At 37.3% G+C, this 124,874-nt stretch overlaps 5 protein-coding genes, 1 long non-coding RNA gene and 1 pseudogene across 7 annotated transcripts; 6 read left to right on the top strand and 1 right to left on the bottom strand.

Annotated features, from left to right (window-relative positions):
* Positions 1-6,467: 6,467 nt before the first annotated feature.
* On the top strand, positions 6,468-9,584 carry LOC125471024 (annotated as a pseudogene).
* Positions 9,585-35,909: 26,325 nt separating this feature from the next.
* Positions 35,910-39,197, top strand: LOC103928092 (mitotic checkpoint protein BUB3.2). Its single transcript, XM_009337106.3, has 9 exons — positions 35,910-36,119; positions 36,200-36,330; positions 36,435-36,517; positions 36,841-37,107; positions 37,361-37,436; positions 37,826-37,906; positions 38,469-38,547; positions 38,639-38,739; positions 38,876-39,197. The coding sequence occupies exons 1-9, from the start codon at positions 36,000-36,002 to the stop codon at positions 38,961-38,963; spliced, it is 1,026 nt and encodes a 341-aa protein (XP_009335381.2). The 5' UTR covers positions 35,910-35,999; the 3' UTR covers positions 38,964-39,197.
* A 579-nt stretch (positions 39,198-39,776) lies between these two features.
* On the bottom strand, positions 39,777-43,590 carry LOC103928094 (ATP-dependent Clp protease proteolytic subunit-related protein 1, chloroplastic). Its single transcript, XM_048570827.1, has 9 exons — positions 43,316-43,590; positions 41,775-41,890; positions 41,436-41,639; positions 41,217-41,321; positions 41,044-41,106; positions 40,666-40,777; positions 40,471-40,532; positions 40,211-40,393; positions 39,777-40,123 (listed from the first exon to the last, which is right to left on the bottom strand). The coding sequence occupies exons 1-9, from the start codon at positions 43,560-43,562 to the stop codon at positions 40,037-40,039; spliced, it is 1,179 nt and encodes a 392-aa protein (XP_048426784.1). The 5' UTR covers positions 43,563-43,590; the 3' UTR covers positions 39,777-40,036.
* A 9,581-nt stretch (positions 43,591-53,171) lies between these two features.
* LOC103928095 (zinc finger protein ZAT10) lies at positions 53,172-54,118 on the top strand. Its single transcript, XM_009337109.3, has one exon. The coding sequence runs from the start codon at positions 53,187-53,189 to the stop codon at positions 53,925-53,927; it is 741 nt and encodes a 246-aa protein (XP_009335384.1). The 5' UTR covers positions 53,172-53,186; the 3' UTR covers positions 53,928-54,118.
* A 35,134-nt stretch (positions 54,119-89,252) lies between these two features.
* On the top strand, positions 89,253-91,386 carry LOC125470919. The gene is made up of 2 exons (XR_007253288.1): positions 89,253-90,413; positions 91,206-91,386. It is a non-coding gene; the product is annotated as an uncharacterized LOC125470919 (long non-coding RNA).
* A 3,748-nt stretch (positions 91,387-95,134) lies between these two features.
* LOC103928096 (BTB/POZ domain-containing protein NPY2) lies at positions 95,135-100,713 on the top strand. 2 transcript variants are annotated; one of them, XM_048570828.1, is made up of 6 exons: positions 95,135-95,270; positions 95,676-95,794; positions 96,373-97,158; positions 97,830-97,899; positions 98,490-99,653; positions 99,893-100,713. In XM_048570828.1, exons 3-6 carry the CDS (start codon positions 97,097-97,099, stop codon positions 100,457-100,459), a joined length of 1,863 nt encoding a protein of 620 aa, XP_048426785.1. In that variant the 5' UTR covers positions 95,135-95,270; positions 95,676-95,794; positions 96,373-97,096; the 3' UTR covers positions 100,460-100,713. The 2 variants fall into 2 exon arrangements, with proteins under 2 accessions (XP_048426785.1, XP_009335385.2); XM_009337110.3 differs by having other exon boundaries at positions 95,146-95,794.
* A 12,625-nt stretch (positions 100,714-113,338) lies between these two features.
* On the top strand, positions 113,339-114,318 carry LOC103928097 (LOB domain-containing protein 38-like). Its single transcript, XM_009337112.2, has 2 exons — positions 113,339-113,594; positions 113,817-114,318. The coding sequence occupies exons 1-2, from the start codon at positions 113,411-113,413 to the stop codon at positions 114,278-114,280; spliced, it is 648 nt and encodes a 215-aa protein (XP_009335387.2). The 5' UTR covers positions 113,339-113,410; the 3' UTR covers positions 114,281-114,318.
* The last annotated feature ends 10,556 nt before the right edge of the window (positions 114,319-124,874 follow it).

Here is a 124,874-nt window from a genome sequence, read left to right as displayed (position 1 = left end):
ATTTATTGCTTTCAATCCTTTCTTGTCAGTTACAAACTGCTCAGCCTCTTAGGAACATTTCAGTGTTAAAACGCCCATAACTTCTTCTAGAAAAATGATATTAACAATCCACAAAATGCTCCAGAAAATAGACATCCGTAGCTTTGCAAGCATATAAGGCTCATTCTCTAATTCATTATGAGCTGTCTGCAACTTGCTTCCAAAGTCAACTGACCTGCACAGACAGTTTTGACGAATTTGTTACTTAAAATTCCACTTGTGCTATTTTTCTTTTCTTTACTTGACAAATCCTACAAAACACAAAAACAAAGTAAATAACTCAAAAAATATAAGGAACTAACTAAGAAAAGACAAGTAAATTTGATATAAAATATATATAAATATAAGCTTATCAAAGTACATATATTTTTTTTTTCTTAAGCCCAATTCCTTCTTTCTTTGTTTGTTGAGAAAAGTAAATCTGATTGAAGTTTTTTCATTTGTGTATATAACTTGAGTGGTTGAAGCTTTTTCCTTTGGACAAATGGCTTGAAGGGTTGATGTTTTTTCCTTTGGGCACATAGCTTGAGTGGCTGAAACTTTTTCCTTTAGACACATAGCTTCAGTGGCTGAAGCTTTTTCTTCTGGGCGCATAGCTTGGCTGAAGTTTTTTCCTTTGGACACGTAGTTTGAGTGGTTGAAGCTTTTTCCTTTGGGCGCATAGCTTGAGTGGCTGAAGCTTTTTCCTTTGGATACATATCTTGAGTGGTTGAAGCTTTTCTCCTTTGGACACATAGTTTGAGTGGTTGAAGCTTTTTCCCTTAAGCACATAGCTTCAATGGTTGAAGCTTTTTTTTTTGTGGACACTTAGGTTGAAAGGTAGAAGTTTTTTCAAGCTTCAACCACACCATATATTGATTTCGCGCACAGTCTTGATCAAGAGTGTGCGAAGCAATTTTTTGTTGGATCATTCTCATGTTGTTGATAAGTTAGAGAATTGGCAGAATATGATTTTTTTCTTTTTCTTGGACACTAGTGTGCATTTCCCACCGAAGTTTCCATTTACCATTGTTGGCAAGTAAAGTTAAGATATAATACTTGCATGTTGTCATGGTGGCTATATAGCTTATTGAAGTTCACGACTTCGAAGTTCTTGTAAATGTTGGAGTAGAAAATGCCTGAGGTTTTTAGAAAGCCTATAAATGAGTTTCCTTCAAACCATATCCAAGGCAACCCAACTAATTTAATGATGCTACAATGTTTGACCTTCTTGTACAGTTGAAGGAGATGTTAATAATGCTTCATACTACATGGTGCAAATTAAGAGACCGAAGAGTTGAAGCCTATATGTTGCTTGAAGCCTTCTGGAAGCTATACAAATTGATTGACCTCCTAAATGTGTTATTCCCCCTACACAGTGCCTTTATATATAATAATAAGGTTGGAAAGAAATCATTCTCCTCCAAGGAATACAAGTCCTAATAGGGATGAATAACTAGAATAAAATATAATCTAAGATTTACACAATCACACTTAAATAAGAAGTTTATAACACTCCACCTCGAGTGTGTAAATACTCAAGTAGATTCGGCATCATGTGTTGTTGAGGAAGTCGACTCGTCGTCACTGATTCTAGGAACACGGTAGTCTCAATAAGGTAGGAACTTGCATAAGGAAATAAGTCTCACAAAAAAGCCTAAGGCTATGGTAAAAATCCGAGTAAGGACAAAATAGTTAAAGAAAAATTTGGGAGCAATGCAAAGTCAAATGAAATGTCTACAGGACGTCATCAAGGATATAACCAACCCAAGATGAGAGCCTCGTCAAAACCTCGTCAGGTAGCAAAACCCCAGTGGTAAAAATGCTTCTAATCGTAGGGAAAAATAGTACATTAAGATCAAGCAAGTATACTTCAAGATACTCACCTGAGTTTGACATAATTCCAAAGGGAACTAACAATGTTACAACTCAGAAAGTTTACACATACCAATCCTTGAACAAGCTTCTGAAATGTCGCCTTCGGTAGTGATTTGGTGAAGAGGTCAGCCAGGTGGTCTTGTGAACGAATTTGCGTGACTTCAATCTTCTGATGCTCTTGTTGTTGATGTGAGAAGAAAGACTTCGATGCAATGTGCTTGGTGTTGTCTCCTTTGATGTAACCCTTCTTGAGCATTCGATGCATGCTGCGTTGTGTTCATAGATCCACAATTGAAGGAAAAAAATAAAATAAAATACTCTTTTTTCTAACCAAACACAATTTATGGTTCCAACTTTTTTTTTAAAAAAAATTAAGCAATCCCAAGCCAGCCTTTTGTTTAGAGGAGGAAAATAAACATATAAATTTAGAATTTGGGCATGGAAAAAAAAAACTTACAATTTGGGACCTCCAGTTCCTAAATTTAGTTTCATGTAAATATGTGTTATTTTCATATTTCTATAAATGAAAGTTTAAAAATAACAAATTCTGTATTCAATTCTATTGTTCTTTTAGGTTAATCAAACAAGCAAATTCACAAGTTCTAGAAAATAAAATTCTGTCATTTCAATTTCCATCATTTTAAAATTCTTTAGTAATATAAATTATTTTCATCCAAACAGATTGTTAGGTTTTATTCTTATGCTATGTGTGTACGTCATTTTGTGGTATATCATAAAGAAGATGAATTAATAATCAATAAGAGTATTGTCTCCATTTTTCTAATAATATATGAAGACAACTACAAGTTATTTTAACTTAAGATAGTACAATTCAAAAAGAAAATGGTGCAACCTCCACTTCAAATTTCTAGAGTGCACAAAATTTGCCGCAAAAACAAAACAAAAAAATCCTTCCAATTTTTTCCTCGTGTTGCACAACGCCAAAATATCATGTGCATTCTCCGCACCTCCAATTTTCCATTTGCAAAAAATCTACAAAAAGAAAGTCTTGCTCAATTTTAATATTGTTTGCCTCATTTGTCTTGTGAAAAGACATTAAAATTTGTTATTGATTCCTGCAAACAGAAAGTTAAGCGGGTAAATATATAATATAATTAGCATTTATGACATCAAGTACACATCTATATTTGTTTTTATGTATTTGTAGTTGTCATATATGACATGTCATCTCGTCCAAACTTTTTTCCTTTATTATCAAACTTATTTCTTCTCAATTCGCCCTAGTCAGCTACTCTCTTTTTTCCCTTCTTATCATCTTTTCTTATGTATTGAATAGTCTCATTCTCCTCCTCATCATTTGGTCCAACAGTTTTAGATTGTAAACAAACATCTTCTGTGGATTCCTCCATAATATCTGGTGGTAGTACACTAGATAAAGGTAAGAACCACTTGTCACATAACTATTGTATTGAAAGATATATCTTTCGATGAAGTGGAAGAAATAGACAAAAGGAAATCTATAAATTAGAGCTGAGGATGCTTAAAGGAAGAATAACTTATATTATACATGTTTCACGATATATATAGTAGTGGGGGATTATGGGACAAAAAATAAATCCATTTGGCATGGAGCTAGAACCTTGTTTCGAGATATTTTTGCGAGTATTGATCCAGATTTAGATGCTCAACTGGAATTTGGAGCATTCCAAAAACTTGGAGATCCAACTACAAGAAGACAAGTAGTCTGATACAATATGTGTTGTTACTTGTTACTTTTCATTTTTATTTTCTTTTTGTGATTTTTAGATGGCGTACCAAATAAATCTTGATTTGAATCACTGCCTTGACTTTGACTCTTGTTCTTTATTTATCCGGGAGACGATCCCAAATAAACAGGTATGGAACCTATAATTGTAAACCACGATCGAATCTATGGAAGCATTGGTTTATACATTCCTTTTAGTCTCAACTCTAGGAATAATATTTTTCGCTATCTTTTTTTGGGAACTGCCTAATGTTCCAACTAAAAAGGTGAAATGATTTGTTATCATCTCAATTGAAGTACGAATCCTCCCAATAGTGGGAGGATCCGTACTTCAACTAGTCCCTTTGTTCCTCGAATGGATCAAAGCAGTATATAAGGTGTACAATTTTTTGGTTGATAAAGGGATCAAATGGTATAATTCTTTTGTTGGTAGATTGGAGGATTAGGAACATGAATATTGCTTTTCTATTGGCTGTTTTTGCATTAATTGCTACTTCTTTAATCTTGCTGATTAGTGTAGATGTTGCATTTGCTTCTCCTGAGGGTTGGTCGGGTAACAAAAATGTTCTATTTTCTGTCACATCATTATGGTTTGGATTAGTCTTTCTAGTGGGTATACATAATTCTCTCATATCCTGAACCTATTCGTTCTATATCCAAAAATGAAATGACCCCCCCTCCCAATTCCTTCAGGTTGCAAGACACACTAAAATTCAATATAAGTCCCAAAAATTCAACTAAAGAAAAAAATTAGAAAAATTAGAGAGGGGTCAAACTTTTGTGTTTTTGAATTGCAAAAATATATATAAATGAAAAATATTAAATCAAAATAAATAGATGTAAGCTAATAAAAACCAGTCTCTTGAAACAACTAATCAATTTCTTGTACTACCAAGAAGAAGCCACCCCAATGGTATCCTTTCACAATCTTTAGGAGCAAAATAGCCAATTTGAGAACCTAGCTATTTCGATGCCTTCTTAATTAGCATGGAAATACAATTTCACAAAACCACTGGGTTTACGGATTCAATATTAAAACTCTAACAAGAAGAAAAAGATCAAGATTAATTAATTCTTCATACTTATCGATTATATACTTATGTAAAGAATTATGGTCATAAATTTCTACTTTTTTGTTGAGTCAAATAATTTTCTACTGTTTGAATAAGTCTCTGTAGCTAATCGCCCATATTCAACTTCAAAAGTTTTGCCCATCAACAGTTGGACAGGCATAATATAAACATGCAGATAAATGACTCTTTGTTTCCAAATCCAGAAAATATTTTCTTTTGCTAGAAAACTCAAGAGTAATTCAAGGATTGATCATTTCAAATTAAGATGAGATTGAGCGAACTGTTGTGTACATTATCTTACTTTTCAACTCAAGGAATAATTTTTTTGTAAATAATGTATTTTTTTAGTATAAGTTATTAATTTCTTAATCTTAATTTGAATATCATATATACAAAAAACTATTCAAATTGAAGACTGTTTAGTCATCCAAATGTATCAATAAAATGAACAGTTCGTTATAAATCTTTTATTCAAATAATTCTTTTTGTTTAGATGATGTTCAAATAAAAATTAAGAAACTAAACGATCACAATATAAAATTTGTAGAATATGTGCATTCCTCATAGGTGGAACGCAAGGATTATCCATTCTTTTACGTACGTAGACAACTAATGGGTACATGAAACGTGCTTTCTTTTAAATTACAGACCATGACTTGGACTTTAAACTAGGAATTTCAAAGCCAATTTTGTTTACAAATTTTAACCCTTCACAATTCTCATTCTTGTACTAGCAAGAAGAATGTGTAACTACTATACTTTGAAGGGTGTCCAAACCTTCGAAAAAACCACCCAATGGAATCCTTTGACAATCTTTAGGAGCAAAATAGCCAACTTGAGAACCTAGCTATTTCGATGCCTTCTTAATTAGAGTGGAAAGCCAATTTCAAAAAACCACTGGGTTTACCAATTCAATACTAAAACTCTAACAAGAAGAAAAAGATCAAGATTAAATTCTTCATCTTTATCGCTTACGTACTTACGTAAAGAATTCTCGTCATAAATTTCTATTTTTTTGTTGGGTCAAGTAATTTTCTACTGTTTGAACAAGTCCCTATAGCTAATCTTCCATATTCAACTTCAAAAGTTATGCCTTCAACATTTGCACATACATCATATAAACATGCAGATAAATGACTCTTTGTTTCCTAATGCAGTTAACATTTTCTTTTGCGGGAAAACTCAAGGGTAACTCAAGGATTGATCATTGCAAATTAAAATGAGATTGATCGTACAGTTATCTACATTATCTTACTTTTCAACTCAAGGAATAATTTGTTTTTATAAATAATGTATTTTCATATATATAGTATAAGTTATTGATTTTTTAATCTTAATTTGAATATCATATATACAAAAAACTGTTCAAATTGAAGACTGTGTAGTTATCCAAATATGTCAACAAAATGAATAGTTCATTATAAATCTTTTACTTAGTATCAACACTATCGATTGGATTCATATATTTAAATGACTAAACGATTTCAAATTCAAATAATTATTTTTGTTTAGATGATCTTCAAATAAAGATTAAGGAACTGAAGAATCACAATATAAAATTTGAAGAGTATGTGCATTCCTCATAGGTGGAACGTGCTTTCTTTTAAACTACAAACCATGACTTGGTCTTTAAACTAGGGCTTTCAAAGTCAATTTTGTTTACAATTTTTAACCCTTTACTATTCTCATGAGCTAGTACGTAGACACCATATCCCTTCCTCCCTTTCTCTATATAAACCCCATGCAATATTCCAGGAGGAGATAACTTAATTATCTCGATCGATATCAAAACTCCCAAGTTATGGCAATGAAATATTCACGATCTTTGCTCTTTGGTGTGCTGCTACTCATTGGCTTTGCATTGACAAATAGCAAAGCAACTCATACAGATCCACCTGTTCATTGCGAATTTCTCAATCGCAGCAGTTTTGAACCAGGGTTTATATTTGGCACAGGTTCCGCAGCTTACCAGGTCTGTATATATATGTATTTTACACACACACTCAAATTTATATAATTCTTTTGGGATTATTTACCATATTTTTGGTGTATTTTATGCATGCAGTTAGCATCCATGCATGAATTATAATGTTGACATCTTCCTTGCGTGTGTAGTAGTACTCTTACGTATATGCATGTGTGTATATTTCAGTATGAAGGTGCAGTAAAAGAAGATGGAAGAGGCCCAAGCATATGGGATACCTTCACCCACAAACATCCAGGTCTGTGATTTAATCAATTGGTAATATGAAAACTTTAGCTACTTCATTTCAAAAGGAGTATAAATAGCACCTCATTCTTTTCTTCGTGAGGACAAGTAAACTCCAACCTCTCTAATAACCATGCACTTTGTTGGGAGACGAATAGTACGTGGTCATGTGATATGTACAATATATGTATATACTTCATCAATGCGCACGCATATAAAGTACCTTGCACATGATATGGATTTCACCATTATGTTTTTGAATAACTACAGAAAAAATCGCTGATGGCAGTAACGGAGACGTCGCTATAGATCAATATCACCGCTATAAGGTCTAAAACCTCATAACTTTGTCTCTTGACCCTTTATACTTGAAGGGCACATGTTAACATATTAAATTGGAGCCTTTATAAAAATAAAATAAATATATAATGAGATCGTCTATATACTTTTAACTAAAGTAATGTGATTGAGTTATCTACTGGTTAACCCTTTTTTTTTCTTGTTATTTTTCTTCTAATTAGATGGAACATTAAGTGGTGGCTTTAACAGAAAAGGAATTGATTATTACAACAATCTCATCAACGAACTCCTACGCAATGGTTAATCATCCTACCTTAAACAATTATTACATGAATTTTTAGAACATCATTCAATTAGACTTTTAATTTGATTTTACTGATCATGTACTCTAGGTTTAAAACCGTTTGTAAAACTCTTTCATTGGGATGTTCCCCAAGCTTTAGAAGATGAATATGGTGGTTTCTTAAGCCCTCGTATTGTGTAAGTGAACAAAATTTATTTTCTCATTGGTAATTTGATAAAATACATACTGATATATGTAACATAAATTTGTATCTACAGCGATCATTTTAAAGACTATGCAGAACTTTGTTATAAGGAATTTGGGGATCGAGTCAAGCACTGGTTCACGGTAAATGAGCCATATACTTTTAGTAGCATGGGTTATGCTGTTGGGACTTTAGCACCGGGACGCTGCTCTTCTTGGCAAAATCTAAACTGCACCAGTGGAGATTCAGCCATTGAACCATACTTGGTGACACACCACATTCTTCTTGCTAATGGAGCAGCTGTAGAATTGTACAAGAATAGATATCAGGTTCAATAACAGTTTCCTTTTTTTTTTTTTTTTGGGTCAACATATGGGCTCCTAATTGAGAATTCTATATGAATCATTATTATTGAGTTGTAATACAAGAGGGAATACTCTCAGTAGTAAGATAATCTAAAGGTTGTATCTTTTTCTATAACTCCTATTTATTCAACCAAAATTCATATTTTTGGACAGGCATCTCAGAAAGGCTTGATAGGAATAACATTGGTGACATACTGGTTTGAGCCTGCTTTGGAGTCAAAGCAAGATAAAGATGCTGCCTTACGATCTTTGGATTTTATGTTTGGATGGCAAGTGTCTTATTAAATTATATATAATCCCAATTACATGTTTACTTATGACTTGTAACATTGATACTACCTAGCTAGCAGTACTCTTATATATAATGCTATAATTAGGCTAATATTTGGAATTTTCATGTTTTGTAGGTTTTTGGACCCATAAACAAGTGGTGACTATCCACACACCATGCGATCAATTGTTGGAAAAAGATTGCCAAGATTCACAAAAGAACAATCCAAGTTGCTAAACGGATCGTTTGATTTTCTTGGAATAAATTATTATACTGCTAGATACACAACTAGTACACCTAAGAACAATTCACTACAGGCAAACTTCGTAACAGACCCTCGAGCTGATCTTACAAGTGAGTGCCAAAGGAAACTTACTTTGAATAGCTTAAGTCCTTTGTTCTTCTTGACCTAGTTTGACTTCTTAATTACATTAATTATATTCTAATATTTACACCAATTGTATTCTAATGTTTGTAAATACTGTGGTACCTGAGCTTAATGGAGTACTTATTGGTCCACAGGTATACATCAAATTTATCATTTTGAGCTATTTGCGTTTGGAGGATTAGTTTTTTACCCCAACATTTACGTATTATCTTGAAATGGTGTTGCAGACTGCTTCAGATTGGTTATATGTATATCCAAAAGGAATTCACGATCTTGTGCTCTACACAAAGGAAAAATATAATGATCCACTCATTTATATTACTGAGAATGGTATGTCATACATACTTTTTAAGCCTTGATTAATTGCAAAAGTTTCACATATTTATAATGGTGCAAAATGAAACTACACGTTTTTTATATTTTTAGAGGAAAAAACTAAATTTAATTTTTTGTGCAATAATATGTACGTAGGTGTATCGGAGTTGAATAATCCAGAACAATCAATTGATGAGGCTCTTCATCATACCAGTAGAATTGACTGCCACTATCGTCACCTGTGTTACCTTCAAGCGGCGATCAAGTAAGTAGTTATTAACAAATTAATTAAGGCTATATACTGCCTAGCCTTCTTAAGTTATTGTTATTTAATCATTATATTGATCTAATCCATTTGAACATTTGTGTATGTGCCTGCAGAAATGGTGCAAAAGTGAAGGGATACTTTCCATGGACATTGTTGGACGACTTTGAATGGGATTCTGGATACACCGTCTGATTTGGTTTAAACTACGTGGATTATAATGACGGGCTAAAAAGACACCCAAAACTCTCAGCACATTGGTTCAAAAATTTGCTTAAGAAGAATTGAAGGAATTAAAAGAAATTAATTGTTGATTATAAACACTTAGGTGGATAATTTTCCTTTTTATGTATTTGTATTTCAATTCCTTCTGCATTTGTATTTCCTTTCAATAATGTAAGTATTCTTTGAGATTCAATAATTCAATAAAAGCTATAAGAGATGTCAATGCTACAGTAAAACCTCTCCATATAAAGGAATAACTTATTTATAGTCATAAACAGTTTTGGTCCCAATTTGGGTTCATGAATAAATACCATATTGTAATATAAGTTATTATTTTTCTTGGTCCTGTTGTAAAGAAACTTGCCATGAAATAGTAGTAATTATTAATAAGTACAATAATAAGCAAAGGCCACAAAATAAAAAAATAAAATCGTCCCAAACAATAGTATAGAAATGTTTTTGTCCATCTTAAACCTTTTTTTTTTTTTTGTGGCCTTGCTTATTATTGTACTTATTAACAATTACTACCATGTCGAGGCGAGTTTCTTTACAATAGGACCAAGAAAAATAATAACTTATTACAATGTGGTATTTATTCCTGAACCCAAAGTAGGACCAAAACTGTTTATGACTATAAATAAGTTATTCCTTTATATAGAGAGGTTTTACTGTAGCATTCACAGCTCTTATAGCTTTTTATTGAATTATTGAATCTCAAAGAATACTTACATTATTGAAAGGAAATACAAATGCAGAAGGAATTGAAATACAAATACATAAAAAGGGCAATTATCCACTTAAATGTTTATAATCAACAATAAATTTCTTTTAATTTCTTCAATTCTTCTTAAGCAAATTTTTGAACTGAGAGTTTTGGGTGTCTTTTCAGCCCGTCATTATAATCCACTTAGTTTAAACCAAATCAGACTGTGTATCCAGAATCTCATTCAAAGTCATCCAACAATGTCCATGGAAAGTATGCCTTCACTTTCGCACCATTTCTGCACACAATTACACAAATGTTCAAATGGATTAGGTCAATATAATGATTAAATAACAATAACTTAAGAAGGCTAGGCAGTATATAGCCTTAATTAATTTGTTAATAACTACTTACTTGATTGCCGCTTGAAGGTAACACAGGCGACGGTAGTGGTAGTCAATTCTACTCCTATCATGAAGAGCCTCGTCAATTGATAGTTCTGGATTATTCTACTCCAATACACCTACGTACATATTATTGCACAAAAAATTAAATTTAGTTTTTTCCTCTAAAAATATAAAAAGACGTGTAGTTTCATTTTACACCATTATAAATAAGTGAAACATTTGCAATTAATCAAGGCTTAAAAGTATGTATGACATACCATTCTCAGTAATATAAATGAGTGGGTCATTATATTTTTCCTTTGTGTAGAGCACAAGATCGTGAATTCCTTTTGGATATACATATAACCAATCTGAAGCAGTCTGCAACACCATTTCAAGATAATACGTAAATGTTGGGGTAAAAAACTAATCCTCCAAATGCAAATAGCTCAAAATGAAAATTTTGGTGTATACCTGTGGACCAATAAGTACTCCATTAAGCTCAGCTACCAAAAGTTTAAGATGGACTAAAACATTTCTATACTAACGTTTGGGGCAATTTTTTTATTTTTTTTATTTTTTTTATTTTTTGGAGTTGATACCACAGCTTGGAGCTTGCAGGTACGTATGTAAAACCTTGTCAATAACTTCTTGTTGAAATCAAAATTTTTCTAGATCCTCGGGATTATCTCCTTCCCCTTCTTGCCTAATTGTATTAGTGATTATTTTTTCAATTAAAGCGTACTCAACTTTTGTACAATTTAATACAAATGTTTTCAGTTAGCTGGCTTTGCATATGACCTTGGGTGACATGACAAATTTGATACAAGAAAAGAAAAAGTATACGCTTAAATTGGTCAAAGATTGGATTGTACGTATTTATCAAATTTACCTAGAAGAATTAAAGAGTTTTAAAACTTTTGCTATATATTACAAACATCTATTTTTTATTCTTTGTTGACATAAGGATGCTAATAGATTTTAATATATTCCGCCTGTTTAACACAATTTTAAAACTCACAACATCACGCGGGCTCACTTGCTTGTAAGAAACTATTTGCAAATGTTGATGCACAAAATCAGTGAGACTTTGGGACGATGTAAAGTGTGAAGTTTGTAACCATCGCAAGGTTGCTCCATCACCTAGTGAGGATAATATGCAAAGAGATGGAGGTAGGTAAGCAACACAAGATGTACGTTGTTCACCTTAAATTGGGCTACACCAACGAGGGTGGAGGAGTCCTCATTAATAATGAAGATTTTACACAAGACATAAGTTTAAGCATAATCATCATTAGTGAGTTCTAATGATGAGTTTATGCACAATAATGATATTAGCAAATAATTGTTCGAGAACGGTCTCCTTGTATAGTTGATGAGGGTATTCGGCTCCCATCCACGATTGATGTGGGACTTTAGGAGTTTTATTTTTAGGTTGACGCTTGTCGTGTTGTAATTGGTTTCTTGATTGGAGAAAAACTCATGTTCTTCAGCTGGGTGCCTCCACATCAACTCTTCAGTGGGTCCTTAAAGGTATGAGGTTGACCGATTCTTAGTAGTTTCGAGGGTGGTGAACTACAGAACAAACAGTGGTCCCCCAAGTTCACGAGTGAGGAAAGCTTCTGGGTTGGAGACTTGCAAAACCCAAATTGGTGAGTACTCATGAAACTTTCGAGTACTAAAGTGTATTAGAATATATTAGGTGTCCCCCAAATCTCCTATTGATGAGGATTACTGAAGAAGGTGTCTTATGTTTCCCGAGCCAATGAAGAAAAAAGACTTCAAAATTCTTTCCTCTTTTTTTTTTGGATGTAGCCCAAGTACATATATTTTTTTTTCTTAAGCCCAATTCCTTCTTTCTTTTTTTTGTTGAGAAAAGAAAATCTTATGGAAGTTTTTTCATTTGTGTATATAACTTGAGTGGTTGAAGCTTTTTCCTTTGGACAAATGACTTGAATGGTTGAAGTTTTTTCCTTTGAGCACATAGCTTGAGTGACTGAAATTAATTAAAAATAGAATTTAACCAAATTAATCAGCAAATCATTTTGGAACAAAAATCAATTGCAGAAAAATGAAGAAAATGACTTATAGTTGAATCAGTTCAATATTTCAATATTCCAACAAAAAATTGTCAAAATAAGCAAATTAGAAATTGCAACGAAAGAAAACTCACCTTTTGTTGGTGAAGAGTGCTTGAACCAGAGGAGATGAAGAGGATAGATGGGTCTGTGCTCGAACCAGATGAGAGCGAGAGGAGAGAGCGCGAGAGAAGTAGGGAAAGGTGGAAATTGAATGAAGCATAGGAGAAAGGATAGTATTGTCAGTTTGGGGTGGGCAAAGGGGTAGAGGAACCACGGGTTGGGACGGGTAATGTAGGTTCGGGGCAGGTACGGACTGGTTCCAAATATTGTAGAAACTAAACGGGCCGGGAAGGTACGGGGCGTTGTCAAATACGGGGCAGGCCGGGTCTTAATCCTTAGAAAAATAGGGTCCCAGACCGACCCATTTCTAATAATAATGAACGGTGTAGATTAAATGATACTCTATCATCTAATCTTAAGCGTTAATTCCTACCCTAGTGGATGTCCCGTGTGTCCAGGTTTCCGCTTCGAGATTCAATCGCTCACTCCAATCTCCATCGTCTTCTCGAACTCCATCTCTCTCCTCTCCTACTTGAGTGCCAACACCTGCTTATGAACCTGCTAGGTAGCCAATTTGGGTCACTAGAGCTTTGGCAAGGTTGAAGATGTTCTGTTGGATGGCTTCCACTTAGGCCATGAGGTCGTGGATGAGTCAAACTCCGTTTTCCTGCGAGTCAACAATAAGGGCTGGGCGGGTTGATGATGACTCGGCGGTGGCAAGGAGGGAGATTGGTTGTTGTGGTTATGGAATGGAGAAGGCGGCTGGGTGGTTGAAGAATAGTTCAGAGGGAGAAGGCCCGGATGAGGATTTGAGACATTTTGGCTTTCGCGACGTAGAATCGAGGCAGGTTTGGGTGAACACGGCGTTTCCGGGGATAGATTTGAAGTCGTAGTAGCTGGAAGAAGAGTGTAGAGGGCGAAAAGGTTGGTAGTGATGACAGAGAAAACCCATAAAGTATGGTGTTTAATCAGAGCTTCTGCTTCTGCTTTTCCATTGTTTTCCTCTTCCTTTTTCTAAGTCTTCCTGCTTCTTCTTCCTCTCCAACTTTCATTTCAAGTACTGCCAAATTTAACATCTAAAATTCTATATATGTATTTATATGTTGTATATTGCTGGGTTTTGATTCAAATAAGCTTAGATTCAGCAAAGCTGTGAACTTTTTTATTTCTGTTTGTGTGGCTGCAGATGGTGCCTTTGAATCTCAAGCTTCTATCAGCCGGCACTTGTTGCAGACCAAGAAAGGTTATTTCCTTCACACCCTTTTCTGGAGGGTTTTGATTTAATTTGGTGAAGGAATAGAGCTGATTTTAGACAATTTCTAGATCTTCTTTGCAGAATCTGGTGAAGCTCCAGCGATGCAAAGATTTGGAGGATAAGCGAGCAAGTTCGGGAGGCGATCTAAACCAGCCAAAAAAGGGGAAAAATAAAAAGAAAGAAAAGGACCCGTGGACCCGTTCCGAACTGGCCCATTTCCTTTTTTTCCTCGTGTTGCACAACGCCAAAATATCATGTGCATTCTCCACACCTCCAATTTTCCATTTGCAAAAAATCTACAAAAAGAAAGTCTTGATCAATTTTTATGTTGTTTGCCTCATTCATCTTGTGAAAAGACATTAGAATTTGTTATTGATTCCTGCAAACAGAAAGTTAAGCGGGTAAATATATAATATAATTAGCATTTATGACATCAATTACACATCTATATTTGTTTTTATGTATTTGTAGTTGTTATATATGACATGTCATCTCGTCCAAACTTTCAGAAGTTGAAATTCCATTTACTATATCCTATGAGAGGCATAAGGAAAAATGAGAATTGAAATTAATATGTTAGAAAAGGAATAGGAGATAAATAAAGTTGACAAACTAAGAATTCTTTCAAAGTAAGGCAATATATTGGTGTACTAAATCTCTTATATAGCTTGAAAATGTTGTTTTGAATCAATACAAACATTGACATATCTCTACATTTATGTTTAAAAAGTAGTTTTGAATTTTCAAGCTCAACTTTAATGAAGTAGACAAGTCATATGTTGTGAAAACCCTCATTTAAATTACTGTTAAATAGTATGATTATTTTTATCAGTATGTGTAACTTGTTTTAATTGTTAATTCCCCTTACAATCTATTTGTGCATGTTATTATTGAGTTTTATAAGATTAATAATATTAGCTAAAGGCCATTAAAAGCAATAAAACAAAACAAACGGGGAAGCTAAAATGGACAATTAGTTGTCCCATGCCCAACAACCTCAAACCTCAACCATTCCTATATTATATTTTAATATGTTTCCAGCCTCCCTCTCTCTCAACTATTCTCTATTCCTCTCATCTCTTCTGGACACGAAGGACAAATATAACAACTAACCTTTTAAGCTATTCTTAAATTCCCATCATTATCAAAACTTTATTTCAGAGCGAGTTAAGCGTGCCATTGGAATTAGAGATATAAAGCAAGAGGTGGTAGTCTATAGCCAGATGTCTTCCAATTTGGATTTTAGCCTAGGATCATATCCCCTCCTGATCTTAAAAAACTGAGCTTGCTAAGCACGAAATCGTGATCGTTGAAATTTAATCTAACTGCTACAAACAGGAAAATCCTATAAAGTTATAATAATTATGACCGTTGGATCACATTTCAACGATCACGATTACCTGCTCAGCAGGATCAATTTTTAAGAATCAGGAGAGGATCCCGATCCGCCTAGCCTGCTCATTCATCCTCTCTGATTAGTTGAGTAATCTAGCTTATTAGGTATAGCTGGCTTAGGTGATAATGATTTCTTTCCTTCCTATAAACAGCTACCTTAAAAGCCCCAATTTTAGTTTTCCCTAATTTGAGTTCCTAGGTATTTTGAGAAGAAAGTCTTAGCTCTGTTTTTGTAAGTCTCAAAGCTTTAAGTGTAGATTTTATTACAGCTTTTTGGGTACTTACAAACCGTAAGCTTGCATTCTAATTCTAGTTTTGTTTATTTGTTTGTTCGAAATAGGATTCGGCAAAGCTTTCAGAGAAGTTAGTTTGAGTGAACTAGTAAGGGGGTTCTGGGAAGCCTTCTATCTATATTGTGAAGCTACAAATAATCACAAGGCGATACGTGGATTTTTGGGTAAAAGAGGACAAAAAAACCCTTGAGGCATACCGGGATTCCTACGCGCGAGCAGTGGATAATCATCCGTCAATCAAGTCAAAAGTATCCAAAATAGGTAACCAATTCAAAGATATTCTCATCCATCCTCATCTTAGGTAATTATTTTATAACCTACATAACATTCCATTTAAGTGAAGGTTAATTGGCTAATTAATGGATTAATTCCTAATTAATCTATCAATCACCAATTAAATCACTCATTACACCCCAAAACCGGCCACTCTTTCTTCCAAAGAGGACCGGCCATGCCCTATATATTGGCTCCCATTTTCACCAAAATGGAGGGATTCACTCTTGCTAAAATTCTCCAAAACTCTCAAACACTTTTCTCTCTAAATTCTAACTTTGGCATCGGAGGTTCTTCGGCCAAAGCCCCCTATTCATCGTGGGCGCGTGAGGCTCTTGGCCTTGACCGAAGGTGTTATTTGTTTTGTAGGTGCAATTTTGTTCAAGATCAAGGAGGAAGAAATTTGCATCCACATATATATTTGTATATAATTTATGAATTTGTTCTGTTGGATTATCTATTATGTATGTTTATCATGCTATTTTATATTGGTATTTGTGATAAAATAACATGAATTCAAGAATAAGGAATGAGGAATAAATCGTCCTAATTTTCAAACCCAATATTGCTGGACCTATACTCTGTTACATTTTATATTAAATTTACACATTAGTCCATAATGAATAAACTTGATGACACAAATAGTGATAATTTAGGTTTTGGTTTCTTCATTTGTGATTTTCATTCTTTATGGACCATTACAAATATTTTTGTGATTGAGAGATATAATTAAGCAGTGTTAGTAAAATCATATCATCTTCCATGCTTGTTTCTAGTCATTATTCCATACCAATATCTAACATCCTTAACCTACATAATTGACTTAGATTATTACATGTAAGAATCATATATATATATATATATATATATATATATTGGAAATCAGTTGAGGTTTGTTGTGAACTAGAAGGTCTGTTATTGTTATTATTGGATGGTTGTTTATTGGAAGTAGGGTTCCTAAGAGTTGGAAGCAGGGTTCCTAAGAGTTGGAAGCATCATGGAGTATCATGGAAGAATAGAATAATGGAAAGCTAGCTAATGCATGGATTCAAACTTTCGGCTAAAACTTAAGTGATGCTTTAGTGCATCTTAGTTTAATATCTACTTTAGGCATAATGCAAGCCTTGATGATGTTTAGTTAGGTAGAGTGGAGACCTCATCATCATTGTAAGGATTAATTAGTGGTTTAAGTTAGGTGGAGGTGTCATGGAGGGGTCTTAACTCTCCATTGTTTCCGTAGCTTTCCTCTTAGTTTTCTATAGGTTCCTCTATATATGTTTTGTTGTTCTTGTAACTAAAAATGATGAATGAATGAGATACAATTCATTCCTTGAAAATCAACATGGTATCAGAGCAGGAAAAATAACCTACTTCTGCTTCATCCGAACGTGATCAATCCTCAAGATGGCTGAAGACAATCCTCTTAGGTCAGATGCTGAAAGTTCACCGGTTCTTTCTTCCGGAAATATGTCTGAGGTGGATGTCAATCCAAATCAAAGGTTAAGCTCAGTCTTGTTAAATGAGTTTAATTACTTACCTTGGTCGAGAGCAGTGAGCCTTGCTCTAGGTGGAAGGTCCAAGCTAGGGTTCATAAATGGAAGCATCGAAGTTCCTGATGCTTCCTCACCAACATATGAAAACTGGCTTTGCAAGGATCAGCTAGTTATGTCATGGCTCCTAAATTCCATGGAGCGTAAACTAGCTGAAATATTCAGTTATTTTGAATCATCATTCAAGCTATGGGAGACAGTCAAGGAGATGTATGGCAATCAAAACAATGCTGCACGTATGTTTCAACTAAAGAAGGACATTTCCAACCTGCAACAAGAAGGAAAGCCATTTGTTCAACTTCTTGGCAGCATGAAGAGCATGTGGAATGAGTTGGAAATGTATCGGCCTCATACAACTGAAGCGTCCGTGCTACTGAAAAGGGCAGAAGAAGACAAGATATTCCAACTCTTGTCAAGCCTCGATTCAGGATACGAAGACCTACGAAGCCACATACTTATGAACCCCGAACTACCTTCCTTCACCAGTGTATGTGCAACAATCCAACGTGAAGAAGTACGAAGGAAAGTCATGAACATTGGCACAAAGACCAATGTAACTGAAGCAAGGTCTTACCTAACCAACGAAAGAAAATACAAAGTGAAGAATCCACACTTGAAGTGCCAACATTGCAACTATACTGGCCATGTTAAGGAGACATGCTGGATTTTACATCCAGAATTAAAGCCAGAGTTCATGAAGGATAACAAGGGCTCACAAAGACTGAACCGTGCACCACACAGAGCCAACAATGCATCTACCTCAACCTCACATGGGTCTGACGCACTCAAGAGCTTCACAGCAAATCCGGCTGCACTCATAAATGAGTTTGCAGCATATCTTCAAAGCAAGAAAGAAGAGGTTAAGAGTGATCAAACGGTCGTTTTTGAAGATGGAAACTCAACAGCTTTGCTAGGCAAGTTCGCTGGTTTTCTGACAGACACACAACACATGTCCCGAGATGACATGTAAGGTATCATGACTGCTTTCAAAACTGCTCTTAATGTAAATATGATGCATGATTTTTGGATTGTTGATTCGGGTGCCACAGATCATATGACCAATCATGTTTCTAAGTTTCAAAAGTTTGAAAAATTTTCGCAACCTTCTCAAGTCTCAACTGCCAATGGTGAGAGTTCCAAGGTTTTAGGCAAGGGAAATATCCACTTAATGTCGGGCAAAATTGAGTCAGTAGCCTTATATGTTCCTTCTTTTCCATTTCAACTTCTATCTGTGGGAAAAATCACCAATACCTTGAATTGTTTAGCCATCTTCTCTCCTCACAATGTCATTTTTCAGGATTGTCTCACCAAGAAGACGATTGGTGAAGGGTTTTATCTAGATGGTCTCTATTACATATCAAAGAGCAGTCCCAGGGGATTTCAAGCCAAGTCAAATCCATCCCAAGATAGTCAATTGTGGCATCAACGTCTAGCTCATCCTTCTCAACCTGTTTTGTCATCTTTGTTTCCAAATTTAGGGAATGATTTAATTTCGTGTGAAACCTGTCATTTGTCTAAGGACACTAGATTGCCTTTTAACCCATCCTTATCTAGGACTAGTAAAGTTTTCGAACTAGTTCACTCAGATGTATGGGGACCAACGTTTGAATCTTTTGATGGTTATAAGTATTATGTGATCTTTGTTGATGATTTCTCTAGAGCCACTTGGTTGTACCTTTTAAAGTCTAAGAGTGAAGTGATGGAAGTATTTAAGGATTTTCACAACCTTGTTAAGAACCATTTTTCTTCTCAAATTCAAACTTTAAGATCTGACAATGGCACCGAATACACGTCCCATCTCATGTCACAATATTTGAGCAATCATGGTATCATGCATCAAACAAGCTGTGTTGGCACACCTCAACAAAATGGTGTAGCCGAAAGGAAAAATCATGACATACTGGAAAAAACAAGAGCACTAATGTTACACATGAATGTACCAAAGAGATTTTGGTCCCAATGAGCCATGGCGGCTGTGTACATCATCAATAGACTTCCTAGCCGAGTCTTGGGGTTTAAATCTCCCCTTGAAGTCATGAAAGGAAGAAAAATCGACCTCTCACATCTTAGAACCTTTGGTTGTGTCTGTTTTGTTCATGTTCAGTCACACCATTGAGATAAATTGGACCCTAGAACTCTCAAATGCATTTTTCTTGGTTATTCATCAACACAAAAAGGATATAAGTGCTATGATCCCCAACTGAGAAAAATCATTGTATCCAAAGATGTTCGATTCCATGAAGCTAACCTTTTTTTCAGCAAGTCACTTCAAGCCACAGGTCAGGGGGAGTGTATCTTTAATCTGCTTCCTCTACCTAGAATCAGCACTCTAGATGAAATCAGCACTCCAGATGTTTTAAACGAAAGAGGTTCTAACCATGACAACAATGATGAATCTCCTACACCACTCACTGAAGTCAACAATGAAGGCACTCATCCTGATGGTTTTGTGGATGATGATAACAGCGGCAACCAAGAAAATCTTCAAAGTGTGGCTGATAATTTGAACGAGGATGAGACAACTCTCCCAGTACCTCGACGCAACCCTCGGCGTGATAGACAACCTCCCACAAGACTTCAAGATTTTGTCACATATAAACCGAGGTATCCAATCTCCAATTGCGTGTCGTATCAAAAGGTGACTCCATCTCATGCTGCCTTTCTTAATACCATTTCAAGTCACAGTGAGCCTCAAAACTTTCATGAGGCTAATAACCAAGTTGTGTGGAAAGAAGCAATGCGAGATGAACTCAAAGCACTGGACCAATATAACACCTGGAGCATCACCAAACTTCCAAAAGGAAAAAGAACAGTGGGCTGCAAATGGATCTATAAGATCAAGTTTAATTCTGATGGTTCAATTGAAAGACATAAAGCCAGGCTGGTGGCTCGAGGATTCACTCAAACATTTGAGGTAGATTACAAAGAAACATTTGCTCCTGTTGCAAAAATGAACTCAGTTAGGGTCCTATTGTCTGTTGCCGTCAATAAGGGTTGGTCCATGTACCAAATGGACATAAAGAACGCCTTTCTACATGGTGATCTTGAAGAAGAGGTCTATATGAGATTGCCACCAGGACACCCTCAAAGCCAGGAGCCTGATTTGGTGTGTAAGTTGCATAAGTCGATTTATGGATTGAAGCAATCGCCTCGTGCTTGGTATGCAAAACTAAGTTCAGTTCTTCATAGTGTTGGTTTCAAAAGGAGTAATGCAGATTCATCATTATTTGTTCGCACGGGAGCTGCAAGCAAATTAGTTGTGTTGATATACGTGGATGACTTAATAATTACAGGTGATAATGCTGCAGAGATCTCCACACTCAAAAAGTCACTTCAACAAAGATTTGCGATTAAAGATCTTGGGGTGCTGAAGCATTTTCTTGGAATCGAAATGGCATCTTCTCGCAAGGGACTATTTCTTAATCAACGAAAATACGTCATGGACCTACTCAAGGATGCTAATATGAGCGATGTTAAGCCTGCACTTACTCCTCTCGATAGTAAGCTCAAACTTGACTTGGGAGGCACACCACTCTCGGATATCAACTCCTATCAAAGGCTTGTCGGTAAGCTGATTTACCTAACGATCACCAGACCTGACATCTCATATTCAGTGAGTATAGCCAGTCAATTCATGCATTCCCCCACCATCGAGCATTTGAACCTTGTAAAAAGGATCTTACGTTACTTAAAAGGGTCCGTTGGTCGTGGCATCCTCATGACGAAGAATGACAACACTCAAATCATGGGGTACTGCGATGCAGATTGGGCAGGAAATGCCATCGATCTCAAGTCCACCACTGGTTACTGTACCTTTGTCAGTGGAAATTTGGTTACATGGAAGAGCAAAAAACAAACTGTCATCGCAAGATCAAGTGCCGAAGCTGAATATCGTGCAATGGCCTCAACCGCGTGTGAGCTGATATGGCTAAAAGGACTTCTATGTGACTTAGGTGTGTTCACGACTCAACCAATGACCTTATTTTGTGACAACCAGGCTGCTATGCACATAGCATCAAATCCAGTCTTTCACGAGAGGACGAAGCACATTGAAGTCTACTGTCACTATGTTCGTGAACAAGTATAGTCGCAGGTGATTCAGATACATTATGTAAAAAGCTCCGATCAGCTGGCCGATATATTCACCAAACCTCTGGCCTCTCATCAGTTTCAAAGACTCATCTTCAAGCTTGGATCCATCAACCTTCTGGATCCAGCTTGAGGAGGAGTATTGGATGGTTGTTTATTGGAAGTAGGGTTCCTAAGAGTTGGAAGCATCATGGAGTATCATGGAAGAATAGAATAATGGAAAGCTAGCTAATGCATGGATTCAAACTTTCAGCTAAAACTTAAGTGATGCTTTAGTGCATCTTAGTTTAATATCTACTTTAGGCATAATGCAAGCCTTGATGATGTTTAGTTAGGTAGAGTGGAGACCTCATCATCATTGTAAGGATTAATTAGTGGTTTAAGTTAGGTGGAGGTGTCATGGAGGGGTCTTAACTCTCCATTGTTTCCGTAGCTTTCTTCTTAGTTTTCTATATGTTCCTCTATATATGTTTTGTTGTTCTTGTAACTAAAAATGATGAATGAATGAGATACAATTCATTCTTTGAAAATCAACATGGTATGGTTAAGTGGGGACAGTATCGGTGTTGTTGGAGTGGGCCATCGGCCCGTCGACCTGAAAATTTCTATATGGTATCAGAGCCAGGAGGTGGGCCCGTATTGCCACGTGATTGGGTGGGTCCCCGTTGGCCCCGCGTGATTGTCCACGTAGGCCAAAGATGCCACGTGTTTGGGTGGGTCCCCATTGGCCCCACGTGATTGGGTGAGTCCCGACATGGCTCCACGTGGTTGCCGATATGTGGAAATTCACGTGTGACCCATAAGTGGGGTCTCACGTGCGGGGGGGTGTTGGAACCCCCAGTCCCACATCGGACAGAGGGAGAAGAGAAGAGTGCTTTAAATAGAAATACTCCTCTCTAACTAACATCGAGGCCTTTTGTGATAAAACCCCACACCTGAGGATTGTGCAAGTGGTTAAGTGGGGACAATATCGGTGTTGTTGGAGTGGGCCCTAGGCCCGTCGACCTGAAAATTTCTACAGTTATGCTCCTTATGAATTAGTAGTAAAATTTCAATTTTGCCGAACTGCTTTGTATTATCTAGTAGAATTATTTATTCTCTCTCTGTCATATGAAAAATGAAATCGAAAATCTGTTTGTCGTTGAGAAGAAAATTTGGAGTTTTGGGTAGTGGTTAGCTTTTTGTGGAGTTGGGCCAAATCCTGGCAGGTACCAGGTTCTCATGTTAGTCATAGTGCACAAGTTCTTTAAGGTATTGTTTGATATGCAGACGAGACGGGACGGGACAGGACGGAACGAAGCGGGAGCAAAGATGCCCTCGGATGGAAACAATGAGGAAGAAGAAGGAAACGGAGAGGTTATAATTTTGTGTTTTGATGCGAGAATTATACGCACACAAATTAAACCCTCTTTTTGACAATTGTAGTATAGAATGTAAGTAGGGATCGTTCAGGACCGGGGATTAGGAGGGATTGTTAATCAATTGGATTTCACTCAAAAACGTAAAAACACAATATAAAACACTCTACTAGACTCAAAGAATGCAAAACTAAACTTTAAAACACTAAAACAAACCAAAAGACTCAAAACAGCACCAAAACACTCAAAACTGCCTTAAAAACACTTTCTGGGCAGTTTTGAGCACTTTGAGTACTTTGGACGAATTTGGGTAACAAATTGAATCAAAACACTTATAAACACAAACTAAGACACTTTCTAACTAATTTGGACAATACAAAGACTCAAAGGACTCAAAACAAGTTCAAAAGACTCAAAACTGCCTAAAAACACTAACTAGGCAGTTTCTGACCTTAAAACCAATTTTGGACGAATTTAAGTTGTAACTTGACTCAAGATTCTTAAAAACACAAACTAAATTGATTTCTAACTAATTTGACAATAAAGTAAAGGGGGATTTAGGGTTTGACGAAATTAAACTAAATGAACAAATTGCAATTAAAACAGAATGTAAATATGAAATGGATGAATTGGAATGAATGGATGCTAGCCAAGGGGTTCATCTCCACACATGTTACACTTGCATAATAAAAAGATTTCCAATTGCATTTCAATAAACCATGAATTCTCAACACCCCAAGTTAACCGTGATGTACTAATTAACCTTCAAATCTTCCTAACGTTATTGAATTGGATGATTGCATACGACAACCCAAAACATTCCCCACAAGTCCCCTACATGATTGCATAATAGAGATACAAGCAAGAATAATTACGCTCTATAAAAATTATAAGTGTTGACGAGGCATTCGTTACTATGATTGCATGAAACTTATGCCAAGAATTCGTTTAACGCGATTGTTTATAAGCAACCTCCACTACTTGTGAATATAAGTTCGTAACTATTAGGTGAAACTCATTTATATTCTAGCGTCATATTCTAGTCTTTTATATAGGCATTTTTAATGTTGAATAATTTTTAATTTTTTTTAGAAAAGACTAAAGGATTGGACAACTGTCAAACCAAGGAGCAGCCACATTGGTTTTTTAGGGGGAAGTGAAGCTAAATCTTCAGTAGCCAACTTGATTTTTAGTGATAAAAAAGTTTTTAAGATTAAATCTTCTGCATCTAAAAAAGCTGTGGCCTATTTGTGGCCCCTCTAAAAACATGACAACTATATACTCACTTAATTTTCTTAATAACGTCAACTCCTTGTTATCGGAATAGAATCATTTCCGGATTCTATTTGTAGGGATTCAGAAGATTAATCAATCGTGTCTATTTATCGTACATCGTACGGTTAGAAATCATTTTAAGTTTTAAATTTTAAATTAAATATAAATAATACTTAATGAAAACTAATCACATAATATACGATAAACGAACACAATTGATTAATCATCCAAATCCCAACAAAAAAATCCGGAGAGAATCCTTGTCCATCTCCATTCTCTTCAAAAAGCCTCTCGATTTCTTCACCTTTCTTCTCCAACAAAATGCATGTAATTTCAGCAAGTAAAATTTCAATCTTCTATACATCTTCAATTCAGCAACTAAAAATTAACAATCTTCGCAATACATACACACACACACACACAATCTTCGCAATACATACATATACATATACATACACACACAATCTTCGCAATACATACATATACATATACATACACACACACACACACACACACACACACACACACACACACACACCTTCAATCTTAGAGACAGAAGGCTATGAGATTGATAATTAAAAAACGTACAAATAATTATAGTTCATAAGATTGGAACTGAAAGAGTGAACTGTTCGGCCTAGAAGGCAGAGAGAGGTTTGTTGAGAGCTAAAGCTTTGATCTTTGGCATCGGAGGAATCTAATACGTCGACGGTGAGATCGCGTCTATATTTTCAGTGGTGATCTGAGCCTCAATCTCTTTCTTCAGGCCCGACCCAAATTCCTGCAGGTCGCAGCGGTAGGTCTCAATTACCGACTTGGATTTGTTGCTTTGTTTTTCATCATATCCCAAAAGTCCACTCCCTCGGTGTTTCTGATCAGGTTAGGATTCAATTGGGTCGTTGGGGCTAGGGATATGGTTGTTCTTGTTCTGGATTGTTATGAGATTCAGTTTCAAATTCAGGGTGTGGAGGATCTGGGTCGTCGAAGAATATGGATTTGAAGAAATTCATGGAGGGAAATTGGGAAAGTAGAGGGATTGGAATTACCAGAAAATCGGGGAAGAGAGAGAGAGGTTGGAGTAGAGTTAGAAAATGTAACAAATTTGGGTGGTGTTGTTCTGGGTTCTTGGTGTTTGAGTGGATATTTAAGTTGGGCTTGGTAATAATGGAGGCCTAAGAACACAAAAAGCAAAAAGAAGGATTGGGCTCGGACTAGTCGATAGTCCAAGAAAAATTAAATGTTATTTTGGTAAGGAATAGGCAACAAGCCTACGTGAGAAGTGAAGGTCTATAAAAGCAATAAGGGACATCAAGACAATGATACTTAACTAATCAATAAAAAGACATCCAATTTTGCTCTCAAACTAGCAAGACCAAAAAGCTTCATTTTTTCAAGACTCAACCCTTTTAGTCATAGATCCACCATAGAAAGTCATCTTTTGTCAAGTTAAGAAGCTCTGCTACCTTCCCCAATATTGTAGTATCAAATCTCTTTAGTAAACCCTATTTACATCCCATTCCCCAGAGGTTACGACCCTTATAAAACACAAAGAAAAGTGGTTGCAAGAAGACGAATCTTGCCTAACAAGGTTATAATCTTGCTCGAGCCTCTTTTGTTTGTACTTATATAAAGTAGATCTGGTGTTTAATGCATCTTTTATTGTGTTTTAAATTAATTCAACTGCTTTTTATCTACAACTAATCTGGCTGAACTAATTAATCTTACTTCTTTAAGTATTAACTGTAATCAAAGAAATGATTGGAATGGCCATGAACTCTCTTTATCTGGACATACAATATTATGAGTAAAAATCCTAGTTTACAAGGCAAGAAAAAGAACTTTATACAGACTTAACTCATCTGTAACAATCCAATAGAATCGTGAAGTTTATGTAACTTGTGGCACAAGTAATCAACCCAGTTCATAACCAAAAAAGAACAATTTGTTATACAAAGATAACATCAGCACGCTTAAATCCATATTAGCTTTGATTGTGCGCATCAAGGCCAAACAAAGGCCTCACAAAGGCACCATTCAAACTAATAGTTAACTCATATTGCAGCACACCAAGCAGCAAACCTTGCACGATGGGCGAAACCCCAAGGGAGTTGTGTGTAGGACAGATCTAGCCCAAACATAGTTTCGGCAGGCTCAATGGGATTGATTTGGTAATATTGTATGCCAAGAAGAAGGAAGGATTGAACATTCAAATGGAGGTAGAAATTAGGCAGCTTATTTGTCCAGCAAAAGCAAGCATGACAGAACATCCAAAAGACTTCCCTTCATCACACATCCCCAGGATCTTAGATAGCCCGACCTCTTTTGAGAAGTGTAAACATGAAAATTCTATAACGAATGAAACGAGAACAACAAAGTAGATTTTTATTGATGAATTTGTAAGGTTACAATCTCTATTTACAATTTTCCTCTAATTTAGTCTTCAAATTTGATGTAAATGCGTAGATTAATGAACCAAGGGTCGCAATGACTTGATCCCGGACAAACAATTGAACAGTTTCTTTAAGTTTTGAGCTTAAAACAATGCTTGGATGGTCTTCACCTCAAAGTTGTGGCAAAGGTAGTGTTGATGTAGGATTTCGTTGATTCAAGGGTCTTGGTGACTTGATCTTGAAACAAACGTCATTACAAGTTTTGAGCTTGCAACAAGGTCTTGAAAAAATCGACACAAGTGATTGTTGATTCTTTAAGGGAATGATTTGGCTTTGGTCGAAAGAAAGCTTCAACTTTGATCGAAAGAAAGCTTAAGCCTTGGTTGTGCGTTCTTTGAAGAGAGCTTTGGTAGCATATTAGTCTTCAAAGATTTGTGCAAAGGTTATTCTGAATGTAGAATTTTTGGCTCTTCAATGTAGAAATTGTCGACCTTATGCTTATCTTGGGACATTGTATTTATAGACTTCCAAAGCCATGCCTTTGGGTGAATTTGGCTTTGATTTGTGTCTTGATTCATCCATGTGAGAATTTAGGCATGCTTTGTGTCTCAATTTCAGCTACTTTCCCTTACCTTGGCCGAATTATAAGGCTTGTTACCTATTTTGTGAGCAATCTTCAATTCTTACTTGTTTTGTGAAAATGCTTTAGCTTTCTTTCTGATTTTGGGGGCAATTTGGACCCCTTGATGATTTTAAGAGGGATTTTATCCCTTTTGCTGACTTTTGGGGAATGTTTTTTAGCTTCCTTTGCTTGATTTGTGCCATATGTCATTGATGACTTGTCCATTTGTGATGAGTCATATGTCACGTGGAGCTTTGTGATGCATCATTTGCATGCAATGAAATTTACATGTCTACAAGAAGTCAGGTAGGAAGGTCACTAATAAAGATTCGTAAGCCACCATGATGCAAGTATTAAGGAGCATGGAAAATATTTCTCTGGGAACCAGATGAGAAGTCAGCAGGCTGTGTTCCTTAACATGAACGCTACAAAGAAAGTTGGAGTTAGAGTACTCCGCACCAAAAGATGGTTATGCCAGTGAAGAAACCATAGAGGTAAACCCAAAAAAGGGAAAAAAATAACAAAGGGAAAAAGAATAAAGAGGCTGCAGTCGGCAAGAAGCAGAAAAGTTTCAAGAGACAGGCTTACCCAATCCTCTGTCACCTCTACCAGATGTTACGAGGTAAATCGAGCATGAAGGAATAAAGATTGGTGCGTATAACTCGGCAGGATAACCAAACGAAAATGGCTTATCCACAGTTGGGGGCAAGCCTCTTTCATACAGGCCACCACCATTGGCTAATAAAGGAAGAGGAAACGCTAGATGAAGACAACCAGACACACAGAATGAAGCTTTTTCGGGCATCGATAGTAGCCTGAAATAAGGGACTTCTTATACCCTACACAATAATATGGCTAACCTACAACTCAGGAATGAATTGGCAAAATTGAGGAGGATGGTGGTACATAATGCTCAACTGCAGGCCCGCTGATGTTTAGGATAACATATCAAAAGCCTTATCTTGAGTACATTGATGAGCAGAACCCTTTCCCTCTCAATTTTAAGATGTTCGCATTCCCAACTTTCAGTGGGGAAGACTGTAATGTGTCTTCCAGAGATCACATTTTCAAGTTCTCAACGAGGACAACCCCAACTACAAACTAAGACTGTTTGGAAACTCACTGGTAGGCTTGGCCTCCTAATGGTACTCTCTGTTACCCCCTAATTCCATTGCCAACTGAGGATAAATGAAGATGGCCTTTCATGAGTAATTTTATAGGGTGGAACCTGAAATGACCATTAATGATCTGGTAGAAGTGAAGCAATATGAATATGAATCTACATAGGATTTTATGATGAGGTTTAGAAAGACCAGGATGAGATGCCAATTCCCATTTAACCATGCTCAACTCATAGCCATTGCCTAGAAGGCTCTAAAACTACATTTGAGGAAGAAGTTCTATGATGTGCAGTTTAACAAGCTTCAGGAGTTGGTGATTGCAGCCACTAAGTATAAGAAGTTGTGGACAGAATGACAACAACTGAAGCATTCATCTATAGTGCCCTTTTTTTTATAAAAATAAAGCACCAATACATTAACTAGAATTTGAAGGCCTAGAGGTAGGAGAGAATGATAACAACATAGGAGAAGGGATAGAGTTATGTGTTACAGAGATGACTACTCCTTTTAAACCTTTAATGGTGAAGGGATTGGTTCAACCCATCAAAGACCAGAAGATCGTGATGAACGATGGAGGCTTTGTACCTATAAAGCCTCCAAAGCATCAGTTATATTCCTTTGATTTAACCAAGGCTGCATACATCTATGAGGAACTGGTGAGGGCTCGAGTAATCTTGCCTGACAGCACCAAGAAGATGCCGCCCAAACCTCAGAGGGAAGAAGTATTGCAAGCTCCATTAGACCTTCAACCACTCCATTGCTAATTGTGTGCAATTCAGAGATTGGATCCAAAACTTTCTAGTCAACAGGAAATTATTATTGGAGAAACCCTAGGCCAACATGATGGTTAACACAGATCCATTCCCTGAAGGTCCAATCAACTTAATAAACCTTAATTGGGTTAAGAGGGGAAAAGGAAAAGTTACCTTGGATGAAAGGGGAGAAAAAAGGCAAGTTGGTAGGCCAACATAATGCGTCAAAAGGTTGCCCGACAGACCCCAAGCATCTGTGGTCAAATAAGTAGTTTTTTTGTAACAGATGTCAATGTGGGTATGAGCTCAAGGTACTAACATCAGGTGCCATCATTGATCGAGAATTGGTCAGAATGAGAGAAATAGAAGAACAGGACGCCCATATAAGTATTCTTGGGGATACTGAAGCCAATAGGGAGATTACTAAGAATGTGTTTCAAAGGTTGGGAAATATCCAGAGCCTAAAAGTGCTTAGAAATTTTGAGGCTTCTAAAGAAGTAGAAGATAATGAGACGAAGTTATCACATTGGGTGGATGTTAAGGCTTCCCAACCAAGTGATTGAGGATTTAGATGTTGTCCGAATTGAAGCTCTAAACAAGATCCAAGAAGGGGAAAATGCTGTTGCCCGAGCCTATAACAAGAGAGTAAGATTGAAGACTTTTAAAGAATAAGAATTCGTATGGAAAACAATTCTGCCCTTGAGAGCTCAAGTTAGAGGTTTTGGGAAATAGAGTCCTACTTGGGAAGACCCTTTTACAATTACCAAAGTATTAGATAGAGGGGGTTATTACTTGGCACATTTAGAGGGGAACTTACATAAACATCTAGTCTATGCTAAATTTCTAAAGAAGTACCACCCAACTCTTTGGGATGTTATAGATTGTTATACTTTGTGAAGTCTAATACTTAGAAAAGTGGTAAGGGTCCTTTTTGTGTGTTTAAAGCAGTTGTTGTTAGAAAAATGTAAATAAGCAAGTAAAATAGTGAAGCAATCAAAGATTTTTTCACTCAATATTGGGGAGAAGTACAAAGGCCCTAGTCTAATAAGTTCACATACCTAGCCAAGGAGCTATCCTAGAATGATAAGTCTACATAATGGTGAAAATGCGACTAGGTTCTTCTAAGGAGATATTATTGTTGGCTAACTGAGCTTTAGACTCCTCTATTTCATGATTGGCCCTCTTCACTTCCTCAATTTTCTTGTAGAGCTTGCTTGAGAGGGTCATCTGCTCAGTCTTCAAATTAGAAAGTTGTTCTTCCAACTTCTGGATCTCAACAACTACCACCATTATTCGGCCATCCATGGCCAAGCCCTCTTCCACCAGCTACTGTAGAGTAGTGGATGTCATAGTGTGCTTCTCCTTGTAGCACCTCACTCTGTTTGCTTGCCTCTCAGCCTTGAGATGATGGTCCCTCAAAGTCCTCAAATTTTCAAAGAAGGAGATGAAAAACTCATTCTACACCTTAGTCATCTGTTGAGCTTGGTACAAGTCACTAAGAGCTCTCTCAGCCTCTTGAAAAGCATTGAGGCTGAAGAAGGTAGAAAAGTCCTTCTGCATCTATTTTCTGAATACCTTACACTAATCTTGAAAATGCTGAGGCTCAGAGGGGCACTTGGAGATCTCAGCTTTATCCTAATTTGCCCGAACTCTCTAACTAGTTCTGGCAAAGAGGCCGCGGTAGGAAGAGAAGTTAGAGGAAGAGGTATCACACCAGCACTACCGGAAGCGGCAGCAGCAGTGGCAGCACCAATAAAGACGGAAGAGGAAGACTTAAAAGCAGAACCATTTCTAGGCTGAGGGATTGGGATCACTGAAACACCAAAAGCTCGTGAAGGTTGAGTAAGAACTATTCTACTCTCTGCGGGCTGAGGAGACTTGCCAGAACCCTTACTAGAAGCCTGTTAAAATCAAAGAAGACAAGTTAATAAGGCAACCTAAACCCGAATGAGGAAAATACAAGATTGCAAACATGTTTATACTTGATAAAAGCCTTGTGCTTTGGGAGGATGACGTGTTGCTACAACTACCTTGGAGAGAGTTGGTTGCTTACTTGAAGAGGAACATAAGAAGCCTTGGGACTAGTCACCTTTGAGACAACTAGTATCTTAAGGACTATATGCTTCCTAATGTCTGATGTTGGTTGAATGGTAGTCTTTGGCAATAGGGAAGACAGGCAAAGACAAAGTGCAGAGGATAAATTCAAAATGAAAAGACAGTAAGAAAAGGTAAAAAATGGCTTAAGGAAAGAAGACTTACTGAGGCACTGTAATCTTTTACAAAGTAGAACATCTCTCCAGTTGTTAGATTGAGTTGTGAGGTGGGAATCACTACCATTGCTAGAGGAATAGAGAATGAAAAAATAACTGGTTCTTGCCTAACCTGAGGTGACGAGTTCCTCCCCTTACCTGGAAAATAGTAGAAGTAAAATCAACACCTAAAGCTTAAAGATACAAAGTTGACAAGTTTGGAGAATGAGAATTTTACCCCTGAAGGCTCAACCCGAGGAGGAGAAAAGTGCACAGGTCGGGCCAAAGGTGAAAAAGGCTAAGTTTGAGAAGTCCCTTCTGCTTTGGAAGCCTGTATTAGAAAGTAACAAAAAGTCAGCTAAATATAAGAAGAGCGAACTTCAGAATTAATTAAATAATCAAAGTTGAGGAATACTACCTTCAACTCCTCCAGAATTTTGGCAATAACCTCATTTTCACTTTGTTGCCCTTCCACGCCCGCTTGCATCTCCTGAGGGGAAAGATCGGGTTTCTTGCTGATAACATAGCCTAATCATAAAGAAAGGCAGAGTTAGTTCAAAACTTAAGGAGATCAAGTTAAGTAAAAGAAAATCAGGTTTAAATCACTTACTGGCAGACTTATGTTTTTTCCTGCCCACTTCAGTTGGGAGGGCAGAAAAAGATCTAGAGGCTTGGGAGTTCTAAAACCTGATTCTCTTCTTGGTTAGGGTGGTTTTTGGAGCAGGTAGGGTAAGTTTAGCCTGAGGCCTCTCCTCACACTCAGATTTAAACGATACCACGACGGAAAACCTTGCCCAACAAGGAGCCCTGGTCTCTACTTTAAGCCCAGCTTTTGTCTTTGACTTTCTACACATTGCAAAGATGTCTCCAACATCCTCAGGGACATGGCTAGAGCCCGCTTCTTATCTAGCTGCCTTTGCATCAGCCTCTTGGAGAACTAAGGCATCAGCAGCCTCTTTTTCTAGCCCGACATCGACTTCTTTAGTGTTACCTTAGGCTGGAAGATCAGGAAAAGAGTTAGCAATCATAAAAATATAAAAATATAAAGTGAAGGAAAGAGGCAGCAGTGTAGGTTATCTATGAGCAGAAGTTGGTTTTTCTGATTAATCGCCTTCTTCCAGCTTTTAAACTATTCTTTCTTGGGGAGGGACTTCAAGAAGACATGCCTGAAGATCTTATCATAGGCTTCCCTGAGATCTCCATCATACTTCCTATACCACTTAGCCTACCACCAAGTGGTGGGCAAAGAGGTACACTCAAAATTGAGGGCTGCAAGTTTGTGAGTTATCTTGCTCATTATTTCCAAGTTATGCCTGCTTGCCCGAAATGTAGCCTCTGAAGGAGAACAGAAGTGGTAAAAGGTCCCACAGTGGAATGAATCAAAGAAAGGGACTAGGATGGCCTGTTTAAAACCCAGTTGCTTACCACAAAAGTTGGGGTGATAGACTTCCAACTTACGTTCGTAGCCTACCCGGTCACTTCGAACTCCTCAAGCCAAGTCCCTCTGCTGAATGCAGCTAATAAATTTTTCCTTGTAGAAACTGCTGGCATCCTCCTTAAATGAATCTTGGAATAGATGGTCTGAGAACTAAGAGTACCTCCTAAGCACTGAGGCACCCCACTCCAAATTAGCTCGAGTCTGATAGATTCTGAAGAAGTAAAGGCATGCTAGAATGGAGTGGTTGATAGTAGGAGCCTCTACCAGAATTTGGGCAAGAGTTATTCCCTCTGGGAACTCCAAGTTGGCAACCCGAAACTCTGAGAAGTACCATTGAAGCCAGAGCTGCACCATCTAGGTAGTTCTATTGATATTTGTCTTAAATGGCTAGTCCCTTGTCATCTTATAAAGAAGATGATATCGATATGCTAGAATGAAAAGACCGATGGCGAAATCATCAAAGGAATGCAGCGCCTCTACCAAAAAAATCCATTCTAGCTTCACTCATTTGGATTTGTTGGGGAACACATGCTTATTTAACCAATAGAGGAGAAAGTACATGTGTTTCTAAGCATGATCAATTGTAGGGGAAGGCGAGTTGAACATCTTCTTGGCAAATGGGATGAAGCTTGTGAATGAGGTCTCATAGCTTTTTAAGGTAGTGGAGTTGTACTCAAAACTAGTGATGGACTGGGAGGTCTCTGAACCTTCAACAGTTAGGCAAGAAGAGGATGACCGGTTGTGTATAATGTCTACACATCTGCCCGATGGTTTCAAACCAAATACTTGAGCCATGTGCAGAATGGTGAGAGTCATTGGGCCCATTCTAAGGTCAAAAGTGTTGGTCCTAGTGTTCCAGAAGAAAAGAGCGGTCGAGAGAAGCTCATGCTTGATGAGGATGGTGGTCTTAGACATCATAATGAGCTCATAAATGCCATTTGCCATCCATTTCTGCCTTCAAATGGGCTCTAATTCATCCACCCACTTAGACCATGCTTTATCCTTCATTAAGGGGAAACCCCTCTTGAAATTGGACCACTTGGAGGTGAAGATTCCAACCTCGGCAATGTAGGGATTTGGAATGAACCAGTTGGCAACGGGCATGTTGTTTTCCACTGCAACAGGAACTCGAGCAATCCAGGTAGGCCCCAGAAAGTGTATTCCCTTTGCCTTGAAGAAAATGGATAAATTAAGGCCAGCCCGAGGGCGATGAATGTCGTTGAGCCGACGGCGCAGAGTGACAATCCCTTATCCAGACTCGCATGCATAGCACGATTTGGGAGCCATTGTCAAAATCGAGAGAATAATGAAAAAGTGATTGAAGATTGAGGCAAGAGAGGGATGAGAATGCAAGAAATTTGGGAGTTCATAAAGTCAAGATGGTTGAAGAAGATGGCTGAGAAAAGTGAAATGGAAAGTATTTAATGGGCAAGTAGTTAAACTTTGGAAGTCGTGGGTTAGTGCAAAGGTTTATTGGAAACGGCTAATTAAGTGGCCCGAATACCCAGTTTCAGCATGCAATTAATTTTAATCATTATCAATATCTTGGTTAGCAGACTTGACAATGATTAAAGGGGCACTGTTTAAGTGAATATTTGACACTAGGCTTGGTAAGAATGGAGGCCCAAGAATACAAAAAACAAAGGGAGGATTAGGCTCGGACTAGTCGATAACCCAGGAAAAAATAAAAGTCATTTTGGCAAGGAATAGGCAACAAGCCTACGTGAGAAGTGATGGGCAACAGAGGGCAGCTCATCCCCAACAAAAAGTACTTTTCAAGGGCATGGATAGGTAAATAAATGGTGACTCACCATCCTCCGAAGGCCATCACCAAAGGGCAAGGCTTAGACAGTCAGGCTAAAAGGTCTATAAAATCAACAAGGGACACTAGAGACAAGGACACTAAACCAATCAATCAAAAGACGTCCAACTTTTCTCTCAAACCAGCAAGGAACCATAAAGCTTCATTTTGTCTAGACTCTACCCTTTTAGTCATAGATCCACCATAGAAAGTCATCTTTTGTCAATTTTATAAGCTCTGCTACCTTCCCCCAATATTTTAGTATCGAATCCCTTTAGTAAGCCCTATTTACATCCCATTATCTAGAGATTACAACCCTTATAAAACACAAAGAGAAGTGGTTGCAAGAAGACGAACCTTGCCTGACAAGGTTATAATCTTACCCAAGTCTCTTTTGTTTGTACTTACTTAAAGTAGAACTGGTGTTTAATACATCTTCCATTGTGTTTTAAATTAATTCAACTGCTTTTCGTTCAAAGTTTCATCTACAACTAATCTGGTTGAACTAATTAATCTTGTTTCTTTAAGTATTAACTATAATCAAAGAAATAATTTGAAGGGCCCTAAACTCCCTTTATCTGGACATACAATATTATGAGTAAAAGTCCTTGTTTACAAGGCAAGAAAAAGAACTTTATACAGACTTAACCCATCTGTAACAATCCAATAGAATCAGGAAGTCTAAGTAACTTGTGGCGCAAGTAATCAACCCAGTTCATAACCAAAAAAGAACAATTTATTATACAAAGATAACAGTGGCACGCTGAGATCCATATTAGCTTTGATTGTGAGCCTCAAGGCCTAACAAAGGTCCCGCAAAGGCAGAATTCAAATTGATAACAAACTCATATTGCAGCACACCAAGCAGCAAACCTTGCCGGACAGACGAGACCCTAGGTGAGCTGTTCGAGGGATAGATCTATCCCCAACACTTGGCTTTGGAGAATAGAAGGTGGGAGATGAATTTTGGAAGCCGAGGAGACGTAGAGGGGAGGATTATATTGAGGAGATAACAAGTAGTTAACGATGTTAAGGTGTTTAAGTGGGTGGACAGTTAGTCATGTTTTTAGAGAGGCCACAGCTTTTTTTGGGTGCAGAAGATGTGCACTCCAAAGCTTACATCTTATGTCGGGCCTGTATTTCGGGCTTGAGAAAATGAGCCCAAGCTTTTGTGATGGAGCAAAAAGTCATCCCCTCGTTTGAATTTGGAAACCTTTGGATCAGAACCACCACCGTTTTTCTGTAGATTTTCAAACCGGCCTTCCCTCTCTCTTTCTCTCTCATCACTCCACTCTCCATCTCAACTCTCTCAAAATTCAAAAACCCTAAAACACTCTCTCTCTCTCCCCTCATCACATCACTCCCACACCCTCCGACTAATCGCGCCATGACAGCTGTCCCTCCGCCGGCGCCAGGCCGAGAGCTCTCCAACCCCCCCACGGACGGCATCTCCAACCTCCGCTTCTCCAACCACAGCGACCACCTGCTCGTCTCCTCTTGGGACAAGGTACGCCCTCGCCTTCCTAACTCTCGCTGCGCGTCCTGCTCCCCCATCTGTTTCCAACCCCTCTCTCTCTCATTGCGCAGACCGTCCGATTGTACGACGCCAGCGCCAATGTGCTGCGAGGAGAGTTCATGCACGGAGGTCCCGTTCTCGATTGCTGCTTCCACGATGATTCCTCCGGGTTCAGCGCCGGTGCCGACAACACTGTCAGGCGGTAATCAAAATCCCTAATTTTCTGTTTGGTTGCTCGGAAAATGCTGTAAAAACCCCATTTCTTAACTCTGATGCTTTGTGTATCCTTTTATGTCAATACCCCAGGTTCGTATTCAGCTCCAGTAAGGAAGACATTTTAGGAAGGCACGACGCGCCGGTGCGTTGCATTGAATACTCTTATGCAGCAGGTATGTTCCCCAAAGTATCAATTTTTACATTTGAAATTAGTTCTAATCGAAGCCTTGAACTTCTTTTCTGCAGATTTTTTGCCCCAAATCTATTGATTGATCTGATTTTGTAGTGTGCTTAATTGTGTTTGTTTCTTTATTATTGTCAAAGGAATTCTCACATTTAATGACTATATAAACGACCTTAAATCATGATCTCTGATGTATTTGGTATTTCTGGTAATCACATTTAATTATTGTAAGTTTGAATGTAGAAAAATTGTTTCCTTATACTGTAAAATTCTGAGTTTGTAACCAACTCTCTTATGTGCTAATAATACCAGGGCAGTTGATTACTGGTAGTTGGGATAAAACAGTTAAGTGTTGGGACCCTAGAGGCGCAAGTGGACAGGAGAGAACTCTTGTTGGGTCATACCCTCAACCCGAGCGTGTTTATTCTCTTTCACTTGTGGGGAACCGATTAGTGGTTGCAACCGCCGGAAGACATGTCAATATCTATGATTTGAGAAATATGTCCCAGCCTGAGCAACGGAGGGAGTCTTCCTTAAAGTATCAAACTCGATGTGTGCGCTGTTATCCCAATGGAACAGGTAATTTTAGTAGCTTTTCAGTGTCAGGACACTAATCTCACAAACTTTTTCTTTCGTGCACTTGGTTTTTTGGGTATTGTGTTGCTCTGTGGCTAATCATGCCCGTTGGTTTTTCCTTGCTCACAGAACAGGGCCTTTTCATTTTAGGACGCCTTTAAGAAAAATAAGGGTTACAAAATAGAGTTATTTGGTGAATGGAATTGGTCAATACTGTTGGTTGTTTCATGTTTGATTCTATATTCACATTTTGCAGGTTATGCTCTCAGTTCTGTTGAAGGACGGGTTGCAATGGAGTTTTTTGATCTCTCCGAGGCTAGTCAAACTAAAAAGTATGTATTAAGCTTTCAGTGAGAAATTTAGCTTTACAATGAGTGATATTTTCAGTTTCATTGTGTCATATCTTTAGGGTTTCTTTAAAATGTATTCGAAATCTTTGATGCCACCACCACTAAATAAGTTGTTCTTGATATATGTATGATTCTCTCTTTATATATGAGGGTGTGGCATCATCATAAAGTGTGCTTCTGTTAGTTCACCATTGCACACTTGTAGAATATCCGTAGCATTTCTTGTATGGTCACTGATTTGTGGGCGGTCAACTGGTTTGGAGATTGGAGCCCTCTCAAGGAAACTATTTTCCAAAATGCAGGCATGCATAAATGTATCGTGCACCTGTGTCTTCAACCTTAATTTGTTAATGGTATTAACCTTTGTGCAGATATGCATTTAAGTGTCATAGAAAATCAGAGGCTGGAAGGGACATTGTGTATCCAGTAAATGCAATTGCATTCCACCCCGTGTAAGTTACATTTTTCTATTAAAGTATTGCGTACTAAACTTGTGAACTTTTGTGCTTTGATTTATTGAAGTCATGAAAACAATAGGCCATGTCTGGTTTCCCGTTGAAGGCATCTTGTGACTACAATAATTACATCAGGGAATTTCGTAGTAGTTGACTTAGTTCATGGTTTATTCTTTGGTTGAATGGTTCAAAAGATAAGGATCAGAATTGTTCCTTGTTTATGCGATAGATTATGGCTTGGATTATACTTGATCTGTGAGTTGGGAGTGTTTAAAACCTAAATTAAGCTCGAGGGGAGCTTATTAATTTCAGATATACGTAGCTCATGCTTTAATAAAGTTTATCAAGAGAGTTTGAGAATGAGATTCTTGTACATTATTGACTGTCATGTTTACAAGCTATTTTTCCCTCTCGGGACAAATTGAAAAGGGGTATACGTACTTTCGCTTGATGAGAGTTGCAATCATACTGTTTGGTGTATGAGAGTAGTGATGCTAGCAGTTTCTTTTTAGTCCACGTGCATTTTTTTTGTTAGTTCTTTTCTGAAATTCAATTGCAGCTATGGTACTTTTGCTACTGGAGGTTGTGATGGTTATGTGAACGTATGGGACGGGAACAACAAGAAGAGGCTCTATCAGGTAATTTTTTGCCTTAGGTGACATTGATGAATAATTCTCCCATGGAGAAATTACAATTATATTAAATTTTCAATGTGCTCTTCTTTGCCAGTACTCGAAGTACCCAACAAGCATTGCGGCACTTTCTTTTAGCAGAGATGGCCGCCTTTTGGCTGTGGCATCAAGTTACACATATGAAGAGGGAGATAAACCGTAAGCACCTATCTCCCGCGTCCTCTCTCCTTATTGATTTTTACCCATCTGGCTATTTTCTCTCTCTCTTTCTCTCTCTCTCATCCATCTTCTTTCTCTCTCCATCTAATGTGTCATCTGTTCGTTCATCTTGCAGCCATGAGCCAGATGCCATCTTTGTTCGAAGTGTAAATGAGATAGAGGTCAAGCCAAAGCCAAAAGTGTACCCTAATACGCCAGCGTAACTGGAGTTGAAGAATTTCGCATTTCGTATTAGTTACTCTGAATGGGTTTATTGTTCAATTTGAGAAAGTAAGGTCCCGAAATATGTAAAGAGACTTAAGTGCATGCGACTTTGGCCATCTGCATTCTAAAACTTCGTCCGCTGTTAGAAACGGTGACGCTTTGTAACGCAAATTGTTATGATTTCATCTTGCAGACAAAATGCCTCCGGTCGAAGCAGTTTTTGACTTTTGTTATCTCGTTTTGTAAATTTTCCTTCTGAAAGTCCTTGGTGCCAAATATCCTTGACCACAGCACCTCTTCCAAGTTTTTGCTTTTGTTTTGGCCTAATTGGATTATAGTCCCTATGATGATAGGATAGTTAGAAGATAGTTCTTATGGTAAAAAAATTAGGATTTAAGTTATCGGGGTGAAGTCTTTTAGGATTTGTGCCTAAAATTAATAATTCGGTCAACTCTTTGTAAATTATTAGAACCAAAGGCACACATTAAGATTAAATGGAACTCTCCGTTAATTGTTAACATGTGGGGCTTACATGTGAGGCTAACTTTATCTTTTTAGTCTCACATGTAAGCTTAATGCGCTAATAATTAATGAAGAGTTGACAAAATTTTCAATTTTGGGTCTATATCCTATCAGACTTCAACACAGGGGTTTAAACATGAGATATCTTCCAATCACCCTATCAGCACAGGGACTACTCCTTTTGTTTTATTGCTTAGGAGGAAATAGAAATATCGGAACCAAATTCTTCAAAAACATGGGAAGTCGTACTATTCAAAAGTATCGACATAAATACGAGGTGTATGATCCCCTAAAGAAAAAGATAAAAGGAGCTTTCTATGTAATTGTGGTTCTACAAGCTGTTTTTCTTTTCCGGACGATATTCCATAGGATATTTGACATAACACTTACCCGAAAACTACCCACACATACAGGATCAGAAGTATCACAAAAGGGGTGGTGGTAATCAGTCTTCAGCCAAAACCCTGCTCCTCCAACGTACTAGATACCGAAAAGTAGCGAGGGCTAGCTCAAATCTTTCCTTTGTATATGCAATGCCATTTCTTCGCAATCACCTGAATCCAGATGGAGCTGCTTGTGGACCGCCCACTGCTCCTCTCCTCATAGCTCGTGATTGCGAAAGCATCTCATCGTAATTCTGATCAAAGAATTCTCTTTCAGAAATTGCAATACAGGCATTTAGCACCAGAGAGATTAATGGAAAAAATTGCAATGAGAAAAGTACCCGTTTCTCAAATGCTGCATCACGTGAATCGATTATCTTGTCAACGATTCCATACTCTATGGCTTCTTGTGCTTGAGAATATTTAGGCCGCCTGACATCTTTAGATAGTTCTTCCTTGGACTTCCCTGTTCCCTTTGCAAGTAAATCAATGTAATACTCTGTGTTTGCATCCAGTTCCTTGGCCTGATAAGTTTTAACAGAAAATGTGTGAGAGAAGGGAGGGAGAGAAAAATGGAGGGCGGAGGAGCCGTGACAAGTACCTTAATCCACATGTCAATGACTGACCCACTTGACCTGCTGACCTTTGGTAAATATAATTTCGCTGCGATTCAACATAAAACAGTGATCAAAATGTACACAACAAAGGGGTGAAAACAATAGCACCCTCTTTACAGCTTCCCACATTGTATGAAAATGGGTCAAAAGGTCTGCTAGATTTGAAGATGGTATCATACTGGAGGAATTTGGCTGTACGGCACGATAACCCTTTGCTCCAAGTGACAGAAGCAGTGCGGCTTGACCATATGCCATGCCACAATTCACAGTATACACATCTGACTTGACATACTGCATGCAGAAAAAATCAATAGCAGGTTAGATTGTTCAAATTGGTAGAAAAAGAAACGGCTAGGGCTTTTCGATGGATATTGTTTCCCAATGACATGACAGACCATATATTGGGATGGCACTGACTTTTGCACATTTTTTAAAAATATATCATCCCATATAACAGACAGATATGGTACATGATGAAAATTACCATTCTACTTAACCGATTTCCATTATAAATAGATATAAACAGAATACCTCCTAGAGTTGATAATAATACTTACACTCATCATGTCAGCTATGGCATATGCTTCGGTTTCAGATCCAACACTCTCCAACTTCTCATTCTAAAATGCACCAAAAAAATTAATACAGATAGGTAATACTTCAAGATAGGGAAAATGATGGGGGAAACCTTTGATGTTATATTGCACTCATAATTTCTTCTAACACTAACCTGTGTCCCCGATGAATTTATGTACAAGTATATAGGCTTAGAAGGGTTATCATAATCCAACCACATAAACTGAGCGACAAGAAGCTCAGTTACTGCTGGTACAATCTACAGAAGTCAGATAAAATATAAAATGCTGAGTCTGAACAAAATGAATGAATGGTTCGTGAAGAAAGAAAATTGTTGCCAGAAATATAATTAAAAATATATATAATCTCTTACCGGCATGCCCAAATAGCATATCCGAGCATCTAAAAGTAAGGAAGGCAGATCAGGAGGAGCAGTTCGGGGTCTTCCATTTCCTCTTGCACCTCCCCGATACATGCTCACACTCATACTGTATTGTGAAGGGCCCTTGCCATCCATGCCTGACATACCATACATCCCTCCATGATTCAAGTAGTTGTTGGCAGATGAGATGCTTTGCTGTTAAATTTTGGATAAGGAGAACATGTCTAGTTAGTTGATTTGCCGCATTTAGTTTAGTTTAATTGAAATCCACTTAGCCCTTCTATTAATATGGAGCCGCTTAAAAATTGTTAGAGTGTATAGTGAGTGAACCTCTGTAACTTTTTCTGACTGACGTCTGGCAGGATTATCTTCTGTCATGAACATGTCCATTTGGGTAGGAGAAAGGCCATACAGATAATGTGGCACATTCTTAAAATTATCCATCACTACAAATGAGAACAATGAAGAAGGTAAGGAGGAAATTTAACTTATTTCACTTGGATTATAATTGGCATTCCAAATTTCCATATTTTTGGGAAATTAAAGCATCAGAAGACTAAAGTTTCAAATAAATTGCAAAAGGCTGAAAATGAGCATAAAAAGGACTGAATCAAATTGCAATATTGATAAATCAGATAAATCGGAAATGTTAAGATCCATAATGATGGCAACCTTAAAAACCTTGATATTTTTTTTTTTTTTGAACAAACAATATTATATACACTAAAGGGGTGGGGAAGTGGGCTAAGCCTCACAATGGGCCAGCAATAATGTGGTTCAAGTTCGCCTTTGGCGAGAATCGAACCTAAGACCTCTCACTTACAAGTGAAGAGGAATACCACTAGACCGTAGTACCAAGTGGCTAAAAACTTTGATATTAATGGTCAAGGTACAAGCATTCCCCTCCGTAAAAAATAGAACCATCCTGTTCTAGCATATGAGCTATTGATTTTGTTTCCCACACAAACACATTTTCAAGGGCAAGTTCAACCCATGAGTTCTAACCCTTGGTATCAGAGCATGAAAAGAGGGACTTAAGGTGCTAAGTCACTGAATACTGGTAAGTGAGGAAGATACCTAAAGGTGAAGAAGGCAAAAATTGGATCAGTGTTGATACAGTAAGTTGACGAGGCAATAGGGCTTTGAAACCCATGTCCCACATTGAATATACAGACCATTCCGACTTAGGAAACGATTGCAAACCAGTTTTACATGAACAAGTTGTTAACATCAATGGTTAGTGGCTATTACCTTTATCGACATAGCTCATAAATAATGCTGAAGTATAATAAGCACTGAACTTTTAGTGCTTTTGGGGAACACTCAACCACTACATGTAGATATACACTAATCCAAATTATACAATCGCCAACTACGCACTTCTCTTGACTTCTCCAATCAAATTATGGTCAGTCTCATTCACTTTCAACATATCAATAGAGCATGACCACTCTAGCTCACCCCAGCAGTACCTCTTCCTGTATAGAACGATGCCTGGTAATAATATGGCAACATGAAATTGCCCTCAATTTTGCCTAAATAGTAACCTTCTTCAAGCAAATAAAACCTATTGTCCCCTCAAATATGATAAGATTAACAACTAAATGTTCAAATTTCAACTTTCCCTATACTCCCTACCTCTTTACGCAGCAACCCAATTGAAACTTTGAAACCTCCCATCCCCAAACCAAAAAAAAAAAAAAAAAAACAAAACAAAACAAAAATCAAAATCAGAAAGGAAACAATACCCCACATAGCAAATTTTGATTAAAATACAGAAACGAATCACAAATTCCCACTTAAAACAAAATTAGAAGAGATGGCAATCTACAATAAACAAAAAATTGAGGAAAAGGGTAGTGAAAACTCACCTCCATCTTTGAGATTTTCCTGCCGGAACTGCTTGGGAACGCGGTCCGAAGCTTTAGCATAAGCAGACTTGAAGCGTCTCTGAGCTTTCAATCTTAAGGGAAAGAGAGGTGGTGCAGCGACGACCTTGGTGCCGTGAAGGAAGGTGTTTGGGATCCCAGCATTAAAGGCGCCTGTTTGGCGACCTTGGCTGCTGTCTAAGGCGGCTAACGGCGGAGCTGAGAGCGGAGAACGCAGAGACGTCGCCATGGATAAAGAGAGAGATTTCTCGAAGCTGAGGACAGTGTCGAACTCTTCTGTATGAATGCTAATTTTGGGAAGCACACAGGGCCAAGAGAAGTTTGAGGCTTTTGTGCATACGTGTGAGATAGGGGATGCTCCATAGAGTCCATAATCCATGGGCTCATGTGTGTAGTTGGGTCGGATCTATTTATGTTGTTGGGCTTGAACAGATGGATCCAGCCCATTAGAGTGTTAATCGGTTGTTTCCACTTGGGATGGTTCCAATTGGGCCTCAAAATATATATGAGTGTAAGAGTGTTCAGTGGTTTGCTTCCTCACTCTTTTTTTTTTCTCAATATACGCAGCGGTATTTGGGAAGAAGAAATCGAACATAAGATTTGAGTGCAATGTCTTAATTACTTGAATTAAAAGCTCCTTATATTTGTAGTAGTTTGTGGTTAGTGACTTGTAACTCAAAGTTCATGCAACTCACAAGCTAAAGCTTCTGAGGCTTCTCCAATGTTTTTGCGTGAATTTGATTCCCATACATAAGAATCAAGCTACCTAAGTTTGATTCCTATAACATTGTTTCAATAGTAGTGTGAGTTAAATAGTTGTGAGAGGTATATTCTATCCAAATCAAATTCAAAATACCCATATGAGACTTAAAATTTTCAACTTAAGCTATGAGTAGCTCAAAATTTTCGGCTCACCATGGAAGACAATACTATTGTCATGCCCCGATCCCGATATACGTCCAATATTGACACGTGATGTTACCATGTACCTTATATCTAACATACCCCGCCTCCAGAATATAGACAAAGCACAACTCAAGATTCGGGTTGCGTAGTAATTTTTGTATACTTTGTGGCTGCATTTAACCTCCTCGTTAGACTACCTACGTACCCTAAATAGAGATCAAGTCATTCGTAGTTCAACTTCACTACATCAAACAATCATCACATAAATCACTATGTCGCAACATAATACCACACAACAGGCATGTAGCATCACGAGGAACATTCGATGAAGTGCAACATAAAACTCTAGCCATATTGGTCAACGAGTCTACTCATAATGACAACAATCACAACCAACATCATTCCACAATCACATCAATTAATAACACATACCATACACCGATATGCAGGGCTAGAGCGGCACAGTTCGGCCAAAGCCTACATCTCTGAAGCTAAAATCAAATCCAAGGAACTAACAAGTCAAATGATGCGATTTCGGAGCACTCAACGAAATTCATCAACATCAAGTTCCAGACCACTCAACGGAATCCAAACCAGGATACGATTCCAGACCACTCAATGGAATCAAGGAGTAGAAGGGATTTCGGACTTTTCAACGATATCCGAGTAGATACGATTTCGGACCACTTAACGAAATCATAGAGTACAATGCATATCAGACCATTCAATGAAATACAAGCTGGATATGATTTTGGACCACTCAACGAAATCGTGGATCACGAGGGATACCGGACCACTCAACGGAATCCAGGTAGAGCAAGGAACCGGACCACTCAACGAAACCCCAGCGGAAACCTAGTTCTAGATCACTCAACGAAACCGAGCGGAAGTCCAAGAAATATAGCAACACTCGAAGCAAAAGACATGAAACAAGTACTCAAAATACAAAATCTCAACGAAACAAGAAATGGAACAAAGAACAAGGTACACAATTAGAATGGCTTAACAAAATGAGAAATTAAATAATGATACGATATGTGAAAAAGTCTTGAAGCAACAAACCCCATGACAATGGGTTCATGGTCCACTCCTAGCCCTCACATTTCATCACATCAGGCCAAACATATAAATCAACCACACTCCACAACAAGTTCAATACACATGTCAAATCACATAAAATAAACAAGCATATCACAAGGTGATGTCATCAATACGTAAATTGAGGTGCACGTAAATAGAGGAAGACACGTCATCATGCTGAGCCTAATAAGCTCTATGAAATCTCAACAACACTCTAAGCTCAGCGACATGCTAGAAGAACTCGGGCTAGTTGACTAAAAAGTCAACCGTCAATCAAGATGAAAGGTAGGGTTCACAACCCTAGTAATCTAATCCGGAAGATCCACCTATCGGATTTCAGATTCGTAACTTCCCAAAGTCCACATCAGGCTTCTAGAACAACATACTAAAACTGCATTACAATCCAATGGTTGGATCTTCGCCAATCGCAAATTCAAATGGCGGTCAACGTTTGATTTTACAAACTTAGAAATTCAATTCGGAAAGATCCATTCATTGGATTCCCGATCCATAAGTTTTTATGGTCTTCAAATATTACGTACTATAGCGTATTAAAATTGGGTGACGATCCAATGGTCGGATCGTCAAATCATAAATTGATCAAGTGGCGTAATATTAATACTAGGTTCAAACTCTCGAAACACATCAAACGAATATCAAATATGAAATTAGGACATCGAATTTAACTTAAAAAGGCAATGTCGGGCCACTGGCTACGCACCGCCGCGGGTGGCGGTTTTTGGTGAACAAAAATCTCAAATTTCGACAACTCTAAAATTCACCAAATTATGCATAAATGTACAACTCAATGAGGCAAACATTTTTCATACATGGCCCGAAGTCCAATTCGGCCAGGAAGTGGCCGAAAGCCCTCGAACCGTCGGAAACCTCGAAAAAAGTGAACCTCGATCCATCCACTTCGGTGATCCACTGCCCCCAAACTTGTTTGGTGTTTGTTCCTGGCCTCCAGAGGTTTCAATTAGTGGTGGTAATCGGAGGTAGTTGTTTCAGACAATGGTGGATTGATGGCTAGGGTTTCACGGCACTCGTGCGGGTGTCATTCGTGAAATCAATACAAAAACTCGTCGATTTTGGCTCTAATTGGATGCTAGGATGTTGTGGTGAGGTTTAGTGGTGATGGGAGGTTGAAGAAGCCAGAAAAATCGACGGAAAACCCGTCAGAACAGTTGCCGGGAGTCGGGTCAAGGTCCGAGTTGTCGGGTTTGAAAATGGGCCAAAGGGATCTGGTGCTTCTCACCTCTCTCCTTTGTCTCCCTTATGTTCTTTCTGATTGGCCAATTCCCCATCCCATTCTCTCATTTCTTTTCTCTCCTTTCCATCCCAACCACATACGTGGCTTCTTCCTAGCCATTGCTGCTCCAACAAATCTAGAGCCTTCCAGATTAATAACCAAAATACCATTTTGCTCCTAACTTCGTTTGGTAATAACTCCTTCATTATAACTCCAAATTACAATCTATTTGCACTCACGTGTTTGTATCGACACATACTATCCAAATATATAAAGATATCTGGAAAATTATGAAAGGATCAAATACGTCCTCGAAAATTCCATTTAGTTCATTAAGGGTGTTTTCGTCATTTCACTTATCGAAAAATTTATACGCCGTAAATATAAACGCATCGAACTACGAATAAGAATACGAAATACGAAATACGTAATTTTAAACAGTGAAATCTGGGGACAGGATTTCACAACTATGTTAAGCATGGACATTAAAAGTTTGTCCAATTCATCTTTAATGTTAAATTCTTGTGTGAGAAATAAAATCAAGCTAGATCCAATTAAAGCCAAATCAATTTTTCCAAGTTAAAACTCTCAATTAAGCATTCATAAGTTGGAAAGATGCCTAAGTTTGACTAATGGTTTCGAACTTTTGTGTTTTTATTTCCTTCTAACAAAAAATAAAATAAAAAAAAAAGACAAAATTACAAAGATAAGAGAGTCAAATATGGTCTACTTTCCTCCACGGTTTCTTGAAGTTTCTAATTCATCTGTACACCACAGAAAAGAAAAGGGCAAAAATATAATAATGATTATGCAGATTAATACAAGTAATTAAAATAAAACTTAATTAGGCAGCCAAAACCCTAGGATGGAGGTGATTATGTGAGGCATGACTTCAGCTGCTTTACTTGTACCTTCTTTCACTCATTACATATATGCTAATCATGTAATGCGTGTGGCAATTTCTTTTTCAATTTTTTTTAAATATACTTTATAATTTATTTAAAATACTAACTAACTTTACAGTTACTTTAAAAATTCAAAGAAATAAACAACAAAAACTGCCCACTATGTGGGGGATTCTTTTATTTTTCAGAATTTTTAATTAATTTCTTTTAATAATTCAAATATTATCATTTTAACATTTCAATTAGAGAGGGACATTTTTAATATAGTGAAAGTTTCAAAGAGAAAAATAACTAAAAAATAATACAATCATATACACTTCTCCAGACTTTGCAGGGTAGCATTTACGAAGTGTACCAAAGTTTGACGCCACCACACTCGCCTTGACTTGGACAACAAGCTTACGTACCTCCCCACGTCAACAAGATTTAAACTACAAGAAAGCAAATATAGTCACGTATAAAGTAGTTTCGATCGTTAAAATGTGTTGAAGAATTCAACCTCGTTAAATTGAGAAAATATAATGCATCAACTTAGATACATCTAAAAATTACCGAAAGAAAGCCCTAACAAGCTTTGAAATGTGCTGAAGAATTCAACCCCGTTGAAATATAATGCATCAAATTAGATACACTTAAAATTAACTGGAAAAAAGCCCTAACAAGCTTTGAATTTCAACCATACGTGTTATTTGAATGAATTAAATTCATCGAAACAATTATAAACAATGAGAAGAGCGACAACGAGGACTCTACTCCTGTCGTACACCAAACAAAATACATACGAGTTTAGAGTTACAATTCCAAAAGTGTGGAAGGGCATTAAACTACACGTGGCAGGGGGATGCATCAGCGACTTCCACCTGCGCTTTATGGCTGCTCCAAATCGATGGACGGCTTGATATGGAAAGATTTTTCAGTGTTATCGGTACATGAGATTGTACATCATGTGTTATTATACAAATTATAGGATATGTGTACTAAAAAGTTAATAACTTAATAAATAAAATTTTTCATCACTTCCATTAAAACACGTGATGTACCACTTATGTTCTCGTTGCAATTAAAAATTTTTCCTTGATATGGTCCCCCATGCAATTGCTAACTGATAACTTGTCGGTTTTCTAAATATGTGAACTCAAGACTTCGCGAGCTGCCACGTGGTCAATTCGTGAATAGAGGAGCGCGTACGTAGCGTGTCGTACGCTCGACGGTTGGTTGCGCGTCGTTGAAGCCACTCTTTAGTCCACTTTGCCTCCTCAGTCCTCACTATGCTTAGCTCACTGGATAATGTTTTTACACAAATACCCCTGACACCATTAGCTTTGCTAGATAAAACATCTAAAATCTAAGCTTCCCTAGATAAAACTACATCCGAATGAGAAGATTATTAACCAAAAAATGATAAAATATTTATATTTGCGTTATAATCCTAGGAGACTAAAATTGTAATTTAAATTTTAAAAATTAAAGAACATGTAAGTTGATGATTTGTTTATTACTTAAACGTTGATGAACGTGTTCATCTCTATTGGTGACACATCATTTAATTTGCAAATTTTGTTTGCAAACTTGTTGAGTGTGAGAATTGCATTCTCCAAAAAAATTTATCACATAAACAAGTCATGTGTGATTTGTTAAATATGTCTTATTTTCAATGCTTAAAGTTTTTAGTCAAATTAGGAAGAGTAATATGCTCTTTTCTCTGCACTCATGTTTGAATTTTATTTTTCATAGTTTAAATGAATTTAGTGCAAAATATCACATGCATACAAAAATATCTTATCTTCATTTCAGATTCAAGTATTGGTAGCTTATACTTTTTCATAGTGAGTAATGAAGACTACAATTTTTTTTTTTTTTTTTTTTTTTTTTTACATCCAACTTTCTCTAGTAGAAAAATCGATAAAAACAACAAGGACTTGGGCATAACAGGTGAACCATCACTTCTTACACATGACTTTGCATTACTGGTCCGAAACATCATGGTATCAGTGAATCCATTTTATAAAAATGTCTATCAATGAACACATTCATAGCATTGGTCAACCAAGGAAGTGCTCGAGACCCATCCCTCATCAACTCCTAATAACCAGATCAAATCTACTCATCAGAATAAATAGATAGAAAATCAACAAAGGCCAATGAGAGAGGAAAGTGGCTTGAAGCATCAGGCGATGATCAAATAGTGAAGGCGTTTACTTGCTAAACATTGAATTCAAAGTTCATACTCAATGTCTTAAGTCGTTGTTATAAAATCGATGCGTCTCTAGCTGGTCTTGAAAGTTAAATATTTTGGAAGGGCAGTTTGGTAAAAGCAAGCATTGTAGGGCAAAAGAAGCCGTGGTTTTTTCTAGAAAACAACGAGAATAATCATGGGAATGACAATTAAGCACACGTGGCTAACAATGCATGTTCCTCGCCAAATTTAGCAGTCTTTCCGGAAGCCCCAAACCCAACAATAAACTACGGAAAATTGCAAGCACTGATGAGTGATGAGAAATCGGATCCTCAGATATGGAGAGTTAAAAGGTGGCCGGGTGGGACCCGCATTCACATATACATGTGTGTGTATATATATTAGTTAATAAAGCACTCATTGTCAATCAAAATCATATGAAATTATCAATTAATATTCTAATTAAAACAAATCATGAATAAAAAAAATATGGGGTAGAAATGCAATTTCATACAACCAAATTTTTGTTTTTATTTTCAAAACCTTATATACATGTAATCCTAGCATATCTCTAATTAAAAAAAAAAATTAAAAAAAACTTCATACTCCCACATTCTCTATTACTCTCTTCATCTCTCCTTCTATTTCAAAAAATAAAGATAAATAAATAAAGGATAAATTACACTTTCATACCTCGAGTTTGAGATCTATTTCAATTCCTTACAACATCTTCAAAACATTTCACTTTCATACCTTAAGTACCATTTTATTTCAAAATAATACCTCTGTTACATTTTCCATCCATTGATCCGTTAAGTGATGATGTGGCTGCCACATTTGTGCCACGTGGCAAAAAATTTTTTTTTTAATTTTTTTTAAAAAAAACCTGAATCTTCTAAAAGAAAAGAAGAAGAAGAAAAGAAAGAAAGAAAAAAAAAAGCCCAAAACAAACGCAACCCCCACTTCGTCTTCCCTCCCTATCCCCCTCCCTATCCCTCACCCAACCTCCAACCCAGAAGAAGAAGAAGAAAAAGTAGGAGAAATATAAAAAAAAAAAAAAAAAAAAAAAAAACCCATCTTCATCTTCCCCGACTCCCCTTCCTTGCAACCAACCCCTTTTTTCCCCCTCCCATCTTCCCAAAACCCACTGCACCCATCCTCCACGTCCTCCTCCGCACCCACCCTCGCACCTCACCCTCTTCCCTCCTCTACACACTCCACTCCTTAAATTCACACCCATTGGGGAAGACGGGATCTAGGTTGCAGGGAAAGGGAGATGGTGTTTTTTTTTTTTTTTTTTTTTTTGTGTTCCCCTTCTTTTCTAGATTGAAGATGGGAAGATGAATTTTTGGGATGGGTTTTTTTTTTTTTGGTTCCCCTTCTTTTCTGGATTGCAGATGGGAAGATGAATTTTTGGGATGGGGGGGGGGTGATTGGTGGTGGTGGGATCTGTAAGTTTTTTTTTCCGTTAAAGATTCAAATGGGGTTTCGGCCGAGGGGTGATGGGATCTAGGTTTCCTATGTTTTTTGTTTTTTATTTTTTTTTTGTGTTGAAGATTCAGGTTTTTAAAAAAAAAATTAATTTTTTTTTGCCACATGGCACACATTTGGCAGTCACGTGGCACAAATGTGACAGTGACGTCAGCGCTTAACGGATCAATGGATGGAAAATGTAATGGAGGTATTATTTTTAAATAAAATAGTATTTAATGTATGAAAGTGAAATGTTTTGAAAATGTCGTAAGAAATTGAAATAAACCACAAACATGAGGTATGAAAATGTAATTTACTCATAAATAAATTTTCTCACATATTTTATGTGTAGTATATATTATACGTGGGAAGAGCATTACCAATCAACCTGTCAGCAAACGTTGAATTAGAAATTTGGAGAAATAAGCATTCATCCTTTCTCACCTCACCGTCACGTAAGCTAAGACGTAAAGACTCGGGTGGATTTCAACTGTACAAGGTTGGGGGTTTTCCCCTTGTCACACGAAGGACAATTAACAGTAAACGCACAATAAGTAAAGCCTTATTCAAATACTAAAAAGAAAAATATCGGTAAATCGAGAACTCATTAATTTAATTCAATTTAATTTGTCAATTAAATTAGTATGCTTGTTTGTTAGCTCAGATGCAATTTGTGGGCTTGGTAACCCGAAAAGGTCCATATTGAAGCAATAGTTTTAATGAATTATAAAATAAATGACGCAATAAAAACCTTCTATAATCATTAAAACAAAGAAGATATGGCGAGAATGAAAAATCATTTAATTCGTATCTAACTGATCGGATCAAGGAAGATCTTTCAAATTTATTAATACCAAATACAAGGGACTTTCATTTATACGTATCTGGCTCACTTACCCCTATGTTTGAAGGGTGCTCACGCACTCTTGGGCGCCTGAACACAACCTTCTAATAATTACAAGGTTGCATTTATTGCGATATTTTTCTTTTTTTCTTTGTATCTACTATCTACTAATCTAAAAAACAAAGTTTATCATCTTCTATATTTTATTAGAATAATGTTAGGGAAATTAAAATTTTAAACCAAATGATGTGTCACTAATAAGAAATAAACATGTTAATCGACACTTAAGTAATAATTCAATAGGCGACATCCACATCATTTGATTTACAAAATTTGATCTCCCTGCAATCTCAATATTTTGGAACTTGATTTGTTGTCTATAGATAGCAACAATGATGCCATAATATCTATGTCACTAACCTCACTAAAAGTGCAACCTTTTTCTTATATGATAAGTGCCCATGATGTAGAATATGATAAAAATTGTTTAAAGTGTGCTAAAAGTACTGATCAAAAAGTAGTAATTAGTTCCTTTCCCGTTAAACGCAATGACAAGGATCACCAAGACAACATTGAGGATTCCTCTCCCACTATTCCTATCCATCTTTTCAAAAATGACAAAGTTGTGAGCCTTGTGATTTCTCCTTTCCATTAGTAATTAGTAAATATTTAGTAATAATCAACAAGTATAACAAGTAATTAGACAAAAATAGTTGCAATCCGCTCGAAGAAATCCGATAAAATTCAAACGATACATACAGAGTGAAGAATTTGAAGTCGGCGGCGTGATGTGCACGCACTAGGACCCAAGTAGTGAGATTTGTTTTGGTTTAGTGGACGCAAAGAGAAAGCAAAGCAAGTTAAAGTAAGAAGGCGGACAAATGTTTTGACCCGGAAGAAGTCCCAACAAAAAGCTCAGCCCACCGCCTCCCTTCCCTCCCACTCCACCCCCTCTTTCTACCCTTGTCCTTGGTTGACCGACTTCACTCCTTTCACCAACCCTTACCCAAATCCCACATATAAATACACCATCTTTCCTCCTCACTCTGTCCACCACAACCACAACCACAACCCAAATCCCACCAAAAGCAATAAACTCAATCCTCCTCGCACCATAATCTCCAAGGGCAGTGAAACCAGTCTCCGTCTTTGTATCTCGACAACCATATCGATCACATATTTTTCGCGTTTTGGCGCACGTGAAAATTGGGAAAAAAATGGCCTTAGAGGCTTTGAAATCCGCGAGTACCACCACTAATACTTCTCCACCCTTCTCATCGTTTGAAGAGGCGGAGGATCGTCGTCAAGCCAATCACCAAATCCACTCCAAAGAGCCATGGGCAAAGAGGAAGCGCTCTAAGCGGCCTCGCAGCGAAGACCCACCAACCGAAGAGGAGTACCTCGCTCTCTGCCTCATCATGCTCGCCCGCGGCACCACTGCCGCCGCCACCACTAGCAGCTCTGAATCGCCTGCGCAGCCGCCGTCTCGGGAACTTTCTTACAAGTGCTCTGTTTGTAACAAGGGGTTCTCCTCTTACCAAGCTCTTGGCGGACACAAGGCCAGCCACCGGAAATCCGACTCTTCCGCTGCCGCCGCTGCCACGGTGGATCATCCAATTGCCGCTGCTTCCGCCGGGCCAACAACAAGCGCTAGGACCCACGAGTGCTCTATCTGCCACAAGACCTTCCCCACCGGCCAGGCCTTGGGTGGACACAAGCGCTGCCACTACGACGGCGGTATCGCTGTCACTACTTCCGAAGGCGGCGGTGCTGGGGCCTCGAGCCACAGTCAGAGTCAGAGTCATCAGAGTCAACGCGGCTTTGACCTGAACCTGCCAGCGTTGCCGGAGTTCTGGCCTGGGTTTGGCGCTGACAAGAAGAGTCAACTCTCTGGCGAGCAGGAGGTGCAGAGCCCGATGGTGGCCAAGAAGCCGCGGTGGTTGTTGGGTCGAGATTGATTTGGATTTACGTGAATTACAAAGCCCAGTATAGCTAGCTAGCTCATAGCTGCATGTTTTTTAATTTTAATTTTATTTTCTCTTTTTTATTTGAGTTGTTGAATGGTGTACAGAAAATTCAATTCGTTCATTGTTTGTATACAATGGTCTCGTGTCTCCAATTGGTTATTTAATTACTATTTTATCTTCTATTCGATTTGGGTTTTAATTAATTCAATTTTGTTACCTAATTATAAATTATTTTCTTTTCGTTATTGCTCTGTATTTACCACGGGTGTTCAGCGTTAACCATATAGAACACCCAAAACAAATTTTATGACCAATAATCGAGTAAGCAACCTCAAGTTTGTGCAACAAATATTTCAGAAATGAGAGAGATTTAATGTAAGGCTGCGTTCTGTCTTGCCATCAAGTGTATAAATTTATATAGTAACTAAATTGTTACTTTTGTCTATACATCTGATGCCACATGAGATGTTTAACACAATTTTATGCAATGACTCAATATTCATGTTTATCTATTCTGATGGCACCCAAGATCTTTATAGGCATATGTAAATTTGATTGGAATATTTTCATTCGATTGTCGAATCAAGTTTTAGTTTTTTATTTTTTATATGTTTTTTATATGTTTATATATCTACAAACGATAATGTTAATAGGTTAAATTGTTAAAAGTTAAGGAGAGAAGAGATTGTAAGTATCGAATCCGCATTAAAATGCATAAACATTATTTTACTCCGTGACTACGATAAAGGTCATATGCCAAAATTAGGTTCTAGTTGCTTTGGTCTTCCTTTTTATTGTTCTCTAATATCTTAATTAAGGGGGTGGGGCATGCGTATTATTAGAAATCCAGCGTGAACAACGGAGGTACAGCAGGCAGGCATGCCTGCCTCACTGGTGGTGTAGTGGTGGCGGTGATAGTGGTGAGCCAAGTATGTATGTATTAACAAACATGCACGAAGCAGACAAAGTGTTTAGCCATTGAAGCCAAAGGCCGACACCATGTGGATTCATGCCTTTAATGCACATGTTGAGAGGGCATCATGATAAATTGCCTCCAGACTACATCCAATATTAATATTTTGTTAAGAGCATCTTCAACCGTTTTAATATATATATATTTTTTTTTTGGTAAACACTCTCTGAATCTAAAGAGTGTAGGACATTTCCTAACTTTAAAGAATTATTTGACAACGTTACCGAAGTAGTATGCTCGATTTTGTATTTGAATTTGAATTCTTGTATAATAAATTAGAGTAACTTATAATATTGTCTTATAAGAAAATGATCGGAATCCTCTAGCTATCTTGTTGCCATTTTGAAACGATGAAAAAATGCAAGTGGCCTTTTACCACAGTGGTAGAGATGGGTGTTGTCCTTGCACCACGACGTGGGTTTGAACGAATCAAACTCCATCTTTTTCCTAATTTAACATCTAATTTAACAAAAGGGTGTGCTATCCACACACCTCATTTTACTTCTCACACACCCCTTGATAATTTCTATCTGTTGATTTTCTTCAATTCATCCAATCCGACGGCCGAAAATTAAAAAGGGTGTGTGGATATCATATCCCATTTAACAAATCTATCGTTTGACAAAAAAAAAAACGATGAAAAAACATTATAAAGAGGATCCGTAGAGACTATTGCCAGAGAGAAATTACAGAACTATGTACAAGACTAGCTGTAATTTGGAAAAATCGTTTATTAGTGACAGTAATTACGAATTCTATGTTTTAATTAATTAAACTACAAACACACTTAATAAAATTGATAAACAATGGTCAATTTAATTGGTTTTTCTCCGTTCACGACTGTTTAAGACCGACCTAAAGATAGAAAGAGAGGTATATATGGAGACACTTGCCATTCTGTTAAAAAGAAATTTTAGTGACGTACGTGATTGGTAACTTAATCGAGCAAATTCGATAATTAAACATATAAATATATTTGTGATAAATGTCCGGATGAAGGGTTTATAGCTACATGCATATCCGTAACATGTTGCCTTTTTCTTTTACTTTTTCTTTTTGTTTTGGTAGTTTAGCAATTAAGCTTGATGCATGTTATTCTCTAACAAACACTCATCAGACTTGTCGTGTTGACGCACTCCACTCGTCCTACTCTCCCGCTTTGCACGCCTGAGAATCAGAAGCTGATTAATCAGTACTTAATGGCTTATTATTATTGCTAATTAAGCTTTGATTTCAAGTGTGAATGCGAGGTTTAATTGCCGTGTGGCCAAAGCTGCTTCCTCTAAACGCGGCCTTGACAATTATACTTGCCTAATATCTTAGTTTTGTCTTTACAATCATTGCTATACTCTTGTTTAAACGCACTGTTAAACGTGAAATGTAGGTTTACAGGTAATAAGAATTTGATATATGCAAGCTTAAAATGTACGCAGCAACAAGAATTTTGTTAGGTTATAGAGAGTGTAATTATTGACAACAAAAAGCAAATTAAATAGTGGCTTTGTTAGCGATCCACTGCTAATCACACCAATATTTATACATTATAAGACATGTAAGTTGGGTTTTATTCTAAAACTTCTCTGCGTCATTACGAGTGGAACCCTTAATTGTATAAACTAGTTTGTCATCAATTATCCAATGTGGGAATCTTATACCATTCAACAATTTTTGGCCGTATATCCTCACTTTACATTGAATAAAGTTTTTTGTTTAGCTGAATCAAAGCAATACAAAGCTGAATGTGGTCGTATCTGAGCCGCACACTAATTCAGTATAGTTGATCTCTTTTTATGCCTTTTAGCTCATGCATATACTAATTTAGATAGAGAAGAACTTCCTTGATCATTGGTTTTTGTATTGAGACACCTACTAACATAACTCTTTGACAATAGAAAGTTTCCAATCTTTTCCATAAAAAGTAATTAGTTATGAACACACGCTTCTTCATCATGGTTTTTTATACTTATTTTGGTTAAAGTATACCTAATAAAACGGCTTTGGATATTTCATTTTATCAAGTTTAATAAAAGGAACTCTTTCACACGCAACAGAAGCTGCAGAATAATTCAGCCTCGATGGGGTTGCTTCCTTGAACATGTTTGAAGATTTTGGGGGCATGCTGTGAAGAAAAAGAGAAGTTCAGAAGGAGGTTTCTGTTTGATTGCGTGCAGGAAGTGTACAGAAAACCCCAGGTGGCAATGGCATCGTAAAAATAGGATAAGCAAATTCAATTCGTTAATTGTTACTTAGTGTTCCAAACCTATGGACCAACTAAATAGATATTAGAAAAATGTAGTTTTATGTCTTCTTGAAGATGCCCTAGTTAAGTAATTGGACTAGAAATTTGTGCTAGACAAGTGTTACAACCCGTTCCTAAATTTATGTTTTTATTTATTTTAATCGAGGGAATTGATGGAAATGCCCTAGAGGGCAAAACATAATTTTATGAGTATGTATTTGATCCTCGTATATTCTGTCATGTTTCTTGACATATTTGGATAGAGCTCGACCTCACGAAAACGTAGGTGCAAACCGTTTGTGAAATGGAGTTATAATGAATGAGTTATTAATAAGTGAAGTGGAGGGCAAAATGGATAATTTACCATTTAATTGGAAGGCTCCAGAAAATCTGGAGTAATGGGATGAGCCACATGTGTGGCTAAGATTGAGAAGGGAAGTGAGATGGACGGAGGAGATGAAGGAAGCAAGGAGATAAAGGAGGGAAAGGAGGGAGGGAGATGGCCAATTGGGGGAGAGAACAAGGAGGGGAAACGAGAGAAAGGGGAAATGAGGGATTCTTGACCCGCGCCATTTTGACCCTACCCGATCAGCTCTTTGCTCTTCCGACGGCTTTCCGCCCATTTTTCGGGCGAATTACATCAAACCATCACTTGGAAAACCCTCAATGATCTTCCCTCTTCCTATTACACCCCAAAAATAAAGTGATTTGGCCTTGAAATTAGGAGAACCCGCATGGTGGGGTGCGGCGGCTTTGTGTTCGAATCACCTAAATCTGAATCTAACTACATGCATCTCCACCACCATCAGACTTCCATTAAGGCCTGGAACAAAGCCCAAACAACTATAGGGATAGCGGAGCACCGGAAGTGACGGATCGAAGCCACCCATTCTTAGGGTTCTGGCGGGTTCGAGATGAATTGGAGCATTTTCCCGGCCAAATTAGATTTGGCCATAGGTATAAAACTTGCTCTACTCATTGACATTTTAATTCCTGTAAATTTTGGTAATTTTTGGAAATAGTTGGATTTTCCGGTGAGTCGAGGCGGCTGACTGCCACATGTGGAGGCGCGTCAGCCGAGGTATCCCCTGACCTTCGTAGGCTAAATTTGATACCCCCAATTCCATATGTGAAGTCCGATTAATGAAATTTCATCGTTTGAACATAGTTATGATAGAGATCATCACTTGATCCTTATATGAATTGATGATCCAACCGTTGGATCGTCACCAAATTTTAGTACATTATAATACATAATATTTGAGGACAATAGGAACTGACGGATCGGGAGTCCAAGATACGGATATTCCCGAACTTAATTTGTAAGCTAGTTAAATAAAACGTCGGCAGCCACTTAATTCTAGCAATTGGTGGAGATCCGGCCGTTGGATCGTAATGAAATTTTAGTATAATGTTCTAGAAGAATAATGTGGATCTTTGGAAGTTACGGATCAGAAATCCGAGGTGCGGATCTTCTGGATTGAGTTACGTAGGATTGTGGACCCTACCGTCGACTTTTGACCGACGGTTGATTTTTGGTCAATGGGTTTCAAATCATTCTAGAACGTCCTTGGGGATGTATTTTATGTATGTTACGTGTTCTATCGATAAGAATTCTGAGATGCTATTTGATAATTGTTCTTGGCGACGATGGTTCATGATGCCTCGATATTCATGCTAGGGAATTGTAGTGCAGACTTCAAGTGAGTGGGTCTTATCCTTTTTTTAGTTTATATATGATTGATAGTTCCACAAATGCTTTTAAATTGATTTATGCATTTTATGCCATGTCATATATATATATATATATATATATAGATTTTTTTTTTAAATACTATGATATGGTTGAGTTTTAGATTGCATCATGACATATATCCATATGCATATTACTTACATATAATTGTTGTGAATGCTTGGAAGTGCTAAGGTGAACGCGGGAGGCGCAGGTAAGTTCAGGTGAGTTTATGGTGTTATTTGAAATGATCGAGTTGTGGCATGACTATATTTATGTTTTATGCAACTCCGACACTTTCGTACAAGTTGAAGAAATAGACAACTTCGACACTGTCATACATGTTGCAATAATGGGCAACTCTGACACTGTCGTACGGGTTGCAATAATGGGCAACTCCGATACTGTCATACAGGTTGCCTATGAGTCATACAGGTTGCATTAGGCAACTCCAACTTGTGTGTTATCATAGATTGATTTATGAGTTGGATAGGTTGCCTTAGGAAACTCCGACTCATGTGACAGTATAGATTGATGAGCACCTAATTTTATTATATTGTTGCTAATATGTAGTGATTTGGAATATTTTTGGATTTACTGTTGATTCGCATTTGATTTCATACTTATACGTAGTATGATTTTCTGAAAACTATACAGGTTTTACAGCGAGGGGTTACAACATTTTCAAAAGGTTCTTGGTTTTAATAGCTGAGCTTTCTTATCAACGAGGATTCGTGGCAAATCTTGGTATTGGAGATTACCTTCGATGGTACGATTCTCAATCCACTCTATTGTACTCTACTTATGCTTTGACGTCACGTGTGAAATGGGTTCATTCCTGCTTATAGTGCACTCTTGTATTTAGGCACTTTTAGGTTTAAATTCATTCACATTTTCCACATCACTTTATGGTTTCGTCACCTTCCAGGTGTTGGCCAGCACAACTCGATTTGGAGTTCTAGTGGACAATCTGGGTCGGGATGTGTCAGTTTGGTATCAGAGCATAAGTTGGAAAGTATTGCATTCATCACACGCGTGATGTAAACATTCTTAGTTTTTAAACCTAAGTATCGAGTCTTGCCACCTCATTGAATACGAAAAATGTGTTAGCTTTTCCTAAGTTTTGGGCAGTTTTGTCGACTCGTCGACATTTTAGCAGATCATTTTGGCGAATGCCTCTAAGTGATAAGTGAAGAATTTACCTGCCAAGGAAATATGTAGATTTGAGATAAGTTGATAGCCCTAAAGCAGGGCTACTATATCGACAGATGTACATCACGGGAGAATTATTTACCAATTCCACTACCATTTAGTCATTTCTACCAACCCTTTCAAGAATGAAAGCTAAGAATAGTTTTGATTCCTTGGTAGCATCCGTTAGTATATCATCTATTAGAATTCCTGCGAAGTTTACTTCGTCGAGATTTCAGAAACGTCATTAAGTGACAACCAGGTGCTAAAGTGGTAGCACTCGATGGGAGAACACTTTGGGACAATCACTTTTGGTTCTTGAGGGAACTAATATCTTCAAACACTATTGATCATTTCGAACATTCAGGAGGAAAATTGACTTTCATTTAAGCTCAATCAGTGGTTAGAGCGTCGAAGTTGATTTGAGGATGCATATCTTTGGCATTACTTATCAAAATTCTGCCAGGGATACCACTGATGCGAAAAGTAGATTCCACCATCAATCCACTTTCTCGTACTACACCAGTTTTCTTGCATCATTTGAAAGACTACTTCGATCTTGAGGAACTTGGTTACGAGAGTTTACCGACTAGGAATTTATCTAACCAAACACCTTATCTAGGGAATCTCAAATCTATCCGCGAAGGTGAAAGGCCGAATCTTATGTTAGTACCTAGATTTTAACAACTAATCGGGTAACGATTAAAATTGTTCATCCATACTTCAAATTGTTGGTCTGCGTGGCAAACTTTTGAAACTCAAAACTTTCTCCCAAAGTTTGTTGAATTCACAGTAGTCTTACCAATGACTTCTCATCCACCTCGGTGATGAGATCAAATTCTCTAAACGTCGATAATCAGTTTTATACCCAATTTCTCAAACGTTAGTTTTGCTTAGATTGGTACTTATCTCGGGGGACGTGATCTTCGCAGGCAATATTCTTTCCTTTTTTCCAAAAATAGTTTAGAAGAAGAAGGTTGAAATTCTCACAAAGTGTTGTGAAATTTGAGATATCCCTAGTCTTGTCGAGTTTATCGACAATTGGTTAGCGATTTTTCATCTATAGTGGTTTTCGTCACTTATCGGCTAAGGAAAGTTAGTTAAGCTTGGGGTGTTGATTATGAATAAAGTTTCTGACAACCGAACTGTTGTTCTCACCTCACCATCGCTTTACACTTTTCAATGACGTTGATCATCTTGGAAATCAATGATGATGTGTTCCTTAGGTATTTCAACTGTGCAGAGGCAACGTGACGGAGTATCACTTATATTTTCCAACGGTTAGAATCGTTCGAAATGAACCATCATATATATGATCTAGGGTCAACAATTATCATTTTCATTTGAAAACCGAATGGTATTTCTCAGTGGAGAAACATGTCCAGGACCTTTAACAATCTTAGACTTTTCAAATATATTCTCATATGAAATAAGCTAAATGGCTGACAACAGTAGTGGAAGAACCAAATCAACATCTACATTTGCATTATCGTGTATCATCCTGATGGTGCGGCCGTTTGCCATAGCAAAAGACATTATGTACCGATGAGTTATTTTCAGCTTGTCTTATTCCATTTTAGTTGAAATTCGCGAGTATTGGTTTGACGTTATTTCCAGGTCATCAAGAAATCATTCGAGTGGTTATAATTATTTTCTGTGTCCGAATGGAGATGGAAAATATCACCATAAGCTCCCGGTTTGGGGTATCTTGCACATGTGGAGATCATGATGATGTTTCTGTGATTACTAACTGACTTGACAAATTACCCCACTTTCCATTGGTCCAGAAGGAGTACATTTCTAACCACTTGGTAAAATTAGTTATTTTTAAATTTGTTGGATTTTCTAGCACTTCGATCAGCGCCTACACTGATGGTGATTCCATATTCACCTTTTTGTGCTGAAAGGCATTCCAATCATCCTGGGATATGTGTCCACACAATTACATCTCGTATTATTTTTTTTTGATGTAGACAGACTGTATAGAAAACTGGTCAACGCTTAAATTTTAGTGTGATCATTAATTCCTCAATCACCTAATGAATACTCTGCTGAACGAATCTTGATCTTTGGTGATTGAATATTCCAGAAACTACTAAGGTAGCGAGATGTTATACATTAATTCCAATTACCTTATATTCTAGATTTGTTGTACTTGTTTTGACCATCAGATTCTTGATTATTCTTTTAGCCTTCTCGATGCAGTTTTTTGCTAAATTCGAGAGGGAAATTCAATATAAAGCTGCTCGCTAAGACATCGTGGACTACACTGTTTGACTACTTAGTGTGCATATCACGATTGCATCTCTCTGTGACACTCGTTTTATTTCCAAGTTATGGGAAGCCTTTTTGAAGGTTATGAGTACTAAGTTTTGTTTAGTATCACATTTTCACCCTTAAGCTAATGATTAGTCTAAAACGAGCTACTCAAACCTTAGTGGACATGTTGCATTTTGTCCATTCTACAATTAGCATAGTTGTAATACATTGTTATCTTTATTTTAGTTGGTTGTAACTACAGTTACAATTTTTTATTTTGAGTATGGGATTGTTGAGACGTATTGTGAAAATTTTATCCATAGCACATGATTGATAGAAAAGTATTGTGAACAGGTAGTTGAATGATTGAGATTACAGTGTAACAAATTGTGTGTTATTTGCGTTGTCGCCCGAGAGGGCAGTACGTGAGCGTGATTGAGGCGTTAATTGGATGATTTATGCGTATTTTCCCAATGGGGGGCATGATAGTAAAACTGCACCCTCGGGAATTTGTTGCTCACTTATCGGGACAACAGTGAGTTATTGGTATTACGGGCTGCAAACCGTGATATTAAGAACTTAATTATTGAACTCATTAAGCAAGTGGACATCTAGGTCAGTCTATGTTTAGTTGTTTATTTATTGTTTGGGCTTAACCCAAAGATACCACACACTCATCTTTGGGGCACGTGACACCTATGGTTGCGTAGGTGAAGATTTTCTATTTTAAGTGTTGTTTTCAATACAACTATTTTAACTTCACTTTATTATATACGTACTTCGACGTTACGTTGTTATACATCTATTTTCTACTTTATGTTTTTATAAAGGAATGTATATTTTAGTATTGTACTGAAGGAGAATGAAAGTTTGAGTTTAGAAGCATGAAAGAGGGATCATTGTACTCCGATCACGACGGAATGGCAATCTCCTTTATACAGCACGAATGCGTAGGCGCAAACTGTTTATGAAATGAAGTTATAGTGAATGAGTTATTAATGAGTGAAGTGGAGGGAAAAATAGATAATTTACCATTTAATTGGAAGGCTCCGGAAAATCTGGAGTAATGGGATGAACCACGTGTGTGGCTGAGATTGAAAAGGGAAGTGAGATGGACAGAGGAGATGAAGGAAGTAAGGAGAGAAATGAGGGAAAGGAAGGAGGGAGATGGCCAATTGGGGGAGAGAACAAGGAGGGGAAAGGAGAGAAAAGGGAAACATGGGGGATTCTTGACGTGCGCCCTTTTGACCCGACCCAATCGGCTCCTTACTCTTCCAACAACTTTCTGCCCATTTTTCTAGTGAATTAAATCAAACCATCACTTGGAAAATCCTCCAAGATCTTCCCTCTTCCTATTACACCCCAGAAATCAAGGGATTTGGCTTTGAAATTAGGAGAACTCGCACGGTGGGGTGTGGCGGCTTTGTGTTCGAATCACCTAAATCTGAAGCTAACTACATGCATCTCCACCACCATTAGACTTCAATTGAGGCCTGAAACAAAGCCCAAACAACTATAGGGATAGCGGAGCACCGGAAGTGACGGATCGAAGCCATCTATTCTTAGGGTTTCGGAGGGTTCGAAATGAATTGGAGCCTTTTCCTGACCAAATTAGACTTGGCCACAAGTATAAAACTTGTTCTACTCATTCAAATCTTCATTCATGTAAATTTTAGTAATTTTTGGAAATAGTTGGATTTTCCAATGAGTCGGGGTGGCCGACCGCAACATGTGGCGGTGCGTGAGCCGAGGTATCCCCTGACCTTCCTAGGCTAAATTTGATACCCCCAATTCCATATGTGAAGTCCGATTGATGAAATTTCATCATTTGAACATAGTTGTGATAGAGACCGTTACTTGATCCTTATATGAATTGACGATCCAATTGTTGGATCATCACCAAACTTTAACATGTTATAATACATAATATTTGAGGACAATAAGAACTGACGGATCGGGAATCTGACATATGAATCTTTCTGAAGTGAATTGGGAAGCTCATAAAATAAAACATCGGCCGCCACTTAATTCTAGCAATTGGCGGAGATCCGACTGTTGCATCGTAATGAAATTTTAGTATGATGTTCTAAAAGCATATTGTGGAGTTTTGGAAGTTACGAATCAGAAATTTGAGGTGTGGATCTTCTAGATTGAGTTACGTAGGATTATGGACCCTATAATGGACTTTTGACTGATGGTTGACTTTTGGTCAATGATTTTCAAATCATTCTAGAATGTCCTTGGGGATGTATTTTATGTAAGTTACATATTCTATCGATAAGAATTCTGAGACATTATTTGATAATTGTTCTAGGCGACGATGGTTTGTGACGCGTCAATATTCGTGCTAAGGAATTGTAGCACAGACTTCAAGTGAATGTGTCTTATCCTTTTTATAGTATATATATGATTGATAGTCCACAAATGCTTTTAAATTGATTTATACATTTTATGCCATGTCATATATATATATATATATATATATTTTTTTTTTTTTTTTAATTTTTAAATACTATGATATAGTTGAGTTTTAGGGCATATCCTTATGCATATTACCTGCGTATAATTGTTGAGAATGCTTGGAAGTGCTAAGGTGAACGCGGGATGCGCAGGTCAATTTAGGTGAGTTTATGGTGTTATTTGAAATGATTGAGTTATGACATAACCATATTTATGTTTTATGGAACTCCGACACTGTTATATAGGTTGCAATAATAGGCAACTCCGACACTATCATACAGGTTGCAATAATGGGCAACTTTGACACTGTTGTACATGTTGCAGTAGGCAACTCCGACTCGTGTGTTATCATAAATTGATTTATGAGTTGTACAGGTTGCCTTAGGCAACTCCGACTCGTGTGATAGCATAGATTGATGAGCACCTGATTTTATTATGCTGCTGTTGATATGTAGTAATTTGGAATATTTCTAGATTTACTAATTATTTGCATTTGATTTCATACTTATACGTAGTATGATTTTGTGGAAACTATACAGGTTTTACAGTAAGGGGTTACAACATTTTCAAAAGGTTTTTTTATTTTTATTAAAACTTTATTTTCAAGCCTACTTACCCTTGTTTTTCTCCCCTCTAGGTTTTAATAGCTGAGATTTCTTATCGATGAGGATTCATGGCAAATCTTGGTATTGGAGATTACCTTCGATGGTATGACTCTCAATCCACTCTACTATATTTATTCTCTGACGTCATGTGTAAAATGGGTTCATTCCCGCTCATAGCGCTCTCTTGTATTTAGGCACTTTTAGGTTTAAATTCATTCACATTTTCTACATCACTATACTTTATGACTTCGTCACCTTTCATGTCTCGGCCAACATAACTCGATTTGAAGTTCTAGTGGACAATCCGGGCCAGGGTGTGCCACAAACATGTTAGTTACCTTTGCAAATCGACAAAATTTTGAGTAGCTAGTTTTGTATTTTTTACTTAATATATACAGGTAATATTTAACATTAAATTTATTTGAATTACGAAAAATTGGAATTCAAATTTTGGTGTAGGTGCATCGTGTTCCAGTCAATTTAATTAAGCCGAAGTTTATAAATTATTCCTTGATTTACCTTTTTCATGGGTTAGAAATTAAAATACGTTAATATTGCTTATCAATAGAAATTGATCTGATAATTTATGATGGAGATTCAAGAAAATAAAGTCAAGAGAAACGTGAAAGAAAGAAGACTGGAGACCATCTGATAGTACGTCATTATTCTCATTTAATTTTCCTAAATTTGACATTTGGGGATTGAGGTGTTAATTACATAATACTAATGTAATTGCCATGCTTTTCGTTATAATTATTTCGATGGCTCTGCAGTCGACTCTACACACAAAACTGATCTAAAATATTTGCTTCCTCGCTCGCTTCTCTTGACTCTATTTGTTAGCGGATTTTGAAGGGTACGCAGTGACATTAGGCGAAAGAAGGTCAAAGAAACAAAGTATTAATTTGGTAATAAAAAGATTATCCACTAGCTACTACTATTTTATTGGTGTTTAATTTAGTTTATTTGAGTTTAGTGTTTGTCTTTTTCTTAAAAAATTTGGTCAGAAACAGTAATATTGATTAGTCAAAAGTTACTAGGGATGGCTGGCTATGCGACCAATTGGGTTCAAATTGGAATTTAAATCACATTTTCTTGTCTTAAAATTGTTCAAATTTGGTGCAACATATAATATCCATTTCTGGTACCAAACTGTTAGCGTTGGACTCCATGAAATATGTGATATGGTGTTCTAGAGGAAGGAAATGACGACATCGCTTCTCTAGTTTTACATTCCATTTTCATGAAAAATTAAAATTAAATAATAAAAGAAAATTAATAAAAAAGATTCGTTAAAACTCCCTAATCAAGAAAAACTCCTAAATAATAATTATACAAGCATGCATGCACCTACTGTAGGGTGGGCTTTTACAACCGAAAAGGATTCTCGCAAGATTCTTTTTCTGGAGATCTCGGGAATTCCGTGATCGGAATTATCTATACGATGTACGATGAACGGTCATAATCACGAGATCCTTAAAAAATTTAAAATTAAATATAAATAGTACCTAATAAAAATTGACCGTATGATATAGATAAACGGTCATAATCACGAGATTCTAAAAAAAATTCAACGAGGATACTTTTCTAGCAGCCACTTTTATCAATATTGTTACATATAAGAATTATAATGCTACGAGAAAATGTGAATGGACAAAAAGTTTTGTCCTATTTGAAAACCATTCGCAGGCATTCGCATGCAACGACTCAAAGACGAGTTGTATTGGGGTTCAAAGTTGCTAATTAATTTGGTGTAAATTATTTGCAGTTGGGAAAAACCGTTGTGCGTTGGGTCAACTGCTGAGACACCCAGTGAGCAGGTTTATGACATTGTATTTGGTCGTAGCCAAGATATTAGGCACATGCTTCATGTACAATTAAATTCAAAATTGACTTTGCATACTAATACCATATATTTAACCACAGATTCCTACTCAGTTTCCCAAAAAGAACGGGCAAAAAACCCACAGAGAGATTTTTTAGTGTGTTTTGAATATGATTACATATGTTACATGTCACTATACAAATGGAGGGATACTTGAAAAGAAAAACTTTCATCCATTTGTATAATAACATATGGCCTACTGTCCTGTATTCCAGGCACACTGAAAAATCTCTCCAGATATCTACAGTTTCACTCCAAGTTTTAGCTTCCTTTAATCATAGTTTAATTGCTCCAAAGTATGACTGCTCAGTTGTTGGAACTGGGTAACATTGGTTTTCAATAAAGTTCTTTATCTTATAATTACGTTATGACATTTAAGAGATATTTGATGCTTGTAGGTTTTCGTTTGCCAGTCGTTAACATCGATCAAAGTTGATATGAAAAAGGGCAGTTATAAAACACATCCACTTACAAAAAAGTTAAAAAGAAAAAAGAAACATTTCCAGAAATTAGAGTCTTATTTCCTCTTCTTCCGACATCATTTCTCCTTTGAACGACATTTCCTCTTCCTTTTTCATTTCAGTGAAACTTCCTTAAAAGAAAATAAAGAAGAAAGATTTTGCCGAATTACACTTCACATTTCATTTCAAACTTTTGCACACATGATTTTTCTATAGTTGTTAGACAGAATCATTTGTTTATGGCTTGCGGATTAATTCGCTTCTATTTCGTTGGTTTGGGATGTTTAGCATGTTGTATAACAAAAACAATATAATTGTAATAAACAAAAATAAATTACAATTCGAATCGTTATGGTTCGGGCAGTTTAGCGCACGCAATAGTTTGTCTTTTCTTTTAAAAATGGACATTTTGTTACTATAAAGTTATAAATGGTTACATTAATGACACACCCCGATCCAGAATATTTATTAGGACTCCGAATTGGGCTATGCTGGCCAACATACAGAGGGTGACGAAGCCATAAAGTATAGTGATGTGGAAAATGTGAATAAATTTAAACCTAAAAGTACCTAAAGACAAGAGTGAGCTGTGAGCAGGGATGAACACATTTCACACACGACGTCAGAGCATAAGTAAAGTACAGTAGTGTGGGTAAGGATCATACCCTCGGAGGTAGCCACCTATACTGAGATTTGCCAAGAATCTTTGTCAATACGGACTTTCAGCAGCTAAAACCTGGAAGGGCGCAAAAACAAGGGTGAGTGGTCCTGAAAATAAAGTTTTAATAAAAACCTTTTGAAAATGTTATAACCCGTAAAACTTATATAATTTCCCAGAAAATAATAATACATACGTATATAGAAATCATGCTCGAGAGTAGTGAAAACTGAGTATATACCATGTCACGTATCTCAGCAATGAAATAAGTAAGCCAGGTGAAATAAATGAATGTAAAATGATATGCCAGCCAGAGTCACCTAACATGACATGTACGGCTGAACCTGTAGCTCATTAACCAATTCTTGCACACGAGTCAAAACTACCTAATGTGGTTTGTACAACAGTTTGTATGTAAATAGATATGCTCAAGTGCTACGATCACGTGAAGGCTGTGCAAAGTATCGCAAGTCACCTACAAGTCGGAACCACCTAATGTGGTCTGTACGATAGGCTGGCACCTTCCTTGGATCCAAGGTGAGTGTGTGGTGTGGGAGGTGAACGATCACGTGAAGGCTGGCCTTGGCCTCGGATGGAGCACTAACACCGGGGTGCAAGATAATGAGCATTAAATGCATCTAAACATAACCATACACACTGCAATCATTACCATCCATATGCACTCACCTAAAGCTTACCTGGGCGTTTGCATCGTTATGCAATAATATGCATATCTATACTAATACATACACTAAAATGTAATGCAATTGACATGACATTTAAAAACGTAAATCCATTTAAAATCATTTCTGGGAAAATGGAAAACATATATACGTATATATAGAAAACCAAAAGCCCACTCACCTGGAGTCCGCATTACAACTCCTTAGCACAAACATCAAGGCGTCACGAACAATTGGTGCCTAGAATAATTATCAAATCATGTTTTAGAATTGTTATCAATAGAACATATAACTTACATAGCCTATTCGGGAAGATCCGTATGTCGGATTCTCGATCCGTAAGTTTCGAATATCCTCAAATATTATGTATTATAACGCATCAAAGTTTGGTGACTATCCAATAGTTGGATCGTCGATTGCTATAATAATCAAATGGCTGACCTTAATGGAACTAAGTTCAAACGATAGAAATTTGCCAATTGGACTTCACCAATGGAATCAGGGTATTCAAATTTAGCCCAGGAAGGTTAAGGGACGTCTTGGCCCACGCGCCGCTGCAGGTGACGGTCGGTCGCTCTGGCTTGCTGGAAAAATTCAACTATTTCTAAAAATTCTCAAACTTCATAGAAATGAAGATCTCAGTGGATAGAGCAACTTTCATACTTGTGACTAAGGCCAATTTGGCCGGGAAATGTCCCAATTTCATCCAAACCCGCCAGAAACCCTTAAAATTGGGTAGTTGTTGATTCGTCTCCAAACAAACTCCGACACCTCCTCCAAGGCTTGGGCCTTGCTCCTGGAATTGAGGAGAGTCCATTGGTAGTGGTGGTTGATGGAGTTAGCTTCATGATCATCAGATTTTCGCCTTGCACCCTTGGAACCCACGGGTTCCATTCTTCCCAGAATCAAGGCTAAATCTAGTGAAATTTGATTGGAAATGGAAGATGGGAGGTCATGGAAGGTTTCTCAGGTGGTGGGTGGCGATGATTTGACGGAAAAACTGACGGAAACCGTCGGAAAAGATGGCGGAACCCGGTCGGGTCACAGGTTAATGGGGAACCCAGCAGGTTCCTGTCTTTCTCCCCTCCTCTCCTTTTTCGTCCTTTCCTTTTTTCCCATTGGTTCTCCTCATTTTCTCCCTTCCCCATTGGTCCCGTTCCTCCCTCATTTCTCTCCTTTATCCTCTATCTCCACCAACCACTTTCTTTCTTTTAATTTGGGCCACACACGTGGCTCCACCAGATTTTGCTTCAAAAATCTGGAGCATTCCAGAAAATAACTAATTTACTAAAATACCCCCGACTTTAAGCGTTAATATCTCCTTCATTATAACTCTAAATCACGATCCATTTGCGCCCACACGTCTGTAGCAACGAGTATTACGGGAATACACCGAGAAAACGAACCTTATGTAACATGACATGGAAGTCAACAAAAGTCAACACTTTGTCTCGAAGGGCATTTTCATAAATTCACTTTTTAAAATTATAAAAATCATAATAATTGAGGACATGTTATAGTAATGTCCCTTTCATACAATGAACCATCAAATTAACTGTTATCTTTTTACATGATATTCGATAGGCCTATTTTTTACTTACACGAACGTCAGATTAGTGCCATAAATCATTCCTACTTATATCTAAAAGGCTAAAGATTTCTTGAAAAAAGTTCTTATTTGATTGTCCGTATGGCATTTGTATCCATTAATTTGTCATCGATACGACTATATACAAGCAAAAGATGAAACGGTTACGTGTTAAAAATAAAGTTAATTTGATAGATAGATTAACAGAGAGAACAATGGTGTACTAGGTCGTAAGGGTAGTAAAGTGTCAATTCTCAAAAGTTCGGGACCAAAATGTTACTCAACCTAGACTACAGGGATACAATAATAATTAACCGAAAAAATACATATAATTGGTACAACAAAATTATGACAGTGGCCCAAGTCCAAAGCTATAAATTAGCTGGGAAACTTGGGCTTATAAGTTAGTTTGCAAGTCAAGTGAACTACAAGTACCCAAGTATACTCCTCCATCCCAATCAAATTTGTAGAGGTCCATTGAACGGCAAGTTGGAATTGAATTTTGGTCACAGGAATGGTTCCTCAAAACTATTTGTTCATGCACTTCAAGTTTTCATACAGAGAATTTTGCAAACAAGATATTCCTCCTTCTTAGGCATTCATCGAGTGACCAAGCGATGAGTGCCATAAGCAAAGAGAGGGGGAACGTGGGAAATTGAGTGCTACAGGCCTGTCAAGTAGAAGCAGAGCATGCTCAATAAGTTTTTATGTGTAATTCAAATTTTGTAACACATGTTATATATTTATATATGTTTTAATTAGATAGAATCATGCATGGTAAATCCAAAATTATGTTTTTCTATCATTTTTTTGAGGAAATAAGCATTCTGGTACGTTGTATAATATCTAGGTCATTATTGCCAATTTCCTTGCGTCTGCCATGCAATTAGATGGTTCATAACTTGAGAATTGGGTTGGTGAGAAATCATGTGAAGCAGAACCGGGACCAACTGTGGGGCCGTGGAGGCTCAGGCTTATACAGGTTACACTACGCAAACGAAACGTATACAATATATACAAGGTGTGGAAAGAGACATGGAGAAATTAACTGCAAGAAAAGCAGAAGAATAAGAAGAAGAAGAAGAAGAAGAAAAAAGAAAATGGTTCAGAGTACTGAGAGGTTCAGAGACTCCTGCCTGGCCTTGGCTGAACAGATACATACATATATAATTACAGTATTACACAACCACAACTTTTGTATGGCACTCTTCATCATCATCGTGCAGAATTACAAAACCACAACTTTTGTATGGCACTCTTCATCATCATCGTGTCGTTTGTTGCCCAGTGTCCACAGAATCACACTATTCACATATGTCAGAATGCTGCAGTCATGAGAGAGAGAGAGAGAGAGAGAGAGAGAGAGAGAGAGAGAGAGATTGAGAATCTTCTGGGGGAGGGTAAAGAGCAGAAAGAGGAGGGCCTAAAAAATAATCATTTCACTGCTTTCTGGGCAAAGGCACACTTGAGACTATTGTCCATGCATGAACTTGGGCCACAAACTTTTGTGGCATGGAGGTTTCTTTCTAAACACATCTTTTAATTAATATTGTAGCAAATATACACACACACACACACTAGCTACTACCGTTAGGTTGGATTTGCATGGTTAGTTCCCAAATCATCATTTCCTCAATCCACAGAATTAATTGGCATGTAAGTAAAGAAAAGAAAAATATCAAAACCACTATAATTGCTCTAGATTTCTGATTCTTTCTTTTGGAGTTCATGGTTAGAATATCCTCCTAAAAAGCTAAAAGTATCCATCTTTATCCACATATTTCTCCTTTGAATATCTCCCACTCCTATAGTTTTATTTTTGGTCCTACCCAGTACTTAAAATTATAAAAACCATACAAAATGGTTTCTGATACAAGTTCATATCAAATATTCTAAAATTTTCATCCCCACGCTGAAAAGCACTAGCCTAAAAGTGTTATAATGAGATTATCCTGTATAAGTGATATATCTCAAGTATACAATATTTATCACGTGTTTTTCATTGGTAGAAAAAATCATTTGCATGACCAAACTTTATGTGATGACATAAAACTCGTTGCGCAAAACAGGTTAGTGCGACGAAGGTAACATTCCGTCGCTCAAACCGATATAAAATAATTTAATGGGACAAACATGTTGAGCGACGCCATGTTTCGTGGCGCAAAAGTAGCTTAAGCGACAAAAAAACTTGTCGTCGCACAAAGGTTTGCAAAAGAAAGCGTGAATGCTTGTATTTTTGGCGCCAAAAAAGCTCGACCAATTTTTTTGTCGTGCAAAGGTTCTGTCAGTTGTTTGGTCAAAGTGTTGAATCTGGTATTTACTCTATGGTTTTGCGTGACGAAGGGTTCGTTGCGCATAGTAGTCTGAATTCCTTTAAATAGCCAGTTTCGTTATTTCTCTTCACAATTCAATCCGAAAACTCTTTACTTTCACCGAATTATTATTCCAATTTTTGTTTGTTTTTTTCGTACCCCATGACCGACTATGGTGGTCCTTCAAGTTCAGGGCGAAGGTTCTGAGACAGGTAATACGTACTAAATTTTGTTGGTTGTTTAATTAATTAAATATTTAAGTAGACTAATATAAGTTTTTATTTTGTTGATAGACAAGAAAAAGAAAAGAGTTGCGACATGTGTTTGATACACTTCTTCAGCTAAAAGCTGCTATTGAATCACTTACGCAAAATTAGTAGGATATCAGAAGTCGGATATGTTGAACAAGTTTAGGGGCGATGTCGGGTTATTGGTGCGTGACAGATGCAAAGTGAATTAGGAGTCTTGGAGAGATGTCCCGGAGGAGATAAAAATGGTCATGATCGTTGCATTATCAGTACGTGTAAATTAGTAATTAGTTAAATAAAAATTGAGTTCTTTAGATTAAAATATAATAGTGATATGTATAATTTATTTATTTTTGCATATCAGTCTGATTGGGACATTGACAAAAGTGACGTAAATCTGAAGAAGTGCATCGACGTCGTGTTTAAGTATCATTTTCGGGAGTTGAAGTTTGATGTTGAACGTGACACGGAGCGGCACGGAGTGGCTGGACCACTCTATTTTGGTTTATTAAATAATGACACTGAATTATTATTAATTTGGAAGAATAAATTTATATGGACTGTATTTATTTTGCTTCGTTTCGAGAATAGATTTCCAAAATATTATAATATTGATATTATTTTGTTGAGAAACTGTTTTTGAGACGAAATAAAATAAATATTTTTAGTTAATCGCGCAAGGCTTTACGCGACAAAACTTTTGCTGCTAATACCTTTGCAGGACTAGAATTCGTCGCACAAAAACACTATGAAATAGTTGGTTAGCGTTTAAGGTGTTGTTTTTACTACGTATTACCACTTAATTATGCGAAGAAATTTTGGTTGCGCATAACGTTGAGGGACTAAACTTCGTCACGCAAAGCGATGGTCGGTGGCATCGAAGTTGTGACATTTATTGCGTATTTATTTCGTACTTTGCACGATGAAGGTTTCGTCACTCAATGGTTATGTGCGACCAAGGATTTGTCGTGTAAAGTCTTACGTGTTCTTTATAAGCACATATTGTTTTGCAATTTTCTTCACATTTTTTTGTATATCTGATGGCCAATAATAGGGATAGTAGGAGAGCGACGGTCTGGGATCGAATGGTGGAAAGAAACAGCACGCCTTCCTGGCCCCATGATATGACGCAATATGTGGAGTTTGTGCATTTAATTTGTTTAGCAATGCAAAACAATTGTCCTACTGCTAAGTGGCGCTCTTGAAAATTTGTGCTCGAGGATGTGAAGAAGGCGATGATGGATCAACTATTAGTAAGTGTGACAAATATTGAAAATAATTAATTTTGTGAAATTATTTTTTCTATGTTGTAAATAATTATTTGCATATATGTGTAACAATGTAACTATATTCTTGATGATATGAACGAAGAGTTAATGAAGTTGATGGAGAAGGCGTTGAAAATGGATTACAAGCAGTGGCGTTATGACGTGGAACAGAATGGAGGACCAGTGGAGTAATTTTAAATTTGAATTTTTTAGGACAATATTTATTTTTAAGGTTTTATTTAAAGTTTTGTATTTGGACTTAATTAGCCTTTAATTCATGTTTTGTTGTTTAAATAATTGAATTTGTTAATTTACTTTATTTAACTTTTCTATTATTTTAGAATAAATATTATAATTGAATAAGTCTCTGTAATTATGAAATTTACGTAAATATAGATTATAAAAATCTATGTTTACGTAATTTTCATAATTATAATGAATTACCTATTTGTTCGTCGCTAAACATTTTGTGCGACGAAACATTAGACACAATAAGTATGTGCGGGCGAATTACTTATTTGTCCTGCATATTTCCAACCGTGACAAAGTATTCGTTGTGTAAAGGTCGTAAAAAATTTGGTTAAGTTTATAGCCAAATTTCGACTCTATATGTTTTGAGCGACGAAATGTTCGTCACGTAAGGGTGAAATCAAAGGCAAGGACTCCGGAGTCTTGTGTGACAAAGGTTTCGTCGCACAAGATTTTTACTCTAGACGGTTAGTTTTCTAAGTCAGAGGATTTAATGCTATTGAATCAAAGAATCAGTGCGGCATTTGCTGAGGGGTTTTGCACGACGAAGTTTTCGTCGTGCAAGGTGGCCTATGTTCCTATAAATAACCAGTTTCGGTTTCCATATTTATCAAATCTTTTTACGGATTACAATTCCAATTATTATTCAAATTTAAGCATGATTGCCGACTCAAGTGGTCATCCGTCGAAGAGGATAGAGGGCGAGAGTTCCGGAAAAGGTAATACCCACTAAATTAATTATGTGTTTTCTATACATTTTATACTTTGCATTATTATTTTTAATACAAATTTTTTTAGTAGACAAGAAAAAAAAGAGTTGCGCCCGTGGTTCGATATAGTTTTGGAGGGAGCCACTACCAAATCAATAATAAAGAATTGATGGGAATTCGGAAGTTGGATATGCGCAACAAGTTTATGTGCGATGTGTGGGTATTAGTGCATAACAAATGCAGTGTGGATTGGGAGTCTTGGAGAGCTGTCCTCGAGGAGATAAAAATGCACTTGATCGATGAGTTAGAGCCTGATTGGGACATTGACCAAAGTGATCCAAATTTGATGAAATGCATCGACAACTTATTCAAATCATCTTTCCGGGAGTGTAAGTTTGATGTTGAACATGAGGCAGAACTAAACCGAATACCAGAACCACCAGCGGCGGAATAGAATTTTATTTGTTTTTTTTATGTTTAATTAAATAATAAGATTTGGGTTTTAAGTTTTTTATTTATGAATGTTACTTTTTAATATGCAATTTTAAAGTTTTTGTTAAATAAAATATTATTGTAATAAATGATTATATTAATTAAATATTCATGAATGTTTAATTAATTTAAACATTTGTAGATTTGTTCGGGTGTAATTTAATACTTTGTTTATTAAGTGTGTATGTGATTTAAAATGAATAAAGTAATAAATGAAAAAAAGTATTTAAAAAAAAATAACAAAATAGTGATGAAATTATTTTTTTGTCGCTTAAAGTGGAATTGCGCGACGCTACACCGTCATCGTGCAAAGATTATCAGAAAATGTGGGACTGGCCATGAGTTGGCATCATATCGTGGAATGCATATGTTTTACGCGACGAATCTTTTGTCACGCTTGGTCGGTAAAAAAAGGCAGTAAAGGAGAACATATTTTGCGCCATGTATTTGAATGCACAAATTTTGCGGGACGAATGCTTCATTGCGCAAGAGTGAAATTTAATTCAGCTTCCTAGACACAGAGAGGAAGAAACTACAAATTCATTGTAGCTTTGCCTCTCCTTCATCAACTCACTGTCTCTCCTCTTCCTTAGCTCGATCATTAGGTCTCGTGCTCCCACTTTTCATCACCTATATATCATTTGGAAAGCAAATTTGTTTTCAATAATTTGTTTTTTTTAAATTACACAATGAAACTAACAAAATTAAATTTGTTGTGTGTAGGTATTTTTTTAACGACTATCGGCGATGAACGCATTATGAGGTATATTTTCTTCAACTATTTCTTTAACATTAAATGTAGTTTATTTATTTGTTTTTTAGCATTTATGTGATACAATTTATTTGTGTGCAAACATTTTTGTACGAAGTTAAGTATTAACTTCGTGTGTTATTTTCATGAAAACTTAGTGTCCCATTTGAGAATTAGTTGGTTTTCGTGCATGGATGTGAAAACATGACTGCGGTCTAATTAATTATTGAATTATCCAATTTTTTGGATAGTTTGGGAATGCACAGTTTTGTGTAGTAGTTTGCGGTTCATGGATTAGATTTCTATAAGGAGAAATTTGGTAGCGTGTCTGTGCGTTCTTCGAGTGTTGCTTACATATTTAGTACATACCATCCCATTATCCTTTACATCCACTAAACCATCCATCCACCATAATTCCCACCATCCACACCTTTTCCCTTCCACCAAATACCTTAAACAAACATCCATTAACACCCATTCTCTTCCTATAAATACCCATTCATTCCATTCACCAAATCATCTCATTTTCCATTGCAATACACAAACACTTCTCCTTCCATTTCATACCATCACACAACCTATCTTTAAACCTTGTGCTACAACAACGAGGAAGAGAAGAGTGCCTAAACGTTCATACAATTCAAGTTTGAGTTGTTGGAATGTTTAGGTGTTTCTTTGATTTCAAAGTTTCATTTTAATTCTCTTTGTTTTGTACGTATAAGGAATGGAAGAGAAGAGTGCCTAAACGTTCATACAATTCAAGTTTGAGTTGTTGGAATTTTTAGGTGTTTCTTTGATTTCAAAGTTTCATTTTAATTCTCTTTGTTTTGTACGTATAAGGAATGGAAGAGAAGAGTGCTTAAACGTTCATACAATTCAAGTTTTGAGTTGTTGGAATGTTTAGGTGTTTCTTTGATTTCAAAGGTATGAGGAACTAAACCCCCTTTAGCTAGGGGGTGATTCGAAACTATGTTTATATTTGCAATATGAATTGATTAACTTTCGTTGGAATTTCATAAGTTGTGGATTCAATTTGTTTAACCGTTTGATTGATAACTTATTTATGAATGTTTATTAAGAATGCGCGCTTAATTTTCATGCATAAATATGACGCTAGAATATAAGTAATTTTCACCTAATCGTTATGAACTTATATTCACAAGTAGTGGAGGTTGCTTATAAACAATCGTGTTAAATGAATTCTTGGCACGAGTTTCATGCTCATCATAGTAACGAACGCCTCGTCAACACTTATAGTTTTCATAATACTTAATGATCTTTGATTGTATCTTTATTGTGTTGTTCACGTAAAGGACTTTTGGAGAATGTTGTGAATTGCGTTGCGCAAACCCATCCAATTCATTAACTTAAGGAAAACTTGACGGTTAATTTAAGCGGACCTAATTAATCCGAAGTGTTGAGTTTCATAATTTATCGAAAGACCAACTGAGAATCAATCTTGTATGCAAGTATAACATGTGTGGAGAAGAACCCCTTAGCTAGCCTTCATTCCATTCATTCCATCACAAATTCATATTTACATTCCGCTTAGTTTGTTACTTTGTTTTGTTATTTCAATTTTCGTCAAATCAAAACTTTTCCCCCCCCCCTTTTACTTTCTTGTTCTTTAGTGCTTAGAATCTGTTTAGTTTATGTTTTAAAGTATTTTGAATCAAGCCATAATCTTAAATTCGTCCAAAATTAGTTTTGAGTCTTTTGGTTTGTCTTAATGTTTTAAATTTTAGTTTTGCATTCTTTGAGTCTAGTTTAGTGTTTTATATTGTTTTTACGTTCTTAAGTCAATTTAGAAGGTTTTAGCAAGCCCTCCTAATCCCCGGTCTAGAACGATCCCTCACTTATCCATTCTACTACAATTGTCAAACGAGGGTTTAATTTGAGTGTCAAGTAATTCTCGCACCAAATTTTGGCGCCATTGCCGGGGATTACCAACTTTGCTAATCCCTTGGATTGTTTTATTTTCGTTTGTTTTTATTTTCCCAGATTCTTAAATTTGTTTTGTTTCTTGTTTTAGGTACTAGTTCATGACTCGGAGTTCTCATCCGATTCGTGAACATATCCTGGAGTGATTGGGTTCTTCGTCCGGCTGCAAGACGTTAAAGCAAGCGCTACTTGGGAGGCAACCCAATACAGTAAATAAAACTTTTGCTTGTTCATTGATTTTTTTTTTCGATAAATTACAATTGTATCTAAACATGGCAGAAAGATGGAGCCTTTACAAAGGTTGTGTACATGAGGCCCCACTACGTGGCAACATTCTCGGAGCAAGAGGCATCGGAGCAGGAGGCATCGGAGCAGGAGGTCTCGGAGCAGAAGGCATTGGAGCAAGAGGCATCGGAGCGGAAGGCATAGGAGCGGGAGGCACCGAAGATAGATCATTCAAGGCCCCAAACCTTGGTGGAACGCTGGATGACCCAGGAAAGAGGTGCCTCTGGAAGAAAGCTGCAAGCCTTTGACGGTCATCAAGCTCATCAAGTTTCCTCTTCATGCCTGACGAATAATTGTTGGCAAGCACGTGCAAACTTCGGTTTTCGTACTTAAGCTGTTTGATCTCCTGCTTAAGACTCTCCACCTCCGCCATCAAGGATTCAACCTGTCGGGAGCGAGCAAGAAGGCGTTGGCCTATGTTGGACACAGAGCCAGTGCACTGAACACTCAGAGCCAGGGATTCTTGAACGGCCAACTCATCGGACCGTCCTGAAAGCAGCTGACTGTCTTTGGGAGTGAGGAGGTTCCGAGCCACTATCGTAGCCGTTGTGGGATCCGTCATCACAGAGTCCTCATCTGTAAGAAGGCCATGAGAAGATAAGAAAGACGGGCACCATACCTTACCCTGACGAGACGCGACCGGATCACTGCTTAGACTCAAATCTAAGCAAAGGTTCGATGGGTTGGATGAGCTAGCCATTGTTCACGAAGTTAAAAGAAGAAAGAACGGAGTAGATTTTCAAAAGGGCCGGAGACGAGTTTCAAGAATGGAAAATCTTCAGAGTGTGTAAGTTGGCGGTGATCGATAGCTCTATAAAAAGCCAAGGCAACGCGTCCCCAAATTCAAAAAGCCTCGGCTTTTCAGAAATCGTGTTCAACACGTGGAGGCCATCATCGCAACTACACGTCTTTAGCCGACAAGCGCAAAGTTCGACGACGCTTTATCTGCTTTTCAGAAAACGCGTGCAGCTTTATCGAAGAGGCGTCTTCAAAGATCGAAGAGTCGTCACTATTCCAAAAAGCCGGATTTGCGGGATCAAAATGTTTGTCGATAACGATAAAAGAACAGTATCACCACTTGCTATTGAATTCCCTATATATGTCGACCTTCATTTTTTTTTGGCAAGACAGAACTGAAGAAAATGCCCAACTCTTTCTCACCTCTGAAGGCGCACTCCCAGCAAAGCCTTTCGAAATACTCCATTCTTTCTTCTTCCCCAAAGATGATACCAGATGCCTGGAGTACAGATGACCCAGGAGGAAACAGCACCACAAATACATGTGCTGATTCATTCACCGCTTCTTCAAAAGCAAAGGTATCTCATATCATCAAGGGCAAAAGCAAAGGTATCTCATATCATGCTCTTTCCCTGTCTTTTCCTTTGTCCTTGATATTACTTGCATGACAAAGTGAAAGAAGCAATCAGCCGGCACTTGGAGTCTATTTGGACTCTATTCCCTGGTTGCTTACCTAGCTTTGCCGAGCTATCCTCTAACCCTCTTCAATACGAATTGGAGAGATTGAACAAAGAAACAGATAAAAGGAGGAAGCTCAGACCTTCGGGGGAGACCAAAGGAAGCCTGCTACCCAGTTCACGAGTAGCACAAAGGAAAATCAACGATGGAAGCAGCGCATTTCAAGAGTAAGCCTGTGGAATCACTCAAGATGAAGCCTCACTGCAATCACCAAGGAGAAGATGGAATTTACACTCCACAACCAGATTTGCATCTCTAAAACTCTTCTCTTTGATAGATACATTCTGCCATGTTTAGTATGTTTAGTATGTTTAGTTGTTGTTTTATATGTTTTCTTTTGTTTGGTGTGTTTTAAGCTTAAAACATTGAGGACAATGTTTGATTTAAGTGTGGGGGGGGGTAACTAAGTATGTTCATGCAAAATTGTTGGATTTTATCACCCATAACTTCAAGTGTTGTTCCTTGCTGTTTTAAAATGTTTTTAAACTGTTTTAGTGTGTGTTGACTTAAAAATCCGAAAATACCATAAAAATTTGAAAAATTGTTTTGAAAAACCCAAAAAGAGTTGTTTTTGTGTGTTTGTGTCGTAGGTCACCTTCCAACACAATGATGAGGATTTGGTTTTTAATTGCATGATGGTTAAAGAAAGTTACAAACATGGATGGACGTTTGATATATTCTTTGGTTTATGCTTGGTTGTCGTTATAGTTTACGAATTCACATGTAATCACAAATAATAAAAATTAGTTTTTGTAACATGCTTGAAGGAAGGAACTCAAACAAACGCTACATCCCTGTGAGACTTGAGCCTAAAAGTTATTTGGAGAGTAATAATCTGTGCGTCATTGTTTTCTAAAGTCGTTGCATGATCTCATTATTCTTTGTTTGGTTACTACTTAGAAGGCGTTTCATCACTTAGTTCCAAATGCTAGAACTCATGCCCATTTCATTCAAAGCATGTCATTGATTTGCATACCACATATTCAAGATGAAGTTGTGTAGTGACTACCATCAAAGCCAAACAGCCATGTGCCCTTCACTCATTTTGTGTTTAAGTTTAACCCCATTGAGCCGTGTTAGCCCATATTCTTTGTTAACCCGCATAATCCTCACCTAGCCTAGATTAGGATCATCCTTACCCTTGTTCTTGAAGCATAGTAAGCAAGGAATTCCTTTTGATTAATGTGTTGCAGGAAATAAGTGTGGGGGAATTTTTATTGATGTGAGTTGATGTGCCATAGGCACGGCTAGAAAAAAAAAAAAAAATTTGAAAAAGAGTTCCAAAGTATTGTTTGTTGAAGTAAGGGCCCAAAACAATGAATTAGGCCCTACGAGTTGTTTGAATCTCCCCTAATTGTTTAAAAGTTGATTTCTGCATTCTAAGGGAATTCTAGGTCTTAATTTCATTACTTTACTTATTATTGCTGAAAGAACTTTTGTTTATCCCTACCTTTCCTTGTTAGCCAACACCCCAAGCCCCGTTACAACCCTCTACTTCTATCTTGAGTGTTGTGCATTTCAATTGTGGAGTTTGAATTTGGTATGAGCATATGGTGTCACTGGTTCTCGCATCTAAGTAGTAGCATTCCATTCATGAGATCATATCTAAACACGTTTAATTACTCCAGAAAGTGCATTCTTTGTTATAACCTATGTGAGTACTAGTCTTTCATGTTTACATCAATCTTCTCACATATAACTAGTGTAGGGTGTGTAGTCAGAAAATCTGAGTGAAAATTGAGTGCATAACTAGTGAGGAATTGAGGGAATTCTCTAAGGCATGTTACTACATGCAAAAATGTGTTTTAATTGATTAAATGCGAACTAGTGAATGGTGACTATGATTAAGTATGTGCTTGAGGGGAAGTAAGACTAAAAGCTATGTGAGTAATGATTTTTGACATGTCATGTTTCATTGGAAATCCCTGAGGCAACCGTTGGAAGGTTTAGGTTATGTTTTGTTTATTTTGTTTCAGCTTGTTTACTTTAGTTGTTTTGTTTTGCTCGAGGACTAGCAAAAGCTAAGTGTGGGGGAATTTGATAGAAGCATATTTATGCGCCTTAGTTAGCTAGTTCTTATGCATTTTTGTTATGTTTTCTTCCTTAAAGTAGTCTTTTAAGCTACTTTCATGTGTTTTCAGGTTTAAAGGACATATTACATGAAATGATGCAATTTGGAGCTTTTGGAGCAAAACTGAGCTGGAATGTGGTGTATGTAAATGGAGCACGAGGAATGAACGTGGTTGAAGGTCAAAGGAGTTCAAGAAATGAAGAAATGAAAGTGAAGAGCAAAGAAGTCGGAATTGGCAACCAAAGTTTCTAAAGTTGGAAGTTTCTATTCTTGGAGGTTTCCATTGTCGTGAGTTTCTATTCTTGGCTTTGGGCTTTTAGATGACCTAAACCCTAACCTTAGCCCATTTTAGAGCCATTGTCGTGGGCTTTAGCCCAAGTCCTTTCCCTTGCCATGCAAGGGGGGGCATTTTAGGCCCAAAATCCATGCATTAAGCCCTTCACCCTAATTCTTCCTCCTAATTAGTGCATCCCACCATTCCATTCCATAATTTCCATTAGTGCATCCCACCATTCCATTCACACTTAAATGCCCATTATCCCATTTTTTTAGCTTTTAATTCCACACCATCCCATTATCCTTTACATCCACTAAACCATCCATCCACCATAATTCCCACCATCCACACCTTTTCCCTTCCACCAAATACCTTAAACAAACATCCATTAACACCCATTCTCTTCCTATAAATACCCATTCATTCCATTCACCAAATCATCTCATTTTCCATTGCAATACACAAACACTTCTCCTTCCATTTCATACCATCACACAACCTATCTTTAAACCTTGTGCTACAACAACGAGGAAGAGAAGAGTGCCTAAACGTTCATACAATTCAAGTTTGAGTTGTTGGAATGTTTAGGTGTTTCTTTGATTTCAAAGTTTCATTTTAATTCTCTTTGTTTTGTACGTATAAGGAATGGAAGAGAAGAGTGCCTAAACGTTCATACAATTCAAGTTTGAGTTGTTGGAATGTTTAGGTGTTTCTTTGATTTCAAAGTTTCATTTTAATTCTCTTTGTTTTGTACGTATAAGGAATGGAAGAGAAGAGTGCTTAAACGTTCATACAATTCAAGTTTTGAGTTGTTGGAATGTTTAGGTGTTTCTTTGATTTCAAAGGTATGAGGAACTAAACCCCCTTTAGCTAGGGGGTGATTCGAAACTATGTTTATATTTGCAATATGAATTGATTAACTTTCGTTGGAATTTCATAAGTTGTGGATTCAATTTGTTTAACCGTTTGATTGATAACTTATTTATGAATGTTTATTAAGAATGCGCACTTAATTTTCATGCATAAATATGACGCTAGAATATAAGTAATTTTCACCTAATCGTTATGAACTTATATTCACAAGTAGTGGAGGTTGCTTATAAACAATCGTGTTAAATGAATTCTTGGCACGAGTTTCATGCTCATCATAGTAACGAACGCCTCGTCAACACTTATAGTTTTCATAATACTTAATGATCTTTGATTGTATCTTTATTGTGTTGTTCACGTAAAGGACTTTTGGAGAATGTTGTGAATTGCGTTGCGCAAACCCATCCAATTCATTAACTTAAGGAAAACTTGACGGTTAATTTAAGCGGACCTAATTAATCCGAAGTGTTGAGTTTCATAATTTATCGAAAGACCAACTGAGAATCAATCTTGTATGCAAGTATAACATGTGTGGAGAAGAACCCCTTAGCTAGCCTTCATTCCATTCATTCCATCACAAATTCATATTTACATTCCGCTTAGTTTGTTACTTTGTTTTGTTATTTCAATTTTCGTCAAATCAAAACTTTCCCCCCCCCCCCTTTTACTTTCTTGTTCTTTAGTGCTTAGAATCTGTTTAGTTTATGTTTTAAAGTATTTTGAATCAAGCCATAATCTTAAATTCGTCCAAAATTAGTTTTGAGTCTTTTGGTTTGTCTTAATGTTTTAAATTTTAGTTTTGCATTCTTTGAGTCTAGTTTAGTGTTTTATATTGTTTTTACGTTCTTAAGTCAATTTAGAAGGTTTTAGCAAGCCCTCCTAATCCCCGGTCTAGAACGATCCCTCACTTATCCATTCTACTACAATTGTCAAACGAGGGTTTAATTTGAGTGTCAAGTAATTCTCGCACCAGACATATGGGTGGATACTTGATAAGGTATCCAGCTGATGGTGATGCATGGAAAAAGTTTGATTGTTTGTACCCTGATTTTGCGTGAGAGCTGCGGAACGTAAGATTGGGGCTGGCCACAGACGGATTTAATATGTTCAGGGTATTAAACCAAAACCACAACACTTGGGCCAATCTTCGCAATTCCGTACAATGAGCTGCATTGGAAATGCATGAAAAAAAAATGATGATGACTATGTTGATAACCGAGAATCTGGGAAGTCTATCGATGTTTATTTGCGGCCGTTGGTCGATGAGTTGAAAAATTTGTGAGAAAACGGAGTTTCGACATACGATAAATCAACTGGGCGGATGTTCAGTAGTGATGTGGACTATAAACAATTTTCCTACATATGCTATGATGTTTGGGTGAAGTACTAAGGTGGCCTGCCCAGTTTGCAAAGAAGACACAATGTCTTCTTGGTGCTGAGAAAGTTTGTTAACTAGGGCATCGTAGATGGTTGCTATGGGACCACGAGTGGCGTCAGAACAAGACAACATTCTTCGAAGGAGCAAAGATTCAACTAAGACCTAGAGAATGGCTGGAGAAAATATTTTAGCACTTGAATCGTTTGGATTTTGGTCCGTTCAGCAAATCAGTAAATAAGACCAAACCAGACACCCATCTAAATTGGACACACAAGAGTATGTTGTTTGAGTTGCCGTACTAGTCCAAACTGAAACTGTGCCACAACCTTAATGTTATGTATGTTGAGAAGAACATGTTTGATACACTGGTTGGAACTATATTAGACATAAAGGGAAAGACGAAGGACACGATTGAAGCTCGCATCGATTTGGAGCGAATGAAAATAAGGCCACATTTATGGATGACGAGGGTAAGATAACCAGAAAGGGGCTACCTTCTTTTTTCAGTAAAATTGGAGAGGAGGAAAGAGTTTTTAAAGTTTCTTTCCTCTGTAAAGTTTCCAGATGGGTATGCTTTAAATATCGGATAATGTGCAAACGTAGGTGGGGGTAAATTTTCTGGGCTTAAGACTCACGATTATCATGTTATACTACAACGCCTGCTCCTGATTGGTATTTGACACCTAATGCCAGAAGATGTGGTGAAGCCAATTTTATTGTTAGCGAGATTTTTTTTCTCAATTATCTGATAGGACGTTGAAAAAGTCTGATGTACAACAGTTACGCACTAACATTGTCGAAGTCCTATGTAAGTTTGAACAAATATTTCCTCCTTCTTTCTTCACAAGCATGATCCACATAATGATTCACTTGTCACATGAGACATTACTTGTCGAACTTGTCAACTATCTATGAATGTATCTAATTAAAAGGTATAAAGTCCTTAGTCATTAATTAATTTGTGATCAATTGACGATTTAACTTATTCGAATCATCACAATTTCATTTTTGCAGATTACTGGGTGAGTTAAAGATGAGTGTAAGGAACACGGCGAAGCCCGAAGGATCAATTGTGGAAGCTTAGGTGGCATTTGAGACGAATACATTTTGTCCTATGTACTTACAAGATGTTGAGATGGTGTTCAATCGACCACATCGTAATAATGATGGTGGTGTGAGAAGGCAAAAATTATTTGTGTTTGCCCAAATCGCACAATCATTGGCAAACTAGTATAAGGCGATTCATTCACCAAAAAGGACATGCAAGTAGCTCATTAATTCGTATTTAACAATTGGGACAATATAATTGAGTACCTAGATGAGCATGAAGAGTTTTTGAAGTGGGAACATCCTTTGCATTTATATGTTGGGAAGCACCGTGGCTTGTTTCCTCATTGGTTTCGCAAATAAGTAAGTTGTTTAAATTTTTTTTTGTTGGTTTTGTCCTAAAATATAATTGCATGTCAGTTGACTTAAATTTTGGTAGAACCAACATGTCAAATTTTTGGTATAAATTTGGTGAAAAAACTGAAGGAAACCAATTCTCCCGCGTATACTAATGAATTATACAACTTGGCTATCAAACCTCTAAGCGTGGAACTGTACTCAAGGTGTCATATGAATGGCATAAAATTCTTGGGAGCTGCCCGTGATGACAAGCTTTGTACTCAAAATAGCGGTGTACATGTCCCAAGAGTGGGAGATATTGCAAACATTGATTCTATGACAAACTAACAAGTGTGGTCCAATTGCTTTACAAAGACCGTTGCCAAGTCATCATTTTAAGTGTCATTGGTTCGATACAAATCCTAGTAGGAATGTGAGTGTTAAACGGGACGATGGTTTACTTTCGGTGAACCATTACCCGATGTTGGTATAGTGAAGACCCCGTACATTCTTGCAATTATGGCCAAGCAAATTTTCAACATCGATGATCCAAAGACCGTGAAGGGATGGAAAGTTGTTCAGAGGATTGATCACAGAGGGGCGTACGATACTCTAAATTACACAACTTATAACTAATTTTTATTATTTTTTAGTGCAGGCGAGGTCGAAGTTTACGTAGATTAGCACGTTCAAGGAAATGTACGTGCAGCCTGGGGATGAGTTCACAAAGGGGCTCCACATAAGTTTTTGTAATTTTTAAATTTATAATTCTTATTCATAGGCTACTATGATGGAGAGGAGCCAGGTTGTCCTTGAGGAAGTGGCTTCCCAGCTTACCCCTGACACCCCGATGGAGGAGGTACCCCTCTTTGAGGATACAGGTCTCCGTATCATGAAGGACACCTTTGACCAGAGACTCGGTCTTAGGCTGGAGAAGGTGTATCGGGGTATGGGAAATGCCCGCCATCGTGAGATGGGAGCCTCTTCTTCCACCTCTACCTTGGGACAAGTCGCATCATTGACGAAGAAAGTAGGGGAACTCGAGCAGCAGGTGGAAGTCCAACATAAGCACATTGCGACGCAGTCTACCCACATCGCCACCCAAGAAGCTCATATTGCTGCCCAAGAGTCTAAGATGGCCCAGATCATCGCTGTGTTTCAACTGTCCGGCTTCAACATCCTCGCCGCTACACCTCCTCCTACTACTTCGAACACCCAGGCCCCAACCCAACACAGCCGATTGTAGAAGTTGAATCTGATGAATTTTTATTGTAGTTTTTTTTTATTAAACATTTGCACATTTAAAAATTTTCCACATTTGCACATTAAATTAATATTCTTCTTCATCAATTTCTATTCTCAATTAAATTTAACCAAACAAAATTATTTTGTTTTGAAATTTAGATTATAAACAATTTCAAAAAAAAAAAGAAAAAAAAAAGGGGTTTGTGCGACGCAATAATTCATCGTTGCGATGATGGATCTCTTCGTCACTCTGTTCTTGCAGCACAAAACCCTTTGTCCCTCTAATCTATATGTGACCGGTCCTATTTTGTCGCGAATACAGATATGCGTTGAATAATCTTCGTCCCTATTTGTTTTACACGATGACCTCATACTTCGTTGCGTAAGAAACCTTTGTCCCTTAAAACTTTATGCGACGAAGAATTTCTTCGTCGTTTCCGCCTTGCACCACGAAACCTTTTGTCCATCTAATCTTCATGTGATGAGTTTAGTTTCATCGTGCTCACAGGTATATATGACGAATTGCCTTTGCGCCTATTAATTTGAAGCGACGATGTAGTTTTTCGTCGTGTACTGTTTGTGCAACGAAGTGTTTCTTTTCGTTGCGCAATACCTTCCTTTATGAGCCTTGTGCGACCAACTTGGGACGACGAAGTTTTCGTCGTATATAATTTTAGGCGGCGAATTTCTTATTTACTCGACGATTTATTGCTTGTCGCGATAACTATTTTATGTAGTAGTGTCTTGGAGTGGTTGGATGGAGAATTTAATTATTAAGAGCATAAACTAATTCCCGTTGGATTCCTAGTATTTCCGCCCATATTAACCAAATAAGCCTATAAACTAATTCCCATTGGGTGCCTAATTGTTTTGCCTCAAAACCTAATTAGCCTATAAACTAACTCCCATTAGGTGCCAAGTTGTTTTACTAACATAACTAATTAGCTTTCCTCCGACTACAGTACTGCTTAATTAAACTTGAAAACTAGGAACTAATCACATCTTAAATTAAGAATTTGGTTCTGCATTTGTACTTTTCCTTACTTTTTAATAGGTTGGCCCTTATTAATTAGCTTCATTTTTCCTATTCGTAAATCACGCGGAAACATGGGAAAGATGCTTAAGCTACCACAGTTGTGGTCCTGACCATGTTTCTGATTCATTTCTTCAAGCTTGATATTTATAAATTAAAGTTATATGTACGTAGCATAATTAGGACTAATTAGATAATCCAGTGACAGTCTTCTTCAACTATGACGCATGCTATCCTTCGATTGATTGTGTGCCGACGCATAAAAACCCAATGGCTGTCATGATTAGGATTTTGTTTAAATGCCAAAACTTGGACGTGATTAAGGAAATGCAGTAGTAATCTTTCAAATCAATTTTTACTTAATTAGACAGAAAATACTCGGCATTGCATGGTGGTCATGTGCACCGTGTTAAGACTACCGATAGCAGTGCATCCAGATTTGCCACAAATGGGACATTATATTGGTGAGTTGTAAATGTGATCACCATTTAATTAGGTCCAAAGACAAAAGTACAAGTAGCCAGATATGCTAATACGATTGCAATCTGTATGCATATCTTCAACTTTAGGCATATATAAAAATCCTCCATCTTCAGTACTTGCTATATTGTCCCTCTGAGGTTGGCTCTGATATATAGATTTCGTTGTCATGGATATCATTTACATGTGTGTGAATAACCGGTCCATGTAAGTAACAATCATTGATTAGTCAGTTTTTTTATTTTTATTTATTTATTGATATCCTACTGTACATGAATCGATAACAGTCGTTGATTAATGTGAGCTTTAAAATAGATTTAATACACAAAAGATTTAATAAACAGATCAATGATTTTCACTTATTCCCATTAATAGCTCATGCTTACATAAGTAATGATGATTATTTAGGTTAATGTAGGTCCTATAAAATGTTTGATATACACATATCCACGACCATCAATTGCTCAAGATGACTACATGATATTCGTGCATGAGTGATTGAAAATCACATATGCGTTCATCAATCAACGATTATCAATTTCACGTTGATATTATAGCAAGGTTCCTTTCCATTAGTATATGGACAATAGGCATCTCTAGAAGACCATGCTATGATGATTTATTGAATGTATAAGGGGTCTCTCCTCTCCACACAAATCGCGGGAAGTAATCTTTTGCCATATCAAAAGCATATATGCAAATGAGGGAGACAAGCATATCAAACAACTACCCAATTCATGTTCTAGGTCAAAGTAGGCAATCAAAAGAGCTAGGGGACCCGAGTTCCTTAAACTATAGTATATGACCACAAGCTTTGTGATATGATATAAACATATTCTTTATAGATTCTGATAATGCTTGTAACATTAGGCAATGCACGTAGGACCATTCCAAACCATCCGCGTGACGACAAGCTGTTGACAAATCCTTATCGAAGAACCCCCACCACACGGTGACTTTCTGCAAATTCAAACCCCCATAACCTTTGAGAAATGATATTCCATTAACCAGCTTAAAGTAGAAGGAATCAAGTATTCTGTAAGGAACCCTAGTTTTTATTTCAGAAGAGATTTTTTTTGGTTTAATTTTTATGCAGCATATAGTATTTGTAACGATACAACAGTCTGCACCATGTGTATTTTATTTATATATACTGAGGTAGAAAGGATATAAGGGTATAAGAGAGGGAGAGAGAGAGAGAGAGAGAGATTTACCCCGAGGACGAGCGCAGACAAGCGAGGCTAGGGGGGCTACGATCCTTTAACATATCAGTGAGTGGGCATTTGTTTTTATATACACACACACACACCTTGAGGTTTTCAGAAATGTTTTAAATTGATTATGCATAGGATGCCATGAATTAAATGTGTTATACTTAAATATTGCATTGTGATGAGATTTGTGATCATGCCAAATGATCCTACGGAGGCACAGGTAAGTTCAGGTGAGTTATTATGGGATTGAAATGGTTGTATTGATTAAGCATGCATATATTCATTTAGAGTTCATCATTGTTGTACCTTGGTGTTAGTGCTTCCGCCTTGGGCTAGGACACAATCCTTCACGTGATGTTCACCCCTCGCATCACATGTTCACCTTAGATCCAAGTTTGGTGCCAGCCCTGTCGTACAGACTGCATTAGACAGTTTCGACTTGTAGGTGACCCACGATTATCGCTAGCTATCACGTGATCGTAGCACTAGAGCGTACATATTTACACCTAGCCCTATCATACAGGTCACACTAAGTGACTCCGACTCGTGTACAAGCATAGATTGATGGGCAATAAGTCCAGTCATATAGGTCACATTAGGTGACTCCGACAGGCATGCTAGTTTAGACTGCTTTCATGCCTGGCTTACACTTAGTATTTGCTGAGATATTGTGGCATGGCATGCTTCTGCTTTCACTGCACTCATGCATTCATTTTCGTACTTTTGTAGTATTATTTTCTGGAAATTATACGGGTTTTACAATAAGGGGTTATTACTTTCAGAAAAGAGAAATGTGTTTTCTTAAGCTTTGTTTTTGCCCACTCACCCTTTTGTTTTTTGCCCCTCCAGGTCCTAGATGGTTGTTTTCCTTTGTGGCACATGAGGATTACCCGGCGGTTCTGACACTCCATCAAATTATGTAGGGATATTTTCTCTGTGGTTGTATATTTAGTACTTAATCAGTTCGACTGCACCTTTATGTTATCTATGCTCTGAACATTTATAATATGGGTTTGACCACTTCTACATACTCACTTATTCCTAGTTTAAATAAGTTTAATTTTGGTTTTAATTTGTTCACATTTTTAATTACTTCTTTTGCACTCTTGGCTACGTCACTTTCATGTGACGGCCAGCACGCCTCGACTCCGGTCGAGGTGTGTCAATACCATAGTGATATTGAATTGGTTAATACATGGCTCAACTACAACCAATTAAAATTCTAATTGATAAGTTATGTTTAATTAGCTACAAGTTCATTTGCGATTGTTTATCTTAAAAGTATTTATGCTCACAAACAGTGACAGAAATGCTTTATTATAAACACGTTGATGTTTTATTGAAATTCAAGTGCTTCTTGAAAAAACAATATCCCTCAACGCACTTTTTTGGGTCATAAATGCCTTTAAATTTTTCTGCCAAACACAATCAAAGTGTTTTGGATATTAGAAAGTGTTTTTTTTGTTCTTGCCCTTCTACAAACAATTCCAAACTTGCCCTAACTAATTCTTGTAAGGAGTATGTAGTTTAAGAGGCTTGTACTCAAAGTCATGTATTTGATTCTTCCATCCACTAATATTGCTTGTATATCAAGAAAAAAAGATAGTATTTTCTCAATATTTTTTTTACATCCATATAGTGATCCATGTGGTATCTGTTCATACCAATTCTTGAGCAATCTTAATTTCTGTCATCTTAGTATTTCAAGTCTGCCCTTTTTAGTCATTTCCGTCGCGATATCCTTACTTTTCACACATGCATGCATGTATTGCTCTTACCTTTACTTTTGGCTAATATCCAATAAAGAACACTGTGGGCATGGACATCTTCTGTTGTATCATTTCCTCAAAAACACCATTTGTAAAAGGATGAGGATCGTCGGTGTAAATATATCACTTTCTAATAGAAATTCTTAGTTTCTTCACATGGTAATGTGATTCCTTAAATATTGACGGCCAAAAGATCATACAGATTGCCAAATACCAGCTAAATGTATCTGCTAATTGTGCTAGGATTTGTTATATACATTTTTATACACACAATTTTTTGATTGATTTTTTGTCTGAAGCTGTAATTAAATACACAGCTTACAATATAATATTCTTCTCATGATATATGAAAAAGAAGATATGACATTACTTTCTGATAACATTATTTTTAACACAAACATTGATGACTCAGATTACAATATCATGATATAAAAATTTGTATGACGATATAAGTTTGATGGTAGAACATCACATTACTCTACTTAGATCAAACTATACATTACGGCCGCATAGAAGATGTATTTATGTTCAATCTATCTTATATACGTCCGTAGTTTCATTGAATATGGCCTTGGCGTGAAACCTATCAGAGACTGAGTTGATTCCTTTAATCTTTTGCTCACATGGAACTCAGTTGGCAGCACCTGCGTGAACATGTATACAAATGAAACACACTATTCAAGACCCCAAAAGAAATATTAAAATACAAGTGGGATGGTAGAATAATTCCTCAAGAGATGGAAATTCTATATAATTAACATCATACAAATCCAAAAATATAAATTTTCCTAGTGATCAATTGGTATTTCTCTTACTTGCTTGTAACAGTCCCCAAATTAATTTGGATCTCCATTTCCCACATAAAAGTTTAATTTTTATCATAATTTTTTTTTATAAAGTTTTTGTATTTTACATAAAAAATGTTAGGGAGACTACATTTGTATAATACATGTCACATCAATTAATGAATTTCTATCACTATCCAATATGATAAATTGATTAATAAACATGACTTGTACATATCACTTGCCATATTATGTGGTATATAAATATGTGGTTTCCCTATCATTACTCATTTTAAATTTGGGAGAGACCATACTTGAACCGTAACTTGTAAACCACATGATGTTGCAGTTGATTGTTGGATTTTTTTTTTCTTTAAATCATTACAGAACGAATCCAACCACCAGCCACCATACCATGTGATCTACAATATATAGTCTAAAAATATGATATCCCTAGAATTTTCTATTAAATTGAATTTTTTTTTCATTTAAATATCAACTCTACAAAAACTTTTAGCTAAACTAAATTATCTAAAATATGTTTAGTTTAGGTACAAATAAAAAAGTCAATCAAAAGAATAACTACTTGACACATCTCGACGGAAATCAAGGCGTGCTGGCCGTCATGTGAGGGTGACGTAGCCATGTGCGTTGTGCGGAAATGATAATGATATAAAGAAATGTGAATAACTAAGAACCAAGCTAGCTAATTTACACTAGGCCCGGGCCGGGATGTGACACTACTATTGTAATTCAAAATGATTATATGATTGCTACTCAATCCTATCACGCTCTCCAACCGAGCAATAAAATTTTTTAGTCTTAAGGTCACTGTCCAACAATGACTTGAAAAACTTCCTATCCAGTTCTCCAACCGAGCAATAAAATTTTTCAGTCTCAAGGTCACTATCCAACAATGACTTGAAAACTATTAGTAATTTTCTCATAAATTCTCAATTTTTGTTTACATAACAAACATAATTGAAGATAAAAAATTCGCACATTTTGATAATTTTTTACACAATGTTGAACAATGACATGAAATTTGTCGTCCATTGCTAAAAACCGATTTAACGATCACACATTGTCTCACAAATTCTCTCTCAATATGTTCTTGAAGAAATCCGATTTGTTCGGATTTTTCTCCCAACTAAAGAAGAGATTTTGGCGGAATTGTCGCATATGGATTTGAGCACAATTTTGCATAGCCTACTTGTTTCTCAAGAAGAGATGGGAAACATGCTCAATTTCATTTAGCGTGGTGATATCCCCACATCTCTTTTTTAACTTCCACACACCCTCTTAAGTTCTGACCATTAGATCGAATGAATTGAAAAAGACTAAATGAGAAAAATTAATAGAGGAGTGTGAAATATAATAAAGGATTTGTGAATAGCACCACCCTTTATTTAATTTAATTAAATATTTGATCCAACTCCTTATTGTTTGAAGAAACACTTCACTTCCAATTTGGTATTTTTTCATGAAAAGCAAACATGAGATAATAAATCTAATCTTTCAATAAAATTTTGAATAATTGTACCGAATTCAACGAATTAACTAAAAACAAAATAAGAAACCAAGCCCAATCATTATTAAAGGTACATACAAATAACCTATAAATCATACATAAGTTCTCTGGAACTCATATTTCTTCTTAAGCTTTCATTCACCAATCCATTAGAGGCTCTTTAGCTCACACCACACCAGTTTTCCAAAACTTTGATATTGTTCGCATTGCAGGACAAACTTGTCATTTACTTAACTTGTATGTGCAATGCACCCCTTTGGAATTGAGAACTTCAATAACAAGCTAAGTGTATAATTAATTTCCAATTAGCAAGATAAGTATAATCCATTCTCATTTTTTTGGTACAACAACAAAACCTTTTCCTATTAATTAAGTGGAGTCAGCGATATGAATCTTAGAATGTCATTCTGTATTTTTTGGTAAAGTGTGAAAATTTATTTCCATTTAATTAAAAGACATCCATTTTTAGTTGTCTGGCAACTTAAAGTTTAGCCAAATTAAATGGTGACATGTAACAAGCCACCTTTAGAACATGACCATTGAATTTCTAATGCAATCACCATCACATTCACCATGAACACGAACGCATGATAAACAAAAGAAATTGTATGATATAGACATGAACACATAAAGAAAATTGTATGGTACGGATACACCGTGATAGACCACACACATCCACTACGCAAGTTATGGCCATTGCGGGATTAGTTTTAGGGCGCAAGGGTCATTTAATAAAGAGGAGTCCGCGTTATGGGGGCAGCAAAAAAAGCAGAGAGAGTTGTCAGTTTTGGCGTGCTTTACTGTGCAAGGTGGTGAGTGAGCGAGCAAGGTGAGTGAGTGTGTTAATTATGCAACCCCCAAAAACTCAATGAATCTCTCTCTACTTTCTTTTCTCACCAAAATTAAAGTAGGGCAAAACTGAAAAGAATGGGAAAAGGAAAAACATTTTCTGCGTGCTAAAGGGAAAAGTGGTAGTATTTCTGAGGACTGAATCATGCATTTGGTATTATCAAGTTTGCTTTTTTCGCACTTGGGTAGTTTTATTTCAGTATTTTGGGAGACGGGGAAACTTTAGATTTTGGAACTCAGTGGTACTAAACAGCTGGGTGCTTTTGAGTTTCGTGTTTTTTTGTTTTTTTTTTTTGTTGCCCTTTTGGTTCTTGTTTTCCTGACTTGCGTGGAAGTTTGTTTGGTGGTGGGTTTGGTTCTCAAGAATTGAATGCTTGTGCTGCAGCAGCAGCAGCACCATACAAAAGCCTCTCCCTTTGGTCTCTTGTTACTGTTCCTCTGAGCGCTGAAATCTCCTCCTGATTCCTCAAGCAAAAAACTTGAATAGATGGTGTAAGATTTTGGGTGAGTCCCTCTCTATCTCCACTTTCTGTGGTTCTGGTTTTTCTTTTGGGGTTTTTAGGCTTGGTGTTGGCTGATTGCACTCAAACATGAACTGGGTTTTTTTCTGTTTTCAAATTGCAAGTGGGTGATATTTGTTGGTAGTTTTTGTATAGCTCTGTAGATTTGATGAAATGGGGTCATGGTTTTTGTGGGGTTTTACACGGAGAGTGGATTTTGGGGGGTCTTTCCTTTTGATTATTTCCCTATTTCTTTATGCCCCTTGAGATTCTTTGCTTATTTCTTCATGTGGGGTTTTAAAGCTTTGTACTTTAGCAACATGATATATGATCTTTTGCCTCGTTATTTAACTAGATTTTCCATGATAATATTCTGGTAGATTCCTCAGATTTGAGCCCAATTTTGTAATAATTTTATTTTTGTTGGTAAGTTGATGTTTGGTTGTCCATTACTATAATAACTTTATAATTTGTGTGTGATCTTTTGCTCATTTATTCCCATGCTTTGCCCAAATAAAAAGAGATGCTTGTTGTCTACCGTTTTGGTGGTTTCTTCAACTGATACCGAGATGCTGTTTTCAGTTGCAGGTTTTCAAACTTGAAGGGTAAAAAAATAATCTAGAAAATAGGTGTTGTTGATGTGTACATGTTGGGTTTGGAACTTGAAGCTTTAAAGGCGTCCAAAGAGGTCTTGGTGGCATGAATCTTTAATTAGCTTTTAAAAAAGGAAAACAAAGAAACAGAGTAATCAGAAGAGAAAGATTAAGAAATAGTGGGGGAGTGTGGTGGAGTCAGATTTGTGCTTGTGAGTGTCTCTGGTGTATGATAATTGTTTAGTGTTTAAGAGTCTGTTGGTTATGTCCCCTCGGCTGACTTGGTGCGCCCGGACTCCGTGGGCTTTGCCGCCGACCAAGGAAACACCATCTTCTTTGGCTCTCTTGCCATTCAAGAGAACCTTTTTTTAAATAATTGCACAAACCCCATCTTCTCTTTCCCTATCTTTCTCTCTCTTACACTGCCTTGGTCCCTGTCAAGATTCGGTCATACCCCGCCTTTCATAGATATAACCTCCCCCCTCTCTTTGAGATCCTTCTTTTCTCTCTTGGAGCTCAGGAAGTTGGATTCTCTGGTCCCCACTTCTCGAGTCTTCCTTTCCATTTCGAGCAACTCTTCCTCGATAGAGATGCATTCTTATTGGGTTTGTGTGGTGGTCTTGGTGTGAAGTATTTGATCAAGCAGGGACAGGTTGAGTAGTGGGGTAGTTTTGTTTCGAGGAAGTAGAGGAGCAGACCGTTGGGTTGTCAAGATGAAGTTTATGAAACTTGGATCGAAGCCGGATTCTTTTCAAACTGATGGAAATAATGTTAGGTGAGATCTTGTATCCCCTTCTTTGTAAACTGTGTTCTACCTCTTACCTCAGTTATTAATTTGAATCATGTTTTTCGCTATTGTGTTTCATGCATAGTACTTCCGATTGCATAAACCTCAAAGTATGATTCCTTTGCATACCTTTTAAATGGTTTTCTGTTAATTAGAAAATTTTGGCTATTGTAGCTCTTATAAGTAGATCACCACACAGCATTTGTTATTCACATGTACATAAACTATTGTTCGTTAATTTAAGGATGCAAGAGGCTGTGAGCTAATAAGTTATACTAAACCAGGATAATATTGTCAGAAATGACAAAGTTGTGTCTAATGTAAACAAAATGTAGAAATACTAATCAAATTAAATCTCTTGCTAAAGCGATGTTATGATAAAAGAAAGACGGATGCAGGGTATGAGTTGTATTTTTTGTATAATGAGGTCACTGCACCATAGCCTATCAGTCTTTTGAATGAGGGATTTTCAAGCCAATCTTAAATCCTATAGGAGAAATTTGTGGGCTTCCGGAAAGAAAATGTTTCAAAAAGAAAAAAAGGTTGATTTCCAATTGCTCATTGCGAGCTCTGAATGTGTTAGTATGCAGGTCTTCGTATTAGTACTCTTTTATATTCAGAGTCCTTGCTAACATTACAAAAATATTCTTATATGCAAGGTATGTCGCAACTGATTTGGCAACAGACATCATTGTTAATGTTGGAGATTCAAAGTTTTACCTACATAAGGTAATCATCTGGTCCATTTTTCTGTGTACGGTATCTTGTATCAGGATTGCCAATAACCGTTTCCTCTTGTAATTTTCATTTATTGGTGAAATAAACGGGTCCCCTGTTACTTTTCTTGATGCATTTTCAAGTGGAGGGATCTATAGTTGAGAATTTTTTTATAGTACTCATGTTTTAAAGCAACCAGAACAGATCCAGATGCGTTTAGCTATAATGATTATGATATTGATAGAAGAGGTGTAATGCTTATAAGTAATTTGCATGTACTCAACTTGTTTCATATAAATAAACTGAACATTTACGGGATATGACTAGTTAACATTAATTAAGGACCACTTTGTTGATACTCGACAAATTCCTTATCACTTGAGGAATTATTATGATTTTCCAGAGACCAACATAGCATTGATAAATATAGATGCTGATCCTTATAGATATAGCTTTTAAATTCAATAGATGCTAGAGTCTTGGCAAACTTATCTCGATTCTCAAGACAACTCTTTTCATTTTCAAATTTTATGTGAAAATCTGCTGTATATCTACAGATACATGTTTTGTGATACTGATCGAAGTAATAATGTTTTATGCAGTTTCCTCTTCTATCAAAGAGTGCCCGCTTACAGAAGTTGGTTGCAAACTCTAATGAATCAAACACTGGTGAAATTTACATTTCTGACATTCCTGGTGGCCCTGCTGCCTTTGAGATATGTGCGAAGTTTTGTTATGGCATGACTGTCACCCTCAACGCTTACAATGTTGTTGTGTCTCGCTGTGCTGCTGAGTATCTGGGGATGCATGAGTCTATTGAGAAAGGAAATCTCATTTACAAGATTGATGTCTTCCTTAGCTCTAGCATTTTCCGGAGCTGGAAGGATTCCATCATTGTTCTTCAGACTACGAAGTCTCTTTTACCAATATCTGAGGAACTGAAGTTGGTCAGCCATGGCATTGACTCTATCACTACTAAGGCCTGCATGGATATTTCAAAAGTTGACTGGTCCTATACCTATAATCGGAAGAAGATCCAAGAGGAAAATGGGAATGGTGTAAGAAATCGTCCAGTTCCAAAAGACTGGTGGGTTGAAGAATTGTGTGAGCTTGAGATTGATTTATACAAGCGTGTTCTAGCCAATATTAAAACCAAAGGGGTACTATCTGGTGAAGTAATAGGAGAGGCCTTGAAAGCTTATGCATACAGAAGGCTGCCAGGTTTCAGCAAAGGTATGATCCAGGGTGGAGATATGACAAAGCATCGATCAGCAGTGGATGCAATTGTCTGGCTGTTGCCTGAAGAGAAAGGCACTGTCTCTTGTAGTTTCTTGCTCAAAATGTTGAAAGCAGCTATATTTGTGGATTCTGGAGACACGACTAAGGGAGAGCTGGTAAGGAGAATAGGGCAGCAACTGGAGGAGGCTTCTGTAAATGATCTTTTGATACGAGCAGCGGAAGGAGAACCAATAGTTTATGATGTTACTGTAGTCCAAAAAATAGTAGAAGAGTTTCTAAGGCAAGGTCAAAGTCCAGAGATTGAATCATTAGAAGAGGGCAATCAACTTCAGGAAGTGAGAAGGCCAGGAATTTTGTTGGATGCTTCCAAGCTGATGGTGGCAAAACTGATAGATGGGTATCTTGCTGAAATATCTAAGGATCCCAACCTCCCCTTGTCGAAGTTTGTTGATCTTGCGGAGATGGTGAGAGGTTTCTCTCTACCTTCTCATGACGGACTTTACCGAGCCATTGACATGTACCTTAAGGTAAGGGCTATTGTACATTTTATTTGATTGACAAAAAGTTGGGGCCTTTTATGATGTCATGCAAGTTTTTCATGTTACAGTGCAAACAAGTGGCTTCCAATTTTCTGTTCTGTTGTATTTTAGTCGATGCTGGAATATGTTCATGCCATAAAGTTTCTGTTTTCCACAGTGCGTCTGTGTTGTATCTTGTTAGTGTTGGTGGGGATATGCGTTTCACACTTTGGCCATCTTTGTTGCAGGAGCACCCAGGGATCAGCAAGAGTGAGAGGAAGAGGATATGCAAGCTGATGGACTGCAAAAAGCTGTCAGTTGATGCGTGCATGCATGCGGTGCAAAATGAGAGACTCCCGTTGCGTGTAGTTGTGCAGGTACTCTTTTTTGAGCAAGTCAGGGCTGCTGCTTCATCAGGCAGCAGCACTCCAGACCTACCTAAAGGAATGAAGGATTTAAACAGTGGGTCCCATGGGAGCTCAAGATCTGCAACAACCAACACGGAGGAGGATTGGGATGCAGTAGCGTCAGCTGAGGAGCTTAGGGCCCTAAGGGGAGAGCTAGCTTCCTTAAGGTTGAGCAGCGGTGTGGGAGTGTGCAACAGGAATGGGGACGGCAAAAGCAGTGTTGACAAGGCGGCGGTAAGTAAAATGAGAGGGTTGCTCAAGTCGAAGAAGATTTTTGCAAAGCTTTGGTCAAGCAAAGGGGTACAAGGTGAGAACAGTGGCTCTGATTCATCCGAGAGTCTTGGTTCTGCTAATCCTGAAGAGGCGAAATCCACACCTTCCAGAAATAGGAGGCATTCGGTTTCTTAGTAGAACTAATTGACACGCAAATAGGTTGGGAATTTTCGGGTTTCTCCTGATCTTTTATGATCTTAGCAACTAAAAAGAAAAACTGGTTGTGTATTACCTGAGCAAAAGTGGAGTACATATAGTTTGGAAGAAGGGTTTTTGTTGTACTTGCAGAAAAATTCACTGGCTGTGAGAAAATGAGAGATTTAGCTAAAGAATTTAACTGCATTGGTGATCCAATTGTCAAATCTTTTGTTAGATATTTTTGCATGGTATATGACCTGTCTTGCAAGAAAAACATTTCTCTATCTATATCTAGGGTTTACGATTCTTTCTACAATGTGACGCTAACGCAGTTTGTAGCACAATTGTAGCTGTTCGATTGACGCGGTTGGTAGAGTTTGATTAATTAAAAGTCGTCATTTTTCTCTCGTCGGATTAGATTAATCAATCGTGTTTGCATTCATTGCAGATGTGCAATAAAACACTATTGCCACTGCTATCTTGCATTATGTTTGAACTACAAGATTAGAAACCAATTACAAAATTTGCCATCTGCTCTGTTCCGCTGCCAGCATCCGCTCTCCTCACCGCGCAGTTCCCCTTCCGCTGCCAACATCCGCTCTCCTCACGGTGGCCAAAAGCTTTTCCAGCTCCGCACTTTTTTCCTTGCAGCCGCCTCTCTATCTTAGTTTTGTTGCCAAGCTCATTCTTATAAGTCGCCTCCACCTTATAAATCTTCACCGTCTGGCTCTGGAGTTCAGCCTCCGTCCAAGCATTTGCCTGATTGAGTGTATTTGTGAAAAACAAGATGGTAATCTAAACGAAACGTTGAGTATTGAACAGAAAAGAACTCACCGCGTATCGGCTATGGTAACAATTTCTCACCTCATGGCCAAACTCTAAAGCTACCTCCTCAAAATAATAGTCGAACGACCATGCTTCACGTTGTGAAGACCGCTCACATTCAAGGGAAGCACCTCACAGTCGTAGACAAGCTTGATTACCACTAGAGAGGGAGCTTCTCTAGCGACCGCATCAGAAGAACTTGACGCTCCGGCAAATGATGGACCAAGTCCGACGCAGCCACTTATTATTGGTTTGCCCCCGGAAATAGGAGCATGAGGTTGTTCAGATACTAACCCTTGATCAGGAGTAGGGGCAGGATCACTCGGTTGCTGCTCTTGCTCAACGGCCAAAGGAACCTGGATTCCAGGTGCCTCGACAAAGCCCTCGCCATCACCTACTACTACTCTGCATCAATCAATCCTAGCCCGAAAGGGGTGGATCCTGGATCTCAAGCACTTTATCAATTTACCTCTGAGAAACGCCAGAACTCCCCACAATGTTAAGCTTTTTCTTGGGAGGCTCAGCGTTACCTTAAGCTTTTTCTTGGTTTTAAGGACTTCTGGAGTCTTCACCATGTCTCTCCCATCCTCGGCTGCCCTTGCATCAACCAATGCTAAATCCGAAATATGGGTGGTTGGAGCAGTGGTCTACATGACATCCCTTTCATGCTCTCTGTGTCTTTCTGGAGCAATAAGCCACTTCCAGTTATGATGATCAACGGGAATGACCTTAAAGCCTTGTTAATCAGCTGAGGATTGCACTGACAATACCTTCTAAATCACTATTACATCGAAGACAGGCGGAGGGAATATTTCAAACTCGGGGCCCAAAAATGTCACCTTCCCATTCACCTTCGACAACCAAGACATCTTTGTACCAGTATTTGTCATGGCGAGGCAAGTCAGAGATGTAGGCAGGCCATCTAACACTTACCCGAGATTGAAAGAATGAACGAGGATTGACACTCTTCCACATGGTGTAAAGCATACGAAATTCCTGGATACCGAGGTCTGCTCCGTACCACTTGTTCAAGAGTTCGAAGCAGGTGATAATGCAAAAGGATGCATGCGTCGCAGATGCCAACCATGTAGCAATTCAAGACTTGTTTCAGAAAAGGGGAAAGAGGAAATTTTAGCCCCAAATCCAAGTACCAAGGGTGAATCCTGGTACATGGACGTTCAGGGTTACAAGGGGTAGGCAAGGCACTTTGGACGTTGTGGCTAGCTTCCCACCCAATGGTGCATCAATCAGAAAATGCTGGCAACTGTGAGCTAAGGTTTCTCCTTCTTCCTTGCTGCGTACTCTGGCCATCGGGGGCTCATATTGAGGGAGATTAATGAATCGAAGAGACAAAGGTTGAAGAAGCAAGTAATCCATAAAAGTATCTAAACTTTTTCCTGAGTAAAAGATTTGGGAGTTTTGGTAAAGACAAAGAAGGAGATCCGAAGATGTTTATCGGGATTGACGTGCATCAAAAGTAATCACACTACTAAGAGGATACAATATTTACTCTCTAGATCTCCTTTGGATTATCTCGGTTGCATGCAGATTCCTTAACCTAAAAGGTCTCATTCTTGATGGTATAAAAACAGTCATCCAACACACCTCCCCCCATCTTTGGCTGTTTACGATTGTTTGTTATACAGGTAAACAAATTTGTACATCTTCCACCACATGCAGCTGTGCTTGAATTTAGTTCCGACACCATACCTTGACATTTCGAGTATGTCATACCATAATCAATATGGGATCCACTTATTTATTAACTTTATAGGTCTTTTTTAGTACACATTTTCAAGATCTTAGTAAACGCATAAATAAGAATGATAACTATTTCTTACAATTTCATTCCTTTCAAGCAAACATGCCCTTAATCCATAAGATTCATTATATTTAATGTATATTATATGCAGTATAGTTACCGTGCATCTTCCTAAGAAATACATTTTGCTTATTTTCATGTAAATTGTTAATGACGGCCAATCTCCGTTTGAGTCGAGAAACCTTTATCTTACTTTCATGCATGGAGATACTTGATTACCTAGGCTAGCTAGGATGAGAAAAAGCTTTAACATTTCTCATTTTTAAGGGCGTCCATTAGATTTTGAAGGATTTTAGTTTTTTTAGTTTTTATTTATTTTTTATTTTAATGAGTATAGGGGTATTTAATTAGGATTTTAAATGATTACTTGAAATTCAACCTATATTCAATCAAGGTTTTAAGATAGATTATTAAAATTCTTAGAAATTCAGGTGTATTTAATTAGGATTTTAAAGAAGTTTATGACAATCTAGGTGTATTCAATTAGGAATTTGCTTTAAAGAATTTGAGAACGGTGTATTCAATCGGGATACTGAGAGAGTTTTAGTGTGACATCCCACATCGTCCAGGGTAGTGGATCCTGTAAGCCTTATATGTACATTCCCATCTCTACCTAGCACGAGCCATTTTGAGAGTTCACTGGCTTTGAGTTCCGTAGGAACTCTGAAGTTAAGCGAATAGCACGCGAGAGCAATCCCATGATGGGTGACCCACTGAGAAGTTCTCGTGTGAGTTTCCAAAAACAAAATCGTGAGGGTGTGGTCAGAGCCCAAAGCAGACAATATCGTGCTACGGTGAAGTTGAGCCCGAGTTGTGGTGGGGGCCTAGGTCAGGTTGTGACAATTTGGTATCAGAGCCTAACCCTGGTTGTGGTGTGCCGACGAGGACATCGGGCCCCTAATGGGGGTGGATTGTGACATCCCACATCGCCTAGGGGAGTGGATCCTGTAAGCCTTATATGTATATTCTCATCTCTACCTAGCACAAGGCCTTTTGGGAGCTCACTGGCTTCGAGTTCCATAGGAACTCCGAAGTTAAGCGAGTAGCGCGAGAGCAATCCCATGATGGGTGACCCACTGGGAAGTTGTCGTGTGGGTTCCCAAAAACAAAATCGTGAGGACGTGGTCGGGGCCCAAAGTGGACAATATCGTACTACGGTAAAGTCGAGCCCGGATTGTGGTGGGGGCCCGGGTCGAGATGTGACAATTCCCCGACCGAAATCAAGGCGAGCTGGCCGAGGTGTGTCATTTAGGGAACTAATACTTTCAGGTGTATTCAATTCGGAATTTAAAAGGCTTCATAAAAGTTTAGGTGTATTCAATTGAGAATTCTAAACACTTTTAAGTCTCTAGAAATATAGGTGTATTCAATTGAGATTTCTAGAGACTTTTTAAAAATTTCTATAAATCTGCCACTTAGTACTACGGTCTAGTGGTATTCTTCTTCATTTGTAAGTGAGAGGTTTTAGGTCTGATTATAGCCAAACGCAAATTTGTAGCACAATATTGCTAGCCCATTATGAGACCTATCCCCTCCCCCATAGTGTAGACAATATCGGTTATTTAAAAAAAAAAAAAAAAATCCTACAAATCTAGGTGTATTCAATTGTGACTTTTTGAAAGTTTTTAAAAATTTAGGTGTATTGGAAAACGAATTGAAATTGAAGAAATTTGTGAATTGGTGGATTTTGGAGGATTTCAAGGTGAGACCTATAGAAATTTTGAGCAACTTTGTATGTTACTCTCTCCTCTCCAGAGACGGCACCTTCTCCTCCAAAAACGGAGTAGCTTGAAGGTAAAACTTTTTACCTTGTACATGTTTTCTCATGATTTTTCTTGTTTGGATACAATCTTGTTCTAGGGTTAGGGTTTATTAGGATTTGAAACCCTATTGTTGAATATGCGTGTGGGTTTATGATTTGGTGTTTTGTTGAAATATTTTGTGCTTTTGATTGTCAAAAGATCAACTGGAATCCACAAAAATGGTTTTGGGGTCCATTGTTCATTGCCTGCCATGTCCCTTTAGTCTCGTTTTCCAGTATCGCTCCATTATTTGTTTCATTGCCTTCTCTTTTATGAAGAAGTCTTTTAAAACTTGGCCTAATTTTTTTGTTTCCGTTTGCAAGGAAAAGTGACCTAACTGTGACGTTCATTATGTGTTTGTTTATCATGCTTTTAGCATCCGTTGATTTTATGTGTTTGTATTTATAGGCAAATGTTGTGTGGCGCGGGCAGATAATTTTGCAGAGTCTTATTGCAATCCTAATTTGTGGAACTGAAGCATATCCTTCAAATTGATTTTGTTCCTTGACTTTTCAAACTCGTCAGTTAGATAAGCAACAGCCTATCTAGGTTTTACCACACCACATCAGCAACCTTGCCCACCTAGGTTTTTGATCTCATTAAAAAACCTTCAGCAGAAACTCATATTTCCATCACTATGCAAAAAACCAAGAAAAGCCTAGCCTACCTAGGCTTCCTAGGTCATCATTATACCACCACCAAAAAACCTAGCTTTTCTAGGCTTGTCTCGTTATCAACCAAAGTCATCATTTTTAATATCATCTTGCAGCATATCCAATCCACACGTACACACACATCGCAACTCAATTTAAACTGTACCACTTGCTTCGGGATATAATTCGTACCCTATTTATGTGACATCCCACATCGCCCAGGGGAGTGATCCTTAAATGTATATTCTCATCCCGTGATCCTTAAATGTATATTCTCATCCCTACCTAGCACGAGGCCTTTTGGGAGCTCACTGACTTCGAGTTCCATCGAAACTCCGAAGTTAAGCGAGAAGGGGGCTAGAGCAATCCCATGATGGGTGACCCACTGGGAAGTTGCTCATGAATTCCCAAAAATAAAACCGTGAGGGAATGGTAAGCCCAAAGCGGACAATATCGTGCTACGGTGGTGGAGCGGGCCCGGGAAGTGATCCGCCCCTGGCCGGGATGTGACAATTTGGTATCAGAGCCTAACCCTGACTGTGGTGTGCTGATGAGGACGTCGGGCCCCCAAGGGGGGTGGATTGTGACATCCCACATCGCCCAGGGGAGTGATCCTTAAATGTATATTCCCATCCCTACCTAGCACGAGGCCTTTTGGGAGCTCACTGGCTTCGGGTTCCATCGGAACTCCGAAGTTAAGCGAGAAAGGGGCTAGAGCAATCCCATGATGGGTGACTCATTGGGAAGTTGTCCGTGAGTTCCCAAAAACAAAACCGTGAAGGAATGGTAAGCCCAAAGCGGACAATATCGTGCTACGGTGGTGGAGTGGGCCTGGGAAGTGATCCGCCCCGGGCCGAGATGTGACAATTTGGTATCAGAGCCTAACCCTGACTGTGGTGTGCCGACGAGGACGTCGGGCCCCCAAGGGGGGTGGATTGTGACATCCCACATCGCCCAGGGGAGTGATCCTTAAATGTATATTTCCATCCCTACCTATCACGAGGCCTTTTGGGAGCTCACTAGCTTCGGGTTCCATCGAAACTCCGAAGTTAAGCGAGAAGGGGGCTAGAGCAATCCCATGATGGGTGACTCACTGGGAAGTTGCTCGTGAGTTCCCAAAAACAAAACCGTGAGGGAATGGTAAGCCCAAAGCGGACAATATCGTGCTACGGTGGTGGAGCGGGCCCGGGAAGTGATCCGTCCCGGGCCGGGATGTGACAATTTATCTAGTTGAAAAAGATGCTAGGATAATTCATATTAAAAGATAATTATTATGATAAAAATCATAATATTGTCCTTTATTAATAACAAAATTATCTTCACTTTCCATCCAACGATTGGGAGTTATGTTTACTCAACGGCCTTAATTACACGGGCCGATGATGTAAATTTGGGTCCAAACAGATTCACTAAAATACATGCATTTTTAAGATTAACTCTACTATACACTTAAATATACATGTGTATGCACTCGTCTTCATGACACTTAATAGTTAATACACGAAATTTCCATACTTTTTCTAACAAGACATAAAATTTACGTATTCTACAAAGTTTTAACATATTATTGAACAAATGAAAATGGTAAACACTTTAAATAAATAAATTTTAAAATTTTAAATAATGGTTGATTTTTCATCATATTTTTGGAAAATTCTTCTATGCTATATGTAGTATTAAATGCTACAAGTATTAGATTATTGATTTTCTTGGAGTCCTGTGAATCCAGGTCATCCAATGGCCATAGCTTTTAATGCTACATGACACCAAATAATACATTTATGTATTTTTCACTTACTATATGCCTCTTGTGTTTATTATTTATTATTTTGTGAACAAACGATATTATCTATATACTAAGAAGAGGGAGTGGACTTAGCCTCATAATGAGCTAGAAATAAGGTGGTTCATATGCATCTTGTGTTTTCCAGGTAATATCGCTACTCAAAACTAGACTAAAGAGAGGGGAAGGTACCAAAACGCAATGGATGGAATAAGAAGGACCTATTTAATCATTATTCCAGGTAAACCTAGCAAATCATGCAAAGTTGCAAGTATTTTATTTTAGAAGAATACTAGGGGCTAGTTTGGTATTGCTGTACTTTAAATAAAATAAAATAAAACTGCTTCTATTGTACTGTGCAAATAAACAGCTGTAAAATAAAGTTGTTGAGTGTTTCGTAAAACTTTTTTTGAAAAAGGGCTTTTAGGGAAAAAAAAAACTGCTTTCAGAAAAAAAAAAAAAAAAAAACTTTTTTTCTTTTTTTAAATTTTACTAAACACATTTGATGTTCTAGATTTTTTTTAATAATAAGTTGCTTTTAAAGAGAAATTGACAGAAATGACTCATTTTCTTAATTTTGGAACTAAAATAGGACAAATCGACCATTCACATGCCATGCACACCATCTATAAAATTGAAATTACTTAAATACCCACAAATAAATTTTAAAAACTCTAAGCTCATTGCATCACTTTTTTGATTGGAAAAGAGAGGGATGTCGAGAGAGAGCTTGAGCTTTGGGTTTTTGGGTTGAACTCAGATTTGATAGTATGTCATATGCATGTCGTGTATATACAGTAGCTTTTTAGCATTCATCTGTTTGTAATGTCAAAACACAATCCCAATTTCTCAGGTGAAATCCATTAATACATTCAAAACCACACACCCAAAAGAATAAAAATCTCAGATATTGCAATAAACCTCAGAAAAATCTAAGAAATTGCAAGAAATATCAGAAAAAAATCGATCAATTTCTCCAGTCAAGCACTAACATAACATTACCGGGAGAGGGAGAGAAAGAGAGGTTCTGATATGAAAAAAGCACACAAATTGCATAAAAAACCGTCGACGACATTCCCTAAATCATTCACTAAACACACAGAAGAAGATGACGAGCCCTGTAAATGAGTCATTTTCTGTAAGAAATTGTCGTTTCCAATGACATTCCGTCTTCCCAAAATGTCGACGGCGAGCCCGAATCCGATGAAATCAACGGAGAAGTAGACGAAGGGATATAATGGGATTTCGAATTTGGGGTTCCAGATTTGGAAGGATTTCACAAAATACAGTGAGATTTTGCTAAATACAACTAGATGGACCCATATGGGTTTTAAATGAGATTTCAAATTTGGGGAAGAAGATGATGATTTGGGGAAGAAATCCGAACTTCGCCATTTCCCCACGATTTGGTGGTTAGGGTTCTTTGACATAGGAATTGGGTGAGAGATTTTCGGAGAAACATGCAAATGTTGACTGGGTTGGAAGAAATAATCTATTTATACACGAGGGTAATTAAGTCATTACAAGGATAGGAAAAATATAATTTCTATTCTATTGTTGCGCATATCATATGCATGTTCTGTGCATGTTCGAAAAATCATATTTTGATTCCAAGATTAAGAAAATAAGTCATTTATGTGAATTTTTCCTTTTTTAAATTATTACAATCTTAAATCAGCCCCAATTCTAACGCACGAATTTTAAGGATATATAATTTTCGCTATTATTTGTTAAAAATTTAATAGCTAGAATGATAGGGAACTATTGACGGCAAAAGTCAATCACTCCTGCATAAAAGAAACCGCTCAAAACCTGAAGTCACTCTTACACGCCACCCCACAATCTTGGAAATGATCGTCATCATCACATTCACATTAACTTTCTCCGGAACCCATTTTCCACGTCTGGATTTCGTTTCTTTGAGGTGACAAATTTTCAGTTAAAAACAAGAAGAAAAATCACAGATTAGGTTAAAGGTCACATACTGTGTGCCGCGGCTAGCAGTTATCCATGATATATTACTAAATTACGCAGATATTTGCTTAAAATAAGTTGCTGTTAACTTCCCTTAGTTGTATTCAAATCGATAGGGTTTGTATGTTTATGCGCTTTGTTTCTGCCAAAGACAACTCAATGCATACACAGAGGCTTGGTATACGGTTCACAGGGGGAATAAAAGACAGGCCATGCATGAAACCCCGTTTATCTTTACCTGTGGAGCGTACATTACGAAGCATTTGCCGTCACAAGAGTACAATCCCAAGTAAGCACAATGTGTTTTATTTGCTAAACCTGAATTCTTTATTTGAAGGAAAACCGACCCTTAAAAGATTAAACTATTTAATTAAATCTGAAGAGTAATGTTAGGTAGACTAAATTTGAAAAATAAATAATGTGTCACCAATAAGAAATCAAAATGTTAATCAACACTTAAGTAATAATACAATCATCGATTTTCATGTCATTTAGTTTACAAAAAAATTTAGTCTCCGTATAGCATTACCCTTAACCCAAATGGTCTAGTGGCATAGGTGAGTAAGAACAAGTCGTAATTTTCGATGTCCTAGGTTTAAACCTTCACAGAATCGGGTGTAAACGCATGAGTTTACTTAACATATTTAGTTTGCAAATGATTGATTACACATGTAGATTTTATCCTAAAGCCTTGTAGTTGCTGACAGATCTGGATCATTAGGGTTATTCTTTCTGTCATCGAAAAAAAAAAGGGTTTTAGTCACATAATATTATATAGCGATTACATTACGTTTCTCACTCATCCGAAATCCAATAAAGTGAGATTTATTCATCCAAGTGGGTTTTAACTTTACGTTTATAAAGATATAATCGCCAAATGTGGTAAACGTTACTCTTTATTGACGCACCTTTCCCTATCATGATAAACAGAGCTTCACCATTTGCTTGTGAAACTAATTGATGAAAGATTCTAAAACTTAAAAAGTGCAGCTCTAAGAATCTCAATATATAGAGAGCTTCACAAAAAAGGTTTTGAGATTATGCGGGCAAAACTAAAAACAAAGTGTAAATTATGGGAAACTTCTTAAAGTTCAAATAGTTAAAGAACATTCATATATTGGCTGAAAGTCATGTCTTGAATTCTCCCGAAAAGTATGTGTGTCCTTCTAGCTCACAGAAGGGACGTTTTGAAATAGCTTCAATTGCAAATGGAAACATCCTATACCACATCCTTGTCTTACAATTAATCTAATGAATTCATTTTTTGGCATCGTATGTACGGCCAAGTGATGTTCCATCATTCTTGTAACTTGTGTCCATTAATTTTCTTCAATTAATTTGATCTGATGACTGGAAATTAAACGAGGTGTGTGAGAAATAAAAATGAGAGTGTGGGTAACACCACCCACAATATAGACTAGCATAATCCATAATGACCAGAGTGGCCTTACATTCGGAAGCATGTGAAATCCAAATCAAAGTGAGCTGTGAAAATTTAATTGTATTGGAATCCCATTCTCCACAAACTTCATTTTGTTGGAACATCACTTAATTAACAATAAATTAAACATATTTTATGTGAGATTAGATAATGAATTGTGGTCCTAATAAGATAAAGATGCCACGTACCCGAGTCGCGACTATAACTTCAATGCCTTTACTTTGTCTATATCGTCATCGTTATCATTAGTCCCATGCGTGCCACTTTCTTCCCAACTTCTGCGCCTTGTAAATATAGCCACTCACTAACTCTTTAAGTGAAATTAATTTGTCTAAATCATTCGTTTAATAAAATACATATATGATTATGTGTAATAATGTTCTTTTACTTATCATATTGTATAACATCTTGGGGACGTTTGTTGCGCCGGACTATCTCGGACTGGATTAGCTTCAAGGACTAAGCTGGACTGGCTTAGACTAGACTAAACTGGACTAACTTAGTGAAGCGTTTGGTACAGTATTGGACTAAGAAGCTGGATAATAACAAATTATAATATTATATTATTTAATATATAAATTATTAATATTTTATTATGATCTTATCTTTTTCTTCATTTTTTCCTACCATTTCCTCGTTAAATTGGATGAAGTTAGCACCACCAAAAAAATTCATCACCATCCCTGGACCGAGATCTTAGCTTTGAATGCTCGAATCTGTCATGGATTTGAAGAAGCCCAAACAGGCCGAGACTTCCAGGCCATTTTCCAGCCACATTCGACCACATTTTGGCCTCGATTCAGGTAAAATCGTAATCTTGTCACTCCCAGCTTCAATTTGGTATATTTTATATGAAAGTTGGTTGTGAAATGGATCTGAAAGAGAGTCGGAAAGTTAATGATTGATCTAGGTGACCGGAGATGACGAGGAGTCTGTCGAGAGTGGTCGTTGAGCATGACGAGGACGAGAAAGAGAGGATAGTCTTAGCTAGTCCCATGGTTATTGGGGGGTCTCGCTAAGACCTCTTAGTGAAGGGTTTTGTCCATGCTAGTCCCCTTTAGTCTCATTAATGTTAGTCCCAGCATGGAACAAACACAATATTAGACTAATAGCTAGTCCAGTCCAGTCCAGTTCAACTTAGTGAGGGCAAACAAACGCCCCCCTTATGTTATCGAATTATTTTAATATGGAAAATTAATCGCATAGAGTCTAATTTTATTGCATGTTTACCTAAAGTTACTCTTGGAAATTATTCGGATTTCTAACTTACGGAATCAAAATACTGATTCCACAATACAATTCATAATCTAATGCACATTCATTTTCTCCTTATTCTTGACTTCCTCATTTCATAACTTCCGATCTATTCCAAATAAGTAATGATGTCATCAACAGGAAGAAGAAAAATTAATGAAATTCATTAATTATGTGATTCTTTGAAGAATTTTCTTAAATTTAGTCAAAATAATACAATGTGAATCTTCTATTTATATTAATTAAGTATAAAATGTGATACCCTTTTGTCCTGTAAAGGGATTATCATTCTTTGAAAAAAGAAAGAAAGAGAAAGTCAGATATTCTTCTACTATTAGATGCAAAAGCAATAATGGATGGTTGCTAGAATGCACATTTACACCCAACTTAATTGGCTGTCAAATTCAATAGAAGTAGACTCCTCACTTCCTTGTATGTTCTAAATAATGCTTAACTAGAGATGGTAATCATCCTAGTAGCACTAACTTTTGGCTTGGGGGTTCACATATATTATAACCTTTTCAGTTGATGAACTCCATGGTTTGTTGGAATTTTGTTGAGGCAATTTGCTCCAAGCCTCCAACCAAAAGAAAAAGCAAAAAAAACACTAAACATATGGGTAATGCTAGGAAGACTAAATTTGAAGACAAAATTAGCAAACTAAATGATGTGTCTCTAATAAATATGATCACGTTTATCAACACTTAAGTAATAAACCAATCATCAACTTCCATGTATTTTAATTTCTAAAATTCAGTCTCCCTAGCATTACTCTAAACATATTTTAGTCTTAGCATGCAAGAGTCGCATGAGTAGTACAAGCTATAGTACAACCAGAAACAACTAGTAATAGAAAGAAACAGAAAAAGAATCTGGTCACAGATGTTAGATAATATCCATGCAGAGGTACATCCAACGGTGGAATAATGAAATCATGTGAACCAAACCGTTGTGCGGAGACCCGCAGCCGTCCCTCACCAAGTTCCTTGGAAGTTTGGAACCAACCCAAAAACCCTCGATTATACAGTCGAGTCAACCATGTACACAACTTTACCTTCTATAACTTAACCCTAGTTAATCAAATCAAATGCTGGTTGATATCACGAATTACTCCTCGTGCACGATAATGAATAACTACCCTCCCCATATTTCTTCATAAATTTTAAAAGCTAATTTAATATATACGCCAGGTCTTACAATAAGATGATATTTCCCACTCTCATTCTCTATATATATACAAGTCATGATGCCAATTATAACGCCCTCCCACATTTCCAATATTACTTAAACGCAGGCTAGTCCCTTAGGGTTAGATCATCTAGTCCTGTTGTTGTCGTCGACGTCGTCGTCCAACATCAGAGTTCGATCTTTTAAAATATATTAATGCGTGAAAAATGAGTTGCAATGGATGCCGAGTTCTAAGAAAGGGTTGCAGTGATAACTGCATCCTTAGGCAGTGCCTACAATGGATGGAAGATCCCCAAGCTCAAGCCCACGCCACCGTTTTTGTGGCCAAGTTCTTTGGACGCGCCGGCCTCTTCTCCTTCATCAACGCCGTCTCTGAGTCCCAACGACCCGGTATATATAACATTTTTCGCTATCAAATCAAAATCAAAGTATGTGCATACAATATTGGTTGAGACATCCACACTGTAATATGTTGTTTTTGCATGATGATCAATCAATGATGCAAAAATAGTTAAGTATGCAGTGTGGACGTCTGATTGCGGCCTATATGTATTAAACAAATTCTAAAGATATCTAAGATCGCTGATGAGGATTAGGTTTTGTTGCTTTTAGCTTTGTTTCAGTCGTTATTATTTGAGGCGGTGGGGCGGACTATGAATCCGGTAAATGGGGCGATGGGGCTTCTTTTGAGTGGGAAGTGGGAGGTGTGCCAGGGGGCGATGGAGACGGTGTTACGTGGTGGCGCGTTGGAGCCACTTCCCGAGTATAGTCGTGACATCCATTATGTTCGTGAACATCAGGTTCGAGAAGTACAACGGCAGTCTACCAAGAGGAAGAGGCCTAATTTTGATGTCAATGATAATGATGATTGCGTGGAGAATTTCCGATCTCCCGATCTCAATCTTAGCTTGACATCTGCAACTGGATTGATGTCGAGGACGAAACGTAGGGATTGTAGAGCGGCAACGCCGTCAGTTGAACACTCAGAAACGACGACGTTGGGGAGTTCTTCACCAGAGAATAATTGTACTGCTGGTAATTTAGAGAGAACAAAGCTTCTGAGGTTATTCATTTGAAACTTTGTTCTCCTTTTTGTAGTTGCCGAGTAAATAATGTGGGGAAGAAAATATTTCCACAAATTATTAAAAAATATTGGGTTGTATAAGCATAAAAGCACTCTTGTATTGCTTTGATTTTTGACCTTTTACTAAGATTTAATCAGAAAAAATTTCTTTTATTTTACCATGCATGTTTTGTTTTGACTTGGAAATTAAATGAAAACTAAATCTTATATATTGTCAATATTCACTCCTTTTTTAGGCAATCAATGTGCAAATCGCATATTCAAAGGCCATGATTTCAAGATGAAATACATACACGCACATCTGTGATTGTTTAATGTGTATAAGGGTTGTCTTAGTTTTAGTGATGGAAAATTGAAAGTAATCGTGTAGGCTTTGGCCTTTGAGTAGTAATGGTTGGCCTTTGAGTTAGGGGTGGGCAAACGGGTATAGGAACCGCGGGTCGGGGTGGGTAATCTAGGTTAGGGGCGGGTACAGGCCGGTTCCTAATTTTGTAAAAACAGAACGGGGTGGGGCGGGGTGGGCCTTTGAAGTTTTCGGTTCGGGCCGGTTCCAAAAGTATAGGAACCTGGGGTACCTGGACCAACCCGTTTGTTATTACAATGGACAGACGAGATTTAAGATATCATCTCTTCATCCAATCTTAACCATTAGTTTCAACCCTAGCCAATTCCGCCTCCTGAGTTCCAAAATTCACCTTCAGTCTCTCAGACTCTCAGACTCTCCCTCCCTCGACTCCCTCCTTGTCCCTCCCCTCGACTCTTACTCTCAAACTCTTACTCACAATGCTCACCGCCATCGGGACCAACACAACAACACCACCTCTGCCGTCGCGACCACCATCACCCCATCACCACCATCGAGCTCCAACTCTCATACTCTCACAGCACCGTCGCGACCACCATCATCCCATCACCACCGTCGAGGACACTGCTACCACCAATGGTCCAATACCACTACCAACCATTATTAATGTGAAATTGTGAATATCTGGGGTAGGGATTTTAGGGGTTTTAAGTTAGAATTTGTAGATTGATGATTGAATCCTGTTGCCACCATTTACGGTTTTCTTAAAATTTGAATTGCATTTGTAGATTGATGATTGATATGTTACCACCATTTAGGGTTCTTCGCTTCGCATCTACCAATTTTTTCCCACTGTAATACTGATAATAAAGTTTGGGTTTTTTTTTGGCTTTGCATATTTCGGATCTAAAGTCTGAGCTAAACGTTTTTCTGGAACAGGCATGTCTCTGGTGAGTTTTAGTTTGTTTCTTCTAATGTCCAATCTCAGTTGTCGTCTCTGATTCACTGTAGTCCAATTCTTCTTAGTTCTTATCGTTCACAGTTGTCGATTTATATTTCGATTGCATCTCAAAAAGTTCGTAATTTGGTGATTATATGCGTTTATGGTTAACCAAATTGTCTATTCGGTGATTATCGATTTGTGTTTCACCAATGGCCGGTGTAGATTTGGTTGATGATGATACAATTCAATTTTCGATGTTCTTATATTGATCTGTTTTTGAAATTAGATTTTATTTTGGTTGATGATTATATTAGATTGTCGCTGCCGCCGCAATCTCATATTTTGTTCTTGTTTATGGTTAACCAAATTGTCGATTCGATCAGCTAATTTGTTGAATTTGAGTTTCAGAGATAGGTTTTCTCTCTCCCTCGCTCTCTGTGATTCATTGAGTTTGGAAATATGGTGCTACCGTGCTACTTTGAAGCTATGGTTGTCTGAAAAGGAGGGAAACATCTTTGGATGCATTATGATCTGGTTGGGAAGGAGGGAATTCAAGCTGTGTAGTTTTGCAATCTGTGCAAATCTGTGCAGTTTGCAATATATGCAAATTTTATCTTTTTCTTATTCAAACAAAAAAAAAAGGACCCTTGGACCCAGCCCGTTTCAACTGGGCCGAGTAAGGTCCGGTTCCTATATTAGAAAATGTAATCCCCGGCCCGGCCCGTGTCCACCCCTACTTTGAGTAGCTTCAAGAGGCGTATTTACACTTTTATAGAACACACACACACACACACACACACACACACACACACATATATATATATATATCATAATATATGAACAAACAGTATAATCTAATCTAGTGATTCCAAACAATTAGGCATGCGCCTGTGGACGTAGTGTTACAAGTTCATTGAAATGTAACGATGTTTTAAATTTGACCAGCATATATATCGTATTGATACTATTAAGTCTTGCAACATAAGGGAATTCTTAATGATACATATAACGTGAAGCTTAATAACGCTGAGTGTTTATACATGCAAGCCTTCATTAGTACAAAAAACCGTTTGCGCGGCGCAGGTACCTTCGTTACGCAAGGTCAAAAAATGTTGCCTGAAAATTAGTCCAACGAAACCTTCGTCGCATGCCAACTATCGCGCAAAGGCAATGAAAGCAGAGTTTGCGTAACGAATAGACAATCTGCGTCATGTAAAAGGACTTTGTGCGACAGAAAAACCTGCGTCACGCAAAAGGTCTTTGCATGACGACAGCACCTACGTCGCGCAAAAGTGTTTGCGTGACAAAGAAGTAACTTGCGTTGCGCAAAAGGTCTTTGTGCGACAACAGTACCTAGGTCGCAGAAAAATTCTTTGCGCGACACATGTTACTTCTTCGTCAAGCAAACCCTTTTTTTTTTTCTATTTTTTTTGACAAAATATTTCTTATTTAATTTTTTTTATAAATATTGTAATTAAATTATAAAAAATGATTAATAAACCAATGGAAATTGAGGCAAGAAATATATGCTTTTTGGTAAAATTTCCACTGAGCATTGTTTAAAGAATATTTTGTATTATCATTAATAAAAACAAACGTATATAAGATCCATGTGGTAAAGCCAATACATTCATTACAAACCTAAGATATGTGTTTGAACATATTAACACAAGTTCTCAGACATGCAGATAAAAGTATCCTCCCTTTTGTACATACAGTGTATGTAGCTCCTTCATCACTCCTTCATATAGCTCCTTCATGTATCTCACTACTTCATGTAGCTCACTATAGTTTATGTAGCTCCTTCCTCACTCCTCATATCTCACTACACCAAAACCACACAACCACAACTTTAATTATGATACAAATATTAGAACAATTCAAAGAATATATATGTGTGTATATGTGACAACAAATGTCAAATTAAAGATGATGGGTTGCATGCCAAGCATATCATTGTCTTATATCATTGTCTATGGAATGCATCAATTTTAGATCACAATTTCATGACAACCATTTTTAAAAATGACAAAATTATTTTATTTTTGACATGTCTATGTGGTCGCAAATACTTGTATGACCATGAATATACTTTCCAAATGACGACATTTATTTTTTGCGATGATTTTCTTATGACCAAAACATTATGTCGAAAAATGATTTTCCAATAGTAAAATGTTGTTTACAAGAGCACACAATCATCACAATTACGATTACTGACAATTAAGAATTGTCGAAAATATGCACAAAAACATATTTGTGAGGGCAAGAGTCGTTGGAATTGTACATTTCCGTTGATCCTACTTTGTTGACAAAAATAAAAGGATACAAATACAATTTTTTTTTAATTTAATAATATTTTCAATGCCAATTTTTTTTTTATATTAATAATCATATATTCAACTACATATACAAAAAAATCAATGTAAAAATTTTGCAAGTACTTGTTACAATCCTATAATATGTCTTATAAAGCTAGTTTTTCATGTCCACTTTAAGCCAACTATCAAGGAGTTGGAATGTAGTGCTACGAACATTGATCCACTACAATGAAAATTTGGAAATAAGCATAAGCGCATCCAAATCGACCCCCCTATACTCACTAGTGTTGTACTCTGAGCTTCCACCTTTCCTTATCAGACTATCAACCTTATCAACATGACATAGCAACTTGAATACCACCTCTTCTTCCATAGCCATCCTGTTACCGCTTCCAATATTTTCTGGCCCGGGATTAGAAGAATAATTCCTTGAGTGATAATCCGATGCATTAAAGCCAAGCCCAAAGCCTTGATGAGTAATAGGGTCAACTTGTGCAGGTATACCAGTTTCGTGACTCGATCCCCCTGAAATTTTGGTAGCACCAGAGTTAGCTACATCTGACACACCCCGACCAAGATCAGGGCGTGCTGGTCGTCACGTGGAAGTGACGTAGCCATGTGCACAGTGCAGAAGCTAATAAAGTAATAATATAAAAGTATGAATAAATAAAAACTAGCATACAAACGATAAAAGTAATGAGTGCTAGCGTAAGTGAGACGCTAAGTTCAGAGCAATAAGTCTACAGCAGTCCAAATTAAAATGATGCGACAACCGTGCACCCGAAGGTGACCCTACATTGGTGAGTGTCTGTCAGAAATGCTTGGAAGCCCTCCGGGGAAACCACCGAACCTGCTAAGCAACTAGAACCTGGAGGGGCGCAAAACAAAAGCGTGAGTGGGCAAAACAAAGCTCTTTGAAAACCATTTAGTAAAATACATTCTAACCCCTCGCCGTAAAACCTGTATACTTCCCAGAAAATAAACATATGTACGTATACAATAAATATGCCAATCATGCTCCATAATATGCCATGTCGGAACCTCAGAATGAAATGCAAATGCTCAGGTATAAATCACATCAATAACATATAATCTGGCAGTCGGAGTCCCCTAAAGTGACATGTGCAGCTGAATCTAGAGCTCAAATCTCAATCTCAATCACTGAACCTGCCCACGAGTCGGAACCACCTATAGTGGTCTGTACGACAGGCCTGGGTGTAATACATATAAACGCTCTAGTGCTACGATCACGTGAAGACTCTGCGAATAATCGCGGGTCACCTACGAGTCGGAACCACCTATAGTGGTCTGTACGACAAGACTGTGCACCTAACTTGGATCCAAGCTGAGCGTGTGGTGCGGGAGGTGAACAACACGTGAAGGACTGTACCCTACTCTGGGCGGGAGCACTAACACTGGTGGTGCAGGTTATGAGCTCTCTAATCATCTCTAACCACTATTTAATGCAATTGTTAAATAACGCTTACCTGGCACTTACCTGTGCCTCCACAGCACCATTATATACATATATATATATATATATATGTATACATATAATTGAATATATAAATAAACGTATATGCAACTAATCATGCATAACCACCAATAATATAAAAGGAATGGCATATAACGAATAAGCATTTATATAAATTTCTGGGAATTATATGTATATAGGTATATACGGAAAACAAAAGCCCACTCACTGGTATGTGGAAGGGTCGTAATTCCCTGCCTCGAGTGACCACGCTCGTCCTCGGGATACGTCTCACCTATATGCGAAAATACTATAAAAACGTTAATTTTAAAGCACATAACCTTCCGTTCAAAATAACTTCTCATACATTGCTCAAAATGGACAATTGAATATACCAACGTGCTCTACACAACCTCAGGATCACAACCATATTTTTAGAAAAATTTTCCACCGCCGCACGCGCCCCCACGTGCCGGCCAAGGCACGGCCTCACGCACCGGCCACGCGCAGGCACGTGCGGTGCACACGGACGGCGTCAACTGACGCCGCTAGGAATATTCCGTCAGTTTTGACAGATTCCGTTAACGGCGTCAGGAATATTCCGTCAGAATTGACGGAATATTCCGTCACCTTCTCCGGCCAACCTCCGGTGCCGTCGCCGACGCTGGAAAATCGCAAAACCTGTAAATCGTGATTTCTCCCTCGTCTTTCACCCATTCTTCGCGATTCTTGCACCAAAATAACACCTAGAACTAGGAGAACATGACCCAACAACTTTTAAGAGTTAAAATCTATGAAATCTCACCTGTCACCAACCTCCAAAACCGGCCAAGTTCGAACAGGGCGATCCCAACATCCAAACTCGTCAAACGAAATACTCCGAGGCTCCTTGGGACCTCACTAATTCATCTACGAGCTTCAAAATCCCAAAAAAGAGCTAGGTTATTTTTGCATGAATAGTAACTAAAACGGACCTTGTGAAATCGACGTGAAAACGTCGAAGTTCCTACTTGAAACTGGTACGATCGTGCTCCCCTCGACCTCACGAGCTCGAATATGGCTTTAGTTCTCTCGATCTGTGGGTGTAAAGTGTGGTTGTGTGTGTCCGTATGTATGGTGAATGAGAAGGGGGGAGAGAGACTCGGGACAGAGAGCAGGGAAATGGACAGAGGAATAGGGAGAGTGAGGGTGTGAGTGTGTGGCCCAGATCATGCCAACACACATACAAAACAACCCAAAAACATAACAGAATAGAACTAGGGCAAAACCGTCTTTTCACGCGTATATTTTCGAAAATTTCGGGACGGGATGTCACAACATCTATCTTAGGGTTATCCTGAAGACAACCTGAAACAGACAGAAGAGCTTTCTTCGCAGCTGAAAAGTCTCATGTTATCTGTATATCAAACCAACAGGAATATAGCCCTGAGTAATGCATTAGCACAACAAAACCAAAACATGTTATTTGCATTTCCACAGTAGATGAAGCATGCTTCCATCATAGTGTTAACAATTATTATCTTGTTTGTATTTATTAACCCTTTTCTCTGCCCTTGGGCAGGTTTTGAGTTAAAGTTCTACCATCTTTGCCTGGATGAAAACGTCTAGTAATGGAAATCATGTCTTTGTAGTTTTACCGAAAATTCATAATGTGGTCTTCCTCATTTATGCATATTTTTAATAAGATATGAAGAGCACTCGCTGACATTTAGGTCTAAGCATGAATACCTAGTACATCATTGTAATCAGAAGAACTTTGGTGGGACTTACACATCACACCAAGTCATTATGCAGACATGACGAGTCTAATCACTCAAAGCAATTTATTTCTTCAGATAAATATACTAAAAAACACACAATTACAAAGTACCAACATTTCTATCATCTCCAATGCAAGTAAATGAAAGCAATCTAATCCCAAAAAAAGAAGCATTCTTTACTTGAATTAACTCATCTGTAGGGGATGCACAGGGCGAAATCTGGTCTATGGGCGAAATCCTAACATGGGCTCTACTTTCCTGCCTAATCTTCTCCACAATCTTGCCCCCTCTCCCAAGCACACACCCAACCTGGTTGCTCGCAACTAGCACAACCTACAACACACTGAGCCGCCTCCACCACTATTACCCTTTTTCTGCTTCACCAGTGTTGTTTAACCCTGCCTTCCTGAAACCCCTTACCAGGGTTTGTTGGGCAATGGATAGACGAATCAATAAAGTGAGTTGTGGAAGTAAGAAAGAGGCCGAAACCAAGGTTGAATTTATAAGGTTTTCAACGAAATTGGGGAAATTTGCTCCAAAAACAAAGCTTTTAATGGCAGTTTTGAATAGTCAAATACATATCAATCTAGAAAAGTTAGAACCAAAGTTTACCCAAATTATAGGTTGCGGAGTGCGGATGTGCATGTGGATGACTGTTAGAGGTGAGTACCTGCAAATTCAAAACCAAATTTATAAAGAAAAATGATAAAAATATGAAAAACATTCCTTAGAACATTAACCGAAAAACGGTGGTCTCATGAGTCTAGGAGATGAGGATTAGGTGTGGATTTGAGTTTTGTTGGAATGGATCTCTTGGGTTCTTGAATTTTTGGTGGTGGGCAGCAAGCAACATGGAAAGGAGGCCATGGATTGCGACAGAGCGAAGGAGAGAGAAAAGCTGCGAGAGATTTTGAGAAATGAAGGATAAAGGCTAGGGTTTTGTTTATGAAAGAGGAAAGGCAGAGAAGTTGTGAGAGAGAAATGAAATTGAGGAGAGAGTGCTAAATGGCGTTCTCTTTGGAAATACAGTATAGTTTTTGGGCGCATGCCAAAATTTTGGCAGCCTGCGAAAAACACTTTTATAATTTAATTGCTAGATTAAATTCAACGGTAAGGATTTAATCTCACATATGTAAGATTAAATCTTATGGCTATTATTGTAGTTAAGATTTTAATATGTTTTTAATTAATGTAGAAGTACAAAATAATATACAAACGCTCGTAATATCAAGCTCGACAACTTTTGTGAAGAGGTCAATTCCGAAATTTGTCACTATAATCTCATAAATCATTGATTAAAATTTAACCGTTGTTGTAGAAGTGTAAAAAATGTATATATATATATAATCGCTCATAATATCAAGCTCGACCCTATAAGAGTACGATGAATGAATTCGATCTTTAATTTAAAATATTTGCACTAGTGGATACCACAAAATATTATGTTCTACTTAATGGAAGTATAAAATATGCTCCAAGTATTTGTTGAATCTATCATTTTGAAGGAATACATATTCTACAAAAATAGTTTTAACGATCTAACCGTCAAACTTGTTTGCATATACTTCAAGATCGCATACGCTAAAAATCGCAAAAAATAAACATTCAAAGATCAAGTAACGGGACAAAACTTTTCGACGGTTATAAATGAAAAATCACGATTTAACGGTTATTTTAACTCTGATTTTGATGATTTTTTACTTCTACACTCCTTGACCCTATATGAATACAATGAATGAACTCGATCTTCAATTTAAAATATTTACACTAGTTGATACCACAAACCTTATGGTATACTTAATGAAAGTATAAATAAACTCTGAAGTGTTAGTGAATCTATTGTTTTGATGGGATATGCATTCTACGAAACTAATTTTAACGATCCAACCGTCAAACTTATTTGTATATGCTTCAAGATCACATACGCCAAAAATCACAAAAAACAAACATTCCAAGATCAAGTAACGGAACAAAACTTTTCGATAGTTATAAACGAAAAATCACAATTTTACCTCCGATTTTGATGAATTTTTTTAGAGCTACACTCCTTAAGCCTATATGAATAAATGAATGAACTCGATCTTCAATTTAAAATATTTACACTAGTGGATACCACAAAATCTTATGTTATACTTAATGAAAGTATAAATAAACTCTTAAGCATTAGTGAATCTATTGTTTTGATGGGATATGCATTCTACGAAATTAGTTTCAACGATCTAATCGTCAAATATGTTTGTATATACTTCGAGATCGCATATGTCAAAAATCGCAACAAACAAATATTCAGAGATCAAGTAAAGAGACAAAACTTTTAGACGATTGTAAACGAAAAATCACGATTTAACGGTTATTGCAACTCTGATTTTGATAATTTTTTATAGCTACACTCCTTGACCCTATATGAATACAATGAATGAACTCAAACTTCAATTTAAAATATTTACACAAGTGGATACCACAAAATTTTATGTTATACTTAATGAAAGTATAAATAAACTCTTTAAGTGTTAGTAAATCTATTGTTTTGATGAGATACATATTTTACGAAATTAGTTTCAACGATCCAACCATCAAACATATTTGTATATACTTCGAGATCGCATACACCAAAAATCGCAAAAAACAAACATTTAGAGATCAAGTAACGGACAAAACTTTTTTACTGTTATAAACGAAAAATCACGATTTAACAATTATTTTAACTCCGATTTTGATGATTTTTCACAGCTACACTCTTTGACCCTATATGAATACAATGAATGAACTCGATCTTCAATTTAAAATATTTACACTAGATACCACAAAGTCTTATGGTATACGTAATGAAAGTGTAAATAAACTCTTAAGTGTTAGTAAATCTATTGTTTTGATGGGATACGCATTCTATGAAACTAATGTTCACGATCTAACCGTCAAACTTGTTTGTATATGCCAAAAATCGCAAAAAACAAACATTTAGAGACCAAGTAACCGGACAAAACTTTTTGACGATTATAAACGAAAAATCACGATTTAACGGTTATTTTAACTCCCACTTTGATGATTTTTTTACAACTACACTCCTTGATCCTATATGAATACAATGAACTAATTCGATCGTCAATTTAAAATATTTACACAAGTGGACCACAAAAAACCTTTGCTCGACGCAGTTTGTTCGTCGCGTAAACACCCTTTAAGTGACGCATTGGTTGGTGCATCGAGCAAACAGCCTTTGCATAACGCATTGGTTACTGCGTCGTGCAAAGTATGTTTGCGCAACGACCCCATTGTGACGTCACACAAGTTATATTTTTTGAAAAAAAATTATTATAAAATTTACTGAAAATATGATTTTACTCCTTTCAAATTCATTTTTTTTTGTTTTTACATAAAACATAATAATATATTTTCCTAACAAAAACCCGATCCAAACAAAAATAATAAATTTAAAGCTACTTAATAAATATATATACCATTCAATTTCTTAAGTGTTATAACAAAATAAATAAATTTAAAGCTACGTAATAAATATATATACCATTGAACTTGATGGGATACGCATCCTACGAAACTAGTTTCAACGATCGAATCGTCAAACTTGTTTGTATACTATTCGAGATCGCATACACCAAAAATCGCAAAAAAAAAAAAATTCAAAAAAAAAAGCCATTTAGAGATTAAGTAATGGGACAAAACTTTTCAACGATTATAAACGAAAAATCATGATTTAACGGTTATTTTAACTCCAATTTTGATGATTTTTTACAGCTACACTGTTTGATCTTATATGAATACAATG

This window comes from the organism of the source record quoted next, unplaced genomic scaffold, assembly GCF_019419815.1.
Source record: "Pyrus x bretschneideri cultivar Hongxiangsu unplaced genomic scaffold, Pyrus_bretschneideri_v1 Contig55, whole genome shotgun sequence".
Taxonomy (NCBI): Eukaryota; Viridiplantae; Streptophyta; class Magnoliopsida; order Rosales; family Rosaceae; genus Pyrus; species Pyrus x bretschneideri.
This window is presented reverse-complemented; position numbering and strand designations above follow the sequence as displayed.

What these genes read in the sequence shown, in the direction of transcription:
- LOC103928094 (XM_048570827.1), bottom strand. Translation starts at nt 43,562, where the DNA reads ATGGCGACGTCTCTGCGTTCTCCGCTCTCAGCTCCGCCGTTAGCCGCC. An exon ending in GGAAAATCTCAAAGATGGAG is followed by an intron (nt 41,891 to 43,315) that starts GTGAGTTTTCAC and finishes TCTCATTTGTAG; the next exon opens with TGATGGATAATTTTAAGAAT. An exon ending in CGTACAGCCAAATTCCTCCA is followed by an intron (nt 40,533 to 40,665) that starts GTATGATACCAT and finishes GTTGAATCGCAG; the next exon opens with CGAAATTATATTTACCAAAG.
- LOC103928096 (XM_048570828.1), top strand. Translation starts at nt 97,097, where the DNA reads ATGAAGTTTATGAAACTTGGATCGAAGCCGGATTCTTTTCAAACTGAT. An exon ending in ACTGATGGAAATAATGTTAG is followed by an intron (nt 97,159 to 97,829) that starts GTGAGATCTTGT and finishes CTTATATGCAAG; the next exon opens with GTATGTCGCAACTGATTTGG. An exon ending in CAAAGTTTTACCTACATAAG is followed by an intron (nt 97,900 to 98,489) that starts GTAATCATCTGG and finishes TGTTTTATGCAG; the next exon opens with TTTCCTCTTCTATCAAAGAG.
- LOC103928097 (XM_009337112.2), top strand. Translation starts at nt 113,411, where the DNA reads ATGAGTTGCAATGGATGCCGAGTTCTAAGAAAGGGTTGCAGTGATAAC. An exon ending in CTCTGAGTCCCAACGACCCG is followed by an intron (nt 113,595 to 113,816) that starts GTATATATAACA and finishes TGTTGCTTTTAG; the next exon opens with CTTTGTTTCAGTCGTTATTA.
- LOC103928095 (XM_009337109.3), top strand. Translation starts at nt 53,187, where the DNA reads ATGGCCTTAGAGGCTTTGAAATCCGCGAGTACCACCACTAATACTTCT.
- LOC103928092 (XM_009337106.3), top strand. Translation starts at nt 36,000, where the DNA reads ATGACAGCTGTCCCTCCGCCGGCGCCAGGCCGAGAGCTCTCCAACCCC. An exon ending in GCCGACAACACTGTCAGGCG is followed by an intron (nt 36,331 to 36,434) that starts GTAATCAAAATC and finishes TCAATACCCCAG; the next exon opens with GTTCGTATTCAGCTCCAGTA. An exon ending in TATGAAGAGGGAGATAAACC is followed by an intron (nt 38,740 to 38,875) that starts GTAAGCACCTAT and finishes TTCATCTTGCAG; the next exon opens with CCATGAGCCAGATGCCATCT.